The sequence below is a fragment of the Ochlerotatus camptorhynchus genome, unplaced genomic scaffold (genome assembly GCF_037179485.1).
Source record: "Ochlerotatus camptorhynchus isolate MF236.1 unplaced genomic scaffold, CSIRO-AGI_Acam_v1.1 ptg000015l, whole genome shotgun sequence".
Classification (NCBI taxonomy): Eukaryota; Metazoa; Arthropoda; class Insecta; order Diptera; family Culicidae; genus Ochlerotatus; species Ochlerotatus camptorhynchus.
In genome coordinates this window covers 2192146-2336324 of record NW_027040507.1, presented here as the reverse complement: position 1 = coordinate 2336324, position 144179 = coordinate 2192146, and positions in this window count along the sequence as shown.

Genomic DNA, 144179 nt, shown 5'->3' with positions numbered 1-144179 from the left:
AGTTCAGATAACTCCTGCCGAAGTTCAGAGAAGTTCTACCTAAGTTCAGGGAAGTCCGGTCAAAGTTCAAGGAAGTCATGCTGCGGTTCAGGGAAGTCCTGTCGAAGTGCATAGAAGTTCTGCCGAAGTTCAGGGAAGGGCTGCTGAAGTTCAGGGAAGTCCTTTCATTTCAATTCTTGGAAATCAGAGAAGTCCAGATGAAGTTCAGGGAAGGCCTGCCGAACCTCAGAGAAGTCCTGCCGTAGTTCAGGGAAGGCCTGTCATAGTTCAGGGAACTCCTGCTGAAGATCAGCGAAGTCCTGCCGAAGTTCAGGGAAGTTCTGCCGAAGTTCAGGGAAGTTCTGCTGAAGTTCAGGGAAGTTCTGCTGAAGTTCATTGAATTATATAATTATCTTTAAAAATACAAAGATATATCAGAATACCTTCATCAAAAAGGCTGAAATTTTCACAAAATATCATGAAATACTTGTGAAATAACTTGTAAAAATCGAAGATCATATTGTTTTCCTTGATTGGTTTTCCGTCGATCTTGTTTTCCGTTCTGAGCACCAATGCTTTCGATGCCAGGGAGGCAGTTCCCACACCTCGACCCTATCTATTGACCCATCAACTCATGAGCCGGGGACCAACGGCTTTACTTCCATTCCGAAGGACTTCCGAAGGACTTCCGAAGGACTTTCAAAGGAAGGCGTGATCAGAGATGTTATGCCTCAGAACATCCCGGTGGTGTCAGCTGGGATTGAACCCAGGCCTGCTGGGGTGAGAGATGATCACGCTTACCACTGCACAACTGGCGCCACTCAGGATCAATTTGATTTTAACAATATATATATATATATATATACAGCAATTCCATAGAAAAAAGTTATAGTGGGTCTCAGAATTTCATGAACATTGGTATAGTTCTTCCTTATCAAAAAATATTAGACTCGTATTTTTTTATTGTGCCATTAGGGTGACCATTTCCGTGTTAGGGTGGTCCAAAAAATCATTTTTTTTTCAAAAATGTCTTTTTTCAAAAATTTATAACTTCTGAACCTCTTGACCGATTTTTACGATTGACCCTTCAAATGAAAGATGTTTTAATGTAGTTTTAAGAAAAACTATGAAACACTCAGAGATAAATATATATATTATTTTTAAAAATATCCGGATACATCTTGTCTATACCACACTTTTCATGATTTGTCTAATTTTTCCAGAGTTCTCAATTGACATAGATTCACAATAATAATGAGAGGAGGCATCAAACGATTTTCCCGCTCTCGAAAATTTTGAAATGTTATTCCTCGGGAAGCAATTTATGTAGATGATGAAACATTTAGAGAACATAAAAATCTCAACTTTTTGAATTATAACAAACTGCTGCCTCAACTAAGAAAATGTATTCCAAGTATTTTGAACCGCCAACACTCAACCGACTGGTGAATCCATTATATTCATTATAAATTGATCTGAATCTCGATACAGACAACAATTTTCAGTTTAAGGGATGGGCCGGTAGTTCGTTTATTTGATAGGCTCAATCGCGTTAGCTTTACGGAGCCGATAGTGCATTGTTCTTTGTTTGTAACAAAATTCACTTAATTCTATGTCTAGTAGGAGTTGGGCGGAATACTCGTGGCTTACTCGAGGTTAGAGAGGTACATTGTCGAAGGATAGGATCAGGGGAGGAGCTTGTGGGTAAGGTTTCGTTGTCTCATCAGAGTGTTGTCGCCAGTATGAATGGTAGTGCGGTTCTAGTTTCGTCTGGAGTTCGACCGGCTATGGTGACCAGTGGGCGACGATGAGACTCATCGAGACGGGGGGACAAGACAAACAAAAACTATTAAAGAGAGACAAAAGACAAAGGAATTAAATTCTTATACTAGACATTTGAATAAACACATAAACCGACTGCATATAGCAGATATCGCGAGTTCCCAACACGTCTCTGATAGGAACATAGGGTTATCTCCCTTGGGCCTCAAGAGGATTTTCACGATGAACCAACATATTTTTGAATGGTGGTGGATGTTATCTAGCATTCATGTGAAGGTAGCTCTTCATACCTATGCGATCTAGTCTGGAAGATTCTAGACGTTATTCCAAACGCTCCCCAAGGCTAGGTAAAATCTCCGCTCGCTTCAATAATAATTCACGTGTTTATTGAATTTAAAACATTATATTCCTTTGATTTCTCCACAAAACAACCCACATTTCACCCATCCTGCTGCGCCTTAACAATGACCGTACATAACCGCAAACGGTCGTACGTGGTTAGTTTTTGCTCAGTTGGATCTCCCGGTCCCCATCCGCAGCCATTTATCCTTTTCCATGTGTTTGATCCCATCTCCCAGTGCAGCTCGGTGGCATTCCACAACAAATCACTCTTGAAACACTCTTGAACCGCACACCCGAGAGCACAAATCTGTTAGCTCACGTACTGTTCCTTCATTCAAAATGGCAGCACCACCATCGCCGCCGCCGCCGCACCACCTCACTTAAGTCATGTTCCACTTTGTTCCGAAGAGAAACCCAAATAAAATCGCAGAAAAAAACTAAAAAAAAAATCCACATCGGTGCGAAGAAAAATGTTTTTCACACTACATTCCTCACCCATCCGAAAATTCTCCCGTTAGTTCGTCCTCTCAACTTCGGCGAGCAAGTAGTAGGTTGCCGGCAGATTAAATCTTGATTGTACAATTCCAGACTCACAACCGACAGCAAACCAGCACACTGACACTGGTACTAGCACTGTTTGTGGCAAAATCGTACAAACGGGCCATGGTAGAGATCCTCGAGATTCTTAGGCTGCACGAGTATAAGTATCCCTTTTCATGGTAGAAGTATGTCTAAGTCATGTTGGATTTAGTCGGCATCAGGAGAAGACTACTACCAGTGCCAACGGGTGGCATATTCGACGTGTTCAGGCATCATGGGATGGAAAACCCCAGACCTTAATGGCCTTGTTGTACAAGCCGGAAAACCCGGCAACCGGAAGATGGGAAAGTAAGAGATGAAGTTTATTCCGCGCAAGGATTTTTTTTATTATTTCGCTCCGTGTGTGTGTGTCACTCGAACAAGCATTCGCTAAAACCTAGATTTATCTAATCCAGCACCTTTTGTCATCCTTTCAGTTCTTCCGGAGTCGGGATATTGGCGGGACGAAGCTCTCGTTTTACTCCTATTTGCATCAGCAGCAGCTGCCCGAGAGAATCAAGGCAACGAATGGGTGAATCACGCTATGAAAATAAACTTTACATTTATAACTGTCGCTTATCTAAATCCGGGGTGTTACTTCATCCGAATTTATATGCACGCTCTACATAACTTCCTGTTTTCAAGCATCATCAGTCATTCCCGGCGCGCGATTTTGCTCCTCGACTGGCTGGTTGGTTGCTCATGGACAGAGACCCGTCCCCGAGGGGGCAAGTCCTTACCGCAGACTCCCTTTGTTGCTGGCTTGACAGCTTGACGACGACGAGGACGAGGACCAAGACGTGGTGGAAACATGGCAATGTTTAGCGAAGATAAGCGATACAAATTTCCATGCCATCATTTCGCCAGGGCTGTCTGCCCGAGCAAAGATGTGGTAAATCTTTTGATCTTGTAATGGCGGAGTTTTGTTCCAGCAGCGATGGCGCACGGTTGCTTGTAAATGGCTGGGACTCGGTAAAGGCTATATTTGAGCAGATGTGGCAAATTTAACGTGGGAGTATTAAATTGGTCTAAGCTCCTCCAAGACAAAAGAAGAGGTACTTGTGTTGGTTCTTTGGTTCACTGATGAGTGCACTCGGGTGGAGAGGGCGTTGTTGCGTTTGGAACCGACCTGGAGTTGACTGTGATTGTGCCTGTTGAGAGATGTAAGATTTACTGAAGATAAATACGGAATGTAATATCTTTAATGGGGTACGTGCTGTATTGCTGAGATGCTCCCTCCCCATGGACATGGAGGTTGACGGTACTGAAGCAAAGGGCTATGTTTAATTTCTTTATATTTGTAACGATGATGATTTCCTATAGTGACACATATCACCTTCTTAATGCTTCAGTATGCCTCAAACGATTAATTCTTGGTTGTTAATAGAACTTCCTTGATGCAATCGGCTGCTTCATGCAGACTGAGCAATTCTGATTATAGTATCAGATTTGTTCTGTATACAGAGGAACTGGGAGGGCTTATTAAAAACTTCTCACCAATAAAGTAATGATCTTCTTGTAAATTTTACATATAATTTTATTAATATTTTATTTTATTTAAGCATATTATTTTTGTTACAGTCAATTTGCATTAGCATATGATACAAGAGATTTAATATTACTTGCTCGTTTTTGCGTAAAATAATTAATATTTATTTTACTGGGGATCGAAGTGTGCTCTGCTTCTGTACGGACGCGAAAAATTTCCGAGTGTCAAATTTATGGTTTTATTTTTTCTTGGCGTTTTCTAATTTTAGTGCTAGAAAGTGAAAGTGATCGGTTGGAAATGCATTCGAAAGTGTTTTCGTTTATCATAATCCTTTTCATCAGAACTTTTACTAGGCGATTGACAATCTGGCCCGATGATTCTGATTGGAGGCAGGTGCAAGAGCTTCTTTGAAGATCCGACGGAATGTTTTGAAATGTTTAGCTAGAATTAGAAGATGCAACAGTCTTTCAAGTATTGGCTTCACGTGCAAACCATCGTTCATTTGGTGAGTTCGTTCCTGTTTATTTTTTCACTTGTTTCGATACCATCTATAAGTTTTCTACAATTTTGTCTTGGACATCTTTTCGAAGAGCCACGTTCATGCTGTAATTTGTCGAGCGCACAATTTTCACATGTTGAGATCGAGTGGGAACGTCAAGATAGTCATCCAAGTGCTTTTGTTTCTGGTTTTAGACGTTTGATGTCTTCAGTGATGTTTTTACCCTTCTTACAAAGAAAGGTATAGATATCACTTGAAAAACCGACTATCGATCCGAGACCCGGAGGGCCGAGTGTCATATACCATTCGACTCAGCTCGACGAGATCGGAACATGTCTGTGTGTGTGTGTGTGTACGTGTGTATGTGTGTGTGTATGTAACGAAATGAATGCGCTCACGTTTCTCAGCAACCGCTCAACCGATTTGGACAAACTCGGCGCCAAATGATAGGTCTTGGGGTCCCATTGAACGCTATTGAACGGTTTTGGAATCGGTGAACCGGTTCCGGAGATATGGCCGGAATAAGATCCGGTGAATATGGGCCTTCACCCTGGATTTAACGGAAATCGTATCAAAACCATCATGCGACACATCAAATTTCTACAGAATTCAAAAATAAGATCAATGCAAGTCGTGTTAAGTGTTCGTGGTCTGGACACACTTGGACGTGTTCCGGGTACCCCGGGGAAGTTGCTTGAATATGAATTGAATTAAAACCCATTAAATCACATTAAAATACGATGATAAGGTGATTGGTAGCCTCACCAAATAGACTACACCCGGATATATTCCGGGTACCCCCAGGCAGTGGCGTAGCGTCACTGGATGACACGGGGGTGGGGGACTTGGTCACTGATAATGACAATAAAATAAATAAACTTGAATAAGTAAGAAGGGTCTGATCACACCATAGGTGGATAAATTCGGGTTTTTTACTTTAAAGTTCCCTTTATCTGTGATCATGGTGGGTCTGAAGAGTTTTTGTTGAGCACGCTGAGGCTGAAATTGCATACCCCCCATGGACATGGAGGTTGACGGTACTGAAGCAAAGGGTTATGTTTAATTTCTTTATATTTGCAACGATGATGATTTCCTATAGTGACACATATCACCTTCTTAATGCTTCAGTAGTATCCAATCTACGAAGTATATCATAACAACGCTAACGCTAACGCTAAAATAATCAATATTTATTTTACTTGTAATTACCTTTGAAAGTTTTTTTCAAGTTTTTTTTTTGTGATCTGAAAATTTACCCAGTTTGGTTAGAAGTTTCGAAGCTAACGCATGTCCACAGGCCTAATAGAAAGATAGGCAGAAAAAGTGTATCATGAAGAATGGTTGCATGCAGGGTTGCTTCCACTCACTTGCTATACATGAGTGATTTTCGGAGTTTTGAATTCGTTAGATGTTTTATTTATTTATTTATTTATTTACGATCACCGCCTTCGACAAAGTCGCACAGACTGAGCTACTTAATACTATTTTTCTAGACTTAATTCCTAATCCTATGGGAAAATACAGTTTTGGACATGTTAAAATCGAATTTGTCGTCAACTTCATTAAAAGCCCGGAGACACGAATCAAGTGGATTGTGATGCCCATAGTTCGTCCTGTGGTACGGAATTGCCAGTAGAGGTGAACTTCGGAAGCGACGTGGAGGAATGTTGATCGGTATCTGCTCAAGAAGTGCAAGACAGTCAATACCTCCTGTGATGACATCAAACATGAACATACGCTGCATTTTAATTCGCCTCGATGACAGACTTTCTAAGTTGATCAATCGGCATCGGTCGGGGTAAGAAGGAAGATTTACTGGGTCATTCCAGGGAAGCTGGCGTAGAGCGAATCGTATGAATTTCCTCTGCACACGCTCAATTGCTAAGATCTGCGTCGCGTAGAATGGTGTCCATACAGGAGCAGCATACTCCAGGATACTGCGCACTAATAAACAATATAACGTTTTGATGGCGTACACATCAGTAAAATCTGAAGCATGTCGACGAATAAATCCGAGTGCAGAAAATGCTTTGGCGCTTATAATAGCTACATGTTCGTTAAGCTTCAATTTTGAGTCAATAGTAACGCCCAGATCACAAATCGATAGAACTCGCTCCAGTATGACGGATTCCATTTTAAATTGATGGGTAATGGGCCTGGTGCGTCGCGTAAACGAAATAACTTTGCATTTGTCCCTGTTCACGAGCATTCCATTATCGCTACACCAAACGAGCATAACGTTTATGTCCTCTTGCAACGCCATGCAGCCTTCTGAAGAAGTGATGACACTGGCCAGTGGTGGCGGGGGGGGACACCCCTCACCATCCCTCTCCAAAGGGAGAGTTTGGTAAAGAGAGATGAAAAAACCGATTTGTACCTTCCTTAAAAGTTGTTCTAGCTCACTATTCTAATATCTATATGCAATCTTCACACTGCCGTACTCTAACGGAACTATCAACTCTATGCTTTCATCTACTCCATCTATCGTATAAAAATTACCACTACAGTCTGTTATTTGAAATTAGCATCTTCAACTATAGATAATAACATATTTATTTCTGGCAACCTGTGTTCTTGTGTTTACTTTGAATGACTTTTTCATGAGCAGCTTATCGGAAAGTTGAACTGTTCACTCAAAAAATTCCACACGCCATCATCATGTGTCTCACACTTAATTTTGCGCTTATTGTGAACACACATCCATTTCATGTGTGAATCTTATGCTATGAACCATGCCTGAACACTATGGATTTGAATTGTGACACACTTGGATTCTATGTGTCTCATATGGTGATATCAATAGCTTTGCACACTATAGTTCAATATTCTACAATATTCTGCTTTATCGACTTCTACTTTACCGACTCTAAAAATTGAAATGACAAATATATAATCAAAACTGCCAGAGGTCAGAGCTTTCACATATCTTTTTAATGGGTCTGATTTGGGATTCGATCATGGACTGTTGGGGTGTGCTGCTGCCGGAGTCTTCGTTCTATCTCACTGTGCCAGGGTTGTTCTCATATATGAGGCGGGTTAATAGGATAAAGTCACAACTCTTGTTTTCGATGTTTACCTTTCTGAGGAAGCAATTCACATCGTATTGAAATGCAAAACACTTTAAATCCATCTGTTTTGAACAGTAGCGTGATTCAATGTGCAATACATTTGAATAGAAAGTGAAATTTTTTCAACATTTCAAAGTTTGAAACACTCTAAATTAACGTGTATAACACATCGAGCCAAGGGGAAATACACTTAAAGTAAATTTGATTCTGCATTTAAAAAATCAAGTGTTTAAACACTTCGATCAAACGTGTGAAATTTTTTGAGTGTTGAACGTAGAGTGAAAAATTATTTTATTGCTTCCTGGAATCCAGAAAGTAGAAGATTCTTTCTTGTGCTTCCGGTTTCAGTCATGTGTAAAGTGTGGAAAATGAAGTGCTTCGCCGTATTTTGCAATAATCGACAAGCTTCTTCCGGTTTCCTAGTGACCCGCAGCAAAAAGCTGAGTGGATATCCTTTTGTCGCCTGCCTCCTGATTTTTCAATCACAGAAAATTGTCGAATTTGCAGTGTAAGTAATGATTTATTTAATAAAATTGCGTTGATATTCTTCAACACTCAGCTTATCATTTTTTTTAGTTGCATTTCAATTATGAAACTGACCTATAGGGGAAACGCTCCTATAGTTGCGGTACGTTAGAAGCGTTAGGTTCCTATAGTTATGCATGGAGACTCTATACACAACTATAGGAACCTAACGCTTCTAACGTACCGCAACTATAGGAGCGTTTACCCTATACAAATTCTGATGGAGGTAGATTACTAACTGTGCCAGGAGTCGTTCCAAAGTTTATACAAATTCCAGATTTAAGTTCTTCTTTGTGTGACGGTGGAGATATCACTGTACGTATAAGTTATTTTCCTCAGATGCATCTTGTTTAGTTGTAACTATTTTTTAGGATTGTAATGGCAATCTAACGGAAGTATGTGGTTCATCGAAAACAGTCGACAGAAAAAAAAAACAATTTGTGCTCTACTGCAGTTCACAGGAAACTATCGGATCAACGATAACTGCGTCTAATGGAAACACAGACTCATCAACCCGAAATGAAATGCTAAACAGATCTTCAAAATCTATGTAAATAACAAAATTTGCTATGAGACTGAAAAACTCTTGAATATTTTCTAATTTCTTAGTCTCATCCGAACTATTCGTAGTCTACAACAGCAGAAACACTGTCACATTAAAACTATAAAACAGCTGCGACAAAAACTCAGGTGGACAAACTCAAAGCCTGCTGGGGCAGAATCAAAACTGTTTAACCCAGAACAGGTCAGACTTTTACGAGGTGATCTGAAACGAGTGCAGCGATGGTCTGATGAGGCAATTATAGACAGTTTTGAAACACGATTTGCTTGCGGGGCAAAAGGGTACAATTTTCTTCGAAACAAGAAACACTACCCTATTCCATCGATTCGTACCCAGCAGCGGTACTGCATTTCGATACTGGCATTCTCCACGAAGTGTTTGAGCTGTTGAAAAGAAAAGTTCAATGTATGTCTCCAGCAGATCATGACTGTGATCTGGTCTTAGATGAAATGGCTATTGACCAAAGTCTTTCATACTGTAATAATAATAAAAAAAATGTTTGATAGCACGACAATCCCTGGGCAATCCAGGAAAGCGACTCATGGCCTCATCATGATGCTAGTAGGAGTTCACAGTAGATGGAAACAAGTCGTGGCATATCACTTCACTGGAAACACCATTCCTGAGATTTTTTTGAAATCGCTGGTCATCGACGTTATTCAGAGCGCAGAGACCTTAGGACTCAAGGTGCACTTTGTCACCAAAGATTGTGGACCCAACAACATCCGCATGTGGTACAATTTCGGACTCAATCATTCCAAGGGTCATGTGTTGGATAGCAAACCCCTTGTGCATCCTCTTCGAAGTGCCGATAAAATCGAAATTTTGCCAGACGCGACCCATGTTTTTAAAAGCTGCGTGCAAGGATGGGCTAAAAACCGTTTTATTTACTTTCCTAATGAGATTGTTACCGAAAACGGTTTAACCTCTAACGTCGCCAACATTTTTTTATTTAAAGGAGTTGGTAGAGTTTGAAAAAGGCAAAAATTTGAAAATGGCGTCTCGACTGACGGTCAGAGAAGTTGATTTCATGAACGGAAACAAACTAGACGCAATCAAGGTGTGTAATTCTTACAAATTAGTAAACCATGATGTATCAGCTGCCCTACGCTTCATGAGCGCGGAATTGAACAGGCCGGAACTTCTGACTTCAGCGTTTTTCATCGAGTTTGTGTGGAAATGGTTCAAGTTGATGACTTCAAGAGGTGAGCTATTCCTCAGCTTGTCTAATATTGACGCTTACAACAGCTTACAACCAAGCAGGATTGTTATATATGGTTGTAAGGTTGGTGAAAGCATTAGATGGAAACCTTGGCAAGCATCTACCATTATGTGCACAAACTCAATTCTACGCATGCAACATTATTTTTTAGTAATCGAGCATTATTCCTATCTCTGCACAGCAAGGTAATTGCGTGGAGAACATTTTTTCGTTGCTACGGTTTAAGCAGAAAATTAAGGATTATCTTAAGTAGTTTTCAGTGTCTCAATTCATGGCTGAAATTCCATCATCTTCATATGAACCAGACGACAGAAAATGGCTAGTTAACTTGACTGAAGATATCCGTAAAATGAAATCAACCACGAGTCAAGCGGACTCAAAGTCAAAACCGGAAGATAATAATCTGGTAAATTTATCAAATAATATTTCATAATTAATAATCTTAAAAACTAAATCTCCTGGTGTTGCAGTTGGATCATGTGGAGTTCGAGTATTCGGATTGTTGGGATGCGTTTACCAACTCTTTATAACTACACTTCGTGGGTTGTGTTTATGATAGCTTAAAGCTGCAATTTAGAGTTTATTTCAGTAAAGATGCGTAGCTTATTAATTTTAAGACTTACAAATTTGATGTACTTGTTCTGGAAGTGGTATGGCTCGAATTCCCACTCTACTTCTTCAATTTAGACCGTACTATAATTTTAATTTAATACTAGCGTTAAGTTCAATTTCCGTTAATTTCATCCGTCCTTACAGTGTTTATAATTTATGATTAGATTTAAGCACTACACGGCAAATAATGTCAATATTAGAAAAGTAGAATACTAGAATAAGGATCAACAACTATGTCAACTTTTGTTCTTCGTGTTTGTTCTTCCTCTTTTCGTTTGACGTTATTCTAAGTTCCACGGGTGACGTTTCCCACTGTCATTTGATTCACCGTAAATGCAGGGCCGTAGCGTTTGCAGCGTCGCCGCGATGAGGGGTCTCGTCGTGACACGGATGAAATTTTTAATGACCGTGTGTTCGATAATTCCGAACGTTACCAAGTGTACCATATTGCAGAATACATACTCAGAAGCGAGGGGGGCGACACATCTAAATCTCAATACTAGATGCTCAAAAAATTTCACACTAGCGAATCAATCTTCGAAAACTCTTCTTTCAATTCTCGCATCTACTTGCATCTTTTTGCAGGAAATCTTCAGAATCGTCATTAATCTTCTTTCTATCTATTCAGCGTGTACGCAGCTAGCCACAGCAAAACACAATCTTTCCTGCAACGTAAATAGAGTCGTCCCCCTCGCTCAGAAGCGTCATTAAAAATTATACTGTTTGCGAGGCATGCTTTTCACCATGTATTAGTGAGTGTCCATATTTGAAGGACTTTACAAAGTACACTGTACTTAAGGATTACACAGGATAATCATTGGTGTATGTCACTGAACTTGTCTATTTGTTTTTTGTTGCGCTCGAAAGAATCTTCCAAGACAATGTAACCAGTCTTGCGAAACACCACGAACATGTTTCTTTAAAACTTGCTTCACTGATGAAATCAGTTAACATTAGTATTTTTGCAGAAGAATGTCATAACATTCGTTTTAAGATCATTGAACGTTTTGTGACGTTTCGTCTGAGAATTTACCAGCCTTATAACATGAGAGATAACAAGCATGATAGTCGATCAATGGCATTATAGGGAATTGACGCGGAATTTATTATTGTTCGTTAGGATAAATCCAAACATTATTTTACTTTATTATATTGCTTTTTTAAGAGTGTAACAATGAAAATGTGCTTAAATAAAACTGAATAAATGGCTTTTAGAAATGATTCATATTTATTCAATTTCTCATTAATATTATTCATATCGATATCAATACTTCCCTTACATGCTAATCCTTAATCAGCAAGTTTGTTTACTTTGCTCGATAGGTAGCCGGTTTGACTGTTCGATAGGTAGACTTGGCTCTTAGATAATTAAAACATAGATTGCTCAGTCGGGCATCCCTGCTTTTACTCGAAAAGTAACATTGATAGCGCGCTATTTGTCGGCCAACGGGTGAGCTAAGAGTTTAGCAGCCGAAATGGGTGCGCATTTCGAATCAAAACTGCCCTGCGTAATGTTAATTTTTTGGATGGCACATTCCACCTGTGAAGTTGAAAATTGAAATTGTTTATGCCACATTGATGCAGGAAATATTGTGTTTTGCTGTGGCTAGCTGCGCGTACGCTGAGTAGATAGAAAGAAGATTTATCACGATTTTGAAGATTTCCTGCAAAAAGATGATGCACGATGCAAGTAGATGCGAGAAATGAAAGAAGATTTTCCGATGATTTATAAGCTAGTGTGAGATTTTTTGAGCATCTAGAATTGAGGTTTAGATGTGTCGCCCCCCTCGTGCCACATCGGTTTTGTTTTGCTTTTTAATAGCTGTGTTCAATCTTAAGTGGTGGAGAAATATTGTCATTAATATTGATAATGTACAACTGTATTGTCATGAATATCTATGCATTCCGATTCCGAATTGCTAAATTGAAAGTCAAAATCCATCGAACTAATGCCATCTAAACGTAAAATTTGGCTCGCAACTTTCCGATTTGAAGACGAAGCAGCTAATTCCTTAGTTTTGCAAAGCGGAATAATGAGGTCGTCATCCTGATCGCTGCAAATAACCGACTCTTTCGAGAATTTCATGACACCGCAGACGTTAATCCATTTCTTTAAGTCTCTTGAGCTGAAACCCAAGAAAATATCATTCAAATGTTCATCCAAAAACAAAAGCTAGGGAAACACCATTTTTTTCACTTGAAGCTTGTGAAACGTTTTTGAAGTTGGACTGGAGGCAGCTCTCGTACAATTTTGAAACTCCCACCGTCGAAGCCCTATTTTGGTTTCTGGTATGAATCACTGTTGTTTCAGATAGTAATCGGTACTCAAAGTGTATGTTCACGCAAATGCAGATATACACGTTAATCACAAATTACTCTGCACGCTATAATTAAATAAGCCGTATATAGCTTATTTTTACTCAAATTGGGCGCAATTTGGACGAACCAAAACATGGGAAAATTTATGTCAATTTTGCATAAAAATAAATCATATGTGTTTGTTCGCAATGCACCCAATCAAGATAATTTCTTTGTGCAATCTACGTAAATTAATCTTAGCGTGCAAAGTTAAGAACGCGCATGGAGATAAAAAATAGTTCACCCGTTGACCGCCTTTCTCAGTCAGGCGCCACATTTTTGTTGCCAGTTTATTTTCCGAAGTGGCAAATTTATGTTTTAATTATCTAAGCTTGGCTTCACTCTTGGCGTGACTCATTATACACCGACTCTAACGCATACCTGCTCACGTATCATCATCATCGAGTGTGAGCACCCGTTTCTACATCTACACTCAAAATAATCCACACTTTAATACTACGTGAAAAATCACGTAACGTTTAAATTTTCCCACGTCAGTCTACTTTACGTGACTCTCGTAAAATCTACGCAATGCCACCTGAATGCTAAAAGAAATTCCAATTACATCCATTTATTTATCCAATGAAAATAAAGTGATTTCCACATACCTAGAATCTATGTGCGTTTCACGTAAGTCTTAAGTGAATTCCACGTATGAAAAAAGTAGGGCACTCAGTTGGGTGTTTGTTGTATTTTTTGGACTGGTGAAAAACGTAAGTATGTATAAGATTTAAATTATGCTGTAAAATATTCGATCTTTGGTTAGTTTATTTGAAGGTGGCAAGCAGCAAAAGTAGTTGAATTTTCTTTTCCATTCCAGGTCCACTATGGATCCTCGTTGGATACCATCGATAGTCACGGAAGCGAACATGCATGGCTCCTGCACTTCAACAAACGCTTCTACTTTGCTCAACTGTACCAGTCGTGTTTACAGCTCACGGCTCCTCACCGGAACGGGAAGATAATGGCTGGTATTACCAGTCATAGGCAGCTCAAACGGAGGCAAAGCTACCACGGAGCCGGGAAGTGCAATCGTCCCATGGAGGCACGCTGACCAAACATCGACTTCCTGATAGGATTTTATAGCAATGTTGTTTTTATTTTGCTTATAATAAATTGAACGCTCTAAGGCAAATAAAAAAGTTTCATGAAATTTGTTGTAATAAGAATTAAAATTAAGACAAATCAGCAAACAGCAGTTAAAATAGTATAAGAAACCACTTTGACATCTATCGACAGTATCACGTAACTTCTACGTGATAATCCTGTGATATTTAAGCTTCATGCAATGAGTGCCCCTACATGATAATCATATAGTTCTTACGTGAAAAGTACGATGGTAAAAATCTACGTATGTTTTCACGTAGCATTGGAGTGAAAATTATTTTGAGTGTACATCGTTCATCAATCATCGTGCGCCTGTGTGCGCTGAGTACCGAGCCTCGAGTGTACCACAACGAAGGTCATCCACGCTGCGCGTCCCTTCCAGCCATCTGTGTAAACGCCTACACATATAACGCTCGGTGGTAGTAGTATAGGATTATCAGATAAGTTTTTGTTTCTTTTTCTCCCATATTAGTTAAATTTTCATTTTGTATTTCTGTGTTTGTAGTGTTTTCTGTGTATTGTGTCTGTCCGAGTTTAAACATCAGTTCAGTGGAAAAGCGTTTTGCGGAAGAGCGGCTGCGACCAAGACGGTTTTATGACAGGTGGGCAGGAACTCACGGTCTCCCAGTGTTGGTGAGTTCTTTGCCGTTAATGTACACGAAAAGTTCACTATTTTGCTATACAGAAATTCAAAACAAAATTTTTTATCTGCGGATTTGGACAGTTTTTGACCTGTTTCATACGACCGGAAGGTGTATGCTGGTTACAAATGCCGTGCCAAACTGATTCCTACGCAATTAATCAATCTTTGATGTGAATTTCGCTTATAAACACGAGGAGCATTTCTTATAGCAAAACTTGCCATAACAAAATGGGCGATTCATTTTAGTAAACAAACTAACACTTCTTCCGACTGTGGCACCTCTCTCAACGTCGCCATTGACGTTGGGTTTTGCGAAGGCAACGCGATCATCACCCCGTGGCTGCAAACAGCGAATGTAGCCAAAATTTTGGGTGTTGTCTTCGCAAACTCAATCCGCCTGATGACGACGTTGAACTGGGATGCACAGGTAGGGAAGTTCGCGCAGCAAATGTGGTTGCACTCTCTATGGACACTAACGTTGCACCAAAGAGTCATCATGCTGAACACGTTCGGCACCTCCAGGATATGGTACCTGTCGTCGATACTGCCGCCCCTTGCCAAGCACACGGCGAAAATTACATCAACGATGGGTACCTTCCTGTGGAGAGAAATGGTGGCCCACGTCCCAATGATGCAGCTAGCACGGAGCAGAGAAGACGGAGGACTGAAGTTGCATCTACCAGCACTAAAATGTAAGTCGTTGGCCATTAACCGGCACCTTCGTGAGATCGATTCCCTTCCTTATTATAGATCCCTTCTGCTCCACGTAAATCCCCGCCCAGCAATCTCTATAGATTTTCCTGACCTCAATCTAATCCTATCTAGTTTATCCCAAATTCCCCACCAAATCCAACAAAACCCCTCCGCCGATCAAATCCACCGACATTTCGTTCTCCAAACCGACCTGCCAACGGTGGAACGTAATAGCCCGACAACCAACTGGCCGCGCACGTGGCGCAACATTGCGGCGAAGCAGTTCACTTCAGCGCAGCGGACGAGACTGTATCTCCTAGTCAATGAGAAGATCGAGCATCGCAAGCTATTTTTTGTGATGCAGCGAGTGGCGGACGAGAACTGCACACATTGTGACAATCAAACGGCGGAAACTCTCCTCCATAAATTCTGCACCTGCACTCGTGTTGGCCCGGCTTGGACGGTCCTGCAGCAGAGGATAACAGGCATTTTGGATGGATGGAGACGTCTCACGTTTGAAGACCTGGTGAGACCTGCCTTAATAGGAATAGGAAATACGAAACGTGTGGAAATTCTTAAACTTTTTATTAATTACATCTGCTTTGTTAATGGAAGTAACTGATGCAGCTGAGTTGAATTTTCATCTAGATATTGAAAACTAATTGTAGAAACACTGACAATAAAAACTAAACTTTTATAATAAAAAAAAAAGTACTCGGTCCAGTTCCTTTAACTTTAAATATAAGACAGTAATAATGTATAACGGAAATGATAACTCGGCTCTTTAAAGTTTATTCGATTGAGCCTGTACAAGTAAAGTAATTATTAAAAAAAACTAATCAGTAGTTTTTAGTTTTAGTTTGTTTTTTTTTGTGAGGATACTTACCCATCCATTATTGGGGTCTTGATCTTGTTAAAGTAGTTTTCTAAATTTATAAATAAATAATTTAATAAAACAAAGTCGCGTTTCTCTTTTACGCCATGCATGGTTTATGATGTGTAGTGAGTTTAACAGTTTGTGAGTTCATTTTCAGAATTAGTGATTGCGAAATTTTGAATTCAGCTGCTTCTCCAACAATATATTAGAAACCAGTTGCCCAATGAGGATGGAATTCAATAGGACAATATCGTTCCACAAGAAAAATCGTTCCTCAGAAAAATGAGTCAATGACACTCGTATCCAAAGATAGCTTTACCATTCGATATTCGATAACACCTTATTGTTGCACGTCAACACCACCAGACCATTCGCTGTGATCGAAATGGTCCATCTCTGCAAAAGAATAACGTTGTTGGTTCATCACAGTAAGTCTGTTTATAGCACAAGCGTCCGCACGAAATGATGACATCGTCGCAGCAATTTAAGCTTATCGGTAATAATTCCCAAGCGTCATCTTCATCACATCCAGCAACGCTTACGCCGACAATGGCCACCAACGGCACTGAACTGACGGCAAAGCATTTGATTGCACCATTTTCCGGCAAGCGCCCTTCTCGGTCCCCGCGCTGACTATTAGACATCACTCGGAAAACGACCCAGAAATGATTTTTGCCCATAAAACTTCGTTCCATAAATTGTCCCGTTCGGTGTATATACACAAACACACACACATTTATGTGCTTTTATGAAATTACAAACCATAAAAATAACAATAACAACCGAAAAGGCAACGAAGAAACGGAGATAGCAGCTTCGGATTGGACGGAGCGACCTCCGTTGCTAGATCTCAAGCGCTTCACAACATACCGGAAGTGGCCGAGAAAATATGAAAGATGACGCAGGGAAAACCGAACGACACTTTTGGCTAACGGTGTCCCCCCCCCCCTTCCACGCGGAACAGGTCGGTGCGGAGGACATTCAAACAGGATTGCGCCACATTTCATACGGATATACATTTTTTTTTGTTCGTCCTCGAAAGCTGCCGGAGGTCGAACGATGGGGCACAGAAGTTGAGAGAATTGCTCCAGTATTCAAATTTTATTCGGAAATAATAACGGTAATGGAGGTAAGGATGCTTCCTACTCACAAAGCTAAGATGGAACAGATAAGACTGGCGAGTGATGGCCGTTTCTTAGTGTAGTTGTAGTCCGCTGTATGTTTTCGAAATAAAGCCGAAATTAAAAATGCGGGCCGGTGCTACTTAGAACTTTGTTCGAGTGCTCTTAAGCCACCCATTCAGAAACTCGTTATTATCCTATGATTTCAAGCTGAAGAGCAATTGGAGAAGCTGCCGCCCGGTGGGGCTTGCTGGGAAAATTTTAATTTTCGGATTGTTGATTGCATGAAGAGTTTCTCGGTATTTATTTATTAGGCACTGCAAACAAAGTAGGATTTACAGTGAAACGATTATTAAATTTTGGACCAATGAGTTTCATGAAATGGTCATTTTTACGGATGTTCCGGGGGACTATCATGTGGCCATGGGTGGTTCTAATGTACTTCGTAAGTAACTTTTCAAGCACTATAGGAACCATTTGAAAAAAAAAATCGTAGAACTCTAGAGCAAGTTTATCAAATTGATCACTTTCACGGATGTTTCGAATCTTCCGCATGACCATGCCCCTATATAGCCAGATAATATTCGGTCGAATCAAAGTGGTCTAGTCATAGTTCAACGGTAAAGTTAAGTGTTAACTTTTACAGTAATTTCATCTCAGCTTAGCCAATTTCCATTCACCCGGATTTACTCTGGATTGTATCCGGTTCTAAAGTCCGATGCAAAGTAAATTTGAACGCATTCAAGTGATCATATGATGATGATGATGATGATGGTCCCACCTCTTACCCCTACAAAGGTTTGAGCTGGACGATTTATCTTTAAGATAATTAAATATGACATTTTAACCAGGTTGGCAAACAAAATCGAACTGGTTTCAGCTACAGATATAAATTCCCTCTAGAGTTTACAGTTGCTTCACAACGATATAAATGTGGAAAAGCTCAGGCACCCACCTCTTAGCTCGCCTTTTTGTCCACCTAAAATATTTATAAGTATTACAAGCAATCAAGAGTTAATGAACAATCAACAAAGCATCCTATTACACTAGTAGCCCCGCAATCTGATGCTATCATAATTTTCAGCAATGTCAGGAATGCTCACGAACCCCCAACATTTGCCAGAAAACTTACTACTAACGCAAGGTATCTTCTAAATAAGCTTAAAAATTGGATTTTTTTTTTATCAAATGTTAAATTCAGTCCTCTTTATCCATAATACGCGCGCGAGGCTCTAACCTTTGTAGACTACTATTTTTTTACTACTACTATTAAATCATATATCAAAAATCCATCATCACCATCGTGGCGAACAAAATAGTTTTTGCAGTGCTACAATAATTATTAAAAAGTCGTTATAACAGCTATCCATACAAAATAATCCGTTAAAAATAACTTCGTCAAGATACATAATTTGTCAATTCATAAAAAAAAATCACTGGATAACCGTTCAAAAGACAGTTTTAACGTGTGAAATTATATGTTTCTTAAATTCTGCTAATGTTGTTGAACGTTTAATGTGTCTAGGCATCGAATTGAAAACATTTATTCCTTTAAAAAAATAATGAATTCTGTGAAGCACAAGTCAAGAAATGTGGTGTTGTTATTTCATCCGCTAATACTAGAAATTATATCTATGATAGTCACTTCCTCTTTCAATTCGATCACACAAATATCGAGGCAGCAAACCGTTAACTACTTTAAAAATGAACACCATAGTCAAATATACAATTCTTTGCTTCACCGACAACCATTGTAAGGCGTCTAGCATCAAAGTTGAGGAAGTGAATCTTTTACATCTCAAAATCAAACGCATTATTTTATTCTGCAAGCGCTGTAATCTCGATATTTGTGTTGCATTGGACAGAAATAAAATGGATGTCTAGATGAGGAGAGATGATTGATTTGTATAGCTGTATTTTACTGGCAAAAGTTAAATCGTTTTTCAATCGACATAGAATTCCATACTTCTTGGCAATTTTCTTGATGACATTGTCAATGTGAGAGTTGAACTTAAGTTTGCCATCAATAATCACGCCAAGATATTTAATCTCCTGAACGCGATCAATAGTCTCATCATCAATTACAACAGACACGTTCTCATTTAATCGATTCCGCGAAATTACCATAAATTTAGTTTTACTTGTATTCAATTTGAACTGCTTACACTTCAACCATCTACTTAGATACTGCAAATCTTCATTCAAGTGTGAGACGGCAACTTCTAAATCCTTAGCTGCAATGAATAACACAGTATCATCTGCAAAAAGATTAATGTCGCAAAACCTTAAAACACGTCGCAAGTCATTAATATACATAATAAATAAAAGGGACCCTAATACACTTCCCTGGGGCACTCCAAGGTTGTTCCCCACGGGACTGGAAACAGAATCATTAAAAACAGTCCGTTGAGTTCTGTCAGACAAATAGCTTTCAAACCATTTATATGCAGTACTCGTAATTCCAAAGCGCTTGATTGTACTTAACAGTAAGGGCATAGGAATTGTTTCAAAAGCGCGTTTCAGATCCAAAAAACAGCAACAATCGTATCTTTACGCTCCAAGTTGTCTTTCCACTTTGCTAACACCAAATTCAATGCAGTTTCACAAGAATGCCCTTCCCGATATCCCGATTGTTCTGGTATCAACGAAGAGTTGCCATTCAAATACTCCAACAGCTGGTCTTTAACAACAAGTTCTAAGATTTTCTCTAAAGTGTGCAACATGTTGATGGGACGAACACTAAGGATTCCTTCCAAATTTGTGGTACATGTCCATTCTGCAATGATTTATTAATAAGGTCCAGAAAGATGTGGCCAATGACATGAAAGCAATCTTGAATAACTCTAGCATTAACATTATCTACTCCAGCCGATTTTCCTAGTGAAAAACAAATAACTCTAAGTTCATCTAATGTAATTGGGTGAAAAACTTTAAATCTGCAACTACTATTAACTGGCTGTTTTATTTCGCCAGGTTCATCGACCAATTCAATAGATTGATTAATCAATGAAACACTGTCTACGAAATAATCATTAAACTTAGATGCAATTACTTGTTCTGACTGTTCTAATGTGCCATTAAAAGTTTTTGACCGCGGTTTGCAATAACTAGGTTTTAATAAAGATTTCAAAATTATCCATAACTCTTTGTTGTTGTTTTGATGCTGATCAATCTTCCTTTGAACATATTCACAACGAGTTTTCTTTATCGATTGTGAATATTTATTACGCGCTATTGTGTACCTAGTCCAATGATTGTCATTATTAGATCTACAAAACTTTTTGTACCATTTGTCCCTTTTCCGTTTAAGATGCAAAAGATCCAAATTGTACCAGCTGTTCGAGTTTTTCAAAGAAACAAACTTTTGCTCAACCTGTTGATTGGTACACGTTTTCAAAGCGTTATTAAGAACAGCTGTAGATTCATCTAAGTTACTGGCCGCGAATGGAAAATCCAGGCTTCTCTCAACAAGATTTGAAACAGCTTGCTTCGAATATTTCTTCCAGCACTTCAATTTTACAAAATTATCGTTATCGTTAACATGGTCTAAGACATTAATCACTAAAGTCTCATGATCGGTTATTTTCAAATCAGAATCCGTAACTGAATAAATGGAATCAAAATTGGAATAAACGTGGTCAATTAAAGTTCTACTGTGCCTGGAAATACGCGTATATTTATTTACCGTTTGCTTTAAATTAAAAAACTCAGCTAAACGCTTCAAATGATTCGAATAATGGTTATCACGCCAATTAATATTAAAATCACCAGCCAACATATTTAATTTACTAGAATCAAGGAATGTCTCGAGCCAGTCCTCTAAAACTTCAACAAAACGCTGGTCACTAGAACTGGGAGAATGATACAAAACACCATAATTACCCATCTTCATGCCACGTACAACTGTAATGCCCAAGAACCAGTTGCCATCAATAACTTCGTTGATACGAAGGTTGAATTGAACTGATTCTTTGACATAAATAGCAACACCGCCAGTGTGTCTAGAATGTGATAAACAAGCAGCAACAATATATCCCGGAATACTATACTGATCAAAAGCTTCAGTTTCTACAATATGAGTTTCAGATAATAAAACTAAAAGAGGACGTTTTTCCTCAACAATCTGACGTAATGCTACGTAGTTTGTTGACAACCCCGCAATATTCAAGTATAAAAAATCGAATTGATTCACATTCCTAGAACTTGGCTGCTATTTATTGAAACGCAAGCTGCTTTTCTTCTGATCAAAAAGTCTTTTATAGAGCAAACATTCCGAGCTAAATGCAGCATGGTTGACGTCCATGTTCATTTTTCGTTCTTTATTCGTTTTCAAACAATTAATACATTTCAATACAGTTGACGTACACTCTGACGTTTTGTGTTGTTGGCTGCACCTAGAGCATCTATCACAATTTTTGCAATCCATGCTCTTGTGCCCAAATTTTCCACATTTGAAGCATCTTAACACATTAATCGCGGGAGCTATAGAGCACCGATCAAACCCTACATTTAATTTTTCGCACATAACAAACATTTATAAGTATCGACATCGACTTCAATTACAACACTAAACTTGTTATAAGTGAAGCGTGGATTTTCAAACATGTTCACTACTTTTACATCATTAATAGCGATGTCTTCATTTTGACTTTTTAAGTAGTCAATAAAGACATCTGAGGAAAACTGATCGCTCATGCCCACTATTTTCAATCTTGGCACCGAAGTGGGAACAACAGCACTATATTTTTCACCCTGATTGCTTTCAATATCATTTTTCACATCACTTACGTTTGCTCCTGTTGCTCACTCAACAATAATGGAGCCATCTTTACCATTCCTAAAATTACTGATTTTGTGTGTATTTGGATCCAACTGAGTTTTCAAAAACTTACGAGTATCTTCGCAAGGTTGTTTGGACTCTTTCGGTTTAATCACAATGACCGGAAGAGTCTTACGATTATCTGGTTTGTTACTTTTACTGTTACTGTAACTATTAGTTTTACTTTGACTAGCACGACTATGTCTTTTTACAACATCCGCAAACTCGCATTTTCTTGAAAAACAACATCATCATCATGATCACTATTACTAATTACTAATTTACGTTTTTTGCGTCTGGTATTTTGGTCCGATTCTGACTGAATCATCCTAGATGAACTGCGATGATCATTCTTTACAGCTAATTGGTTTTCCGCATCAATTTAAAAAAAAATGAACTTTTCATAGTATCCAATTTCTCACAAATTAAATTTTCAAGACCATTTACATTTATTCTAATGTCTGCCATCCCGCTTTTAACCGCGATGTCCACCTGAGCAGCAATGTGATCTCGCATGTCAGTGATCGAGTCCGAGAGTTGAAAAACCTTTTTCATCTCTTCCTCTATCCTTTTGACGCGCGAGATCAGATCATTCTGCTCGTCACAACTCTGATCTGATAGACAACTATCACACTTGAACAGAACATTTGCATTATCTGCTATAAGCCTCGCCGCAGTCTTAGTGAGTTCCGCACAAGTGAAATGGAACGTTCCATTGCATGGACCTACACATGTAACTGGGAGCCCACTCATAGCAATAGACTGCTTGCATACATTACACACATCCATTTTACCAAATTAAACGCTAACACTGTTAGCAGCAGACATATACAGGGGAGGAGAAAACAAAATAAAATTTTACCGCTACAGCTCACTACACAAAAGCAATAGCGCGCCGGGGGGAAAATACAAAATTAAACAAAAACTAGTTGCTAGGCAACCTTTCCTCTACTTATCCTATTAGAAAAACTCCACGGGCACGCTTTGGAATAATCCTTTCGCGGCACACGCCACTATTTCACACGAAATTATTAATTTATTTTCACATCACACCTCAACAAAAACACTACTTTGTACGCCGTACTACGCTCATAACTCAAGAATTAAACAACATACACGGTTGATCAAAACATCAAACAAAAGGGTATTTATTCAGCTTTCAAACGATATGTTACACAGTCGCTGGTGACACTGTACCGGCGAACTTATTCCACTTTAAACGCATTTGTTGTGCATTTGTCACTTCTTTACCGCATCCTCGAAGTTTTTGCTTGACAATTTCCCAATATTTTTCGATCGGTCTGAACTCAGGGCAATTCGGGAGGATTAATCTCTTTTGCGACGAAATTAACATTGTTTGCAGCATACCATTCTAGTACCTCCTTAGAGTAGTGGCAGCTGGCTAGATCCGGCCAAAACATAACGTTGGTCTTGTGTTGCCGAATGAAGGGTAAAATCCGCTTTTTCAGACACTCTTCAATGTAAACCTTCGACGTCATTGTGTGAGATGTGATGAAAACCTTGGTTTTAAGGCCACAACTGCAGATTCCTTGCCAAATCATTAGTTTCTGAGCAAAGCGACCACCAAGCGCCACCATCTACAACAAACGGTTGACCCGAAAGTCGTACAGCCATCGCTACAACCTACACCAGATAAACCAATCAAATCCAAGGGGGGGGGAGGTGGCTGTTAAATACGAACAATCGTCGCCTACCTCGCATAACTGATTTCAAACGTAAACAAGCCATAAGAAACCTACAGGGTTTATTTACGTTTGGAACCAATTTCATACAAGAATGATCAGCAAGTTGATTTTACAGCACGTCTCCCCCCAGATCAAATCACCATGTTTCCACCAGCATCGGCGCAGCACCGGAATATGATTAAAAATCTCATCGCATCCGCTCGCTGGATTTCCAGATTGTATAGTTTAAATTTGGAAAATACCGTGTTGAAAGTTGATCTATCCATTTGAAACAATATGATATTCAAAAACTTAAGCACATTCTTAAGTCATCCTTTTTTTTTTAGCATCTCTCTAATTCAGATCAGAAGAACATCAGCCATTGCTGGTCTGTTTATACTTCCTGGCTGTCTAGGGAGCATTTCTGAAAGAATATCTTGTTACTTATGCATCAATAAAACAGCAAAAAAAGGTTATCATCCATTTAATTCCACTTTATTAATTTTGGTATCCATGACAGATACGTATTTCGACTACAATGTGCAGTCTTCATTAGTGTCATTCCCACTAAAGAACTTATCAAAATCTAACCCCTTAAGTACTCATCTCATTGGTAAAAAAAGTCAAGATCATATGTATAACTTTTTTACCTATCATTCATGGAATTTTCATAACGAATGTACGAAGTTTACTGAAGTTCGGTGAGCTTCTACAAAGTTTGGTGAACTTTAAAAAAAATCTGCACTTCAAGAAAGCTTCCTGAATTCAAAAAAAGTTCTCTTAAGTTCCGCGAAGTTTCTTGAAGAACTACAAAATTCCTTGCAACTAGGATAGCAATTCGTACCCTGCAAAGCAAAAAATTAATTTTGGTATCACATCAAAGTGGATGCACTTCAATCGTGTTAAAAGTATGGTGTAATATTACTTGCCAAAAACGAAAAAAATAAATCATTCATACAGTGCATGAACTGACAGTACACTGCTTTTACTGCATTTGTTTATTTTTGTGACCATAAAAATTACATGAGATTTTCGACAAGATTGAAGTGCATCCTCTTGGATGTAATATGAAAATTTATTTTTTGCTGTGTGGTGTAGTGGCTGTAGATGCATTATCAGACAGCAACCAGTTAATCAACAGAGAAAGTGGTAGAGGTCCAGCATGGAGAGGTGGTGATAATGGACGTGCACTCAAGAGGCCGATAAAGCATGCAAAAACGAAACCCAGCATCCTCGGCAGAAACGGTTTGCGGATCTGTCAAGATTCGATGCGTTGCAAACAAAAAAAAAGAAGGAAATTGATTTATATCTCCATTTTAATATTTGTTAAGTCCTTCGGCTCCGCTGAGCTTTCAAAGATATTGAGCCTACTAAAAAAAAACATTTTGGAAAACATGGTTTTAAATTCAGAGTGTGACAAATATGTTGGATTCATCCTAAAATTTACAATCCAGTTTTCTTATTTCTCATCATATTTTCAGGTTGACTACTACTTGGGATGAACACACCATGCTTTTTTGTCTAAATATATTAGAAATATTATTAGATATATATATTAGATAAATATTAGATTAGAAATATATTTGAACAGTTCTCAAAAATTTTAGTACATTTTTGAATTAACTAGTGATGTTATCGGCTACAGCTTGAAAGGCTGAAAAATTACAGCTGGATGAAGTTACACGAATCAATTTCAACAGCGAAGACATTTTTTTAAAGGGCCTTCTGAACTATTGGTTCTCTGCCAGCTGGAAAGTACCTATTATATAAGGATGGTTTCAATTTGATCAAGCAAGCTCAATTGGTTCCAAATCAGGCTGATCAATCTCCCAAAAATTGAGCTATTTGTTGGCGAACTCATTCTGCACTGGCTCTTTGAAGTTTATATGGGAATTGTTATAAGAAGTCTACTTTTTGTTCTCATCGTTCTAGCCCTACACCATAATGATTTACGTAAAAAGTTGTCCATCGGAGCTCCCCTCCCCCCTACGTGAAATTTTCCCAGCAACAACTTTGTTGAAAACCACGTTTTAATTGAATGTGTAGAAAATTAGTTATTAATTTATTTCTAAGTTGATAACTTTCTGGTAGGATTAATCGGCTGCTTTCAGGGCAACACTGCATCTTGCCCTTATGACATAATAGCCTGGATTGTTTTTCCTATTATTCCAACGTTGTCTGCTGAGTAGTAAATAGAGCTTGTCAGAAGAACATCATCTTCCCAATCAATTAGTACTAATTATCCTAACGTTCAATTTTTCAATTCCCATATAAACTTCAAAGGGCCAAGTGCAGTATGAGCTCACATCCTAATGAGATCAAATTTTGTGAGAATGATCAGGAGCCGATTTTAAATCGTTTGAACTTGGTCGAGCAAAATCATAAACCGTGAAAATTCCATGCGCATGGATCGGTAACAAATAACCCCGTCGGTAAATGATTTGTAATCGTTTAACTCATCTTCCGCTTGAAATACTTCTATAAAACCACAATCTCTCAACCCCCAAAAACTGAATACCATCTGGTTCAAATCAATCAGCTGTACCAGCAACACTAGAGTGTGACAGGACTACTCGATCAACAGTTCTTCGTTGTTTTCTTTATCACCAACCAGCCACTTTTAGCATGCATGCAGGACGTAGGTACACTGCCGATCTCCCTGGAGCTCGCCGAGCTTAGCTCATGAGACACAGCACATGTGACACGAATGAGGCACGTAGGAATAAAAAAGAGACGCGAAATAATTCGTCTCGAAATGTACCAGGCACCTACGAACTGATTGAAAGCGTGTCTCTATCACGCGGGATGGATGCTCGTGTACATTAACTCTGCCTCAGCTCTTTGTCCCTAGTGCCACTTTTATGATAGATGCGCTGTGCTCTATCCACACTCAGAGTATCCTTGTAACGTTTGATTTCAAGACTCACCGTTGACTTTGGGAATTTTAACACTTTTGCTATTTTTGAAGCAGACCACGAAGGGTTCTCTAGATGTTTGTGCACAATTAATTTTCTTTTCTCAGATTCCATGATCCGTAATTTCGGGATGCGTCGATCAATCGAGAAAAACTTTTCACCAATTTTTTCGTCAATGAAACATCAACAAATGCCTGTCAAACGGTTTTTTGTTCCAACCACCAGGGGTGCGGTGGTGTATTAAACCGTGCGTCCAGATTTACTTTGAATCGAGCTTTATGTGATCATAATGACCAAATAACCCCTGGAATGGAAAAATGAAGCATGCAGCTTGCCACTCATGTAGTTAGATTGATAATCTAAGTAAAAGTGATCAATTTATAGCAATAATAATCTTGAGTCTAAAAAACCCAACGGGCGACATTGCAGCCCTTTTCCAATACCAGATTAAACAAAAAAAAGTAGTAATTTTAAGAAGTTCCATAAATTAAAAGTACTAATGAGAAAACCAGTAAACCTAAGAGAACGTAAGAAAAGTTTCAGAAACTTTGCTTAAGCTCCGATAAGTTCAAGTTAAGAGATCATCAGGAAAGTTTGCTTAATGTCAAGGGAATTCGAGAAATATTCTCAGAAGAACAACCAAAATTTTATGGAAGTTCCACGAACGTTTCAAGAGCCTCAGGACAGATTCAGGAAAGGTAAGAGAACTTCAGGGAGGTCCATACATAAAAGGAAATACAAAGGATTTCGGGAAAGTCTCATGAACTGACTGTGGAATTATAAGGTAAGATCTGAGAACTTCTTCAAATGTTTGGGCACCTCAAGGAAGCTGGTGGTTCCATCAACTTCAATAAAATAGCAGAAACTATTGATAAGTTCTATGAATTTCAGAAGAAACAAGAAAACTTCAGATAAGCCTAAAGAACTAGAAATTCCAAAACCTCAGACAAGCTTAGTCTAGAGATCTTCAGTCAAGCTAAGAGATTTATTTTGTTCCTCTACTCGGAACCTAACACCACTGCGACCAGTAATTTGGTCTAAAGGGTGTCCCACTAGACTGATGCTTGGAGGCGAACCAGCCCAAGGCTGAAAGCCTCATTAATAAAGTTAAATAATAATAATAATAGACTGATGCAAAATTTGAAATTTTCACTCCACAGTGCTCAAACGGTTCCAAATAGGGTCCTGATTAACCTCCCAAAATTTGAACTACTTTAGTAAGAAACTGACTTGGCACAAACCATTTCAAGTTTATATGGGAATTACTATGGGAAAACTTATGTTTTTGTTGATATCTGTCTAACAATTCACCACATCATTATGCTTTTGAAAATGATAGCAGTGATTGTAGCAAATTTTCTCAGCTACATCTTTGTTGAGAACCACTTTTCAGTCAAATGTAAGGAACAAAAGTTGTTAATGATTCAAGTCACTGATGTCTTATGATTATGCTCATTCAACTGTTCATCAGGCAACATTGGTGTTTCTGGTGCGAAGAATAGAGCACAAATATCATGGCTACTATGTCACACTGCAGAATACAGCGTTGCTCACAGAACAGCTGCTTGATCATGCCATAAGATTATCAATCTCTTAAACAATTAATAACTATTTAATTTGACATTTGACTGAAAAACGATTTTTCGCAAAGTTGTAGGTTAGAAAATTTTCTGAAAGAATAGTTATAGAACTTTTCAAAAAAGCAATATGGGAAATGGGTAGAAGACAATGAACAAAAAGTTTGGTTTTCCCATAGTAATTTCCATATAAACTTCGAATAGTTTGTGCCAAGTCAGTTTTTTACCAAATGAGTTTAAATTTTGGGAGGCTAATCAGGACCGTATTTGAAACCGTTTGAGCACTGTGGAGCAAAAATTTCAAATTTTGCATCAGTCTAGTGTCCCACTTCAAATTGCATCTCGGAAAAAAAGCTGTAGAAAATTACTTAGTTGACCGATCCTTTTCAAACTTTCAGACAATAAAATATAATCAAGTAGAAAGCTTTTGGCATATTTATATCATTCAACTTCAAAACCATAACTGTACGCTCGCACCTTACGCTTAACTCCACTCATTATTTTCTGTACAACATCTGCTTCTTCTGTACGGAAACCCAATTTTTCTTCATGTCTTCCTCAGATTTGACCTCCTTGGGATGCTTTCGTAGTGCCTGCTTCATAATAGCCCAGTCTTTTTCGATGGGCCTTAGTTCCGGTGCGTTGGAGGGGTTCATATCCTTGGGTACGAAAATGACCCCGTTGGCTTCGTACCACTCCAGGACAACATTTGAATAGTGGAACGAAGCTAGATCCAACCAGAAGATCGCAGGGCCCTCGTGTTGCTTCAACAGAGGAAGCAGACGCTTCTGTAGACACTCTTTGAGGTAGATCTCCCCGTTTACAGTCCCGTGTGGCACTCCGTTTGCCACATGAACCCTGACCCCTTTGAAACTTGCTGCTTCCTTACTTCCCAGACAACCAGAATGTACGTATATTCAAAGTTGTTTTCGTGATATACAAACATATATACAAACCGACAAATCGTATATAATGCAAAGAAATGGCTTATACGTTCAGAAGTGGAGGCAATATACGTGCAAATTTAAATTTAATTTTAAACGAGTTGATTTAGCATCATATACGATTTAATCTGTAATAAAAAATTCACTTTGAAAAGTCTTACGATGTAACCCGATTTGATTTGTGATACAGTACGACGGAAAAATGAATCATCGCATATAGGTCGGAAATTTGCATTCCATACGATTTAAATTAAACATAATGCGATGTATGCCATTCTTATATGCGATTTTGACTTATACTGTAGCAATTTACGATACTGTCTGTACATTGTTATACGACTTCTGGTTGTCTGGGTTCCTTTCGGAACATCAAACTTGTGCTGGGCGATGAAGAACAGCAGCCCCGGAAGCTCCCGGAAGTCCGCCTCGACGTAAGTCTCATTATCCATGATGAGACAATGAGGCTTCGTCAGCATCTGGGTGTACAGTTTCCGGGCCCGTGACTTTCCCACCGTATTTTGCCGTTCGTCACGATTTGGAGCATTCTGCATTTCGTACGTATGCAGCCCGGTGTCCCGGTCTTTAGCTCTCTGAACGAAAGACTTGGACAGATTGATCTTTTTGGCCACATCCCTGACCGAAGTATTGGGATTCCGCTTAAACGCTTTCACGATACGCTTGTGGTCCTGATCAGCACACTTATAAAAAATCATGTAAATTTAGGTGCTCTGAGACTGACATATACGAGCGTCTATTTTGACATAAAATTGAGTAATAATAGACGCGAAATTCAGCTCAATCAAACGTACTTTTCGTCGAGTAAAGAACTTTTCAGTCTCGGAGCACTTAATTTTTGTTTGTTTACGTCATCCTTTATGTCACAGATGGATTCCGTCACGTGTAAAATTAGGTATTTCTAAGTGTGAGGGTTATGCATTTTCGAAACAAAGAAAAGAAAATGAACTCCTCGCAAATTCGCTTCATTTCGAGCAATATCGTTTCCGTGTAAGTCATCGTGTTTCTTGTTATCGAGTCACGATGAACATTCCTCTTTTCGAACATGACAGGACTATCACTTGTTTCGTTCGTCGAGTGCTTCAGTTCATTTCATTTGAAGCAAAGACTTGTTTCAATTGACGCAACGAATGTCTCGAAAACTGCTTCCTTCGTTTTTTCCACTTTCACTTCAATTCGGGGCTCATTCGACTTGTCACCTGGCGACGCAGCCATCAAAATATAGTATCCGGATAGTATCCTCACAATATAGGTTGCCGATAGGGAAGGCATCCAGATTAGATGTAATTAATAATATATTATTTTATATTGAACGAACATTAAATTAACGATGCCATTCTGGATGGCGGCCATCGGGGTCAGGGAAAGTCTCAAATACCCCACAATATGGGTATTTTCGGAACGAGGACGACATGAAGGTGCGGAAAATCGATATTCGACGTTATTTTGGAATCCGAAATGGCGGCCATCGAGTTTCCTAAAACGTGTCAAATACCGTAAGATATGGGTATTTTAGGAACGGAGACAACGCGTGGCTGCCGAAAATCGATATCCGATGCTATGTTGAACAACAATATGGCGTCCATAGGGCTTCAAATAAGGTGTCAAATACCCTACAATATGGTTAGTTTCAGAACAGGGATAACGCGTAGATGCCGAAAATCTATATCAGATACCACTTTGGAATCCAATATGGTGGCCATCAGGGTTAAGAAAGTGTCAAATACCCTACAATATGGGTATTTTTGGAATGATGACAACGTGTACATGCCAAAAATCGATATTCGATGCCATTTTGGAATCCAATATGGCGGCCATCGGGTTTCACAAATGTGTCAAATACCCTAAGATCTGGGTTTTTTCGGTACGACCACGCGTAGATGCTGAAAATCGATATTCGATGCCATTTGTAGGCTATTTGATACTTCTTCTTAAATTGAATTTCAAGATGAAGTCGCACATCGATTTCTGGCTTCTAAATGTTAGCCCGATTATAAAAAAGGCGGCGTGACATCAATTTTCGGCATCTATTTCCCATCCCCATCCTGAAAATACCCATATTTTAGGGTCATTAGGGTGACTATTTATATATTAGGGCGGTCAAAAAATTTTGATTTTTTTTCAAAAATTTGAACTGTTCGGCCGATGACGGAACTCAAAGTACTAAATGAAAGTTAATTAAAAGTATTTAAAAAAAAAAAATTGATATTAAAAACAACGGATTTTGTATTAAAAAAACATTGATTGTATTTTCACTTCTACCCCTTACCACCCTATAAAGTGTACCCCGTATTCCCCTAATATCTCATGAACTGTTGTTTAAAGACATAGTATTCTAAAACCATGCATAAAGTGCTTATGTTTTACGAAAAATAGAGCTGTGAAAAAACATTTCCTCCAAAAAGTAGGGGAAAATGGGATAAAATGGTCCAAAACACATACCTACAAGGCTCTCCGGTCTATGAGACAACGTGCAATCAATTTCCCGGACGATTTCCCTTCGGAAAAGTCATTTTTAATGGCTGGAATTGAGCGTGCTGTTGAGATATTGAATTTTGGGTAATTTTGGACCCATTTTTGCCCATAGTGCGCCGTTTGGATTACAAAATGGCGTCGGATATCGATTCCCGGCTTCTTGACGTTACCCGGATTCTTAAAAAAATACTGTTTGTATGGGTATTAATTGATGGATACAAATTGGCGTCGGATAATGATTTCCAATCTCCAGACGTCACCCCGGTTCCAAAAATACCTATATTGATGGGACAGCATCAGCATTTCCCATTTTTTTCTGAAATAGGAAGCTGTCTGTCGGGGACCGTCCCGACCGATTGATGGTGACTTCTACTTGCCCTTGAACTTTCCTTTCCAGTCCGTATCCTTCCTTGCTCCAACCAAATCCCGAGCCAAATCCTTCGTCATCCGTAGGCCAATCCCCTTTTCTCGCATGCAGAACACAACACGTCTTATCCACAAAATACCATTTATTACAAGAACACCGAGTTAGACACTACATCGATTTATTAACAACAACACTACATTTATTCTTACTAAAAACTAGACAATAATTTCGTACGGGGTTCGCCCCCGGTCGACTACTCGCGACGGTGTACCTTTTAGACTAATTTTAATTTCCTAATGTTTACATTTCTATTACCTATTCCTACTCCCACACTGAACGACGACGATCCCTCTCCCACTCCGTGCAACTCGTAGGTAATAGTGAGTTACCGCGGTGAACCGGTTCACTACCACTAGCCACTAACACTCAATCGAATGGTAGCACCTTGGAGTACCTAAAACCCAGCAGGTGCGTTTTCGGCTGGCTGCATCCTTTATTATTTATGTTACTCGCAAACACTGTCATATTGGATTTCAAAATGGCGTCGGATATCGATTTCCGGCCTGTAGACGTCATCGCGATTCCAAAAAAACCTATATTGATGAGTATTTGACTCTATTTCCACTTTTTCGTAAATCGGCAGCCGCCATCTTCGATTTAAAAATGGCGTCGGATATCGATTTTCATCCTCTAGACATTATCCCGATTCCAAAAATACCTTTATTGATAAGTATTTGACAGCATTTTCCACTTTTTCTTAAACTGGAAGCCGCCATCTTGGATTTAAATATGGCGTCGCATATCAATTTTCGATCTCTAGACGTCACCCAAATCTAAAAAGTACCCATATTGATGGGTAAACAAACCACCCAACAATGATAAATTTTACAACCACGTGCACAGATCTATGCGCACACGCTTAACTGAACCGAGTGAACAATCAACAAAAGTCATAAAAACTGCGCGAATTTGGATCAAAAGCAAAAGTAAGTTCATTTGACAATGAAAGAAGAAATGAACACGAGTCAAGCCAAAACAAACAGCATGAAAACCGATCGAAAGTGGTTCTGTTGATGTTGACGGGGATCAGCTCGAAGAGAAGAAAGAATGGGTTTCAATTGATTTTCGATTGTAAGTGACTTTGTGGGGTCCTGGTCCTGATTACTAATAGAGGGATCCGATAGGTGACGGCTTCGCGGTCGATTGTTGTATCACGAGCATCCGATTTTTAACTCATTTTGATTGTTAATGTCGGAATTAAAGGGTGATACGGTCAAAATTTGGTCAAGGGAAAACGCGTGTAAATCGGTGAAATCGTTTATTTAAAAAATCAAATTAAATTTCTTTTTCAAGTTCAATTAGTATAAAATTCAGGAAAAATATTCAGTTAGGCTTCCGCTTTTCCAAATCCGAATTGCCGGGCCTTACACTTGACCCCTGCCATCAGATTTTGTACAGCCACCTTGTCCACCTTCTTCGCCGCAGAAAGCCAGTTTGCCTTGAACTGCTGCTCGCCCTTAGCAGTTTTTTTGGTCTTCTTTAGGTTCCGCTTGACAATAGCCCAGTATTTCTCAATTGGGCGGAGCTCTGGCGTGTTGGGAGGGTTCTTGTCCTTGGGAACCACCTGCACGTTGTTGGCGGCGTACCACTACATGGCCTTTTTACCGTAATGGCAAGATGCCAAATCCGGCCAAAACAGTACGTAACAACCGTGTTTCTTCAGGAAAGGCAGCAGACGTTTATTCAAACACTCTTTCACGTAAATTTCTTGGTTGACAGTCCCGGAAGCTATGAAAATGCTGCTTTTCAAGCCACAGGTACAGATGGCTTGCCAAACCAGATATTTCTTTGCGAACTTTGACAGTTTCATGTGCTTGAAAACATCTGCTACCTTTCCCCTTCCTTTTGCCGTATAAAACTCCTGTCCCGGAAGCTGCTTGTAGTCGGCTTTGACGTAGGTTTCGTCGTCCATTACCACGCAGTCAAACTTCGTCAGCATCGTCGTGTACAGCCTCCGGGATCGCGCTTTGGCCGTCGTATTTTGTTTATCATCGCGATTTGGAGTCACTACCTTCTTGTAAGTCGATAGTCCGGCTCGTTTTTTGGCTCGATGCACGGTTGTAGACGATACACCCAGCTTATTTGAGGCATCTCGGAGAGAGAGGTTAGGGTTTCGCTTGAAACTACCGGCAACTCTCTTTGTCGTCTCAGCGGCTTCCGGTTTTCGATTTCCCCCCGATCCAGACTTCCTGGCTGTCGACAAACGTTCCCCAAACACTTTAATTACATTTGTAACGGTTGATTTGGCAACTTTTAGCGATTTTGCCAACTTTGCGTGCGAGTAGCTCGGATTTTCGCGATGCGCGAGCAAAATTTTGATACGCTGCTCTTCTTGCTTGGACGGCATTTTGACAACTGAAGAGTGAATTCCAAAATCAAAATAGGAGCAACAATCTACACACACACACCTTCAAAATGAGGGGTGTTCAGGTTTTTTAAATGCAAAATTGAAAGAAATACGTCAAGTTGATATTGACCAAATTTTGACCGTATCACCCTTTAAATAGTTAAATTGGTGATAAGTGATAGTTTTGCACCTAGGAATGCACAGGACGCTGAAGTTTTTGAGAAAATCAGTGCTTTCCAGTCTTAATTCGTGTATTTTTCATCAGTTAGATTTACGATCCGCCATGTTTCTTTTTCCGTTCGGTTGCGCAGTGCCTTCATCAGATCGTGTGTGTTAATGTGTCTGTGCGTCGACGTCGCAAATGCAGCCATTATTGCTAGATCGGAGTTTTTGAGGACTGAACACTACGAGGAATCAGCTTAGTTTCATATATATATAACAACGTATGATTTTCAGCACCCCAAAATTCCAATAATTTGGTGTATTTATTCATGAAAGCGCGGGTTTAATTTTTCTCAATTTAATCAACTTGCAAATTGTTGTGCTACAGTATAAATATTTCTGAAGTTATTTGGTTGATATGTGTGAGAACATTTTGATCTGTTGATCTTTTTAGCGAAGGGGAAGCGATGAGCGCTGTCAAAGTTTTGTGGTAGTGGTACACAGGGCTCACGGGATTGTTTTTTTTTGTCTCGCTCGCACGCGTATTGGAATCGTACATCCTGAACGAAAAAGTAAACTCGCGTTTTTCTGGACGTTTTGCCGGGGCTCTGATGTTCCTCTTTATGGCAGGGGATGGTCATGAAATTGAGATTTTGATATTTATTCGTGGCCGTCTTTTCATCGTTTCAATGAAGGGTGGAAGTTTTTGTGCGTGAATTTTCGGATTTTTTTTTTAATGTAGAGATTGCTAAAGTGTGACTGTATCAGTGATTGTTTTCATCGGGAAAATTTTCCGCTATGAAGTTTTTTTTTCCCGACGAAAACATTTTGCGTATATGTATACGTAACGTAGTGTGCGTACGATAAACGTCAGCAATCTCTATTTTTAAATAGAAATATAGACGCGGTAAAGTTGACGTGCCATGCCATTTCTCTTTAAGTTGGAGGGGAGGGAGAGATGATTTGAGAAACGATTCTCGAACAGTTCTATTTCTCTCTTCATTTCTCTCGTGTTGCTCGCTCTTCTTATTTATCGGGTGGTGGTGGTGGAGGCCTCGCGCGTAGAGGAGAGAGAGTTATTATACACCGTTCGAAAAATTCATGTAAATTTCTGCGAGATATAGCGCACATAAAATTAACGCTAGATTTGGCATAAATTTACGCGATATTTCGTGTAAATTTAAGCGCAATATCGCATAAATTAGCAATATTGTATGCAAGCTTGTAAACGATTTCGCTGTTTATGCCAAGAATAGCTCAAAATTAAACGAAGGGAGATTTTACGCGCTAGTTAAAATTCAGAATTTTTTTCTGTGTAGGGAAAGAAGAATTAGGAGATCGGCATTCCATTGATGTAAATAAGTGTGTAGAGTTTTAACCTTTAAGGTTAAGGTGCTCATACACGGTCATGATCCGGTGCAGCGTTTATGGTGGTGCGTCGTTTTTATTAAAATCATTTAATTAACATTAAAAATTTTAAGTACCAGTTTTTAGGATGCTAGAAACCTAAAAAGTACCATACTTGAATGTTGGACCAACTGATGGATCTATTCCACAGATAATTCCCTAAACACTTTTTAGCGCTTTTCGGTCATGGGAGAGGTGGTCGTTTTGCTTTAAGTTTTATGTTTTACAGGTAATTGAAAACCAGCTATTGATTAGATGGGCAAACAACAGCAGTAATTTTTAAAGCATTCATATTAATTTAGTTTTTTATTGATGACATTATGCTTGATGGTGCCAAATCTTCCGTTTAATCGTATTATCTCACTAACTTTATTCATGTTTCTGCAGTATAGCACCTGTGGATGCTCGATGACCCTGGAGGGATCGTTTTTGCTTACTGAGCAGAAAATCATGGGTTTAATCCCAAGCTCTCCGTCATGACTCTTAAAATTCATGATCACTAAACAAAATGAATATGTTCTTTCGATAGCCGGCTATCGATAGCCGGCTATCGAGAGATTAAATAAACAATACATACTTTTGTTGCATCGCCAACTTGAGATGAATTCTAACCGAATACCCTACCCAACCCTCCAACTCCGTAGCACTTATGAGGGTGTCGCTAAGTCGGTGGCCTCTCGTTAAGTATGTAATACATCAACATTTCCTTCCCTATCCCTAGTTATGGTAAAGATGGGCGTGGCCGGGAATAGCGACAGTCATGCTTCTGTTACTCTTGTTTAGATTGGAATCAATGTTTACTTCCCAGCAATATTCCTGAAAGTAGTCTAACTGAGAATTTCAGAAGAGACGTGAGTGTCGCTAGTATCCAATCTACGAAGTATATCATAACAACGCTAACGCTAACGCTGGTCCTGATCACTAATAGAACATCCATTCTGACCGCATTTTTTCTTCCGGTCGATGCTCAGAGTTTCGAAGTAACGTTTAATCACACGACTCACCGTTGACCACACGATTCCGAGATGTTTTCCAATATCCCGATGAGAGAGTTGAGGATTTTCCAGGTGCTTGCGCAAAATGAATTCGCAACGTTGCTTTTCGGGTGACGCCATATCCCGTGTCCTTAGTTTAGTGCATGTCGTATTACTCCATGGCTATTGAAAAATGTTGAAGTATTCAAAGTTTTTACAGTTGTCATTCTTGCATTTCGCATTTCGCAAGGATCCGACTCTAATTGAAAGGTACGGCTGTTTATACCTTTCGGAGTGTTGAAACACCCTCCAAAAACGCGCACCTTTGCATGTCAAAATTGGATTCCTTAGCCACAAAATTAAGGAATGACACCGATAATGACCATGCATCAGATCCCTAGTCTTAACCACTTCCAACTAGGGAACAACGAATAGAAGATTAGGAATCACATAAATGAAGACTTACTAACTCATTTTTTTCTTGTGTCAAGATCATCCTCGGTGGACAAAGCCGAATCTAGAGAACAAAGCTTAGAATAAGGCGAATAGAAAACCTATCCATTTTGATCCTTTATCGTCCATGGCGACTGGAAGCAATTGACTCAGGACCGAGTGCAGTAGAAAATAATTCTTCGTTCGGCGTAGCAAAAATAAATCCCGGCACTTACTACAAAGCAACATTGTACATTGCAAAAAACGAAAACAACGGTGAAATCCAATTTCCAAAGTGCTTCCTAGATTTGCAGCGAAGAGAAAAACAATAACTGTCACAGCAGTAGTTCTAACTCAGACGGTCGCGGGTCCGACCTTAAATAACTGACGATTGACCTCACCCGTTGAATTAACTTTAATCAAACAAATAGGGAAAACATGCTCCATCGTAAAATGACTTCTCCGAGGCAGCACTCTTCGTGGGAAATGTTACAGTAAACATCATTGCACATGGAACGATGCCAAACAATATGATAGGGCAGGGGTGTACATTAGCCGGTTCCCCCATCTTTCCACCGACATTGTTCGCGTACTCCAATACAGCAGCAACATAAGCAGCATCAGCAGCGTGACGTAATTTAATAAACCTAATGCAAACATTAGCATTTTCGTTGCACGGAAGGCCCTTTTGGAAGTGTGCATAGCGACGGCAGCAAAATCAGCGGAAACAGGTCCTATCTTCCTGTCGCCATCACAATCAGAAGAAACAGGAGCAGCAGGAGGAGCCGGCACTCTCCTAGTCAGGGTAAATGAAAGGAAAACATTTCAAGAGAATGTAGATACATGAGCCGGTGCACTTTCGCCAATCTCCATCGGCAGCTCTGTGAGTGACTGGGAGCGGTATGGGAAACGGAACCGGTCTACTTACCTTTGAAACAGATACTGCTATGGGTTGCGGGAGGGTTTGGAGGTCGGTGGAAACTGATATCCTAGCGCCCAAGAGGCGCACAGGTGATGGCATCTGCTTCACGTGGTGGAATAATTTATCGAGGAATATTAATAAGTTATTCCACGCTGTGAATTTGCATATGATTACGCAGCGAAATTGAGCCGCTCGACAAGCAGAAGCTTCAAAATGAATGAAGGACGCCGCGGATGAAGTTAAGTGCAGTTCTGATGAGTTACTTAAACATTTTATGAATATGAGCTTTATGGTAAAACAGAAATTCTTCCACTAATTGATATATCTGCGAGCCTAAAGGTCTACGACCAACAGTGAATAATAAATCAAGTGACTTCCTACTAATTTCCGACAACTTCCCAAGCACCTACTCTCTGTTCCAGCAGCATTACTGTCAGGTTCATTTCAACAAATAACAATTTCCAGCAAGTCAATACTTTCGATTAGCTAATTAATCTTCCCCGAAGGAAAACAACTGAACCATCACGATCGACCCACTGATGGCGTTGGCTGTCACCCATTCAGAGCCTTGGGGGAAAATTGGCTAATTAATCCACGGGACAGGAGTTCGATCCACCGTGCAAAAACCATCGACAGTCTTAAAGCTAGTGCCAAGGTATAACGTGATCTTATTTATCGAGGGTAATTAAATTCTGCTGACTGATGGTCGACCATGCTGAATGTCGTTTCAATCGCACTTGATTAGATTAATTAATGTCTTCAAGTGTTTTGATTTGAAAACAAGATTTTTCGTAGAAAGATGGTTTTTGGATTGCCAATCAATGCTGTAATTGGCCCTTAATTAACACAGTGATTTGTTTAAACATAATTTACGTTTTTGATTATCGTTCCAAAACGATGAAGAACCAACTAGTGAACCTCTATTAATTGTGTGGAAGATGTATCGCAAAAACAAACTAACTCTATGACCCCGTTCCAGAATTGGGGCCTCTCTGGGCGTTTAGTAGGGGGAGTTTTTTTTTCTTTAACCAGAGCGAAACTTGGAAAGATAGACAGTTAGATGGATCTGCAAAGACATCCTTAGCGCCTAAAAACTACCAACCGTATTAATTTTCCGCAAATCATCACCTCTGACCCCGTCGGTATCATTCCATAAAAAATAATCTCAACCAAATCCACCCACACCCCACCTCGCCCGACACACGCGAGGGTTTCATTTTCCGATGTTTGATGAAAATCTCAAACCGAAACCGAACAAAAACCTATAATCTAGCGACCATCTGGCATATTGCTTTGTTTCGACATCGACAACGACGACGACGGCACCGACCGACGCCGGGATTCTCCAGATGACAGATTATTCCTTCCACACTGACTGCTAACTGAAAGGAGGAATCGAGCATCGACACAGGGAAGAAAATATATTCATTCTGATGTTTAGCTCTTTTCTTTTCCAATCGAGATCCATCCGTTCGGTTGCACAGCCCAAACAGGGCCCTCCCGTATTCCTCCGGTGCTTTTTCGTATCACTCTAATCTTTTTCATCAGGCTGCCACAAAGGTAGGTAGGTATCTAATCTAAGTGGGACAAAAAACAAATTGGTTTTCTGCTGAAGTAGCGACTCGTCCTCGTCGTGTCGTTGTCTTGGATATTTTGTTCCGTTTCGAGGCAGCACCTGTGCTGCACTTTATGGAAGCAAGTTTAGCCAGCACAGGTGGTAGGGTGGAGAACTACTTCAGCATAAGCGCGTATTTCCGTAGCCGCGAGCAGAAATTTCAAATAAATCAATGAATTTGACGTGAACGAATCAATCATACATTTACGATAGTTTAGTTCAAAAGCTACAAAGTATTATCAATACGTACATCCATTATTCTCCAAAAATCAAAAAAAAAAAAAAACACTCCGAGCGAATCAATTTTTCCGTTTGCCGAAGTCAATCAAAGACTATTTACTATGTAGGTATTTGAACAAAGTTGAAACTCGTATAAAGGAATTGGAATCAAGAAGCAGCGTCAATTTTTTAACAATATGTGAACAATTTGTGATTCTTTATCAAATCTATCTTCTGGAAAGGTAAATAAATTTAGAAGTCATCTCTGATAGAAACATATCATTTGTAGTTCAAACCTATTCAACAAATACAGGTAAAGTACTTAGTATGACGGAAATCAGATCTTAACCCTATTCGGGTTAGCTTTATTTCGATATCGTCTATTTTGGGCTAAGTTTTCGTTGTTTTTCTTCTGATTACGATAGATGTTTTTGGGAACTGCTTTTGCTATTGAATGTGTCCAATTTCTTCATCCGAACATTGTATTCACTGGAAATGTTTGTTCGGCCCACACGGAGATGTCTTTGTTGTCTTCGGCGATTAACATGCCGAGAGCTATGGGTAATAAACGAACTATTTTGTTTATCCTATCATGACTTTTTTTTTCCTTGATTCGTTTTCCGTCGATCTTGTTTTACGTGCTGAGCTCCAATGCTACCGACGCCAGGGAGCTTACCACTACACCACCAACGCCGCTCCTATCATGACTTGAAATAGGGAATACGAAACCATTGGTGCGTATTGAGTGGACAAATTATGAATATTATTTAATCAAACGAACATAAATTTGAAGGATGAATCGATACCGTATGCAAGGATCCTGATTTCCATCTCAACCAATTTCTTCCAATTCTCAATCAACCCCTGTATCTTAGGGTTGAACACGAAAAAATCCGGACACATTAAAAACGCTGCATTAAGACACTTTTCGAGTTTTTGTTTTGACGTAAGCTACGTCTTACGGGAAGGTACTGGGGGTAAATCGAAAATCTAAAATTGCGACCGCCACGAAAAGGTGTAAGATTTTGAACGCTTATAACTTTGTCATTTATAGATGAAATTAAAATCCAAATACACCAATCGATAGGAAATACCTTTCGTAAGCTGTGGCAATAAACGCTTTTTCGATTTTTCTTTTTCATTAAAAAAACTGTTTTAAAAATGGAAAAATTAAAAATGATAATTTTATCACTGTTTTCATGAAGTTAACGTTCTCCCCAAACCCAGTTCTCATAATCAAGTACAATTTCGTTGCACATCGTGCTGCACGCTATGTCTGAAGGTACTTTTTTTGCAACTTTCATGTACCTCAGTTTTTCCTTCACAGGATGTTAAAATCAATCAAATCTGTGAAGGTTTTGAAATATTTCATCTTGGGTTTTTTGAGAAAAAGTATTTTGAAGTATACTTAGGCGTTTAGGAAGGCGTATATGGACTATTGACGATACAAAACTTTTAAGGATAGAAACAAATTCAGCTGAAAATGATTCAAAAAGAGATTAAAGTTGTCAAAATATTACGTTTCACTGGAACAGTAAGATTCCCTCTTCGGTACCGTAAGATATCGTAACTTTGTCATGTTTAAATAAATAAAATAAGTTAATCACAATGGTTTAATCTCTAAATTTACTATTATTACTCTAGTTTACAGCATATTTGAACTTTGTCGCTGATGGTCATTTCCCATGTAAAATCGTGCGATGAATTCAAAAATGTAGTCAGAAAAAATGTCAGTCGGATAGTAGCATCCAGATTGTCCAAAATCTTTAGCTGATGATCAAAATTGCATCCTTCCAAAACTACACGTTTGTTAAGCACCTACAATGGCGACCAGCGAATCCAAATTGCGTATGCTGAGTCGCATTTGCGGCAACCACCCAATTTGAAGCGTTATCGTCGATATCGTCATTTCATAAGAGAAGCGTAAAAGAGAAAGCGATATCACAACAAATTCTCTCTATCAAACCTGTTTTCTAAGACATGAAGTGTAAGTTTTTTCACCAGCAACCCAATGAGACAGTTTATAGAAGTAACATTAAAATTCAACTCCATGTTCATAAGTTTATCCTTGATTCGTTGAACTTCGATGAAATTGTTCAAACTTTCCTGATGTTCTTAGAACATCTTTGAAGTTCGCAGAACGTCTCTGAGATTAGCATTTCCTGGAATTCTCAGATATTTCTTTAAGTTCCCAGTATTTCCCTAATGTTATCAAATTTTCCCTGTGTTTCACAGAGCATCCTAAAGTTTACAAACATTTCTTGGCGTTTAAAGAACCTTTTGCGGAGTATCATTGAAATTCATATAATGTTGCTATAATTCACAGAACTCTCTTGAAGTGCGTAGAACTTACCAGGAGGAAATTGTACTCCCCTGAAGCTGACAAAACGTCCCTGAAGTTGGCAGACTTTTCCAAAAGTTTATAGAACTTCTCTGAAGATCGAAGCATATCTTTAAAGTTTAATGAATTTTCCTGAAGTTTGTAGAACTTCCCTGAAGTTCAATAAACTTCTCTGAAAGTTATTTAAATTCACTACAGTTCCATATAGTTTGCAGAATTTCCTAGAAAGTCACTGAACCTTCAGAAAGTTCCCTTAGACAAAATATGCGAACTGCAACGAAGCTCCAGCAGTTCTGTAGTAATTCAAAGTGAGGGCTACCTAAACTCACTGGGCAAGAGTAGCTAACCTCATGTGAGTTTAATTTCTGTATTATCGGCGTTATCGGTTAAACGATTTTCAAACAAATTCGTCATGGTTGCCAGAATTTATTTTCAATATCGCCGTTGAGTCAAACATGTATATTTATGTTTAAAAATACAAGCAAATGTTTTGCCGCACAGGATTGCAAATGCCACCTTTGCCACCTGCTGAGTACGGGACACAAAAATGTCGGATACCTACTATCTCCTATATTGAACTCCGATAAAAATCTTGTGTGGAGTGTATTTTTTTTTTCATGACAGAGTCGCTTTTTCGAAGCACAACAAGCAAACGCTCTATTTTCTTTTTGATTTTTTTGAATTTTCCAGATTTTCTACACAATACATCTATAAAAAAAACACTCGGAGACGAAAACCAATGCTTACTATGATTACGTGGCTGTACTAGACTGTCCTGCTCGTCCTTTATCTTTTACTCTTATGAGGGAAGAGAAAAAAAAATTAAGGGTTGTGTCCTAGACACGACCGCAGTATGACGTAGAACTACGCCAAATTGATGTTAGCATAATCGACCACCGTTCATCTTACGCATGAGATAATGTATTTAAATTTAATGTAATGTTTAAGAATTGACAGAATTTTCCCTACATAACTACATAGGGTTGATCAATGTTGATCTATTTTGCTGTGATCAATGTGCACTTAATTTGACATCGACTACAATAGAAACTGACATTATTTCGTCACACATTTTTTGTTGATTTTCACCTCAGTCAAATGCACAAAAACGCCATGCATGTTGTGGGATAAAACAATTCGCATTATTTTTTTCAGTAGCTTCATCATTAGTTCTGAATTAGATCTCTGAAGCAGAGAGCAGAGTGAAGGTTGCATTTTATGATAAAGCAACAGGCAGTTGTTTTCCCTATCAGAAGACGGTAGGGCAGAGCACTACTTCGGCCTAATCGCCCATTTTGGGTCTATCGAGCAGCAAACATCAAATAAATCCATTGTTTCAGAATTACCAAGTCTATTATGCGTTTGGAACGATTCTTTAGTTCAATAGCTACCGAACGAAGCCAATGAGAACGCTTGATATGAATGTGTACACCAATTTTTCTCAAAAACAAAAGAAGCGTACCGACTGAATCAATCTTTATCTTCATTCGATAGGCCGAAATGAATTAATTGGCGTTTCAATGGCGTTTCAATGCGTTAGGCCGAGTTTAGAATCCATAGGCCGAGTTTGGCGTCAAGAAGCAGTGTTAGACTTTTAACAATATCTCAAAAATTAGTTTCTCTTTATTAAATCTTACGGTACGTCCGGAACGGTAAATCAATTTAGAAGCCATCAGTAATAATAACATTCGTTTGGTGCTAAACTACGCTAGATTAAGAAAGACTAAGTGCGGGTTGTGCCTAATAGGCCGGAAATGGGGTAGTTAACCCTACTTTCAATATTGAACAAAATGTTGTTTCATATGTCAGCGAAGTAGGGGAGGAAGGAGTATAACGATCATACGGGGTTAAAGCACCTCTTTGTTCTCCAGAACATATAATTATCATGCATCACCATTATGTACTTTACGGCGTGTTCATAGAATGATGCTAAATAGAATACTGTGACTTTTCTCAAATTAAACGTTTGGTTTCCAATAAGAAGGAGCTTAGTACAACATTAATTGAAAATAAGGGGATTCAGTTATTGATTGTCAAAGTCAGAGCAAAAGCTCGTATACAGGTTCTACCTGTTCAATGTTTTGAAGTTGAAACGGTACATGTATCTCTTTGCGGAAGTGAATATTCACCGTAATTATTTTTGAGACGCAGTGTGTACTACCGCAAACTACTATATTAGAAATAATCTCAGTGATTATTCACTTCCGCTAACAGATACATCTACCGTTTCAAGTTCCGCACGCACTTCTTGCGCTATGATGTACGGTATATGCATTTAGGTTAACATCCGACGTCCCTCCTTCTTTACATATTCTGCACAAAAAATACATCCGAAGTCCCTTCTTTTTTACATATTCTGCACAAAAAACACTTTCTAAGCCCCGCAACTGACAGGACCGCTTTTTATTAATGGAGCGGGGCAGAAAGTATCTTTTGTGCAGAATATGTATAAAAGGATGGACTTCGGATGTTAATCTAATTCCATATATAGAGGTACCAGATCTGTATAACAGTCAGTTGTTGTAAATCACCAATAAGAATCTCATGCAAATGCATCGAAAATGCATGTCATCGTATATGGCTCTTAAGCAATTTTTTTTTTCTCAAATTTGAAAGTTCTGGCTCTCTGGTAAGCGGGTAAAAAAATTAACGGTATTAAAATTTATTTGTTACTTATAATTGTAGTTTGCTTAACAATAAGTTCTCGGAAAAAACGTGATCGTCAAAGTCCATGTCTTTTTCGGGTTGTCGTTATAGGGGGGGCGAGGGGGGTGTTTTTCATATAAAATTTTTCCCAGTTTCAATTAGTCATACGAGACCCAAGTCTCATCCCACCTCAAGGTTGTCAAGGTGATCACGCCGTGATTCTCCTCTATCCGCTGACTTGCTCCTGCTTGCTGCAGGACCAAGTGCCACGCCGTCCGAAGCGGTTATAAGTAGGGGCACGACTGCAGCGCTGTTTTATATCTTTTCATATTCAAGAAGAACGATGTGCCGTTTTTTATGAATGGGGCGGGGCAGAAAATATCTTTTGTGCAGAATAAATATGTAAAAAAGGATGGAAATCGGATGTTAATTTATAATTTCATATAAAGAGGTACCAGATATGTTTTAGTCAGTGCTGAAAAGATATAAAACAGCGCTGCTGTCGTGCTTTTGCTCATCTGCTTGAACGTCAAGCAGTACAGTTCGGTCTTTGCTCGCTCTGTCGAGTTGTTCGATTAACCTATAGTTTGTTACAAACGTCCGCAGATATACTGTGTCATATACCGTCAGTAGTGTCGGTCGCATCGCGTGATGGGAAGACAGCGCTCCCGGAGCAGACTTCGTGACCAAGCGGAGAAGAAAAACAGTGGTGAGGGTAGCTCGGTACCTACCTCAAATAGGTACGCTACTCTTCCCACCGATGTTGGGGATACCAACCCAGTCCCGGTGAAGCGGACGAAAAAGAGGAAGAAGAATCAAGGACAGTCCGATGGTCCGAGCGGACGCGACGATGTTACCGCGACGAACGCTAGCGACATCGGTGATTTCGGCGACGCCGTCGAAACCGAGAATTCTGCCGGCTCGAGTGCGGTGAAAATCAAGCTTCCTCCACTGGTGGTGAAGCAAGTACCACTCAACACGCTGATTGGTGATCTCTCATCGCTGGGCGTTGCAGCTGAGTTTAAGCTCGGCAGGATCGGCACCAAGGTGATGCTGCGAACAAAAGCGGAGGACGAAGTGGTCGTGAAATATCTGAAGGATTCCAAGGCGGAATTCTTCACACACGACATCCCCGGTGAGAAGCCCTTCAAGGTAGTCATCAGGGGTCTACAAAACTTCGACCTCAAGATGGTCGAAGCTGAAATCAACCGGTACAAGCTAGCCCCAATCGCTGTATTCCGAATGACAAGGAGAGACGAAAACGTGAAGACGTACCCGGATTGCCTCTTCCTGGTGCACTTCCAGAAAGGGACGGTGACTCTCAATGCGCTGCAAGCCATCCGATCGATCTACTCCATCATCGTACGATGGGAGCCATACCGTGGCGGCCATCATGACGTAACGCAGTGCCAGCGGTGCCTCAATTTTGGTCACGGCACCCGCAACTGCAACATCAAGCCACGCTGCAGCAACTGCGCTCAAGAACACGCCACTTCCAACTGCCCTGCGGATGGAGCCGTGGCGTTAAAATGCGCCAACTGTGGTGGTGCACATCAAGGTTCCGACAGACAGTACTCCAAACGCGAGGACTTCAAACGCATCCGAAAACAGGCGGCAACTAACAACCAACCAGGACGCAAGAAGGACAAAGTCCCGGCATTTCGGATGGAGGATTTCCCGCCTCTTCGTGCTCCTCAGCAAAGGCAAGCGAATTCGCGGGTGCATCCCGCTCAAGCAACTTCCGGTGATTCTGCTGGCCAAAGCTCTCCATCCCCCCTGGATTCTGGAGACAACCAACAGCGCAAAACAACAACCCCGATCTGTTCTCAGCGGATGAACTGATGGAAATTTTCGTCAACATGTCCGGTGCTCTTCGTAAGTGCCGCAATAAGCCCGAACAGATCCAAGTGCTCGGTAAGTTCATCATCGAGTATGGCGTCTAAACCGCTAACTATCGTCACCTGGAATGCTTGCTCCGTAAGAGCAAAAAAGATTGAGCTTGCCGACTTCCTCCGCAAGCACAGCATCGACGTGGGCCTTCTAACCGAGACCCATCTAAAGTCCGGTGACAGCTTCTGGTTACCTGACCACAACATTATCCGGCTTGATCGCACCAGCTCCAGGGGGGGTGGTGTTGCGGTCGTCGTCAAGAAAGGAATAAAATACCACACTCTGTCCCATATCCGCACCTCTATCATCGAGGCCCTTGGTGTGGAGGTGGAGTCGTCGACTGGATACGTCCAGTTCATCGCCGTCTACTGCCCTCGACAGTGTGCCGCCAGCAGTGGACTAGCGGCTAAATTCAAGAAGGGCCTGTCCACCATCACCCGTACCGGTTCCCGCTTCGTAGTTGGAGGAGATCTGAATGCTCGCCATGAGGCCTGGCGGAACTACCAGCAGAACCAGAACGGTCGTCTGCTGTTCGACCACTCACAGCATGGGCTGTACTCCGTTTGGTTTTCGGATGAACCAACATTCATCTCACCGGCGGGCAACCCATCGACACTAGACCTGTTCCTGACAAATACCGGCTTGTCCAAGCCGGTAGCCTTGAACGAACTCAGCTCCGACCACCAACCGGTGGTGGCTGAACTGGGCTGCAACGTGGCTCCTGCTTCAAGCCTGCACAAGGACTACCATCGCGTAAACTGGGCCCAGTTTGGACGCGTGATAGACAGGCACATCATCGACAACCCGCCGCTTGACACTATGGAGGACATCGACCGGGCGTTGGAAGGACTCCAACAGGCCATATCCGTGGCTGACGAGGCGTGTATTCGACAAGTTCCTGCGAGGGGTAAGTTTGTTGCTATTAATTCCCACACCCAATTACTGATTCGGTTGAAAAATGTTCGTAGACGCCAGTTTCAGAGGACTGGAGATCTGGGCAAAAAACGTGAAATGGCCGATCTGAACAGGCAGATTGCTTCCAGAATGGACTCACTCCGAAATCAAAGTTTCGGGCGTGTTGTCCAGAATCTGGACGACCGCTCCAGACCATTCTGGAAGGTAGCCAAGGTCCTGAAAACGCATCCCAAACCCATTCCACCTCTCAGAGTCGAAAATGATGACGATCGGCTTTTAATCACCCCACAGGAGAAAGCAAATGCGATCGGCGAGCATGTCGCTTCATCGCATTTGCTTGGCTCGAATATCCAAAGTCCGCTCGAAGATCAGGTTGCGCAATGCGATCAAAACCTAGATGCCTCCCCTTGTGTCGTGCCTCCGGCGGATATGATTACAGTACAACAGATTTGCTCAGCGCTGAAATGCACCAAGAACATGAAGGCTCCCGGGTTTGACGGTATATTCAACTTGATCTTGAAGAGACTCAGCATGAAAGTGCAGTCTCTTCTAACCGCTATCTTCAACAGATGTTTGGAACTGCACTACTTTCCAAGCATCTGGAAAATAGCAAAAATCATACCAATCCGCAAACCCGGTAAGGATCCAACATTGTCTTCAAGCTACAGACCAATCAGCCTCCTTTCAGCGCTGAGCAAATTGTTCGAGAAACTCATTCTCAATCGTTTGCTCAAGTTTGTCGAGGAAAACAACATTCTCTTTCCGGAACAGTTTGGGTTCAGAAAGGGGAACTCCACCAATCACCAGTGCGGGTGATGAATAACATCCGAAGTAACAAAGCTGTATCCAAGTTCACAGCCATGGCCTTGTTAGACGTTGAAAAGGCGTTTGACAATGTTTGGCATGATGGACTTGTGTACAAGCTTTGTAACTTCAACTTCCCATTACACCTGGTTAAAATCACCCGTAACTACCTCCAGCAAAGGTCGTTTAAGGTATCGTTGAATGGTTGTCTTTCAGACACGTTTTCCTTCCCAGCAGGAGTCCCGCAAGGCAGTCTGCTGGGCCCCTTGCTTTACAGCATTTACACTTCCGACATTCCTCCCCTCGGAGACGGTTGCGTGTTTTTCCTGTTCGCAGATGATACCGCAATAGCCGTCAAAGGAAGGATGCCTCGCGAAATAACGAACAAACTTCAACGATGCCTTAACGCCTTTGCTGGTTATGCCACCACGTGGAAAATTAAAATCAATCCCTCCAAAACACAAACAATCATGTTCCTCCATCGGCAATCGCTCAAACTGAAACCTCGGGATGTTGTTTGATGAAAAGCTCCTGTTCCGTTCGCATGTAGAGAAAACTGTAGGCAAGTGTTCTACCTTGGTTAGGTGTCTGTATCCGCTGATTTGCCGCAGATCCCGCCTCTCTAAGGTGAACAAACTGGCTGTCTACAAACAAATCATAGCACCTGCGATCCTCTACGCAGCTCCGGTGTGGGAATCACAAAATTCAGGTCGCTCAGAATAGAGTGCTGAGGATGGTTCTTGATCGTCCTTTCGACACTAGAATAACAAATTTACATGAAGAGGCAGGCATTGCCAAAATAGATTCCAGAATTAACGAAATTAAGATTAAATTTGCACAAAAATGTAATTTATCAGAACATGCTTTGATAAGCAATTTGTATATAGTAGATTAGGTGTATATAGTAGTTGTAGGTTAGTTGTAGTTGTAAATAGTAGTTATAAGTAGTCTCCTTTTTCAAATTTTAAAACAAATCAATCCCACCAAGGTGGTCATTCTTAAAACAGGCCTGATAGGACTAGGAACTGTAATTAATAATAATTGAAATTTCAAAGGAACTAAAGTTGAAAAGATGCGTCTGTGTCACTTGATAAGTAATACATGTATACAAATTCAAGAAACATAGAACATTTAAAGTCAAAAGTTTTTTCAGTGCTAGGTTCTGAAATACGACAGTGAGCGTTCAAAAGGGCCTGCTTGTAGTATTCGATTCTCTTCTTCGATTTTCTGTTTACAGCTAAGCAAAACAATTCAAGCTGAACATTGCATTAGGTCCTAAGTAACACTGACAAGATTCTCTTCGTCGAATTTCTCCTTGAATCCACTCGGCCCAGGTATTTTCAGCAGACATATCGATAAAAGAAGTTTCTATCTTGCATCTAATACAACAAACACAACATGAAACGATTCTGTCTGTGAATGTTTACTTAAATTTGACAGATGGAAAATTTTCAAATAAACCTGCTTATCCAGCAGACTAGAAATCAATTTTGATAGACGCTTTCTCGAAAATCGGCCAATCAACAACAGAGGGATTTTCGAACATCTTAATTTATTTTGGAAGTGTCAAATCTAAGTGAAAATTTTCCAAATGGAACACAGCCTTAGTATTTTTTTTTGAGGGAAATGTTGCATAACATTGGTGCAGAACTGTGCACTCCGTTTAGCGTTTTGAAGTTGAATCGCTGAGGAAACCTTATTTCTGATCAATCTCATAACCACATTAATATTTCAAGAGTACAGATATCAGCTCTCACAAAACTTATAACAAAGAAACTGGAACTTCACGTTTGTTGCAGTCCAGTACACAAGGAGTTAATTTCATGAGTGATGTCACAATCGTCCAAGATTTGTGTCCTAGAAATCTTGAAGTGCTAGGGAATATCAGCCATCATGACGGTCATTGTTGGACGCTTCAATGAATCACCTGAAGAAAGCCTTACTCATATCTGATTGTAATTTAGCAACCAAATGTCATAGAATATGTATTCGCTTTTGACGTAGGTTATGTCTTTCATTTCTATACTGGGGGTACACTTTGTAAAAACCGAAAATGGAACATGAAACAAAATTATGAAATATTTTGAACATTAATAACTCAGCTGCTCCTGAACCAATTTCAATCATTTTATCACCAATCGATCAGAAATATTTCCACGCATTTAAAGCATTGCTTCCAACTGATGATTTTCACAAACAAAAGAGTAGCAATTTCAAATTAGTATGTTTTGTGGAAGCTGACATTTGTGCCTTTGAAGTTTCACGCTAAGACTTCCTTAGAGTATCACCTTAAGAGGTTCGACAAAGTTAAAAGATTCATAAATACTTGTTCAATTATTATTTAAACTTTTTCGAAATTTACAAATCATCATTATTACTTGCGGGTACTTTAATTTTTTTTTTGTTTAAAAACAGACCAAAACTATCAAAAATCAGCCAAAAACGTAAATACATCATGGTAGAATGTGTCAATATATGAATTGACCCTAAGAACAATCGAAGCTTAATAAAATGCAGTAGAATGTTTGAAAACAGCTCAGAACCAACGAAAACTAAAAATACTCTCGAGAACATTTTTGATATGAAAACAGAATTTCGGTTGCGTTGAATTATGGATTCCTGATAAACATACTCTTTCCCACGAAATTTTCCCATGACTTCATCAGTACATTTATTCATTGAGCAAACATGTTCGTACCAACCCCTTTCAAATGGATGCATGTTAGATGATTCAACATCTCCGCACAAATCCACCGAAGCAGCCACACCTGTCCCAAAAATCACTGCACCACATACACACACACGCACATTCTCCAAACAATTTCAACTAACACAAATTTGAACAGCACCACCCAGCTCAGCCGGCACAAAGCCAACACACACACACAGGAAACCGAAACCTGAATTTTTAATTTCCCACACAACCAACACTAACCAACCCACGAATTCACTCACTCGTTGCCGCGGCGGTTGACGGCCAACAACATCGATTCAACGAAATGTGCAAATTTGCTGAAAATTGTACGTTCATGTAGGAATTTAAATTAAATTTATATCATTTCCCGGCGCCCGTTCGTTCGTGCCTTTGGTTTTGGTTGGCTCAAACGTTTCGTTCCCCTTTTTTTTCCGGAGCCGAAAACGCTGGAAAAAAGCCTCTCTCGAACCGTTCCACGGCCAGCAATGCAGGGGAGGGAGAAACGATTAGCTTGTGAGATGGTACAAGGACGAAATAAAAAAAAAAAAAATTAAAAGCGGAAAAAGAATTTTCAGTGCATGCGAGAAAAAAAAGCAGGTATCCGGGAAAAAATATGCGACGGAAAGCAGCAGCTACATTACCGCAGTCCCGCACCAGGGAAGCAACGGAAAAGAAGAAGAAAAGCGACATGATTCCAATAAAACTCCAACCTGTCACGAGGCGAAGAAAACATGATTTCGAAACGCGATTAGCACACTGAATGACGCGGGTTTAAGGAGGGAATTGATGGTTTTGTCGGTTGTCGACGTTCCGTGGTTCGGTCGAAAAGGGGTCAGGAGGATGCGAGAAAGAGCTCCACTTGAAGTTGAAACTACCTTTTTCTTTCATCCGGCTGGCGGTTATTACCGTTGCTTACCATTTTATGTCTGGTGGAAAATATAATTGTGATTGATTGCCATCTGGAAGCGAGATTTATAATAGCTTTCGTTAAAAAGTCATTTAACCGCTGCTGCAATGATACAGTAGGGTCTAGGGATGATGTAGGGTTGATTTTAAGGGTTACCAGACTGACGAGGGGAACGGTGGGTGAGCAATTGATGAACGATGTGCTATACCGGTATGCTTTTAAGGGATCAGCTGAGTCAATTGATTATTTTTTTTACAATGTAAGCAATATTTTCCACTGAACTCGGTCCAGTGAAGGACACCATTCTACGTCTGCTTCATTGGCAGTGCTTATTCTGCTATCTGTTGAACCATTTTTCAACGCCGTAAGCTGCTTTCAATTCGACAGACACTCTTTTGTTGGAGTCACGCCAAGAAATTTACATGTTCAGAGAACTTTGTCAACCTAAGTTGTCTAAAGAAAACATTCCTTTTACACATATTTCAGTAGAGCATACGCCAAGATTGCATAGAATTTTTAATTTGATTGAAAAGCAGTATCCGATTCGAGCTACCCTGTTACAGGACTCTTATGTGAGCGCAATTCTAAAAAAACCGCCCTTCCATGTTATGGTATCAATTATGGTAAAAAAAAATTCATATTTCTACCTGTTTTTTTTTTTCATAACTTTTGAACTATTGGACCGATTTTTTGGATCACAAGGTCAAATTAAAGTATAATATATTAGGTTTTTAGGAAAATATGAATCAACTGTCAACTCTAGAGGGAATTTATATCTCAGTTCGATTTTGTTTGCTAAACTGATTAAAATGTCATATTTAATTATCCTAAAGATAAATCGTCCAGCTCAGTGATGGAAAAAATCAAGAAAATTCAAAATCAGGAACGGTCGAAAATCACTGCTGATCTTGAGATCAGCAAAATCACAAACAGAAAATCACGGCGGATTTTATCTTAGCTGATCTTGAGAGTAGCAAAATCACAGAGCAGAAAATCAAGGCTGATTTTAACCTTAGCTGATTTTGCGGTAAGAAAAACCAAACGGAAAATTAATAGATTGGTGTTACAGTCAAAGTAAAACTCCGACATCCACCGCCATTTTGGAATTCAAGATGGCAGACTTAAATCCAATATGGCGGCCCCGGACAGGGAATATTCATCTAAACCTATGCAATATAGGTATGTACGGAATGGGCTCGATGAGAGGAAGCGTTAAATTGACATCCGCCACCATTTTGGAATCCAATATGGTGGACCAATATCCAATATGGCGGCCCCCGGACTAGGAATATGCATTTAAACCCATGCAATATGAGTATCTACGGAATGAGCTCCATGAGGGGAAGTGAAAAATTGACAGCCGCCGACATTTTTGAATCCAATATGACGGACCAAAACCCAATATGGCGGAACAAAATCCAATATGGCGGCCCCGGACTTGGAATATGCATTTAAACTCATGCAATATGGGTATCTACGGAATGAGCTCGATGAGGGGAAGTGGAAAATTGACATCCGCCGCCATTTTGGAATCCAATATGGTAGACCAAAATCCAATATGGCGGCCCCCGGACTAGGAATATGCATTTAAACTCATGTAATATGGGTATCTACGGAATGCGCTCGATAAGGGGAAGTGTTAAATTGCAATCCGCCATATTGGATTCCAAAATGGCGGCGGATGCCAATTTTTCACTTCCCCTCATCGATCCCATTTCGTAGATACCCATATTGCATGGGTTTAGATGAATATTCCCTATCCAGGGGCCGTCATATTGGATTTTGGTCCACCATGTTGGATTCCCAAAATAGCAGCGGATTGCAATTTTCCACTTCTCCTCATCGATCCCAATCCGTAGATACCCATATTGCATGGGTTTAGATGTCCAGTGACCGCCATATTGGATTTTGGTCCGCCATCTTGGATTTGTGGGAGCCATCTTGGGTTGAAATCCACCATGAAATGATGAGCCAACTAAAGAAAAATACGCAGATCCGGAATGCACTCGAGAAGAAAAGACACAAGTATTATCTGTATTACCGAAATCTTGGCCTGTACAAAGAATCATGGATGAATTCGGTGTCAACAGATATACTGCAGCACAGGTAAGATTTATATTTTTTTTAAACACCATAAAGGAAAAATTAAAAATAATTTTCATTTTCTTTCTTCCCAGGTAAAAGATTTGGTCGCCGAAGATGGAATATTATGTTCCCCTCGTTCCAAAGCAGGACATGGACTGAGAGCAGAGTTAGTAGATACAGTTGTGAAATTCTACGAAGATGACGATATAAGCAGAGTTATGCCGGGCCAAAGAGATTATGTCTCTGTAGTGACGGGTGGTGTACGCCAGGTAATACAAAAACGTCTACTAACAATGTCGCTCAAAGAAACATACTTGCATTTTACGGAAACCCATAAAGATATCAATATTAGCTTTAGCTCATTTGCAGCCTTACGGCCAAAAAATTGTAAACTTCTTAGTAAATCAGGATCTCATAATGTGTGTGTATGTACGATTCACGAAAATGTTAATCTAATGTTGAACAGCCTGCAAAAAGATCGCATATTGTGTGATCGCACTATCTATATGGAACAACTTCTTTGCGTTTTACAATCTTGAACAGACTTTTGCCATCTTCGAACGTGCATGAATTGTTACGATACGTCATTATCCGAAACAAAATTAGGCTGATGCAAATATTAAATTTGTTTTATGTCCGACATCTTTCAAATTGGTCGAGGAGCACATCTGAAGTAACAATTTATTTACACCTTCTTCGGTCTGCCCCTAGCTCGACGAGTAACGGTAGCTGATCCACAGTTCTTCTTCTCGTAGCAAACTTTGCACAACAAAACTTTACTGTCGAAAGTAACAGTGTTCTGATCAGCGCATTCAGCGCATAAATCATAATATCCTGGAAGAGATGGCCCTGTTTGGTAGTAGTGAAGTGAAACTGCATCGTGACAAACCAGTTTTGGATTTTGAAACACTTCTGGGAACGAGTCCAAACAAGAGCCGCATACATAAAGCTTTTCTTCAAAGAAATTCTCTAGCTTTGAGAGCGTTTCTCTATCAAGCGCGTATTTTGAATACAGCAAACGTGGAAAATTGCATTCAGTGCAGAATACGATCATTCGTGCTCTAGTGTGTGCCAATGGAAACGGTGCTTTCGGAAGATCATTGACTTGGTCTTGCCGGGCTGCATTCTTACTAGGAACATCTGCATCAGTTGGTTCTTGTCCATAAACCGAATGGAATTCGGCAAACTTATCTCCGATCACCGCCGGTGTTGGAAGCCACGCAATCCTGTCGAAAGTCGCTTCATCCAGCCTTACTGGCGCATGAGCTTTACAATTTACGTCCTTGCATTTCTTCACCTGCATTGCATAAGTAGTGCACCGTACGTGCTTTTCAAAAAAGTCCTTCACAGAATTAACTTTTAGTACATCCGCTTTGGTTAGCTTTTTGTCCATGTCTATCTCGGGCCAGACGTCTGATATTTTTCGCTTCAAACGATCGATCTCTTGATCCGTGGCCGCATCACCAACCACAACATTTTCACCTTTGTACACTAATGCCTCAAAACGTTTTGTCAAAAGTTCCCTCGCATCTTTGGTTCCGTCCAGCGCCATCTGACGGTAGTCGATCTTAGGATGCTTGCTTTGTGCATCTCTCCATTGCTTTTTGGACAACAGAGACCGTACTTTTGGTTCATTTTGACCTAGATGGTTTCTGGCCAAAGAGACACCCATCAAAGCAATGTTAGCAACGCTCATAAAACGTTCCGCTGGGTTGATGACCGAAAAATTGGGAGGAGTTCGAACTGCACACAAAAAATCAAGATCCAATTCGAAGAATAAAGCTAAATAGCTTAAGATCACTTGAATACTTGTGACGTTGTGATCCGGACTACCATCGGTGCCGATAAACATCATTGGTCGGTCATCAACGTCCTCATCCGTATGCTTAATCAATTCTGCGGCATGCCTAAAAGCATTGGAAGCTTCGAAAATGGCATCCTTCAAAATGATAAGGGGCTTCCCCTTATACCATGATTCTGATACATCCTTCGGTGGTATAAGTTTTATGGAAACTGATGGTACGATATGTTGGGGGATATTGTCATGATCCATGGCATTTAAACCACGTCCATCTAAGCCAGCCATCAATACGTGCCGCTGACGACGCGTCGCACTTACTGGTGCACCAGTAAACCCCACAGGAATGGACGCTTTGTCGTCTAAGAAGTGTACTAGCGAATGATCCGAAAAGATGCCTGCGTTAATGATAAGATTAAGTCATAAAAATTTAACAGATATTTAAAAGATATTACCCGCCATAACTTTCAAAAACTTGAATTGCTTAGCACCGTAATGTTGATCTACATGAGCTTTGTGTAGTGTTCGTTTTTGCAATCCAAACTTCACGTTGAATCGACCATAATATCTGCTCCCTACTACTGATTTGCTGTTTCGAGGAACAAACTGGATTCGAAAATATTCATACGATGGAATAAAATTGTTGTCGGAATCCGGGAAAAGCTCTTCCATTCTTCTCTCACATTGTGACATCAAATCACGTAGAGAAACACACAATGGTGATATCCAAGTTGTTTCTCCGTTACGTCGTTCGTCAGCAACGGTGTAATCGTTTTCAGCTAGCACGTTTTCCACCGCTTTCCAGAAATGCTCAAATTTTTCTGCTTTCGACTCTTGAGCCTGTTCGACCAATGTCAAAGCATCAGAGAGCTCATACCCTTCGTCCAATAAAAGTTTAAATTCAGCCACAGTATCATCTGTGTCGTCCTGCGAGAGATGATCATCATCTAAAAATAACAAAGCATGAAGCATAAAGGTAAAAAACAGTAACATGTTACAGTCTGATAGTACAAACTAACCTGCTATAAACGATATCAGCTTGCTGACGTTATCCATGGACCATTGTGCTGTATTGCCGAACAAGTTGTTCATGTGTACAGCTTTGTCGTGTTTAACACGTTCTTCAATATTTTTCTCGATGCGAGCGATCGTGTTTGCCAGAGCAGTTTGATCGTCGTCTGGGGATTTCCATACAAACGTTGCGCCAGGTTTGAAGGATCGATAAACGTAGATGGTGAACTCAAACGCTAAGCCAGCAATATAGTTGTATTTAGCGCGACGTTCGGTAGGTGCAAAAAAAACTACGTTATGCTCAACGTAAGGGGGTGCCGACTCTAGTTCCGTTTCCAGTGCTGCGTAAAGAATCTTGCTCATGTTTTTCCGGTCCGGTTTCGCTGGTACCTTCTTAAGCGAACGATTATCCCGATGAGAAATGGTTTCCTCTTCCGCTTTCCCACGTACTTCCACCCGATTGATATGGGCAATATATTCTGCGATACAAACTTTCAGTTGACACACGTCATCTAAAACTGATCTCCATGCTGCTGCCTGGATGAATGATTTTGAAGAAAGGAACTCAAGTTTGTTGAAGTGCTCAATCAAGTCAAGTTTCTTGAGCCGCGGTAAAGTTTTCTTTTTTTGATCTCCATGATGCAGCTTCCGAAATGTGTCTTGATTTTCAGGAGCAAAATGCAGCCTCTGTGGCATTTTTGATACACCTGGCGCTGACGAAAACTTTTCCCAATGGCCGTCGAGGTACCAAAGTACCGAAACTACGGTGGAAATAAAAAGTTCCATTTCAACCTTTTGGAACGTTCGGAATCCCAAGTCCAGATCCTGAAGATAATCAACTGTGTGGTTATAAATACCGTCTTGACCACGATTTTCCGATCGTTTATCCGGACGTTTGAGGATGGATGCATTGTTCATCAACGTATCAAAAGCACTAGGAAGTGGCTTCTTCACAAGAGGGATCATGGATTTTAAGATGCACAGTACTTTTGTGCAAGAGCCAATAGCAAGAATAGCATCATCAATTGTGGTAGTCAGTGAAAGTTCGAAGAGATGTTCCTTTTCCAGTGACTTTGATCCGGCGTAGATAGTTTCAATTTCGACAGACCCCATCACCTGACTGATCAAGTCGGAGAAAGATTTATCTGCCGTGATCGAAACGATCGATTGATTGACCAATTTCCCGTCTCTTTCGATCCGGATGGCCATCGGGAGCTTTTTTTCCTAGAAAGAAACATTGATGTCAGTTTTTAGGCTATAAAAAGTACACACAGCTTACCATATTGTGATACACGGGCACGCAATATCATTTGTGAACGAAGATTGCACTGAAACACAACTTTTGATCTACGAAAAGCAATTTGGTCCGAAAGAGTACACTTTTTTACTGCGTTTATCAAAGCAAAATGCAGCGGAGTGCTTACTATAGATCAGTGCACCGTGTCTAACCTCTCATTTTGCTTCAGAGTAAAAGAGATAGCGAAAAGAAACCACCTAAAAACGACAGCACTTATGCGTGAGAGAAGCGTCCTGCGAATTTTCGTGCATTGACATAACGAAAACGTCATTTTTACTCACGGTTGCTGTTGATGACGGGTAAACGATAAAAACGGGCAGTTTAGCGTAAAACACGGCAAACCAAAACAACTCAACAGTCGAATTTTTTCAACACGGCAAACCAAAACTAGGACAGTTTTCGTCAAAATACTTAAACCAATTTTTTTTTGCCCCCTCAATATTTTGACATTTTGAAAGGGGGGGGGGGGGGGGGTGACATAAATAAAAATAAAATTTTGCATCAGCCTTATTAGAAATGTTGGAAGAGAAACAAATATTAGAAGTGTCATTTGAACAGTGGACTACGACAGAAAGGTGTAATATTGAGTTGAAAATTTTGCTTTCCGAAGATTTTTCATTTTTCTTTACGGAAAAGTTAGACAAATTAATATATCACGATTTTATAAAAAATAAGCAGGCAGAATTCTTAAAAACAAAAAAAAACAAACACTAGAAGATGGCGAAGTCATTGTTATTTGCGACTTTTCTGAAAACTACACATTTGTTCTGCAAGATGAGGTTCAAAGCTATCATTGAAATAATTCTCAATGTACAATTCATCCATTTGTCGTTTATTTTAATGATAATGGTACACTAAACCATTTAAGTTTTGTGGTTATTTCGGACATTTCAAAGCATGACACAGTAGCAGTTCAGTTGTTTATCTCAAAATTATTAGAATTTTTAAAGTCGCAAATAACAGTCCAAAAGTGTATTTTTATGTCAGATGGAGCAGCATCACAATACAAAAACATAAAAAAAAATTGCTAGCCTTTGTGGATTGAAAGATAAGCATAATGTAGAAATTTAATGGCATTTTTTTGCAACTTCACACGGCAAAGGTCCTTGTGATGCGATTGGCGGTACCCTTAAGAGAATGGCAACCAGAGCAAGTTTAGCTAAGCAACACGAGCACCCTATAACGAACCCTAAACAACTGTACGACTGGGCAAATAGTCGTAAAGAAGATCTTCAAACAAAAATGACACGGAATTTGATCCAATTTTTAAGAAAGTGAAACCAATTCCTGGAACTCGAAAATATCATTGCTATATTCCAGTTTCAAACAACCAAATTGCAGTAAAAATATTCTCTAATTCAAACGATACACCCAAATTATTCAATGTATTCAAATAATATGTGTTGTAAAATAAAATAATAAATAGGGTAAATGTTGGCTTCGGCACCCATTGACTGTTTTCGGCAACCAAAATTTAAACGATAATTTCACTATGTTTTCCCATCAACACACTTCCCTGAATGTATTCAAACGATTCTTTAGTCTTTCAGCTTCAATCTGATTATATTTGTACGACCGAGCAATCCTATTATGCCAGATTTTTCTTCAAATGAAGTATACGCACTACAAAATGGGGCTGATTTCGAGTTGCCGATAATAGAACAGCTGGTTAACACGCAGTTCTAATGGGAAGGTTGCCGAAGAAAAAGAGGCTGCCGACAATAGTCACACTCACCTGAGAAGTTTGGAGCGTTGTAATATCGCTTTCAAACCGGTTTGAAAAATTCTGTCGATTGGAATGGATAGAGAAGCAAGCAGCAGATGAATGTTAACAAACAGACACGTGATATATGTGCGTAACGCTGACAAAATGCTAAAAGAAGTGCGGACGCTGCTTAGATTGACGAGAATACGTAAATTCCCCTATATACTGTTTCTTATCTCAACAAATCTTTCATTTGACCACATCAACGTGCTTCTCTTCCGCTGCCTCTAGATAGAAACGGGTAAGTCTGACAGCTACCAAATCTGAAAATGAATTGTTTGTTTTTTAATAAACTATCATGAAAAAAAATCTCGTTGCTGGACATCTCGACGAACATTTGAAAATGGCCTAAAATGTTGAAAATTGTTATAATTATATTTTTTTTTAATTCGCATTAACTTGAGAACGGCTGGACTTAGCAAAAGTTTCTATATGCAAAGTTATCGAAAATTATGCGTTGAATACAAATAAATTATTATTTTTCTAAAAAATATGCATTTTCATCAACTTGTAAAAATCAACAAAAATTTAAAAAATTATAGATTTCTTTTTAAGAAAGTTACCACCATACACTTTTCACGAAATTTAAGGGTATTCCATCAATTTTCTTGAAAAAAAAAATTATAAAGATCGAATGGGGGGGTTTGAGATAATCATCGTTTTACGTTTTTTAAATACTGATTTACGAAGTTTTTCTTTCAGTGTATTTTTTTCGCAAAGATAATTTAATTACCTAAAACTTTTTCTCATATGCCATTTTGATCAGATCAACAGTTTTCAAGTTATGATTTTTTGAAAAAAAAATAATCCATTTTTTATACACCCTTTTCAAAAGATACTCTGGAGGAAAAAATCAAATTTTAAATGAAAAATGCAACCATTAGTAGCAGCGAACACGTGAGCAATGTTTCATTCAAATGAGAAGGGGTCGAGACAAAATTGAAATTTTTTTTAACGATTTGAGCTGGAAATGCTCTATATCTTTCAGAATGTTTCAAAAAATGTTCCACTAGGGTGTACGCTCAATTTTGCGATACACTGTATGTCTCTTTAAGCCGGGTTTAGACGGAGCGGGTCGATTGATCGGCTCACTTGAGTTCAATTGGGCAAGTGAGTTGATCAATTTCACGTTCAGGTTGGTTGGATTCGGGTGAGCGAATCGATTGACATGTGTGGTCTAAATTCTGCTTTATCTTTTAGTGCATCCCAAATGATGTCAGTGTTTTCGGCAATGTTAATCAATACAGGGTCGGATCTTTCGCATTGAAAATTGCTTTGTTTATATTTAGATCTTGCATCGGCAACACCTGATCACTCATCACTCACAGCTCTTTGGCTGTCAAGTCAACTGCGAAACGTTTCATTGATCACTCATATTAGTTGTTGCATAGGAGCAGCATTGGCATATGTGTGTAGATAAATGGATGCACGTGCTTGGATCAGCGTTGCCAGATATACCGATTTATCGGTATTTAGACTTATTTCGACTTCCCTAGGAAGTTTCTTCAACCTTCGCTCGAATGATTCTTCCATCTTATTCCGCCAGTTTTTTCAACTTTCCCGGAACTTCAAGGATGCTTCCAGATTTTGATTGCGGATCCACACTAGCTGCAGGAACTTTTAAGAAGTTCTGAAACTTCAGAAAAGTCCAGACTTTTGAGTATGTTTCGATAAATAAAAGAATGTTTCAACAACTTCTGTTAAAATTCTGAAACCCGGTCCAGCGAACTCCAGTGAACTTAAGGAAATATCATAAATATTTTGGATACTTCACAAGTATCGATTGACATGAACTTCTGGAAAATTTAATGGTTTTCAGGACAGTTCCATTAGCTTCAGGAGAATTGACAGAAGCTTAGGAAGCTCCGAGAACATCAGGACAGATGAATAAATTTCAAGGAAATCGCTGTAATTTTAAAGAAGTTCCGAGAAACTCAGACAATTTCCAAAAACTTCAGCAATGTTCCCAAGGGGCTCATGCAAATTTAAGAAACGTAAGGGAGGTTACATGAACATTAGCACATTGTGAGAATATTTTATGGGAAGTTCCGTGCTTATTGATGGTAGTGTTGATAACTTTTAAAAATTATAAAAATCGGGAAGATCAGAGAACTTCAATGCTGATGTTACAATAAATTCAAGAAAATTGTGAGAGCGGTAAGCTTCAAAAAAAGTATAGAGACCTTCAAAATTGATTAGAGTACATTTCAGGAAAGTTTCATTGCTGGGTCTTCAGGGATGTTTTATGACAATTTGTAAAATTTTCTGGATCATTAGAACATCCCCGAAGAGCTCGTTCTTCCGGAATAATGTCCTTGTTTCTATCGACTGTTTCGTTAGCGCTTTGGCTTCCGACTTCTTCCAGAATTTTTTTCCCAATCTACCTTAGGAAGTTTCTTGCGTATTCTCCAGGAATTTTAATTAAACTTTTCCCAGAAATTTCTTTCGTTTAGTTCTGGAATTTGCTTCCAGTTGGTTTTTTGACTTCTATTGGAAGGTTTTCCGAGCTCCTTCTGTAAATGGCTACTTCTAGAATTTATTTCCGATTTCCGAAATTTTTCTGCCTTCCTTTGAATGTGAAATCCGAATTTTTTATGAATGTGTTACCATAATTCTGAACAGCTAAAAGTTAGCCGAGACACGACCGCAGATCGTGCGATATTTCTTCGATGTCGGATGCGACATGAAGCATGCAACAAACTCTATCTCGTTTGCTCTGTGACAATACGAGCAGCAGTGAATACATTGTGTCGCGAGTATAACCGCCTCTAATTGTGGGCAGCTCAGAATAAGCTGAGAAAACTCAGGCCTCTTTCGCCAATCGATCGTCAGTCGGAGCAGTTCAGTGTATTAGATAGTGAAGTAAAACAGAGGAATTGTACTCCCCATTGTACTGGGTCAGAAAAAGTTATATTTACTATTGTTAAAAGTGAGTGAAAGCCATAAGTGGCACAAGGCGCAATTATTAAATAGCCTAATTTTTATTCTCGTTAAAGAACTGCTCCTCTTTTGTAAAACCAGATCGGTTTCAGAAAGATCCTGAAATTTGCAAGATTATAGAAAGCATCAGGTAGGAAAAACCTTTGAGATTAGTAGTGCTGACAACCAGTGGTAAGACGATTTCGTGGTTCCTTTGAAGGTTGTTTAAACCTTCGAACGAAGGTTTTTTTGTTCGGTCTAAATTCGCAGGTTCGAGACTTTTCTCCACACCGAAAGCGCAACCCGGGAAGACCAAGCTAGTGCTAGTGATCTAACCTCCTATAGGAAGGAGAGCCACCTCGTGGACACATAGTGTTCGCTTAGTGCACTGCCATTAGTAGTCCGTAGGGGACCACGCTAACTCCCTGAGCCATAGGACGCAGAGTGAGAGTGTTCGAAGACTTCGAATTTGTTCGTCGCACGCTTGGCCGTGCTCACCGGTCCGATCTGATCCGTAGGGACTCCAGCCAAGGTCCTGAGCCAAAGGAATTCCGACACTCCTCATCTGTTACCGCATGCTTCAGTCCGTAGGGGCCAACATCAATCGCCCTGAGCCATAGGACGCAACCATCGCGCGAAACGGCCTCAGTCGCCCTTTCAGACCGTGCTCACTCACCGGTCTTGCCGATCCGTAAGGGTTACACGTCACAAACCCCGAGTCAGTGGACGAGCAACGGACGGTTGGATAGGAATAGTTCCCCGCCACGTGGCATCGCTTGCATCATCCTTTCGGTGTGTCACCCTGCGTACAACAACCTGCATGCTTGGCTTCGAGTTTGGTGAATAGTACCATCGTTATCCATCGGTGTTCGCTGTGGGCGAACGAAACGCCTAAGCCAGACCAGCCGCATCAAACAAGCCAATCCTTGGTACATCCGTCGTGGGACAGTCGAGTATCTTCAGAAGCCGTCTTCCGTCAAGTTGTCTGCGGCCCATCGCCGTATATACCGGTTCGCTTGCGGCATACCGTCGCTAATATCATCGTCGACTGCGGCACTGCTGCCGCTGCAATCAACGTGTCGGTGACCTCGCACCGCTAGGACCTGCCCATCGTAGGCCGACAACAGATCGGCGAGAGAAGGATAACTGTTGTCTCGACGTTTCAACCATCCTTTGCGGCTTCGTCGTGCATCGTGCGACTTTCATCGCCACGCCTATCAGCAACAACATCAGTGTCACGTCACACTACGGCGTCTTGGTTGTCCAGCAGATGAAACAGGTTAGACTTTCACTATTTTCTCTCTCTAAAATCATTCAAATGTTCAGATGATGAAATTATATAAGCAATCCCAAATGTGAGATTATCCAGCATGCATTGAATATAAGCTTAAAATGAGTGAGCATAAGTTTTTGTGAGCGATGCTCGATTGTGTGGAAGATCCTTGAGTTATTGAGTCCGATTACTACAGTTTTCGCATAATTTTGAGACGGATATTCAGTGCCGTTCGTCCGTCAGTAGAGTACTTGAGATTGGGTCGCGTTTTGCCTTTTACCTGCCCTGAATGATCTAGTCGGGTTCGAACGCGCAACTTCGCATCAAACCCCTTATTTGGAGTTTGTTGGCGCTTAAGCGAAGTTTGTACAGCAGAAAGGCTGTGATCAGTGACTGCTCGGCCGGTTTTTTGATCTTTAGTCTGTTTGGTTCAGCAATCGCCCTAGAGCAACCCTGATCACGTTACAAATGTTTCTTTAAATTTTTGCCAGAAGTTTCTCAATTTATGTTTTGGAAGTTTCGCGGATGATTTTCCGACTTCTCTCAGAACTTTCCTCAAATTTCCTCCAGGAAAGCTTCTTTCTTCTTTCTGTGGGTGTTGTTTTGAGCTTCCTCCAGAAGCTAATTCAAACATTCCCCGGAGTTTTCCGATCATAGTCCAAATGATAAAAAATTTCGCTTTCAAAATGGACAAAAATTTATGTTTAAATAAAATAGTAAATACCGATAAAAACCGATTTTTTTAAACCTTTGATACCGATAAGCTTTAAAACATTCTGGCAACGCTGGCCTAAGTGTCCCTAATTTGGGCACATACATAAATTCAGCAATCGACTAAATTTTCAATACCAACCAAAAATATCCAGTAGTACCGTCGTAGTAGTAGATATAATTGATAAATAAATGTGTTTCGGGGAATGTTTGAATTAGCATCTGAAGGAAGCTTAAAACAACACCCACAGAAAGAAGAAAGAAGCTATCCTGGAGGAAATTTTAGGAAAGTTCTGAGAGAAGTCGGAAAATCATCCGCAAAACTTCCAAAACATAAATTGAGAAACTTCTGGCGAAAATTTGAAGAAACATTCAGAAAAAATTCGGATTTCACATTCAAAGGAAGGCAGAAAAATTTCGGAAATCGGAAATAAATTCCAGAAGTAGCCATTTACATGCGAAGCCAGAAGGAGCTCGGAAAACCTTCCAATACAAGTCAAAAAAACCAACTGGAAAAAAATTCCAGAACTATACGAAAGAAATTTCTGGGAAAAAATTAAATAAAATTCCTGGAGAATACGGAAGAAACTTCCTAAGGTAGATTGGGAAAAAAAATTCTGGAGGAAGTCGGAAGCCAAAGCGCTAACGGAACAGTCGAAAGAAACAAGGACATAATTCCGAAAGAAACAGCTCTTCGGGGATGTTCTAATGATCCAGAAAATTTTACAAATTGTCATAAAACATCCCTGAAGCAATGAAACTTTCCCGAAATTTACTTAGGAATATTCCATATTTCCTTGGGCTGTTTTGTAGGATCATCTTTGAAATACTTGGAACTTCCCTGTTTATATCTCTAATCACTTTTGAAGATCTCTATACTTTTTTGAAGATTACGAAATATCTTAAGCGCTCTCACAATTTTCTTGAATTTATTGTAACATCAGCATTGAAGTTATCTGATCTTCCCGATTTTTATAATTTTTAAAAGTTATCAACAGTGCCATTAATAAGCACGGAATTTCCCATCAAATGTTCTCACAATGTGCAATGTGCCGCTTTTGGCCCTTCATATAGCTGCATACAAGACAAGATCTTCGAAAGGATGGTGGCTACCTTACATACCCACACAACTTCTGGCTACTACTCAAACTAAGAACTACATTTCATATTGAAAATTATTTTTTGATATTTACAAGAAAAAATAATAAATAATTAGAACCGAGACTAGAAATGGATCGTTTTCTGTGTACAGCTAAATTTTTGTTTTCATTGTGCTTTCTTTTCGTCGATGGACTGTCAGCCGCAGGTATGTATGTATGTAAAGGATACCACTCATTGTTGCAAGGCACAGCCATTAGACAGTGGATCATCCTCCAAGTATGACTTGATCAAGTACGATACCTGGTTGTATTCAATTTACCATTGTAAGAAGGGCCAAAAACGGAGAGGCGGACCCGTAAGCAGATACACTTACGCGCAATCCGCGGGATCAGGAGAATCGCCTTCCAATGATAAAATCCTACAACCCGATGTAGAACAAGCCATCATACGAGGGAACGTCCCAATGAGTGGGGAGAAGAGCCCGCCGTCAATTCACGAAATGTTAATGACAGGGAGTTGGCAATTCCACTCTCCCCATCCAAATCGCTTCAATCCGCTTTGCATTTAATGTGTGTATATATATATATATTAATATCGGCATTACCTGTTAGATTTTGTCAACACAATTTTGACTTCTTAGCTTTTCAAAATCTTTAATAAATGCAAATCTTATCATCTGACCTATTCCGCGAGTCATGCGAATCTCCACCACCAATGAGTCAACAAAAGTCACGCACTAGTGGGGTGACTCTCCGTGCAATCAAATGAAGAGTCACCTCACACGAGGCGACCACCGTCACCCTACTAGCGACAGAGAGCCATACTACTCGCAGAACAGGCCTGCAGGTGACGTTTAAAGCTCCACAATTTTACTGAAAATCTAAGAAAATTATTAAACAGAATTTAATAATATAACTGCAGAGCACAAGCAGTTTAAATATACTGAAAACGTGTTGCCAAAATCGAACGGATACTTTATATGTTTATTAATTTATCTTACCTTGATGGACAAACTACTTACCTGTCCTTAATGGCCATAAGCTCCAATCGGTATTTCTCGGTAAATCCGATCACGATCCTTTACAACATTTGGCCGACACCAACGCGCATCATCGCAACCACTCAGCACTTTCTTCCTCTTCACTAAATTGAAGGGCTTCTAGGGAAACTATTTTCTTGCGGACCGCGTTGCGGTCGGACTTCACTGTTCTTCTCCTTCTTTTTCTCTTTTACCCCTACTACGAGAAGATGAAACATCTATGTGGCACTCACTCTCCTACTATCGGTTGTCGCTGCATTAAAACCGCTGCCGCTCTCTTTCACCGTTTTCTTTTTGCTTCTCTTTCTACTCTCTTCGTCTCACAGAATTTCACCACCGCTTTACTCTGTATTCCTTTAGGGTGCTCACTCACACACTACTTTTTGCCGCTATATGTTTGGCTTTTTATTTTCCCCGCACTATCAGCTTCTTCTTTTTTGACGTAGGATTACGTCTTTCGGCAACATATTGGGGGTGCAATTTCAAAAAAACCAAAATCGACCGCGGGACGAAAATAGGTCAGGTTTTGACCACATATACCTCTGTCAATAGCAGATGAATTTTAATTCTAAACAAGCCAAAGAATTGGGAATTTATCTACCAATCTGCTAAATTGAACACTTTATTAATTTTCAATAGGTCACTATTGAAAAATACACAAATGTCCAACTGTTGCAATGGTGATCAAAATTATCACCGATTACCTGCAAACAGCGCATTCCCTAACACAGATTTAAAAATCGAATTCGATCCTGTCTCACTAAACGGTGCTCATTTAATCACCGTGTGTGGTGGTGCCCGGTCGACGGTGTCCGCAGCAGCAGCATCAGTAGCAGCAGTTTCGGCGTGTGGCGTTTACATTGTTCTGCAGTACACCACGAAAGGCAGCCTGAAAGCAGCGAGCATCCATAGAAGGGAAGAAGAAGCCGCGTCGCGATCGATATCAGTTTCCTCGTGAGTAACTGTGGGTCATCAATGCCTAGCGCGTCAACCTTGCTCCAAACAATTAACAGCTCGCCAGCCTCATCCTTGTTGAACACCCTAATAGCTCAGCATTACTCAACCATCACGACTAAACGGTCCTTTTCAGGACCACCACAAATTTGTTAAAGAGTATGTTTTGGACATTTGTAAAGGTCATCAATCGGATGTCAGTTCCCGCAAGCAGCTAATTATCAAAGCTCAACCTGGTCTATAGAAGGTGTGGAATTGTAGGCCTGAATGTATTGGTGCAATTCGTTTTCACTCGATGTTCATTCCGCTTCGCACGATTAGTTTCATTCGTTTACTCAATCACCCTTGTAGTGACGTCAAAAAGTTTGTTTCGATCGACGCTTACATAGGAAATTTAATATGGATTATTGAATTTCTTGCATGTTACCGAAATTTATGAATGGTTAGTGGCAGATGTTGAGATAATTAATTCGACAGTGGGCATGCATAAGGGCGAATACGCGATGATCGATTCTCTTCATCGATTTCTTCTTTGCATTGCTACAGCTAAGCGAAACAATTTTCTAGAATTTTTTCAATGCAGAGTAGTAAAAGGTTGTATTGGCTATCAAAAGCAACAGCAAACGCACCGAGAAACGTTAAATCTAGCGAGTTATTAACAAAAGAGAAAATCAACGAAGAGAATCGATCATCGCGTATAGGCCCTTATGCATGCTCACTGTCGAATTGAGATTAATTGATTACTTAGGCTCTGAACCATTTGGTGGATTATTTTAACTTTTGGTTAAAATTTGACAGATGAAAAGTTATCGATTAACCCTGCTATCTGAGCATGGTTATTTCTGACAAACAAGAAGTTAAATTTTGACAACCGTGGCTCGAAAACCGGTCGATCGACAGCACAGGGATTTTCGAACATAGAAAATAACTTTCGAAATGTCACTTTTAACCACGAGTTAATTTTAACTCGGCAAATGGTTCACAGCCTTAATTATCACACTGTATACCATGAAAAGAAGCCTGTTTGTGAGTTTTTGCCTGTTTTCTAGTAAGGAGATATCAAACAAATCACCAGCTGGTATTTCCCGGCGGCTTTACAAAATAATACAATCAAACAAAATCATCATGCAGAGCTAGCTAGGATTTGTTTTACTTTCACAAATCCAGCTGAACATTGCATTAGGTCCTAAGTAACATTGATCGATTCTCTTCGTCGACTTTCTCTTTCTCTTTAATAACTTGAGCATAGAACCGTTTCTTGATGTGTTTGTCGTATAAGATGCTAGATAAAAGCTTCTTTTATCGATCTGTGTGCTGAAAATACCTAGGTATATCTTTACATGGCCGTGGGGATGCAAAGAGAAAGTGGACGAAGAGAATCTGTCAATGTTACTTAGGACCTACTTGAAATTACATACGTCAGGGCTAGATAGATCTCCACAGGATTTACAAAAAAAAAAACCAAAATCGACCGCATTTCGAAAATTCAGGCATAACATTTGATAACGGCACAAAAGCATTTGTAAACAAACTTTCTAAGGCCCTTTACACGCGAACCAAAGTACGCCCACGCAAACCAATACCACTACCAATATCTATCCGATGATGTTGTTGGTTTGCGCGGGCATACTTTGGTTTGCGTGTAAAGGCCTTAGAAAGTTTGTTTACAAATGCTTTTGTGCCGTTATCAAACTAATGTAAGGCCTGAATTGGTCAGGTTTCTACCAATAGCAGATGGATTTTAATTCTAAACAAACCAAATTTATCTACCAATCTGCTAAAATGAACACTATTAATTTTCAATAGGTCACTATTGAAAAATACACAAATGCCCGACTGTTGCAATGGTGATCAAAATTATCACCGATTGCCTGAAATCAGCGCATTCCCTAACACAGATTTAAAAATCGAATTCGATCCTGTCTCACTGAATGGTGCTCATTCAATCACCGTGTGTGGTGGTGTCCGGTCGACGGTGTCCACAGCAGCAGCAGCAGTAGCAGCAGCAGCAGCAATGCTTTCGGCGCGTTTTCTCCCGTACGCTACGAAAGGTTGTCTGCAAACAGCGAGCTGCAGAGCCCACATAAGCAACTATAGGAAGAAGAAGCACCACCGCTTGGAATCAGAATCAGAATCAGTAGCTCTTCGTGAGTCGCTCCGTGCGGGGGTCGGTCATCTATGCCAAGCGTGTCACCCTCGCTTCAAACAACATACAGCTTGACAGCCTCATCAGTGTTAAACACCCAAACGGCCCTTCTCAGGACCACCATAAATTATTTAAAGAGTATTATTTGAACATTTGTCGAGGTATCCCATCTTAGATTCCTACAATCAATTTTCGCATATTTTTCATTTATGGAAAAAGCCAAAAATTCCGTGCGTTTTGTGCACGGAAATGCGTAATTACGTCATCATAAAACGAAGCTTTTCCATGATAACGTGATAGCATGCTAGACGGTACCTATCTTTATGCCTTTTGATGCAAATTTGAAGCCCCTCCTATTAAGAGAATTATGCCAAAATCTAATCGTGCCAAATTCTCTTAGTAGGAGGGGCTAAAAATTTGCATCTAAAAGCATAAAGGTAAGTACCGTCCGTTATGCAGATTTCATTTTCGAATACCAAAATTGATGGGCAGTTCAATCTATTCAAATTTCTACAATTGTACGAAATCAATTTAATATTTAATATACTTTTGCTATACTACCTTTCGTAATCCTACGTCAAATCTATGGTCGTGTCTTGGATACAACCTCTTACTTTTTTCCCTTTCCTGCCTTCTCGCACTCGAAATTATCGCTACCGTTCGGCGTGGAATCTACAATTTCCACTCTTAAACGCAACTACCCTTGCGCTCCCCTCGCACACATATGCACACTGGGCCTCCCCGCATAGACCCTTCGCCCCTTCAGCAGCAATCCTGCCAAAAGCAGTCTCAATCACGCTTTTTCTTTCTTCTTCTATCACCGCCACCGATTGAAGCCGTCACGCAAGTTATAGCGCATCACCTGCGGATGTTAACCGCCACCTTATCTTCGTACCACTCCACCAAATCGCCTCCTACACTGAACCAAATTGTCCATACATCAATGTATGATTATTGCTTCACTTGAGCCCCATACGGATTATTTTTCTATTTGTGAAAGATTATCATTCTCTGATTCAGCTCTCAAAGCACAGAAGAACTGAATAGCATTAATTCTAAAACAGGATGATTTTCGTTCTGCACGCTGTAAACCATTAGCATGATTATCATCCATTCTTAGGAAGACTTGAAATGAACAAACCGTATGATTAACATTGAGAAAGATACGGACTCGTCATACAGTTTCAAAATAAATTGTCATGCAACGTTTAAATGAAATATAAGTGCAATCTGAATGAAAAATATATGGAAGCAGAAAGCTTATTTTACTGTTTAAAAATTGTGATCATAACGAAATATATCTCTTCTAAATTGTTGGAACTGTTAATTAATGTTGTAAATGAAACACTTCTGTTTTATAAGCTGAACAATTGTTTTATTCATTTATGATAAAACAACCACACTAAATGCTGCACTGGGCCGGCCTCGCCCCTGGCGTCCCCATCGAACAGTGGATTCGCCGGTTCGGACTCGTCATCCACGGAATCGAACCCAATCACGTTCTGTAGGAACTTGTGCAATTTAGGATGTTGGCTCGGGTTGTTTGTGGCCTCAAAAAGCAGTTTGAAAATGTTGTCCCAAAATCTGCTAAACGAGCTCATCAGCTGGTTGGTCTTGAAGATATCACTGGAAGATAAATTTGTTTTGTTAGAATCGTTTTGATTGAAACAAAGGACCTCCCTCCCAGTAACTTACTGAAGTCTAGGAATTTGAATCAACCAGCGGATGTTGTTTTGATTACACGTTTCTGTCGATGGCCACTAGGCCAGTTTGTAAAACTCCACTCGTTCGGCGACTTGTCGTTGTCCAAAATCTGCTGGAACGAGCTCATCAGCTGGTTGGTCTTGAAGATATCACTGGAAGATAAATTTGTTTTGTTAGAATCGTATTGCTTGAAACAAAGGACCTCCCTCCCAGTAACTTACTGAAGTCTAGGAATTTGAATCAACCAGCGGATGTTGTTTTGATTACACGTTTCTGTCGATGGCCACTAGGCCAGTTTGTAAAACTCCACTCGTTCGGCGACTTGTCGTTGTCCAAAATCTGCTGGAACGAGCTCATCAGCTGGTTGGTCTTGAAGATATCACTGGAAGATAAATTTGTTTTGTTAGAATCGTATTGCTTGAAACAAAGGACCTCCCTCCCAGTAACTTACTGAAGTCTAGGAATTTGAATCAACCAGCGGATGTTGTTTTGATTACACGTTTCTGTCGATGGCCACTTGGCCAGTTTGTAAAACTCCACTCGTTCGACGACTTGCCGTAGTACGAAAGACGCAGTTCGGCGTTTTGGTACTTGCTTTCCTCAAAGTCGCTGACCACCTCCTCGAGGGGGGGCTGGATCGCGAACAATCCACGGGCACTGAAGCATTCGAATCAAACGGGAACGGAACGAGTAGATATTTTTTTGCCACATGAATCCGAAAACTTTTTTCTCTTTCGCTTTTTGGTGACACTCCCCGTGGTATGCGAAAAAACTGTGTACTGCTATTCGAGAGAGACGCAACAAACTGCGAAAAAATGGTAAGGCCAAAACGCAATGGGAGACTGAAACGACAAGAAAATGAATCGTATGACAGTTGTTGTATGATTTTCGTTATGGGGTTCACTTGGATGATTTTAGTTCATTTCTGTTCTTGAATTCATTTATTGTTAATACCTTTCAAAATTTGAACGGTACTTCATTAAGTGGTTGATGTTATTTCCTTTTATGATATGTATGATGAATCATCCCATTTAATGTCAATTATCAGTCAATCGGGTATCTCATATTTTATTCGATGTTAAAGAAATCGGATAGCTCTGAATGATTAATCATGCAATGACGACATGGTAAATTCGCTCAGTGTAATCCGTATTACCGGACCAGCCTTCCGTCGAACACTTTCCTCGAACCAGCAACAGCCTGAACGCAGCAGCAAACAGCACACACGTCCGACTCAGTCGGTAGTCACTCACGTATCCGTCGAAATATATTGTTAAAGAACATTTTATAATATTTCATGACCAACTTTTAAAACTTTTCCCGAACTTTTGTCATCATTATCATAAAGTTCACTGTTGGATGAACGTAAAACTACATTCGTTTATGCTTTATTCTAAAGTAAGTACCTGGGTTATGACGATTATAGAAGCATATGCGTAAGTATGTACCTACGCATATACGCGGATGAGTTTAATTTATACCTAAGTCTGTACTTAACCTACTGTAGTGTCAATTTGAAGCCATAGTGTATTTTGTGTAGCTTTTATTTAAACTACTACAGTGTAATTCAAATTTACGGTTGAGACCAAGTGTGAGCATGGATAATAGAACCATCCGCAGGTTCAGGAACCAAAACTATATTTATGCCCAGTTATTTGTGTTCTCGCAGCAAATCAGAGTAACTATGAGTGAAGCTGAGTACAAAAGGTACTCTAATGAAAACTGACTTCCCCTCGATAAGATCCATTAAAAATTTCACACAGAAACAAGAAATTGTCAACCCATAAAATTTGGTATGGATCGTCACAGTTTCCAGTAACTAATACTTGAAACTGGTATAATGCTACCAATATTTTCCGTGTAAAAAGCTTCTTTTTTTCACCGCTAGGTGTCACTCTAAATTACATCGTTTTTTTCACTTTTCGAAGCAGAGATGAGCTTCCCTTCTTTGCTGACACCGTGTTTGATATTGAAAGTACTGATTCAGCAGATAATTCCAACCAAAAATCGAGTGCTAATCCCAACCCAAGTAACATTGCAAGGTTTATAGTGGTTTTAAAGCATACTCCAAGTCTAAATCATGGTCTGCAGAACCCTCATAAAACCAAAATTGTTACTTGGGCAAGCTCCACTAATATGGTATCAGATCAATCGAGGAGTAGCAGAAACGAATTGTAATGTCATCACTTCTCCCTTTGAAGCTTTTAAATTCAAATTTTGACGCTCTGCTTTTATATTTATTGATTTTTTACATGATATTAAAAAAAAAATTGCGATATCAATCCTAACCTTTTGATTTCATCAATTTGAGTTTTTAATCTGCATATAAAATTCGGAAATTTGGGTTCTTTTTCTACACGTAGTTTTCAACATAGAGTTTCATAAAATGGTAACCCTACATCAGCCCTACTTCGAATTGCGTGCACAGTCGTGGTGGGCGGAAGCATAAAGTAGCATAAAAAAGTGGGAAATAAATGCTACGATGTGCCGTTCGCACGACAATTTGATGCACACCGTGCCACCCTTGGATATGTGAGTTGTGTGCATACAAACGGATTGAAGTTCATAAAGTCCGGAGCATTACCAACAGCCACATGATACACACAACAGCAGCAACAACAAAAACAATGGACAAAGGAACAAAAACACTGCATCGAACGGAGCTCGTTAGTGCCGTCGTGAATGGGGAAATAAACTACTACCTACCTACCCACGTGGCCGGGATTGTTGTTTGGTTGGACAACTTAATTTATTTGTGATGGGACAAGTTGAAAAATTGCTGTTGGGCATGACAGCCAACGAACCGGTTGGTGTCTGGCGATAGCACCGTTTTTGTGTTTTCGATTGAATAGCAGAGAATCATCCCGAAAAAAAATATAATGGTGTAAGTTTCGAATGACACCCAGGGCAGCTGACTGAAAAGTTTCCCGATAATCGATCATTTGGCAGGGTTTAATTACGACGAAACTTCCGGTGGGAGGATGAGGTTTTATATACCCGTGAACGACCATCAATCGGTGACATCCTCTGAGGGGATGAAAAATGACCGGATTGAATTAAACATTCCAAGGCAGGCACACCGGCAGTAAATACCGCCCTTTTAGTTGGAATTTTAATTAACCGGAGGAGTGGGAAATGACCAAGTAATAACGCTCGCTAATGTTCGCTAAGTTGCGTAAAATAACTCCAAAGCATTCCACTTAAGAGTTGCAAAATGACTCAATTTATGCACGAACGGCACTTGGCTCGCTTTCATTATGACCACTCTGCATAGTTTTCCCTTCCCCGTCGCTGCGTTATTGGTACGTTGGGCGGCTAGCAAAAATCACGTAGCGACTGGTCCTACGTGATTTCCTGCAATTAATTATTCTGTAAGCACTGTTGCCGGACTTACTTTGCATAGGAATAAGGGCGTCCGTTCGTCACAGCGTCGTGAATCCATAGTTCATGCAACCGTTGCAGTTGAAAGTTGTTCTTTTCAATCTTAAATGCCGTTTTCTGGAAATCGGGTCCATGAAAACTTTTTAACCATCTTGCCCAAAAGTGGTTTCCAGTGCAAACTAGTAAATTGAATCAGTTTAACAAATCAATCTCACTCGAAGGAAAAGTTTCGGCATCAAACATTTGACTGGAAAAGTTTCACCCTCATTCCAATCGATCGTGGCAGCGAGCGGCAGGGTTCTATCGAGTTTGAGTTTTGAACTTTTTAAACTGATTTCGGAAAAGTTTTGTTCTTTGGGAAAATTTCCAATCGGAAACATATCTCATTCCGGTCTCTGTTGATAAACAGCTCCTACATTTGAGGGATGATGAAGGGGTGATGGATGGTTGAACGCTGCCTGAGGCGAGTTGTAGGAAACTGGATTGTCTATTGAGCAGTTCCAAGGCCTAATGAAGAATCGGAAAAACTCCAGCTTCTCCGAATTGCATGAAACTTTGCATGATTGCTTGTTATGGGTACATTTTATCTTAAATTTGGCCAATTTAGAGCTTGTAAAATTTTCAAAATAGCATATTTGTAATTTTTCAAAAAATTGTAGCATTGCAGTAGATCCTGCACAGATCGAAATTTTCGCTAAGCTATGTACAGGATAAGCATTTGCTCACTCAAGCTACTATTCGAATAATTTTATTCACTAAAAATAAAGTTTCGTTTTCGTTGTTATCTGCAACGAAAGAGATTCGTGCACTTTTCGAAACTGATTTCGTTAAACCTGGCACACCCGCTACTGATTTTCTGTCATATTGGAACGTCTTCTTCTTCTTCTTCTTCTTCGCATTTCAAGCTTATTGCATATCGCATATTAGCTTATTGCGTGCTCTCAACTTAGTGTTCTAGATGCACACCATTTTTGCATTGGAATAATTGTGTGGCAAGTCCAATCATACTTCTATGCCCAAGGGAAGTCGAGAAATTTTCCAACCCGAAAAATTCCTAGACCGGACCGGGAATTGAACCCAGCCACCTCCAGCATGGTCTTGCTTTGTAGCTGCGCCTTTACCGACTGAGCTAAGGGAGGCCCCGTTATATTGGAACGTATGATTCGTGAAATAAATACAAAATGTTCGTGTTTATAGAAAAAAAAATAACGAATCTTTCGTATACTCAACTTTGAAAATGCGTGCATTGTACGAATATGGAACAAAAGGCAACAAAGCCTTAATAAAAAAAATATTGCATTTTTGGTTATCGCTGTATGTACGAATTCATTCCGTACGAACCTGCATCTACTTCTTAATGTCACAAATTAAATCAATTGATAATTATCGCCCTCCGCATGATCGACGAGAGCGTTGGGGTACTGAGTAATTACTTCATCAAGAAGGCCTATATTACTTACAATGAACATTAATTTCCCTCCATCGCTCATGAGATTCTTTGCTCGACTGTTGAGCTGTTCAGTCCGTATTTTTCGCTCGAGATCTCGTTTCGATTTTGTTTCGTTTTGTGCTGTCGCGTTGCACCGTGGAAGTGTTGCCACCTTCTCGCGTTCTGGCAACTTTAATTGAACTTGCAAACACGAAACAAATGGTGCGTAAACGTGTCAATGAGCCAGCAGCGGGCCCTTCAAAGAAGGTGCTAATCAAGCCCAGCGCGTCGCAGGATGACGCCGGAAAACGAGTACTGCAAGCCAACCAGTATGCAGTACTCCCGGAAGAAAATGGCGTTGGTGACGCCGTTCTCATTGCAAGAAGAGAGCGGATTCCCCCGCTTTTCACGCCGGTGAAGGATGTTGCCAAGCTGGGTGCTGAACTGGCAAAACACAAGCTGCTGCCTCGCTTCAAGCTTTGCAGCATCGGTATCTAAATCATGTGCTCCAGCCTGGAGGAGTACAAACAAATAGGAAGTTTCCTGAAGAACAACAACGTGGACTTCTTCACGCATGATCTGCCATCGAGCAAGCCACTGAAGGTGGTTTTGCGTGGATTACCGTCGTTCGAGGCGGCTGCGGTGAAGTCCGAGCTGGAGCGGCTTGGGCTCCAACCTGAGGCCGTGTTCCAGATGAACCGCCGTTCCATCAAAAATACCAGCTTCCGTGACCAGTTGTTCCTGGTGCACTTCACGAAGGGATCCACCAGTCTTGCGGCTCTGAGATCCAAAATCCGGGACCTGTTTCAGGTAATGATCAGTTGGGAGCATTACAAACCCCAACATCGTGTTTATACGTAGTGTACGAACTGCCTCTCCTATGGCCATGGCACCAAAAACTGCCACATGAAGACAAACTGCGGCAAGTGTGCTGGAACTCACTCAACTGCGTCCTGTGAGCAAGTTGATGACATCGAGCCAACGTGTGTCAACTGCGGGGAAACCATCAAGCCTCCAATCGCGGATGTCCCAAGCGAATGGAGTTCATTAATATCCGTCGGAAGGCTACAATCAACAACCAGGTCGGTCGCCTCCGTAATCATCGTTCGCCTCCTGTACTCACGGAAGTCCAGTACCCAGCTCTCAATCCCCGTCGACATGTTCCGAACCTAGCCCCGCTTCCGCTCAACAACCAACAAGTCAATCCCGCGAGTATCCAAATGGTTCCCAACAGTCGGACAGTTCAGCATCGTCTCGCTGCTGCTGCGGCCCAGCACTGGTTAATCATACGCTGCTACTGTCTCAGGTGAACCTGTCGACGATTCACCGTTCACCTCGGAGGAACTTGTGACGCTCGTGGCCGAGGTCATCATCATCATGCGCACCTGCAAGACTCGATCTGAACAGCTACATGCTGCCCTGTCCCTTGTCACTAAGTATGAACCGTGAAGCCATCAAGATCGTAAATTGGAATGCTTGCTCCTTGAAGAGCAAAAACATCGAGTTTGTTGACTTTCTCAACGAACGGCACATCGACATAGCCGTCATCACCGAGACTCACTTGAAGCCCGAGCTGAACGTCTTCCTTCCTGACTTTCGGCTCGTATGCTCCAGCACCAGCTCCGGGGGAGGGGGAGTGGCCATCGCTGCGAGGCGGAACATCAGCTGCCGGCTACTACCAAGCTTCCAGCTGAAAATTATGGAAACCGTCGGAATTGAGGTGAGCACATCGTTTGGTCCAATCACCATCGTTGCGGTCTACTGCCCCAAGCAAACCAACATTAGGGATGGCTCGGCCGCAGACCTCCGAAGAGACATCATCAAGCTAACACGACGGTGGCAAAATTTCGTCATCGCTGGCGACCTGAACGATAAGCATCAAGCCTGGGGCAATAGTCGGCGAAATCAGAACGGCACAATATTATACAACGATCTGCCGCAAGCCCACTACAACATTCTGTGTCCGGACACTCCCACCCGGTTGAGTCGATCCGGAGCTCATACCACCATCGACATCTTCATCAGCAACATTGGCGATAACATCTCCCAACCTATCGCCTATCAGGAACTGAGCTCGGACCACTATCCGGTGGTGGTCGAAGTAGGTTCCTCGGCCAATAGGTTTCAAGTTTCCCGGTAAAATTACCATCGTGTCAACTGGCAGCAGCACCAGCGCTGTGTGGACACAGCAATCGATTACGACGTCCTACCGGAGTTGTACGAAGAAGTAGATCAGTGTCTGCAAGCCATCGAAGAGGCGATATCCCGTGCCAGGGAGCAGAACGTACCAGCATCCAGACAGGTGAGTCATTCTCTGAACCTTGACAGCCCAACCAAAGATCTTATCAGGCTCCGTAACACCATTCGTAGGCACTTTCAGCGTTCTGGGCTGCCCACTTGAAGACCAATGTCAATAGGCTAACCAAAATTGTCCAGGCCAGGATGGTGGAACTCAGAAATAACGCTTTTACCAAAAAGATTCGCTCTCTCCCAGATTGTGCAAAACCATTTTGGAAGATGACCAAAATTTTGAAAAATAAGTCGAGGCCGATCCCTCCGCTTTCCCGAGCGCTTTCCTCTGTTGACCAGAACTTAGACCCATCGCTACTGATAACCCCACTTGAAAAGGCCAATGCTCTTGGCCAACATTTTGGGATTTCACATAATCTTGACCAAACCATGGTGAGCCCCCATGGGCCTGCCGTACTGGAGGCAATGACTAGAGTCGCTGACACGCCCGTAGTAGTGCATGATCATAGTAGAATATCGGCTGATGAGGTGATAGCAGCTATTGAAGTACTAAAAACATGAAGGCTGTGGGTATGGATGGTGTAGTTAACTTCAAGTTGAAAAACTTGAGTATTGACTTCTTCAACCATCTTACCGTTATCTTCAACAAATGCTTGGAGCTTGGCTACTTCCCTGCATGCTGGAAGTTAGCCAAAGTGATTCCAATACACAAGCCTGGCAAAGATCCTACCAATGCCAAAAACTATCGCCCCATCAGCCTCTTGTCCTCCATCTCGAAGCTATTCGAAACATTGATACTCAGCCGTCTGCTGGTGTTTTCAAATGATAATAACATCTTTCTTAAAGAGCAATTCGGGTTTAGGCAAGGCCACTCTACCATCCACCAACTCGCACGGGTTACTAACATCATCAAGCGGAACAAGTCCGTTTCCAATACATCTGCCATGTTGGACGTCGAGAAGGCGTTCGACAATGTCTGGCATGATGGCCTAGTGTACAAGCTACATCGATACAACTTTCCGATCTACCTCGTGAAGATCATCAAAAACTACTTGTCGGGCAGATCATTCCAGGTCTACTTGAAGAATGTTCCCTCTTATACGTTCAACGTTGATGCAGGGGTCCCTCAGGGTAGCCTGCTTGGGCCTATCCTATTCAACATTTTCACGTCAGACGTTCCTCCCCTGCCGGGTGGTGGTATCCTGTCTATGTTCGCAGATGACACCTCCATCATCTATAAGGGTCGAGTGATTCGTGCTCTGGCGAGTAAACTACAATCAGGCCTGGATGTTTTGTCCGACTATTTTAAGAGCTGGAAGATTTGTATCAATGCAGCTAAAACACAAACCATTCTGTTTCCACACTCGTATTCACCTCGGCTTGTTCCGCCTGCTAACGTCAAGATCCATCTTGATAGCACTCCCATTGAATGATCGAGTGAAGTAATCTACCTTGGTCTCACCTTCGATAGCAAATTGCTATTCCGATCCCATGTGGACAAGACATCCACCAAGTGTAACATCTTGATCAGGTCGCTCTACCCTCTGATAAACAGGAAGTCCACCCTGTCCCTCAAAAACAAGCTTGCTGTCCACAAGCAAATCATTCTGCCGGCTATTGAGTATGGTATGCCAATCTGGGAGAGTTGTGCTAAGTTTTACCACTTAAAGCTTCAGAGGATCCAAAACAAGATCCCCAGAATGAGCCTTAACAGTCCACCGCGAACTGAGATTCACCACCTGGCCGGTCTTCAAACACTCGAGGAGCGAAAGACTTCCACGCTGGAAAGGTTCAGATTCACCTGTCTGCGATCAAACCACCAGATCATTCGTGATTTGGCAACCTAGTTTAAGTAGTTAGGTTGGTTCCAGTGCTCAAGTAGGTAGGTTATCAAATTTTTAAATTTAAACCAAAACAATCTCTCAAAGGGTATCCTGTAAATTAGCGCTAAACGCAATCATCACATTAGAATAACCAATTAACTAGAACAAAGATGAAGAGCCAAAGGCTAACCAATTGAAATGTTAAATGAAATGTTGAAACATAGAAACCCAGAAAATAAACGTAAATTTTACTACTACTAATTTCCCTCCATTAGCATCTGCACACGGCGTCGACCTTTTCAAACAAGCGGGAGGCAAGCAGCGCTACACAAAGCTCTAGGCGCGGAATGTTGAGTGGCTTTGACTTTGAAGCAAGCAAGCTCACTTGTACACGCCCTTCAGAGGTTTCGGAGCGGACGTATATGCATGCGCCATAGCCTACTTCTGACGCGTCTGCGAAGCAGTGCACTTCCGCAATGCGATAGCCGGGAACGAACGCATACCTTTCGATACAAAAGTTGGAGAGGTTTGGAAGTTGTTCGCAGAATAGATTCCACTTACATTGCAAGTCGGGTGATACTTCTTCGTCCCAAAAATTTTTTGGGAATCTGAAGAAGATTGGTTGCATTTTCAGCAACCTCAGATTCATGAGGGCTGACGATGTTTTGTCCGAGATTATGGGAGCTGACGAAGTGTTGACCTATCGCGGCAGCCTTCTCTTCAGGAGTTATCAGATGAACCACTGGGTCGCCGGGACGAACCAGTGGGGTCAGTGGTGGAATGGGCCTAGGCTTGTTTTTAAGAATTTTTGTAAGTTTCCAGAAGGGTTTAGCACAATCTGGGAGAGAGTGGATCTTATTGGCAAAATCGTTATTTCTGAGATCCACCATCCTAGCCTGAATGATTTTTGTTAATCGATTACAATTGGTCTTCAAGTAAGGCAGGCCAGAACGCTGGTACTGTCTACGAATGGTGTTACGGAGTCTAATGAGATCTTTGGTACGGCTGTCAAGGTTCAGAGTGTTACTCGCCTGTCTGGATACTGATATTAATTTATTTATTTATTTCGTCAGCCAACGTAGACTAGTACAACTAATACAGTTTTGTTTTCTTAAATATATATTTATATAAAAAAAAGTAGTGTCAGCTTTCTTGTCTTTTCTTTTATGAGTTGTTATTTCTTATGGAATAAAAATATTGCTTTAGTTTATGCCGAGACATTGTAAAGTCAATGGTTTCGCAGTGTTTATTGTAAGAGGCCATCATGCGGTTTAATGGCCCATATTTTGCATAATTTGTACGATGATGTTTTAAGGCAAATAAATTTCGATTTCGGAGTTGCCGAGTAGGTGCATGGAAATTTAATTTTGATAAAAGTTCTGTGGAGTCAATGCGTTGCGAAACGATATCGTTTACAAATGAAACCATTGCATATTCACGACGCTCTTTTAATGTTTGTATGTTTATAAGCATGCAGCGTGCTTCATATGATGGAAGAGGAAATGATGTCCAACCTAATTTACGAAGAGCGTATAATAGAAATTGTTTTTGTACGGATTCTAATCTTTCTTCGTGCGTGATTGAAAAAGGAGACCATACAATGCTGCAATATTCCAGTATTGACCTCACATAGGCGATATATAGTGTTTTAATTGTGTATGGGTCCTGAAAGTTATAGCAAAAGCGCTTGATAAAGCCTAGCATGTTATTTGCCCTGTGAATAATTGTGTTGTAATGGTCTATGAATGTTAGTTTAGAGTCTAAGATAATTCCTAAATCCCTAACTCTTTCACATTTTTCTACATTTTGATTTCCTAGTGCAATTGAAATATTTGAAGTTGTTCTTTTCCTGCTAAATGATATTAAGTTACATTTTTTTACATTCAATTCTAGTAGACTTTTTTTGCACCATATGTAGAATATGTGTATTTCATTCCGGAATATATTGATGTCTTCTTCATTTCTTATTTCTAAAAAGAGCTTCCCCAAGTAGCATTTCTTGTTTTATTGCACTCTATTAGTGGTTATTGAGATCAATTTCATAAAACCGCCAATAAAATTAATAGCTCCAGCACAACCTTGTGATAACCGCTATAAGATCGTCATACAGCTTAGTGGACCACCCTTGATAAGGTTTATAAAGCATGTTTGAGAATCACAATAAAGTTGTCTTAAAACCTTTTGTCAAGAAGCGTCATACTCTATAAAAGGTTCTCATAGCCTCTATAAGAGTAATATTGTATCCAAGCAGTTTTATTACGCTTTGGTGAAAATCAGTTATAAAGCCAATTTAATTTTTATTGCATCAAAGCAACCGCCATAAATTAGCTTGTTGTTGTTCTGTTCTGCTGAAACTTTTTTTTTTCCAAATGGAAATCTTTAGCGGTAAAAATAGGTTTGAGTGTTGGTGTCAAGATCACCATGCAATCAATTTTGTTTCATGGCGACATTAGTGAAAATCTTAAAAAAATATATTACTTTTTAGAAGTTCCAAAACATATGCGCTTGAAATGTTATCGTGTATATTGAGATAATATGAGCGTTAAATAAATGCGCCTCCAAAATAATTCAAGTTAACAAAAAAGATTGTTTCAGAAATCAAATGAATTAGATGGAATCACCTTAATTTTACAGAAAATAGATCTCAATACATAAATTCATACCAACGCACACTGGAAATCATATCGGATCTCTTATTTAGCCATTATTTTATTGAAATTTCTTGGATTTTATTCCAAGGCTAATGGCATTTTCATAATGACAATATGGCGACAGAGGACAGCAGGCAAGAGAAACACCAAGCGCAATTTCTTAAAATGTCTAATGCTTACATTGCACACTGGGTCAGGAATGCAACCTAGCGGAGCAAAATTAATAACTCCGAAACGAAGCATTTCCGCGACTTGGTGTCTTCGGCAAAATTTCTCGTCATAATAAGGACCATCTATTGACATAAACAAATAGTTCAAAACTCTTCCGCAAAGATAGTGCCACAATCTAACTTCTTTCTCTGTCGTTTTGGAGACTTATGTTGTTTGTCTTGTTTATCTTGACAAAATGAACAGCTCTTTCAAAGACGTTAAATTTCCACTGTCTACTGGTTCCAAGTTATATGGAGTTAAAGAAAAAATGTCGAAAATATGGTTTTTTTCTGTTTCGGTTTTTTTGCTTACAGCTTTATAATGTTATATTTTTCTCTTATGCAAATACATTAAATAAATAGCTCTTGTGAAGAAACATACTGGATTAAGCTTCAAATTTCAAAGATATTGTTGAAAAAACGAGAAAAAAAAATACAATTTTTGAACATAAATATCTCCCAAAGCGCAAAAAATCGCAACCTGACAATTTCAGCAAAAATTAAGCAATACTCGATTAACAAAATATCAAAATTTGAGAGAGGTATATTTTGGTGATTTTTTTATATTTCTTCATTTTAGTGGAACATGATTTTTTTCTATAACTTTTTTTAATGCATTGAATTTGTGTTTCGAAGACTTCAAGACTTTTTTCAAAGTTGGTTATCTTGATAAAATAAACAACTTTTCTTAATACGTTAAAACTTTACAGCCTACAGCCGTTAATAACTTATTCACAGAACCGTTTCTTGATGTCGTATTGGATGCTAGATAAAAGCTTCTTTTATCGATTTATGTGCTGAAAATACCTGGGAATGTCTTTACATGACCGTGAGGATGCAAAGAGAAAGTTGACGAAGCGAATCTGTCAATATTACTTAGGACCTAATGCAATGTTCAGCAGAATTCATTTTTTTTTATTTGAGGGCAAATGTATATTCCTATTCTACCGGTGCAACCGATGAATTTTACAAACATTTAGAAAAGTTTTGAATGGTACATTAACCTTTATGAAAAGTTATGCGTGATTTCAACCTTTTTGCCCTAGGACTGTTACCATTCCATGTATTTCGACCAAGACCGTGTACACGAAATGTTTTCATGCTAACAATTTTGTTGATTTTCTTTGCGCTCCGCTTGGAAGTACCAGAAAGTTGTGATTCTTTTCTATGTTGTAAAAATAAACCACCTATTTACATTTCTGACAAGTTGCAACTGAATGCTTATAATTGTTTTAAAATAACTGTTTCATGGCCAACTAGTTTTATTGCGCTTACTTATAAAGCAACGAAAGGATATATTTTTTGGTTTTATTAAGGGCAATTCATATTACTTTTTTTTATACTTCAAAGCAAGCATAAAACCTTTCATAAGTGAAAATAGCATAAGCATCAGTTGGTTTTTTAATTAGCTTTATAGGGGTTTTGTAGATAGCTATAAGAATGTTTCATGACTTGCATTGTATATGACCGTGATAAAGCTGTAGGTAATGGTTGCAACTGCAATAAAACCTTTATAAATTTTGAATATAGCCAAGCAGCTCTAGATTTGTTACTTGGGTCATGTCGTCGGCATAAATAAGCAATTTAAGTTTTTTGAGAATGAAAGAAATGTCGTTTACGTATAGAATAAAAAGAAGAGGTCCCAAATGAGAGCCTTGGAGGACGCCTGAAGTGACTTGAATTGGACTCGATTTCTTTCCGTTGAATTTAATTATTTGTTGGCGGTTAGTTAAATATGATTCAAGCCATTTTAGGAGCCCTGACTCAATTACAATTTTTTTGCAATTTAAAAAGTAGCATTGGTATGTCTATGCGGTCAAATGCCTTGCTAAAGTCTGTATAGAGAGCTTCTACGTGGTTTCCATTATCCATTGCATTCAATGAATAGTCTATAAATTCAAATAAATTTGTCGATGTCGAGCGACCCTTGAAAAAACCGTGCTGCATGTCAGTAATTCTATTTTTGATTTGGAGAAATAATTTTTCGTTGACAATTGCCTCGAAAAGTTTAGGAATGCAAGAGATAATGGCTATACCACGATAATTACGTACGTCAGATTTTCGGCCAGATTTAAAGATAGGCACTAGGAATGAGCTTTTCCAAGTTTTTGGGAAAGTTCCAGATTCCAGGGACATATTAAAAATCCAGAACAATGGATCAGTGAGTTCCATTGCTAGACATTTAATAAAAACTGGAGGAATTCCGTCAGGTCCAGGACCTTTTGAGGCGTCTAAATTTTGTAAAGCCTGCAAAATATCCTGCACTTGAAGTTGATTGAGGCCAATGTCCCTTGAAAATTCTGGAAAAAATGCAAAATAATCGCGGTCGCGATCTTCTTCAGAAAATGTCGTATAGATTTCTTGAAAAAAATTTGCAAATAGATTGCAGTTTTTTTCCGAGCTATCACCGACATTTTCGTCTAGTTGCATTATTGAAGGAAAATTGTCAGATTTTAATTTGGTTTTTACGTAATTAAAGAAGTTCTTTGGACAGGACTTTATTTCATGTTCTGATTTTGCATTATATTCTTCAAATGCAGTACTGATAGCTAAATTCAGTTGATCGCATAGATCCAAATAAATTAATAAATTATTACTACTATTGTGTTTTTTATAAATTTTATGTGCTTTTTGCTTCCGATTTTTCAAGTTTTTTATTTGTTTGTTATACCAGACTGGATTTTGTGTGTTTCTGTTGCGTCTTTTTTTCTTCAAAGGAATTTCTTCCGAAATTATTTCTGTTAAAATTTTGTAGAACACGTCTATACCAATTTCGACATTTCCTACATTCCTTAAAATTAATTGCCAATTGACACTGTTTAATTTAAATTTTATTTTTTCGTAGTCTGCTAATTTGTATTCAAAGACTTCTTCGTATTCGCAGTCGTTGGGTCTTTGGTTTTCATGCATAAATAAAGAATATTCAATTGCTGTGTGAAACGCTTCATTTTTCCACAGTGGATTTAGTGATTCGATCACACAGAAATCTTCACAAATATTCGTTAGTAAAAAGTCCAAATAGCAATTTTGTTGGTTTTTGATGTGGTTAATTTGGTTCAGTCCTAAATTAGCAGTTTTGTCAAAAATGAACTGCAATGTTTCATTATCCCCAACGACTGGGAGTAAGATACATTCATTTTCAGAGTCCAGAATGAAGTCAGCATGGCGTTGATTAAAGTCTCCATAGATGTGAACTTTAACCTCAGGAGGAAGGTCAGATAGAATTTGTTCAGCACTTTGGAAGAAGGCTTCATAAGTGCTTTTATGTGCATGGTCTGGTGGAAAATACACTTAGGCGAACACGTGCGTTTCACCGGCTATGTGTGATTTCACCCAAATATGCTCAAATTCTGTAAATTTTGGTGTAAAGATAATTTCTGAGTTAAAATTGGCCGAAAGAGCTATAAGAACTCCACCACCTGACTTCTTCTGTGTTGCATGAAAATTTCTGTCGTCTCTGAATACATTAAAGGCATTTCCAAAGATTTCTTCACTTTTTACGCTTTCGTCCCAGCTTGTTTCAGTGGCCAGAATGACCGGAAAGGATGAGCATAATAAATGTTGATAAATTTACTTCATTTTAGCTGGGCTTTTCATGCGATTGAAATTTTGACAATAAATCAAAATTTCAGTCGCATTCTGTCTGTGTGAAGAAATTGTTGGAAATACGTCGGTTGATAAAGTATGGTCATTGTTATTATTAGTTACCTCAGTCTCATGCCGAGCATCGTTATATAGAAATAATGAGTCTTCCTCAAGGTGCGTCAGCGGCGTTGAAAATTTACAGGATTGTAAAATTTGAGGGCGGCCTCCCTAGTAGATTGTAGCCGTTGCGTGCGTTCACTGGACAGGAATGTACGGTAGGATTGCAGGTCTGCCAAGGCGTCGTTTCGAGTAATTCCAAGTTCTTCATGGACGTCCAGGAAACTTTCGTGCAGGAGATTTCTGTCTTTTGGTAGTCCTTCAGCTGCTAGCATTAGAATAGCACTGGTTTTGGTGATTCCGCGAATACATGTTGATGATGGCTGGTCATGCAGGAAGGAGAGGTAGGTCCGAACAATGTCCATAATTTTCGGGTCCCTTAGACGCGCCTTCAGTAAGCGTTGGTCGCCAGTTACGGACTGTTCAGTAAGTCTCACTATTGGCGGACGCATGGGGTCCAGAAGAGGAGGGTGTTCTCGCTCAGTTGGTTTTTCAGTTCGATAAGGGTTAATAGTTTCCCCTTTTTCGAAATTAATGAAATTTAGTCCGCTTTCTTTGGGTGGCTGAGAAAATTGTATTCGTGCAGCAGCCAAAAGTACTTTATCCAAAGGTAATGCAGTGCTGTTGTTGAGATGGCTGCTTCGGGTCCTGTTGTTGTTGTTGTTGTTGTTGTTGTTGTTGTTGTTGTTGTTGTTGTTGTTGTTGTTGTTGTTGTTGTTGTTGTTGTTGTTGTTGTTGTTGTTGTTGTTGTTGTTGTTGTTGTTGTTGTTGTTGTTGTTGTTGTTGTTGTTGTTGTTGTTGTTGTTGTTGTTGTTGTTGTTGTTGTTGTTGTTGTTGTTGTTGTTGTTGTTGTTGTTGTTGTTGTTGTTGTTGTTGTTGTTGTTGTTGTTGTTGTTGTTGTTGTTGTTGTTGTTGTTGTTGTTGTTGTTGTTGTTGTTGTTGTTGTTGTTGTTGTTGTTGTTGTTGTTGTTGTTGTTGTTGTTGTTGTTGTTGTTGTTGTTGTTGTTGTTGTTGTTGTTGTTGTTGTTGTTGTTGTTGTTGTTGTTGTTGTTGTTGTTGTTGTTGTTGTTGTTGTTGTTGTTGTTGTTGTTGTTGTTGTTGTTGTTGTTGTTGTTGTTGTTGTTGTTGTTGTTGTTGTTGTTGTTGTTGTTGTTGTTGTTGTTGTTGTTGTTGTTGTTGTTGTTGTTGTTGTTGTTGTTGTTGTTGTTGTTGTTGTTGTTGTTGTTGTTGTTGTTGTTGTTGTTGTTGTTGTTGTTGTTGTTGTTGTTGTTGTTGTTGTTGTTGTTGTTGTTGTTGTTGTTGTTGTTGTTGTTGTTGTTGTTGTTGTTGTTGTTGTTGTTGTTGTTGTTGTTGTTGTTGTTGTTGTTGTTGTTGTTGTTGTTGTTGTTGTTGTTGTTGTTGTTGTTGTTGTTGTTGTTGTTGTTGTTGTTGTTGTTGTTGTTGTTGTTGTTGTTGTTGTTGTTGTTGTTGTTGTTGTTGTTGTTGTTGTTGTTGTTGTTGTTGTTGTTGTTGTTGTTGTTGTTGTTGTTGTTGTTGTTGTTGTTGTTGTTGTTGTTGTTGTTGTTGTTGTTTTTGTTGGTGTTGTTGTTGTTGTTGTTGTTGTTGTTGTTGTTGTTGTTGTTGTTTTTGTTGGTATTGTTGTGGGGGTTGTTACCTGGTTTCTTTTCTCGTTTTTTGTGCCTAAGTCTGGCTTTTTCCTCGTTTTTTTCCTGGAGACGGCGGAAATGTTGCTTGGCGTCATATTCTGGCACGTGTTATTCCCTGGCCCGGGAAATCGCCTCCTCAATTGTTTGTAGACACCGGTCAACATCTTCGGACGTCCCCGGTTGGACATCGTAGTCGATGGTTATGTCGATGCAGTGTTGATATTGCGCCCAGTTGACTCGATGGTAGTTGCGTAGGGAAGCATCGAATCGGTATACCGAGGATCCAACTTGGGCCACCACCGGGTAGTGGTCCGAGCTCAGCTCCTGGAATGCCACAGGTTGCGAGATGTTGTGTCCCATGTTGCTTACGAATATGTCGATGGTCGCATGGACCCCAGACCAACGCAACCGGGTGAGAGAGTCCGGGGCCAAGATGGTATAGTGGCCCTCTTGCAGGTCTTCATTCAGGATGATGCCGTTTCTATTGCTCCGACCGTTTCCCCATGCTTGGTGTTTTGCGTTCAGATCGCCAGCGATGATAAAGTTCCCGCTCCTCCGGGTGAGTTTGATGATGTCTTTCCGGAGGGCCACTGACGACCCGTCCCTGATGTTGGTTTGCTTGGGGCAGTAGGCCGCGATGATGGTGATTGGGGCTAGTGATGTGCTCACCTCCACTCCGATGGCTTCAATTGTTTTCAGCTGGAAGTTTGGTAGCAGCCGGCAACTGATGTTCCGTCTTGCAGCGATGGCCACTCCTCCACCTCCAGAGCAGGTGTGATCAAGTCTGACGAGCCGGAAGTCGGGAAGGAATACGTTCAGTTCGGGCTTGAAATGCGTCTCGGCGATGATAGCAATGTCGACCTCGTTGCTGTTGAGGAAATCGAGTAGCTCTCTATGCTTGTTCGTCAGTGAGCAAGCATTCCAATTTACGATCTTGATGGCTTCACGGTCCATACTTAGTGACAAGGGACAGGACTGCATGTAGCTGTTCAGATCGAGTCTTGCATGTGCGCATGATGATGATGACCTCGGCCACGAGCGTCACAAGTTCCTCCGAGGTGAACGGAGAATCGTCGACAAGTTCACCTGAGACAGCAGCAGCGTATGATAAACCAGGGGCGGTGGATGAACCTGGAATAGGCTGGGCCGCAGCAGCAGCGAGGCGATGCTGAACTGTCCGACTGTTGGGAAGCATTTGGATACTCGCAGGATTGGCTTGTTGGTTGTTGAGCGGAAGCGGGGCTAGGGTCGGAACATGTCGACGGGGATGGAGAGCTGGGTACTGGACTTCCGTACTCACAGGAGGCGAACGATGATTACGAAGGCGACCGAGCTGGTTGTTGATTGTGGCCTTCCGACGGATATTAATGAACTCCACTCGCTTGGAACATCCGCGATTGGAGGCTTGGTGGTTTCCACCGCAGTTGACACACGTTGGCTCGATGTCATCGACTTGCTCACAGGATGCAGTTGAGTGAGTTCCAGCACAGTTGCCGCAGTTTGTTTTCATGTGGCAGTTTTTGGTGCCATGGCCATATGAGAGGCAGTTCATACACTGCGTTACATCACGATGTTGGGGTTTGTAATGCTCCCAACTGATGATGACCTGAAACAGGTCCCGGATTTTGGATCTCAGAGCCGCAAGACTGGTGGATCCCTTCGTGAAATGCACCAGGAACAACTGATCACGGAAGCTGGTGTTGTGATTGGGACGGCGGTTTATCGGGTACACTGCCTCAGGCTTGAGCCCGAACCGCTCCAGCTCGGACTTCACCGCAGTCGCCTCGAACGACGGTAATCCACGCAAAACCACCTTCAGTGGCTTGGTCGATGGCAGATCATGCGTGAAGAAGGTCACGTTGTTGTTCTTCAGGAAACTTCCTATTTGTTTGTACTCCTCCAGGCTGGAGCACATGATTTTGATACCGATGCTGCAAAGCTTGAAGCGAGGCAGCAGCTTGTGGTTTGCCAGTTCGGCACCCAGCTTGGCAACATCCTTCACCGGCGTGAAAAGCGGGGGAATCCGCTCTCGTCTTGCAATGGGAACGGCGTCACCATCGCCATTTTCTTCCGGGAGTACTGCATACTGGTTGGCTTGCAGTACTCGTTTTCCGGCATCATCCTGCGACGTGCTGGGCTTGATTAGCACCTTCTTTGAAGGGCTCGCTGCTGGCTCATTGACACGTTTACGCACCATTTGTTTCGTGTTTGCAAGTTCAATCAAACTTGCCACAACGCGAGAAGGTGGCGATACTTCCACGGCACAACGCGACAGCACAAAACGAAATAAAATCAATCGAGAACTCGAGGGAAAATACGGACTGAACAGCTCGACAGTCGAGCAAAGCATCCTGTCCTCTGCCGGGTGATGCCTTGCTACCTTATTAATGTATTGAGTCAATATTACTTGTCTCAATTTCCTCTCACAAGAAACATGGATCAGCGAAATAAAGCAAAATAAAAAATCACCGTAGTCGGAAATTTTTTGCCGGGTTTCCGAAAAGCTGAGGTCCGTACAAGTTCCGAATAAATTCACATATTTTAAATAAACAGTTTCATAGTTCAAAAATTACCGAACAATGGAGGGTTTAGTGTGTACCATACATACTTAAATTTTTTCGCCGAGATTCCAACAGCCGAGCAGTTCTGCAATTTATTTTGCTAAGATTCAGTAAAACAATTGCCGAGACTCAGCTAACAAATAACATTTTGCTGAGATATCAGCAAAAGTAAATGACGAGGTAATCGGCTGTTGCAGATTTTACCGAGCTAGATTAAGTGTGTAGGAGACCAATTTTTATCCAATCTTTACTTATACTTGCACATTTTAAATTAACTTTCAAAATTTTTTGAATAAATAGTATCAAATTATGACCTATTCCAGGTATATGCTGAAGTTTTCATATCAATTTAAAGCAATGTTGATTGCGGAATAACATGGGAAATGGGTGATTCATTATAGCATCTCATTTCATTTTTGATATCACTAAATTTACCCGTTTCGTCTGAAAAATTATGTTTACCTAATGTAAACCATACATATTAAACCTGTTCATTTTAACAGAAATGTTCGGGATGCCACGGGTCAACCGGGATTACTGTTCGTCATGTTAATTTGAACTGCTGTGCAAATTTTCAGCAAAATCGGTGATGATTTAGGGGTGCTTCAAGTTAATTTTATGTTTTTAAGGTAATTTACGGCTTATAATATTTGTATCTCGAAACTGAAACAACGAAACTGCTGTAACAACTTTCATAGCAAAGCTCAATGTGTAATTTACCAAATTTGTCTAATTTTGTTTGGATCATAATCTAAACATATCTATATAAAAATGGAAAAAAGTTATAGACAATTTTTGATGTCCGTTTTATAACTTGAGCAGTCCTTATTGATATACTTCTAGGTTAAATTGCTGTTTTTATTTTCTCACATCCTAATCTGAATATAAAAAGAAAGCCAGACATTAATGTGCACATTCAATGTTTAAAGGTCCTTTTTTTGACGATGAAGCAACCTGCTACATGAACATAAAATTTCACTTTATCCATGCATCATCGTTATGACAGATTCTAATTTTGCCAATCCGGAAATTTTCCACCTCATTCCTCATGTGCTTTTAAACGAGAAAAGAAAATCCATCTCGTATGTTCCTTAACCTCACTCCCACACTTGAAAATTTTTGCCGATTGGAAATTCAATCCCCGTTCCGTTATTTCCTGTTCGATGATAATCGTTCCATTTTGTCAGATCTAGGCTCTGCTCTTCCCTGCTCCCCACTCCGAACAGAAAAGGTGACAATATCGGGCCACGACGTATATGCATGCACGACGGAGATGGCGACGACGGCAACAACAACAACAACCACGCGCTGATATCGCTCGGGGGCCTCACAATGCTCATCGAACTTTTGGGAGAAAATGCTTTTACGATGGAAAAAAAAAAGCAAATTTGCAAGTTTTTCGAAGCGAAAGGCAATCGCTTCCGTGAATCAAAATCCGGGAGGGTTGGTGGTTGACTGGGGACATGGTTCAAAATTGCTATATACCAATTGGCGAAGGGCGATGAAGCGATAGAGAATGGGTAGCGCTTTGCCTTATGGCTGCCAGTCTGCCCCCGCCTACATGGGTTGGATTCCCTATAGAGCAGTGGTTTTCAACCTTTTTCGTTCCAATCCACCCTCTACCCCTACCAAAAAAGGCTAGGGTGGTTGAATTTCCCCCTGGGTTGGAAAACGCTGCTCATCGTTGATTGTATGGCTGCTGGGAGTATTGGCTCAGGTTAACTTGGGAATTGCATTGTTGTTGTTGTGTGTGTTGGATATTCAGGTCTCCGAGTATTCCGAGGAACTTTCCGGTGCTCACGGGGAGATGAAATTACAATTCTATTGAAGCTCAATACATAGAAGAGCGGGAGGTTGGCAAATGCTAGGAGAATGGGGTTTACCGAGTGGAAGGAAGGAAGTGATTCGTAAATTGATTTCTGTATATTCGATCATCGATAGATGGTGGGAGATTTCGGCAAAGAAAAGATATTGTTATGGCGTTTTGGAAGTTGTTTTGTAGCTTTTCGAGAGATGGCTGGAAGCCTTCTTTTTGTGGTTTGACAGTATAGGGCAACAATAAACCAGCCAATTATGAACTTTTATGTATACTGAACCGCCAGGATGATATTTTCCGCACATGATTTTATCTGTTGTAGGAATTTGATAATTAAAGCTATTCTTTATATTATCATTATAATTATTATCCCACTGGTCACCATAGCCGGCCGAACTTTTTTTTTTAATTCTTTATTTGTTCCAAATTCAAAATAAATTACATTTCATTTTAACCTAGATGCTTCAGTAACTACAGTAACTTACCAGCCTTAGTTGATTGATATATATCTAAGTGTTTTTACATTGTTCCTGCCTTGGCAATTCAGTATTTTAAACAGGTTTTTTAAACCTGTATGTCAGTATAACAATTGAAATCTTAAAACTAAATCTTATCTAAGTATAAAGGGAATTAATCGTTGCAATTGAGGATTGCAACGATTTTTGCCTGAAATTATTCATTATTTTGTCGGACATTTGTTCTAAAGTCTCAACATTCAAAATTCTATGTACCTCAGTAGTACTGTACCAGGGAGGCAACTTCAAAATCATTTTCAGAACTTTGTTCTGAATCCTTTGAAGTGCTTTTTTCCTGGTAATGCAACAACAAGACCATATTGGCACAGCGTACAGCATGGCCGGTCTAAAAACTTGTTTAAATATTAGAAGTTTATTCGTCAGGCAAAGTTTGGATTTCCTGTTTATAAGAGGATACAAACATTTTATATATTTGTTACATTTAGCTTGAATGCCCTCAATGTGATCTTTAAAAGTTAATTTTTGGTCAAGTATTAATCCAAGATATTTCACTTGGTTTGACCAGGAAATTGGAACTCCGTTCATAGTGACTATGTGACTACTACTAGGTTTCAAAAACAAAGCTCTAGGCTTATGTGGAAATATTATAAGTTGAGTTTTGGAAGCGTTGGGAGAAATCTTCCATTTTTGTAAATAAGAAGAGAAAATATCTAAACTTTTCTGCAGTCTGCTGCAAATAACACGAAGACTTCTTCCTTTAGCGGAAATGCCTGTGTCATCAGCGAACAAAGATTTGTGGCAACCCTGAGGCAAATCAGGGAGGTCCGAAGTGAAAATGTTATACAATATAGGCCCAAGAATGCTACCCTGAGGAACTCCTGCTCTAACAGGTAGTCGATTAGATTTGGAATTTTGATAATTTACCTGCAGAGTTCTGTCAGTTAAATAATTTTGAACTAATTTCATAATATAAAGTGAAAATTAAACCTTTTCAATTTAGCAATCAAACCTTCATGCCAAACACTGTCGAATGCTTTTTCTATGTCTAGAAGAGCAACTCCAGTTGAGTGGCCTTCAGATTTGTTTGAACGAATTAAATTGGTAAGTCTCAAGAGTTGATGAGTAGTTGAATGCCCATGGCGAAATCCAAACTGCTCATCTGCAAAAATTGAGTTCGTATTGATGTGAAGCATCATTCTATTCAAAATTATTTTTTCAAAAAGTTTACTTATTGAAGAAAGCAAACTTATTGGACGGTAGCTAGAAGCTTCAGCTGGATTTTTATCCGGCTTCAAAATTGGAACAACTTTTGCATTTTTCCATTTATCAGGAAAGTATGCCAAATGGAAACATCAGTTAAATAATTTTACCAAGAAAGACAAGGTACTCTCTGGGAGTTTTTTGATGAGGATAAAGAAAATTCCATCATCACCTGGAGCTTTCATATTTTGAAACTTTTTAGTTTTAGACCTTACTTCGTCCAAATCAGTCCCCCAGGAATCATCAAAAATATTTTCCCGAGAGAAAATATTCAGAAAATCCCGAACAACCTGATTCTCAATAGGACTAGTAAGACCCAAACTGAAATTATGGGAACTCTCGAATTGCTTAGCAAGTTTCTGAGCTTTTTTCCAAATTTGTGATCAAAATTTTACCAACTTCTTTAAGCGCTGGAATAGGCTTTTGAGGTTTTTTCAAAATTTTTGTGAGTTTACACAAGGGTTTGAAACTCGGGTCTAATTTAGAAACATTATTTTCAAAAGTTTTGTTCCTCAGGGCAGAGAATCGCTTTTTAATTTGTTTTTGCAAATCCCGCCAGATAACCTTCATGGCAGGATCGCGTGTTCTTTGATATTGTCTCCTACGGACATTTTTAAGACGGATCAAGAGCTGAAGATCGTCGTCTATTATAATTGAATCGAATTTAACCTCGCATTTTGGTACTGAGGCAGCTCTTGCTGCAACTACAGAAGTAGTCAGAGATTCAAGAGCATAATTAATTTCATCTTTGGTTTGCAAAGGAATGTTTGGATCGAAGTTATATTCCATAAATGTTCGATATTACTCCCAATCAGCTCTATGGTAATTGAAAGTAGAGCTGTTGGGATTACAAATTATTTCATGGGATATTTCAAAAGTTACTGGAAGGTGATCAGAACCGAAGTCAGCATGGGTAACCAGTTGGCTACAAAGTTGACATGAATCAGTTAAGACCAAATCAATAGTAAAGGGATTTCTTGCAGAAGAAAAGCATGTTGGGCTGTTTGGATATTGAATAGTGTAATAACCTGCAGAGCAATCATCAAACAGAATATTACCATTGGAATTGCTTTGAGCATTATTCCATGAGCGGTGTTTTGCATTAAAATCACCAAAAATGAAGAATTTAGACCTATGACGGGTAAGTTTCTGGAGGTCACTCTTGAGAAAATTCTTTTGCTGGCCTACGCATTGGAATGGCAAATAGGCAGCTATAAATTTTGTTTCAACAGAAACTCCCAAAGTTACATATTATTTGCTTTGTGAATTGTGGTATTCACATGATCTACAAATGTCAACTTCGAGTCAAGAATTACTCCTAAGTCCCTAATTTTATCTCACCTTACAACCAGCTGGTTTCCTAGAGTACATGTAAAATCTAGAGTAGTGTTTTTTCTGGAATATGATATAATATTGCATTTTTTAACATTAATGTCCAACAGACTTTTAACGCACCAATTGTAGAAAACATCAATTTCATTTTTTAAATGTAGCAAATCAGAATTGTCAAAGATTTCCATGAACAGTTTCATATCGTCAGCATATATGAGCACATTTAAACGATTTAACACAAACTTCACGTCATCCACAAATAAAATAAATAATAAAGGACCTAAATGAGATCCATGTGGAACTCCCGAGGTAACATTAACTGGCGAAGATATTTTTCCTTTAAAGCGGACCATCTGTGTTCTTTCTGTCAAGTATGATCCAATCCATTTTAAAAGTGTACTTGTCATACCTAAACGTTTTAATTTAAAAAGAACTAAGGGAATGTCTACTCTGTCAAAGGCCTTACTAAAGTCAGTGTATAAGGTTTCAACGGTATTACCTCTATCCATTGCTTCAATAGAAAAGTTTACAAATTCCAACAGGTTAGTAGACGTTGACCGACCTTTAAAAAAACCATGTTGATTATTTGAAATGCGATGCTTAACCTGGTTAAATATTTTCTGGTTAACAATTGCTTCAAACATTTAAGGAATGCATGACATAATTGCAATACCTCTATAGTTTTTAATATCTGACCGTTTGCCAGATTTAAATATTGGAACTAAAAATGATTTCTTCCAAATTTTTGGAAAATCACCTGTTTTGAGAGATAAATTGTAAAGCCAAAACAATGGTTTAACAAAACTTGTTGCTATTTTTTTCAATAAAAATGGAGGTATTTAATCAGGACCAGGTCCTTTGCCGGCATCGAGACTTTCAAGAGTCATAAAAATTTCTTTAACAGTGATATTATTAACTGATACGTCATTTTCCCCTTCATGTAGGTAAGAAAAATAGTTCAAATCGCGAGCATTACTGGATTTCTTATATGTGTTTTGGAAAAAACGAGCAAATAGGTTACAAATATCCTCACTATCAGTGCTATCACACTCTTCAAACTGCATGCGTGATGGGAATGTACATGACTTCATTTTTTCGTTCGCGAAGTTAAAGAACGTTTTGGGATCAGATTTTATATTGTTCTCTACTCTTGAATTGTAATTCTCATATGCTGACGATATTTCTGCCTCAAGTGCTCCGCAAATTTCAACTTTTTTTTCTAAATTTTGTGACGTTTTAAACTTTTTATACGCCTTGTGTGATTTTTGCTTCCTGTTTTTAATATTTCTGATTTCTTGTGTATACCACACAGGATATTTGGTGCTGTTCACTATTCTCTTTTGTCTTTTAGGAACGAATTCTTCAATAATATTGTATAAGTTAGTATAAAATATGTCAACAGCCTTGTCCATGTTGTTTTCATCTTTTAAAAGGTTTTGCCAACTTATGTTATTCAGTCTGTTGTTAAATTCAGGAACATTTGCATTTTTAAAATCATAAACTAATTCAAAATCAACAACGCTTGGGCGTGACCGATGCGAGTCTGTGAACACTGAGTATTCAATAGCCGTATGAAATTTTTCATTCTTCCATAATGGAACTGCTGCTTCTACAATACAAAAATCTTCTGTACAATTAGTAAACATAAGATCCAAATAGGAATTGAGCTGGTTACGAACATGGTTAATTTGATGAAGTCCCAAGTGGCTGCTTTTATCAAAGATGAATTGCAAAGTATCGTTTTCTCCTACAATTGGTAACAACAGAGAATCATTATCACTATCCTGTATAAAATTAACAGTATTCTGGTTAAAATCTCCATAAATATGAATTTTGGTTCTTGGATCTTCTCTTTGAATTTTCAGTTCTGCAGCAGTGAAAAACTTTTCGTAAGCTGGTTTTTTGGAAAAGTGTGGAGGAAAGTAGACAGAAGCGAAAAGATGTTCTTCGCCGTTTATTAAAATTTTAACCCACACATCTTCAAATTCTTTTTGGCTTTCACTAACAATTTGTTCAGCTTGAAATGTAGCATTCACAGCAATGAGTACACCACCACCTGATTTTTTACCTGATAATGATAAATCACGGTCACATCGAAAAACACAAAATTTACTACCAAAGACCTCTTCGCTATTAATACTATCAGACCAACTAGTTTCTGTGGAAACGGCGCCGGTGATGTAGTGGTAAGCGTGATTACCTCTCACCCCAGCAGGCCTGGGTTCAATCCCAGTCGGCGCCACCGGGATGTTCTGAGGCATAACATCTCTGATCACGCCTTCCTTCGGATGGGAAGTAAAGCCGTTGGTCCCCGGTTCATGAGTTGATGGGTCGATAGGTAGGGTCCAGGTGTGGGAGCTGCCTTCCTGGCACGTCGGTAGCATTGGTGCTCAGCACGGAAAACAAGATCGACGGAAAAAACAAACCAAAGGAAAAAAAAAAAAAAAAACTAGTTTCTGTTCCAATTATTATATCATATGTGCATCCGCTTATTTTATTTTGAATTTCATTTATTTTATACGCACTACGCATACGGTTAAAATTTTGGCAATAGACTGTAGTTTCACTTAAAAAAGAGCTACTTGATAAACTAGCGACATGGTCACTTACGTCGTGCTGGTCAGGGGGTGAAGTGGCTGCATCCTGTCCGAAATCCCTCAAGTTATGTGAGATGCCATGATCCTCGGGCTCAGCTATGTTGTCATATTCTACCTCAGGTGAGTGCGTCAGTTGCGCCGAAAACACGCATGTCTACATGTGCACGGCTGACACGATGTAGAGGAAGAATTCCCCGGAGCCATACCATGTGAATTCTGAAGACCGCTTACTGGGTATGGGTTTATAGTTTCCCTTTTTTCAAACTGCATCGTAGGTTGATAATTAACCGGTGGTTTGTTGAAGACATTTTTTGCTGCTGAAAGCAGCTCTCGATCAGGTGGAAGAAAACGGGGGTTGCCATGATTTCTGATGTGGAACTGGTAGGAACTGTTGTTTTTGTTATTGCTGTAAATGTTATCCTGTTCGTTATGTCGAATGATGCTCCGGTGACCGAAAATGTTGCTGTGATTGGTACTGTAACCGTTGTTGGAATTCATGTTCCGATGATTACGATGCTTTAAACTGTTGCTGTGTATGTTGTTCCTTACGTTAGAATAATTTCGTGCTGTATTTTGTTTCCCTTTCCTTCTAGCTTTTTCAGCATGTTTTTGTTGATTTAGCCGTCGTGATTTGCGCGCGTCGTAATCTGACCAGTCTGCCTTCCGGAGCAAAGTAAAATATCAAATTGATAACAAGTTCTATTACCCGGTTATCACTTTTTGATAACTGAATATGTTATCATTATGGTTGAATTAACAGCCAACATAACAAAAACGATAACAAAAAATTGCTCGTTGGATATCACAAAAATAACTAATTTTGTTATCATTGATAATATCTTGATAACAAATTCTGTAAGCCTTACAAATTTATTCCATAAATTTCAAATCATGTTATCATTTTGATATCAAAGCCTTAAACTAATACAGGGCGGACTCGATTATCCGGAGTCTTGTAAAAAATTTCACTCCGGATAATCGAGCCATTAAAAAAAAATTTTTTTTTTTGGTCTCATGTGGTCTCATTTAATGTTTTCAGTGGTCCCATTGAACGGTATTGAAGGATTATGGAATCGGACCACGGGTTTTGTAGATATGGCCGGAACAAGTTCCGGCGTTTATGGGCCATGAGGCTAAATTTGACTTGAAAGGAACAAAACCCATTAAGCGACACATCAAATTAAATCAAAATTTGATATCAAGATCAATGGTGGCAAACATTAAGTACCTTGGACCATATTGGCCACTTCCGGGCAAGTTCCGGGTGCCTCCGGAAAAGTGGCCAGAACCAGACTTGAATAATAACCTATCATGCGACACATCAGATTATATCAAAATTCTATAACCAGATCAATGGTGGAAAAAATTAAGAACCTTGGACCATATTGGCCACTTACGAACAAGTTCTAGGTGCTCCTGGAAGTGACCAGAATCGGACTTGGATAATAACTTATCATGAGGCACATTAAAATACATCAAAATTCGATAAGAAGATCAATGGAATTGAACCCATGGACCATCCGCTTGAGAAGCGAACGTGTAGCTAACCACGCCATGGGACCTAAACTTGAGAAAAATCGTAGTCTCGCGACTCTCACGAGTGTGTAGAGAGAAAAGTTGAGCTTGGCTAAAAATCACGGCGTGAAGGCACCATATTTGACGCGGTTCCTAACTTGACGCACTCGATCGATTTCAAGCATTTTCCATTAATATTTTTGAAATGTTAACATTGCAAATATTAGTTCCGGTCCTCTAGGGATGATAGTGTAACAATTCAACTGATGGTTGCTGATAAAACGGCTGCAGGTGAAAATGAAGACGAGAATGCGGAATTCGATGTCATAGTCAATGTTGTTCTTAACACTCCGTTACTCGCGCCAACTTTTATTACACGAGTACTCACGCGTTGTACTTTGTACAACAGTGTGAGTTTTCCATTGCCATTTTGCAGCCGAGCTACCAATCGATATGAAACCAACGGGTATTAATTAAAAAAAACTTGTTTTTAACTAAACAAGCTAAAATTTTATCACAGTTAACCCACAAAAATGCGGATAATAGAGAAAATGTGAATGGAAACCGCGTAAACGGTGTCCGTACTACGTGGGATTTGACTTAATTGGTTACAACATGGAAAATCTCGAGATCCTGATCAGATAGAAAATTACTGTCTTAGGCAAAGTTGTTCTAGAGATCATTATCTCTAGTGACCAACATGGCTTCATGCCTGGACGATCGGTTACCACAAATCTTCTAGATTTTACCACGACATGTTTTGAGCAACTGGAAAATTGGGCACAAATAGACGTCATCTACACTGATCTAAAAGCAGCGTTTGATACGATCAACCATGACATTATGTTGGCAAAGCTATCCAAACTCGGTGCGTCGGACCTTTTGACTTCGTGGTTGTGCTCCTACTTGATTGACAGGTCTCTGCGAGTGAAACTTGATTCCAGTACTTCCTCGTATTTCACAAACTCGTCAGGTGTACCACAGAGTAGCAATCTTGGCCCGTTGCTGTTTGTGTTGTACATCAACGACGCACTTCTTCTACTTGGAGATGGCTGTAAGCTTGCGTATGCCGATGACCTAAAGCTGTACTTCGTGGTGCGGACTGCTGAGGATTGCATTCGTCTTCAATCGGTGTGTTTGGTGTCGTCGGAATAAGCTTACCCTCGGCATTCCTAAATGTATGGTAATGTCGTATTACCGCATCAGGCAGCCGATTGTTTTTGACTATGCCATCAACGGTGTGGTTCTTCAAAGAACCGACCAGTTCAGCGATCTTGGTGTTCTACTGGAACATAAGTTGACGTTCAACCTCCACCGCTCTGCTTTGATCACAAAGGCGAATCGCCAGCTAGGTTTTGTGTCGAAAATATCGAAGGACTTCATTGACCCACACTGCCTGAAAGCTCTCTATTGCTTACTTGTGCGACCAATCCTGGAAAATGCCTCCTTGGTCTGGTTTCCTCATCAGTTGACTTGGAGCTTGAGGATCGAAAGTGTTCAGCGCAAGTTTATCAGGATAGCATTACGTAATCTACCATGGCGTGATCCGCAAAATCTCCCGCCGTATTCTGATCGCTGCAATCTGCTGAGCAAGCAGTTTTTGTTGCCAAGCTATTGAATGGTGAGGTCGACTGCTCGAGGCTTCTCTCGCTGTTGGATATCCGAGTACCACCGAGAACATTACGAAGTGGTACCCTTCTCCAACCGCGGTACCATCGAACGGCGTTCGGTTACAACGAACCACTAACAACTATGATGCGTACGTTTACGGCTGTCGAAGAATTATTCGAATTTGGGGAATCTACATCTCGCTTTTTGACACGGATTAGAAACACTTGAATTGTTTTAACTTTAAGGTTGTTTCATGTAGACAATAGTCCGATGAATAAAATTAAATAATAATAATAATAATAATAATAATAATCTTTTCGCTGGTGGAGAGTAGTTCAGAATTTTCTCACTACGTAGCGCTAGAATACATGTGAAATTATCGCATGTGATATATCTAGAGATCATGACCAGATTGAAAATTACTGTCGTCGACAAAGTTCAGAAGCTCAAGGCCTTTTATTTGGTGGACAGTAGTTCAGCGTTTTCTCACTTCGCGGCACTAGTATACATGTAAAATTCTCGCCTATTCAAATTATTTTTAGATCCTTACCATATAAAAAGTTACTGTCTTCGGCAAAGTTTTTCAGGAAGTCTAGATATTTGCCTATTGCTTGGTGCACAATAGTTCAGAATTTCCACACTATGTGGCGCTAGTATACACGCGAAATTCTCGCATGTAAAATATCTCGAGATTTCTCTAGTGGACAGTAGTTCAAAATTTTCTCACTACGTAGCGCTAGAATACACGCGAACTTCTCGCATATGGTTTGTTTCGAGATCCTGACCAGATAGAAAATTACTGTCTTCGACAAAGTTGTTCAGGAGGTCAAAGCATTTTTGGCTGGTAAACAGTAGTTAAGAATTTTCTCACCACGTGGCATAGATGTACACTTCTCGCATATGCTATATCTCGAGATCCTAATCAGATAGAAAGTTACTGTCTGCAACAAAGTTATTCAGGAGGTCAAAGTCTTTTGGCTGGTGAACAAAAGTTTAGAATTTTACAGGCTCTAGGCTTTAAACTCCTGAACAACTTTGTTCAAGACAGTAACTTTCTATCTGGTCAAGAACGTGAGATATTTTATATGCGAGAATTTCACATGTATACTAAAGGGTGATACGGTCAAAATTTGGTCAATATCAACTTGACGTATTTCTTTCAATTTTGCATTTAAAAAACCTGAACACCCCTCATTTTGAAGGTGTGTGTGTGTAGAATGTTGCTCCTATTTTGATTTTGGAATTCACTCTTCAGTTGTCAAAATGCCGTCCAAGCAAGAAGAGCAGCGTATCAAAATTTTGCTCGCGCATCGCGAAAATCCGAGCTACTCGCACGCAAAGTTGGCAAAATCGCTAAAAGTTGCCAAATCAACCGTTACAAATGTAATTAAAGTGTTTGGGGAACGTTTGTCGACAGCCAGGAAGTCTGGATCGGGGGGAAATTGAAAACCGGAAGCCGCTGAGACGACAAAAAGAGTTGCCGGTAGTTTCAAGCGAAACCCTAACCTCTCTCTCCGAGATGCCGCAAATAAGCTGGGTGTATCGTCTACAACCGTGCATCGAGCCAAAAAACGAGCCGGACTATCGACTTACAAGAAGGTAGTGACTCCAAATCGCGATGATAAACAAAATACGACGGCCAAAGCGCGATCCCGGAGGCTGTACACGACGATGCTGACGAAGTTTGACTGCGTGGTAATGGACGACGAAACCTACGTCAAAGCCGACTACAAGCAGCTTCCGGGACAGGAGTTTTATGCGGCAAAAGGAAGGGGAAAGGTAGCAGATGTTTTCAAGCACATGAAACTGTCAAAGTTCGCAAAGAAATATCTGGTTTGGCAAGCCATCTGTACCTGTGGCTTGAAAAGCAGCATTTTCATAGCTTCCGGGACTGTCAACCAAGAAATTTACGTGAAAGAGTGTTTGAATAAACGTCTGCTGCCTTTCCTGAAGAAACACGGTTGTTCCGTACTGTTTTGGCCGGATTTGGCATCTTGCCATTACGGTAAAAAGGCCATGGAGTGGTACGCCGCCAACAACGTGCAGGTGGTTCCCAAGGACAAGAACCCTCCCAACACGCCAGAGCTCCGCCCAATTGAGAAATACTGGGCTATTGTCAAGCGGAACCTAAAGAAGACCAAAAAAACTGCTAAGGGCGAGCAGCAGTTCAAGGCAAACTGGCTTTCTGCGGCGAAGAAGGTGGACAAGGTGGCTGTACAAAATCTGATGGCAGGGGTCAAGCGTAAAGCCCGGTAATTCGGATTTGGAAAATCGGAAGCCTAACTGAATATTTTTCCTGAATTTTATACTAATTGAACTTGAAAAAGAAATTTAATTTGATTTTTTAAATAAACGATTTCACCGATTTACACGCGTTTTCCCTTGACCAAATTTTGACCGTATCACCCTTTAGCATAATGAAGTGAGAAAATTCTGAACTACTATCCACCAGCCAAAAGACCTTGACCTCCTGAACAACTTTCTATCTGATCAGGATTTCGAGATATAGCATATGCGAGAAGTGTACATGTATACTAACGCCACGTGGTGAGAAAATTATTAACTACTGTTTACCAGACAAAAAGTCTTGACCCCCTAAACAACTTTGCCCAAGACAGCAACTTTCTAGCTGATCAAGATCTCAAGCTATTGAATATGGGAGAAAAGCACGTATATACTAGCACCGCATAGTGAGAAAATTCTTAACTATTGTCACTCAACAACAAGATCTTGACTTCCTGAAAAACTTTGCCGAATACATTTACTTTCTATCTGGTCAGGATCTAGAGATATTTTATATGCAAGAGTTTCACATTTATATTAGCGCCGCAAAGTGAGAAAACTCTGAACTACTGTCCACCTGCGAAAAAGCCTTGACATCCTGAACAACTATGCCGAAGACAGTACCTTTCTATCTGGTTGGGAACTCGAGATATTTTATATGAGAATTTCACGTGTATACTAGCGTCGCGTAGTGAGCAAATTCTGAACTATTGAGCACAAAGCAATAGGCTTTGATCTCCTGAAAAACTTTGTGAAAGACAGTAACTTTTTATCTGGTCAGGATCTCGAGATATATCACATGCGAGAATTTCACATGTATACTAGCGCTACGTAGTGAGAAAATTCTGAACTACTGTCCGCCAGCGACAAAGCTATGATCTCCTCAACAACTTTGTCAGAGGCAGTAACTTTCTATTTTGTCAGAATCTTGATATATTCCATGTTAATCAATTAAGTCAAATCCCACGTAGTATGGTCACAGTTTTCGCGGTTTCCATTTACATTTTCCCTATTACCGCTTTTTTTAGGTGTTTACTGTAATCAAAGTTTAGCTTGTTTAGATCAAAACAAGTTTTTTGAGGAATACTCGTTGGTTTCAGATCGATTGGTAACTCAGCAACAAAATGGCAATGGAAAACTCATGTGTGTTGTACAAAGTACAACAGTGCGAGTGACGGAGGGTTAAAGACCCTTTGGTACATTTTTTTTACGGATCTTCAAAATTTTGGTTGCCATTCCCCGGCCCCCTGAAACGTGTCTTAATTAGTGAACGGACCATCATGGGATTCAGTTCTTGTATGTTGTTGTGGCACATGATATGTTTGATTCCTTTCAGGTCAAAGTTAATCCAAAACCCCTTAACGCCGGATTTTGTAACAAAGGCACACAAACACTTATATATAGTCATTTCCCGATCTTGTCAGACTGAGTCGAATGATGTATGTTACTCGTCCTCGGATCGAAAGTCGGTTTTCCAAGCGGTTTATGAAAAATAATTTGCACGATAGGGAACAAAAATATGACTCCGGATAATCGAGCCATTTTCTCCGGATAATCGAGCCCCGGATAATCGAGCCTCCGGTTAATCGAGCCTCCGGATAATCGAGTCCGGCCTGTAACTGAAATATGATTTGGGATTAAAAGCACTATATTTAATTGTTTCGATGCGAATAATATTTAAAGTTTTGAACTAACCTTGCATCGTTAATAAAAATATAGTGAATTTTTCATGATAACAACTGATAACAAAATTGTGGCAGTAGTTAAAATTTCACTAAATATTTTAATAATTTGTGGTAATTTTTGATTACCGATCACCTTACAAGCTTGGTAGAAACCCCTCGCATAATGCATTGCTTGTCACAAAATCCTAAACCCCCTACGACGTGTTCGGGGTATGATACCAACCATTTGTGGTATAGTTTACCCATCCGGGCTTAGGGTATTTGTTTATTAGGAACCCCCCCCCCCCTCCTTGCCATCACCCCTTACACGGTACGAAAGTAGTACCCAACAGTAAGTTCTATTCACTCATCTCGGCACTATAGTGCAGGAACGGAAAGGGGGTCAGAGTAGTTTTCATTTACTTGTGTGCAATTCGTATGGAATTTTCCACTCGTTTTCTACCCAAAAGTAAGTTAGTTGTACCCAAAAGAAGGAAAATATGATTATACTCAACGTTGGGTTCCCACACTTTACTGCCCCTGTTGGGTGGTTTTGCTCCTCCGTTTTTGACATCACTAGAAGAAGAAAAGGAGACAAACTAGTCAAAAGTAGGTTAAAGTGAACTGGCCGTTGGCTACTTTTTTCTAACCGTGTAGCACGATAATTGAGATTTGATTGCCAATTGATCATTTTGTCAAGCTTCTGCATTCATGTTCCATCAGATGTCACAGCTGTTGTTTGCGGTGACATCTATCGGAAACTACACACAATCTGTTTTCCTATAATTGTTCACAGAGGACACTGCAGTACAAAACATGTCTGGTACCTCTATATATGCATTTAGATTATTATTCGAAGTCCCTCCTTTTTTACACATTCTACACACAAAATAGCTCACCCCTCACAGAATTTCCCGCCGAATTTTATGTATGGGACGGGGCATAAAGTATCTTTTGCGCAGAATATGTAAAAAAGGAGGGACTTCAAATGTTAAAGCAAATGCATATATAGAGGTACCAGACATGTTTTGTAGTGTCAGGTACTCTATTTTGTAATCTGTGAATGGGAAATCACAAATCGAATGTCAACAAAATACATGGCATGTTGAGAGATTGAGCTCGTGAGAGAGAATTTCTCTTTTAAATTTGAATTTTTTTTGTCTCTCTTGGGACTGGTAGTAAAGCAGGTAAAATTGTATGGGGAAAAATCATTTTTATTTAATTGTAGCTTATTTAATAATAATTTCCGGGAAAAAAAAACTGAACGACAAAGTCCCTGATTAATTTCTTTAGGTTGTCGTTCACTTTTTTTGACCTGAATATGCACCGGAAGCGAATTATTCACACTTCTCTCAATTTCTATATGGGGATTTTTATCACTTCCTACCAGCGGAACAGCGCCATCTCTGTGGAAAATGGTCAAACAAAATGATTAATTATGTTGGCGTTTGCATCAGCGCGCGTAAAAAATGTCCAAATTCTTATCAAAACAAAAGCAACAGACGAGTTTTGCTTTATTGAAATACAGAATTGACAGTCATAATTTCAAATTCTTATTTCAGTTAATTTTTTTTTTGACTCATTTCAATGAGTTTAACACGATCCCAGTTTTGTTATTTGCTGTGCAGCTCATTTTTTTAATCGAGCTTGGATTTCATGTTATTGCTCTAACAATTCCATCTTTGAATACATTGTTAATCATTGAATAATTGAGTTATTCCAAGGTAATTCCTAAAATGATTCAAGTAATCATAGTAATATAGAAATTTTAAAGAATTAATTTAAAATTTTAATAATTTGATAATCTGACTGGCATTGACGGTAATTAACGCAAGTAGAAGCCCCTCTTCCAATTCATAAAATGAATAAACGCTCATCGAATGAATACGACCTGTACTCGAAAAAATGCACAATTTTTTATCCGTGTGTAACTTTTTCACCCGTGAGTAAAAATTGATGAAAATCTGGGTATAACTAGTTTGGAGTGAATTGTTCACATGTGCAAAATTTCATAACAATCGGTTCAGTGGTTATTGAGATGTCATCGAAACAAGAAGAAAATCGCCGGAGAATTTTGCGCGCCGTCATGGAAAATCCAACTGCGACCATGAGATGGATCGGAAGACAACTGGGAATCACCCATACAACTGTGTCAACATCGTTTAAGGAGTCCCAGACGACGCGATGCGGCTCTGAAGGCAAAGTATTCCGCTTGGTTCGTTCAGCAAACCATGAAAAGAGCTGGGCTTCGTGTATTCAAGGTCCGGAAGGCACCGAACCGGCGTGATCAACAAAACACGGCGGCCAAATCACGCGTAAAGAAGCTGTATTGACAGTGGTTAACGAACCCGATGTGTGTGGTTATGGATGACGAAACCTACATCAAAGTAGACGCAAAGCAGATACTGGGGCTGGAGTTCTACGTTGCCAAATCACGGTTTGATGTTCCGGAAGACATAAGGAAGAAGAAAGTGGACAAATTCGCAAAAAAAATACTTGCTCTGGCAGGCCATATGCCAATCCGGTAAACTGAGTAAACCGTACATCACAATGGGTACCATCTACAGCGAAATTTACCACACCGAGTGCCTCCAGAAGCGTCTGTTGCCCTTCCTGCGGTCCCATGGAGGCGAGACATTATTTTGGCTGGACCTGACATCATGCCATTACGCGCGATCGACGTTGGATTGGTACAGAGACAATAACGTTGTTTTTGTACCAAAAACCGCCAACCCCCCGAATTCACCAGACATTCGTCCGGTGGAATGATTTTGGGCCATAATGAAGGCCAAAGCTCGAAAATCATCCAAAGTGTTGCTGGAGTTGAAGAAAGAATGGATGAAAGTGGCCAAAATGGTCGACTCCACCATTGTACAGAATGTAATGAGGGGTCTGAAGGGAAAGGTGCGATGGAAAGGAAATTGAATAAAGTAATTATGCCGAAACATAATCGATATGTATTAGTTCATTCCCTGAAAGTTTCAAGAAAATCCGACTTAATATAAATTTTTGGCAAACACTTTTGTCTGGTGCATTTTTTTTCGAGTACAGGCCTTAAAAGCATTTTCTAGATTCTTGTTAAATTTGAATCATTTATGAATAAAGACGTTGTTTTCAAAAGTGGTTTAATTGTATACACCCGAATTATTTTAAATTACTGTCTTTTATTTTCAATATAATTTAGAGTCAATTTCTTTACCTTTTCTTAAGCCATAAACCTGGTTAATCCTTATGGGTGAAGCTGATTAAAGATAAACCTTTATTAAATAAAAACCCATATTTTTATAAACTTTATTAAATTTACAAAACACGAAATAAAAAAGGCAATAAACCATTACATCGTCTGAGGTCAACTTATATCATTCGCTTCGGGTTTGGCTGCAGAGGATGATAGTAAATGCAAACAACATTCAAAGTAATTGATTTCCGGTTTGCGTATAGCTACATCTCTTGCTGGTACGTTTGAAACAGCTTCGGTAATCTGTTGTGGATGTTGTGCAGCGAGTCGTTTGAAAAAAAAAAAAACACCTGTGAATTTCGTAGAGAACTCATCCTCTTTTCTCTGAATTCGAAAATAGTTCCAAAAGAACTTCGGATTAGAATGCATGTGTGCTTGAATGTTGCGCTGGTAAGCAGAAAAGCAAGCTTTACTCAGTTTACTGACGATGGTTGAAACGTAAATAGTGCACTTTCAGCAGAAGTGTTTTTTGCTTCGAAAATTTCCGAAAAACAGCTCTTTTCTTTGTTTTTAGATGGCGCAATTCGCGTGATTGCCATTCTGGGTACCTGAAAGATGTAGCAGTATTCTTAGAAACGTGGCGGTCTATGAGATAGAATGTTTGAGTAAGTTTGCGTAGCACTGTCGGAGTTCTCATGATCTATAGTAGGGCTTCCCAATCATTGAAAACTGGAAGCTGTTACATTATATATGCGTAACCACTTACTATAAGAGTATCTTAATTGGAACCGGTTCCAGATTTGTCATTTCAATTGTCTGGCCTATTCGAAAAAAATACTGTTTAATGATTTTTGATGCAAAATGCCCAATATTACGCTGCTCGACACAGGAAGCGAAAACAACTACAACAGCTTTCCTATCAAAACGATGAGCTTCTGCACACCGCGCGACCCTGAAGCAACGAGATGAAAGATCCTTCCACGTAGGAGCTCGGTAGGTGGTAGCTCATCAGGAGGCTGACATAAATTTACCAATTTGTTTCCACTTTGGCGTATGCTGTCATCATTTGAAATCAAATTATTGCCCCAAATTAGAATGTCCCTGCTGACGCAGGACAATTTTATCAGCTAGCACGAACTCGACAGTGATTTATGTTTCCTGCCTGTCTCCCAGGGAGTCCTCTTTCCCCGCGTCTGCTGAGCACCCAGTTGAGTATGCTCCCATTTAGGGGTTTAATCATAGTTCTCCGTCGTTCTGCTTCATTCCAGAAAGGAGCAGCAGCATCCAGTGATACGTGGGATGTTTGTATGCGTGAAGCGGAAAGCTTGCAAGGTGAACAATTTCTTGTTCTCCGAGGAATCACATCTTATTTTTTTTCATCTGCACAGCTAGCCGCCTAGCTGCCATGTGGATAGACATATGGACGCACTTCAGCATTGGTGGTTGTTAGGTATGCAGCTCTTGTTTAACGAAGCTTCGTGTTGCCACCGATGGTTATGTTCAGTTGTGTCGCTCAGCAGGAGATATGAAAGTAGGAAAATGTGTATCATTTTAGGGTTTTATTTTCTGGGCCCCAGTGGTTTGCTTATGCTCACTATGGAATTGAGAATATGGGCAGCATCAGAAGCTCACGAACTGAGTTCTACAGAGTTGTTCAGAATCTTTATCACGCTTAGAGCAAATCTGTGTTAAATTAAATGTGTTCCCCAAAAATCCTTCTGAACACGCCTATGCAAAAGAAGTCATCGTGAAAAACAGCCGTTGGCCTACTTGCTTCATTTTTCCACTTTTATCTTTGAACTTTGGCAGATATGAATTCGATGTTGTGAGCATGTGAAAAGCCACACGTACCAACGTAAGCCAATAACAATACGAACAACATTTTTTTTACGCTGCAGCGTGGCATGATTACAAGTCGTGTTGCACGCGCACTCGAGTCGTCTGACAAAAAACCCCAAAGGAATAACAATCACATACAGAGGCCCGACCTAGAATTTATTAGCTCAAACGAGAAATAAACATTTTCCCGGGAACCTTACCAAACAAACAACCTTTTCCATCAGTGAAGGAAATTAGGAAAATTTCAAATTCTGCCCATTTCTGACTAAGCCCAGCCAAAGGAGGATCTCTTCCGTTTCGTTCTGCCTTGAAAAGCCATTAAAAACAAGTAAAATTATACAAAAGACTCAACCTGGGTTCCCATTTGGCCATGTTTAATTAATACCCAGCAAAAGAAGTGCCTCGAAACCCTCGAAATGTGTAGTGCGTTCTCCGCTTTTGCCTCGAGTGAAATGATGACAAAATAATACCCGGAAAACAACCCCGATTATGCTTTCGCAACGTTTACTCACACGCACTTTCACCCACCTCACGACCCTCGAAAAGTGCCAAGTGAACCCGAACCGAACCTGCGACTTGCGGAAATGAGGACGATGCCACCCGCGTTAAGTGAAAGCAGTCTCCCGCAGTCCTTTTTATTTTAGGGTCACTCGTCCGGTATGAAGTTAACAAGATTGCTTCGGCACGATTAGAGCGAGCCGGATACGACCCGGTCCAAAGTTGTAAGCTGCTCTGTTCTGGGTTCTTCGGAAAGCTGCTGCCATTCCCTGGCCCTCTGGGTATGAGTTCGCCTTCCACCAGTTGGAAACATTAAACGTTGGAATTGCAGTTTGCTACTTCTTTGAACTCGGTCTCATGATAAACATGTTTTGAAACTAGTTACCAGTGTAGTAGGGATGATTGCGTTTGTTGTTCAAGTTAATTTCAATCAGTGACTGGGTATACATTACGGAAAGGATTGCTTATAAGTGGACCCCACACGGTAAAGGTTACGTCTATAATGTAACCAATATAGAGTCGGTACTTACTAGAATTGTTGCATACGAGTCAAATCCGAGGGGCACGCAATAACCTTTAACTCCTACGCAAGCCTTTTTTTAAGTACAATAATTACAGTTAATTACACGATTAATTACTTAAATAATTAGCGTCAATTTTTTTTTGACGTAGGACTACGTCTTTGATTTCTATATGGGGGTACACTTTGTGAAAACCAAAAATGGAACATGCAACAAAATAAGAAAGATTTTGAACGTTAATAAGTCATCTGCCCCTGGTCCCATTTCAATAATTGTATCACCAATCGATCAGAAATATGGATAGGCATCGATAACAATGCTTCCAAATGTTGATTTTCAACAAGAAACTATTGAAAAACTGGTAAACGTTCAGCATTGTCCAAAAGCGTCGAATTAACTAACAAATCCACCAATTACCTACATGCATATGCTGCTTCCCCAGCACAGTCGTCAGAGAGTAGTAAGTAGACGAAACAAGTCGAAGTGGCATTCGCCTCCGATCCTCGGGCGCGTTCGAATAGGGAGGATGGAATTGCGTAAAATATTGCACACTCATCGCCATATTCAGAACCAAACGCAAATTCTTCGAGATAACCACCATCCGTCGTCTGGCTGGCCGTGGCGGTGTCTGACGTATCTCCGGTCTGATTTACGAGGTGTGCTGAAGGTGTTCCTGAAAAATGAGATCCGTGATGCTGTCACCTACACTAAACACGCCAAGCGTAAGCGGCCATGGATGTCATCTACGATTTGAAGTGACAGAAACGCACTCTGTTTGGTTTCGGAGGTTAAATCATCACCAACTTTGGCAACAAAACGGCTCTTTTCAGGGCCACCAAGATTATTACAGTAAAGAGTAGGAATAGAATTAATCTGTCTGTTTGTCCATATTCAGAACCAACGACCACACAAAATGCTCATGTAATTAAACTGGAAGCAAGGGTACAAATTATTTTGATCAACCTTGATCAACTTTGAATCGCCAGGGTCTGATATTTTCGATGGAAGAAGCAACAATCTAGCATCTAATTCGACGAAGACGGCAGGAAACATTTGTGAAGCCGAGTTATTTACGAAAGAGAGTGTCGATGAAGAGAATCGATAAATGTAGATAGGACCTATTGAAAAGTGACGCGAGATTTGTTTTCCGTACTGAGCTCCAATGCTACCGACGCCAGGGAGGCAGCTCCCACACCTGGACCCTACCAATCGACCCATCAACTCAACCGGGAACCAACGGCTTTACTTCCCGAAGGAAGGCGTGATCAGAGATGTTATGCCGGTGGCGCCGACTGAGATTGGACCCAGGCCTGCTGGGGTGAGAGGTAATCACGCTAACCACCGGCGCCGATATCTTTCAAGGTGATATCACGGCGAATGAGATCGACCCAAATTTGAGTTAAGTTATCTCAGAAATAAGAAATAAAGTGCAGGAACTCAGCGATGAGTAAATTTGCCTCATGTTTTCCCTGGTTTTTTCAGGATTTTCCAAGGAAAAATCCCCGAATTTGAGAAAAGTAAAGATTTGATTCACTCAGTCTTTTGGTACTACTCCGAGACTGAATAAAATTTTCGTCAAGTTCCTCATTTTCTGGCAGATGTTTTAGGTTTTCCACAGGAAACCATGAGACTAATTTACTCATCGCTGAGCTCCTGCACTTTTGGCGATTATGAGTGAACTAAACTCAAATTTGGGTCGTTCTCATTCGCCGTGTACGCAAAAGGAAAAGAGCCAGTGTCGCTACTTGATAGCAAACTACTCATAATGGGAGGAGTCTTTGTAGTTTTTATACCACTTGGTTGCACAGCATTCTGCATTAACCTGAAAAGATATAAAAGAGCGCTACTGTATGGCATTAGCTCATTTTCGCTTCGGACGGCGTGGTGAACAGCAATAGCAGCAGTAGGAAGGTGGTGGCTAGTCCACTCCTTCACACCTAACAAGCAACAATTGACTGGTCGTGGCAAAGGAGGAAAAGGTCTGGTAAAGCAGGCGCCAAGCGTCATCGCAAAGTTCTTCGAGATAACCGCCATCGGTCGTCTAGCTCACCGTACGGTGTCAAATGTATCTCCGGTCTGATCTACGAGGTGTGCTGAAGGTGTTCCTGGAAAATGAGGTCCGTGATGCTGTCATCTACACTAAACGCGCCAAGCGTAAGTGGCCATGGATGTCCTCTTCAATAAAACGGCCCTTTTCAGGGCCATCAAGCTTACATCAGTAAAGAGTTGGAATAGAATTTATCTGTGCTTGTTTGTCCATATTCAGAACCACAAGCCCCCAACGATCACACAAAATGCTCTCCAGAGTTGTAATCTTGTAACCAAACTTGGAAGCAGGGGTGCAAGTGATTTTGATTGATTCTCTTCATCAACTTTCTCTTTGAAAAAAAATACTACAAATTTGGTACGCCTACAATTCAAAAACGGGAAGAGTTGAGATAATAGATAATTGATCAATTAAAAGAACTCTTGACATTTATTTCGTCCACTAGCGGTCCTACGTCAAGCTTCCGTTCGTGCCCCTAGGCACAGACCCTTCTACTTTTTTCATTTAATTACTTTTGAGTACAAATGTAACATAAATTAATTACATTAAGGCTCCACCGGAATGAGAAAATTGGTGAATTTGTAAGAAAATCATCTGGCATCAAGGAAATGTATTGCGACATGTAGTGCGATTCTCTACATGTTGCACTAACATATTTGCATATACATTCGGGGGTAAAACATATATTGGGAATTTAGTGATGGGTGAATATTATGGCTGGAGGAAGTGATCGGTCTGTATATTTCAGAAAACCATGTTAACAATAACTAGGTGGCTTTGTAGTAACATATTGGCTAAGGTTTTTGTTATTAATTTACTATAAAAAAAAATTATGGAATCATTAAATCTTCAGAAGATATTTTGCACTTGTCAGTTTAAAGAAGAGATTGTATAATAAGTGGTTGACACATGAAACCTGTCAGTTTCACTTTCAGAGAGGCACAATTTTATGATCGTTGAACATTCATTCTTCATGAAGAGAGAATATTTACCAGGGTTGTGGCCATCCGTTTTCTATAAAAACTGGTTTTTCAGCATTGTGAAATCAATTGATTTTATACTTGTAATTAAAAAGAAGAAGTTGTAATTTATATATTTGGCACATGAATATTTTCAATTATGCTTTTAGAGAGTCACAATCAGCAATTTTATGATCGGTGAAAATTCACTCTTCATGAATAATTAATAATCATTGATTATCAAATTATGAATCTCTGAAAGCAAAGTTGACAGGTTTCATGTGTAAAACACATACTTTACAAACTCATCTTGTTTCTCATATGTGCAAAATATCATCATATCATGTCATCATACATCATATCATATGATGTATTGACTCCATAAATCCGAAAAACATTTGTTTTATAGCAAACGAATGGCTGCAAACCTGAATGATATTATGGCTGCAAGGATAAAGGTTGATGAACGATTTTTTTAAAGAACTTCAGACTATCATAAACCTGCATTCTGATTAATTACTTATTATTTTGAAGATATCTAATTGTTCAATAAATAAAATCTTGTCTCTTAGTAATTCTCGCAAGAGAAGATTGAAACGCAATTTGTACATTATATTTTGGAGCTTTTTCTATATGATCGATAATTATTCTGACATTATGGCTCTTAGATAAGAACTTTTCATATTATAAAACGGTTACCAAAAATAGTCTGTTAATTTTTAATCTTTCTCTGCATCCGTATTCTTTTAATCAGTATTTGTATAGATTATGATAAAAACATATATTCATTGCTTTAAGTAATGATATTGATATTCTAAAAAAATGACTTTTTCAAAATACAAAAAATATTCCACTCTTTTTTTTTTAATAATTAACAAATATTTCACCCTTTTTGTTTTTTGCGTAAATGAACAAGGTTATTTTTCATTTTTTTTTTCAATGAGATCCACTTTATACACTTTAGGTACAAAATAATAACCATTACATTTGTCAGATCATTTAATAAGAACAAAATGTGATAAAAGGTATGTTGACAAAGTTGATAATCAGAACGAAATTTATTGTATGTGTTTCAAATGTTCTGCTTCAAAAATATAGTATATTATTGTTGCTATGTTGCTTATAAGAAGAGTTTAAAACTTACCGATGAAAGCATTAAACTAAGTAGTCAAATAAATATTTCAAATACCTTCAGAAGACTAGACCAGCATTATGTTTTCTTAATATGTTGGCATTTTTTTATGATTGATTATTAATTGTTTTGAAGATCTCTAATTGTTAAATATATCAAATCATATCTCTTAAATATTCTTGCTAGAAAAAGGATGATCTGAAATTATTTCAAAGAAGATCAGTAGATCATAGATCTGCTCTGGATGTTTGTTTGTGTCTGGATATTTCTGGTTAGTCACTTATTATTCTGAAGACCTCTAATTGTTCAATAAATCAAATAATAAATCTTAGATATTTTCGCAAGAGTAGGTTGATCGGGAATTATAGCAAAGACCTTCAGGAAATCATAGACCTGCACTATGGCAGTTCTTCTGATCGATTGGTAATTCTTTTGGAGATCTCTTATCGTCCAATAAATGAAATCATGTCTTTTAGACATTCACGCAAGTAAGTAGGTTGATATTTTTTTCCATATACCTTCAGAAGATCATAGACCTGCACTAAGGTCTCTCGGTATTTTAGAAATTCTTCTGGCTGAATGATAGTTATTCGGAAGATTTCTAAATATTCAATAAATCCAATCATGACTATACGATACTCTCGGTAAATAGTAAGTTGATCAGAAATTATTCATAAACCAGAAGATCATAGACCAGCATAATTTTCTGTGAATATTTTAGGAAATCTTCAAGTTGATAAGTACTTATTCTGATAATCTCTAATTGATCAATAAATCCAATCAATCATCTTAGACATTATCGTAGAATAGGTTGATCATGAATTTGACCAAATTTCTTCAGAAGATCATAGACCTGAAAGATGGTCTCTGAATATGTTGGCAATTTTTCTGGTTATTTGGTTTTCATTCCATAGATCTTCAATAAATCAAATAATGACACTAAGATATTCTCGAAACGGGCCTCCCTTAGCTCAGACAATAAAAGTGCAACTACAAAGTAAGACCATGCTGGAGGTGGCTGGGTTCCATTTCCCAGTCCGATCTAGGAATGTTTCGGGTTGAAAAATTTCTTGACTTCCCTTGGCATAGAGTATGATGCTACAATATACACAAAATTATACTAATACAAAAATGGTACAGGCATCGAAAGCTCTCAATTAATAACTGTGGAAGTGCATCTAGAAAACTAAGTTGAGAGAACGCAATAAGCTAATATGCAATATGCAATAAGCTTAAAATGCGAAGAAAAAGAACATTCTCACAAGAAAGAAGGTTAATCAACATTATTCTAAAGAACTTTAGAAGATCATAGACCTGCACTATGGTATTTTTTATATTTCTGGTTATTTACTTATTTTTCTTAAGACCTCTAATCTAATCTAATATCTCTCTCACTCTCTCGCAAAAGTTGGTTGATCAAGAATGTTTCCAAAGACTTTCAGAATATCATAGACCAGCACCAAGCTGAAGAAGTGTTCCACCCTAATTATTCTGAAGATCTCTAATTGTTCAATAAATATCCTCTTAAATATTCTCGCATGCAAGTAGGTTATTTATAAATTATGAAATTCTCCCAAGAGTTGATGATCATAAAATTTACAAAGACCTTTAAAAGACCATAGACCAGCGTTATGTTCTCTTATTATCATGGTTATTCTACTGGTTGATTAGTAATTACTCTAAACATCTCTAATTGCTCAATAAATCAAATCTTGTATCTTAATCTTATTTTCTATTCTCGCAAGAAAGTAGGTTGATCAGAAATTGTTCCAAAGAACTTAAGAAGGTTATAGACCTGCACTATGGTGTCTTGATTTTTATGGTTAGTTACTTAATAGTCGGAAGACCTCTAATTGTTCAATAAATCAATCAATGTATATTAGAAAGTCTCCCAAGAGTAGGTTGATCAGGATTTTTTTTTACAAAGACCTTCAGCACTATGGTCTCTGATTATTTTGGTTATTTTCCTGATTGATTTGTAATCATTCCGATGATTTCTAATTGTTCAATAAATGAAATCATGACTCTTAGATATTCTCGCAAGAAAGAAGGATTATGATTTATTCCAAAAATTTTAGAACATCATAGACCTGCACTGTGGTATCTGGATATGTTTAATTAGTTAATTATAATTCTGAAGACCCCTAATAATTAAAAAAATCCAACCATGTATCTTAGAAATTCCCGCAAGTGTACGTTTATCAGGGATGTTTCCAAAGACCTTTCGAAGATCATATACCTGCTCTATGGTACATGGATACTTTGGAAATTCTTTTGGTTGATGGGTGCGGCTCCATTTCAGTATACCTTATTTCATACAGTTTTTCTTTACAGCATTCATAATTTAATATGCGAGAAATTTTTTTTTTTCTTGGATTTATTTTACGCCGATTTTGTTTTCCGTGCTGAGCACAAAACAATGTCAAAATCAGTTTTTTTTTTTCATTCAAAACCGAATTTCTGTTCATGAAAATGTTTCCCTTCAGTTCCACTTGTCAAGAAGATATAAGAGAACCTTTTCATAAACAGAATTTGGATTTTGATCAGAAAAGCCAGTAAATTTGTAGAAAACATGTATGCGTCCCCTTGCATCTAAATAAAAAAAAAATTGATTCCAAACCGCAGCAACTTTTGAATTGTGCTACCACAATTTGCAAAATGCTAACACCCACAATTTCAAAACTTCCGCAGTCTGATATTAAATTTATTTCATCCCAAATATAAGTACAGATGGTCCATTAAAATTTCAGTAAAAATTAAACTTTTGTAGCTCTCACAAAAAGCCATATGAACCATCTTTCAAGGTTCTGTACCGGGAGGATTCTGTTGGTCATAAAAATACTGAATACTAAATATATTCCAACCCAAATATCACTGAAGGAGAGCACCAGCTGATGTTTAAAAATTTAACATTTTGCTACATTATTATTTACATAGAGACGAATTGTGGTGTACATACTACAATCCAATACAATAAGTATTTAATTTTCAGGATGATCCGGATCTTCCAGGAGACCATCCGGTGACCACTCAGTATGACCAGGTCAAAAATCAACATTTTTATACTTTTCAGTTACAGATACAAATCAACGCATACTACAATCTAATCTATCACTCAGAGTCTAATACCAGCTGATGAATATAAATTCAGTGCTTTACTACATTGCATAATGATCACAACCAAATACAGGAAGTATTTAATTTTATGGACGTTCCTAGGACCATTCGGTGAGTCTTTGACTACCTGATATTTTAACAATCAGTATTTTGCTACATAAAAAATATTGATATATAGACAAATCAAGGCATACTACAATAAAACTATAAAGTAATAAGTTTTACGGATTTGAGATGAACTAGCCTTGGGCTAAAAATCTCTAAAATAAAGATTAAAACACTTTTCTTATCATTTTCAATTGATCAACGAATCAGTATCTAAGGATAAAAGTAAAATAGTGCCGAAAGTAACAAACAGTCCTTCCGAAACGCCTGCATGTATGATTTTTTGTTTAGTTTTGCATATACATGTTCGAGTGACATATTTGTGTATTGTGAACACTACAAATGTTTTGTCTAACCGTGAAGCAACTAAGTGTGCTCATTATATAATCGGATAAATGAATGGTCGTAATGATACTAGATTTGAGTATTCAAAAAATATTTCAATGGAAAGGGCATCAAATCTTCATTAATATGTGCAGCGTATTGTTCAAACTGAGAATAAAGTTAAATTTTGTTTCTTCTGGTTATCACATTGTGCAAGCAACAAATCATACTTTGATATATACATCCAGTGATAAATTTTTACGTATGTATGAATTTAAAACGATTTGATTTTAAAAGGTGCTGTTCACTCCTGAAAGCGGTATTATTTAAAATTATGCCAAAAATTCATGATTATAATGTTGATCAAGTAGAAAATGGACCACTACATCGTCAATAGGGAAGTTATATGGAGTGAAATCAAGAAATATAATAAAAATATAATATAATATAATATAATAAAAAACATTAAATTAATCTATTAAATCGTGTTTATTATTTTGGAGCATTATCAAAGTAACCCCAAGTCAAAATATTGAGGTCGGTCACAAGACTAAAACAATAGTGCAAATGCAATAATTTCCGTTAAACATATTACTAACGAATTGACTCTAGAAACCTGAGTACATGTTTTAAAAATATAAAATTTGGAGAAAAAACTATCAATGTTACCATGTTTTACGGTACTTTTGCCAGCAATAAATTGGACTATATTTGAGAGAACGGTGAGAAGCAACTTGTTAGTTGTGTGTCCTTTGTTGTTTTTGTGTGGATCATGGAAGATAATTTGTTTTATTTTTTATTTTCGTTTTTGTTTTCCCCATTTTTGGGTAAACGCTAATACTGGATTTTCAATCTGATCAATACATAAAAGTGCCCCAATAAAATGTGTATGGTTATTTAGCTTAACGACATCTTCACAGTACCATTTATGGAATAATTCTATTATTTGGGATATGGGGGTATTTCGGTAATATAACTTTAAAGCAAGACGATGCTGTATGAGGCTGGTTTCAAGCCGGATACAAAACTTGATACAGTTTATAGGCTAAATTGTTAACGTATTATAAAACGTACAGCTAACAATCAATTAATTGTAAATTTATAGAGCCGGGAAACTTTTGAAAACTGTTTCTACCATACATACAGTAACTCAAAAATATAATTTGATCAATGAAACTTCTATTCATTTTATGCGATTCATAGGCAAATATTGATCTAAATTTATATGTTATTTCGTAACAAATATTTGATAGCTAAAATGTATAAAAAATTCATTTTATAATGCAAGAGACCAATACGAAGCATTTGTTGTAGATAATCAGACATTTCACTCGTACGATATGTATATATATATAAACAATAAGTTTTATGGAAATATATTAATACAATAAAACTTATAGTAACACAATGTAAAAACAATATAACTAATAAAGAAACACTAAAAACTATAATGGATTTTCTTTCCAAAGGTATCAGAATCTTATGAAATTTTTCCAACAGTTACAGTTTATGATTATTAAAACAAAAAAAAAACAAAAAAGTTAGGGGTGGTGAATTTTCCCAGAAAATTTAAATTGAAGTTTTTAGATTTTCCCGGATCACACGAACTTTGAAAATTCATACCTTTGCAACTAAACATCGTAGGAGGAAACTGTTGTAGTGAAATCATAAGTTATTTATCTCAGCAATTCAGAAAAAAAAATTAAATTAGTTTTTTTACGATGATCACACAGAAAAACAGGAATAACCTTTTTTTTAGCAATTCAAATTCTTAAAAATTAATTTAAATGCTCTCTAACGGCTTGCCAACTTTCAGTTCAATTTTTCCGATTTATGATTCTCTTCTTTGGCTTTTTCATTGCGTCCCTACTGGGACATTACGCCGTGTTCTTTGAGCACATCCACAATTGTTAATTGAGAACTATCGAGGTCTGTACCATTTTTGCATTAATATAATTGTGTGGCAAGTACATTCATGCTCTATGCCCAGGGAAGTCGAGAAATGTTTTAACCCGAAACATACCAAGAACCCAGCAGCCTCCTTGATCTTGCTTTATAACTGCGTCATTATGAAAAGGAAATTGCGTCAGATGAAAAGGAAATTATTTCAGCAATAAATAAAAATACTAATTTCCCATACAAATTTTTACTATGGAGGAAACATGATAAAAACTAACTCCATGTTTGATGCTATTCAAACTGGAGTTAAATTTACAAACATTATTTTCATGACGTTGAAATTCAGTAGTAGATTTTAAGTTATGATATATATTAAATTGGAATGCTCGATCTCTTAAAGATAATGAAGACGAGCTATTTAACTTTTTGAGAGTTCATAACGTGCATATCGCCGTTATAACTGAAACGTTCCTTAAACCTGACCATAAGGTTAAAAGGGACGCAAATTATTTCATTTATAGAAATGATCGTCTTGACGGAGCCGGTGGTGGCGTTGCTATCATTGTTCATAGACGTATCAAACATAAAATTCTTTCTTCATTTGAAACCAAAGTTTTTGAAACCTAGGGGGTTTCTGTCGAAACAAAATTTGGACAACTTACGTTTATAGCTGCCTATTTGCCATTTCAATGCGTAGGCCAGCAAAAGAATGTGCTCAAGGGTGACCTCCAGAATTTTACCCGTCATAGGTCTAAATTCTTAATTATTGGTGATTTTAATGCAAAACACCGCTCATGGAACAATGCTCAAAGCAATTCTAATGGTAATATCCTGTTTGATGATTGTTCTGCAGGTTATTACACTATTCAATATCCAAACAGCCCAACATGCTTTTCTTCAGGAAGAAATCCCTGTACTATTGATTTGGTCTTAACTGATTCATGTCAACTTTGTAGCCAATTGGTTACCCATGCTGACCTCGGTTCTGTAACTTTGGAAATATCCCAAGAAATAATTTCTAATCCCAACAGCTCTACTTTCAGTTACCATAGAGCTGATTGGGACCTCTATCGAACATTTATGGAATATAACTTTGATACAAATATTCCTTTGCGAACCAAATTTGGTATTAATAATGCTCTTGAATCTTTGACTACTTCTATAGTTGAAGCAAGAGCTGCCTCAATACGAAAATGCGAGGTTAAATTCGATTCAATTATAATAGACGACGATCTTCAGCTATTGATCCGTCTTAAAAATGTCCGTAGGAGACAATATCAAAGAACACGCGATCCGCCATGAAAGTTATATGGCGGGATTTGCAAAAACAAATTAAAAAGCGATTCTCTACCCTGAGGAACAAAACTTTGAAAATTATGTTTCGAAATTAGACCCGAGTTCCAAACTCTTTTGGAAGCTCACAAACATTTTGAAAAAACCTCAAAAGCCTATTCTCGTGCTTAAAGAAGGTGGTAAAATTTTGATCACAAATTCGGAAAAAGCTCAGAAACTTGCTAAGCAATTCTAGAGCTTCCATAATTTCAGTTTGGGTCTTACTAGTCCTATTTAGAATCAGTTTACTCGGAATGATCTGAATATTTTCTTTCGGGAAAATATTTTTGATGATTCCTGGGGGACGGTTTTCCTGATTTGGACGAAATAAGATCTATAACTAAAAAGTTTCAAAATATGGAAGCTCCAGGCGGAATTTGGAATTTTTTAAATCCTCACCAAAAAAACTGTCTTTCTTGGTAAAATTATGTAACAGATGTTTTCATTTGGCATACTTTCCTGATAAATGGAAAAATGCAAAAGTTGTTCCAATTTTGAAGCCGGATAAAAATCCAGCTGAAGCTTCTAGATATCGTCCAATAAGTTTACTTTCTTCAATAAGTAAACTTTTTGAAAAGATAATTTTGAATAGAATGATGCTTCACATCATAACGAACTTATTTTTTTGCAAATGAGCAGTTTGGATTTCGCCATGGGCATTCCACTACTCATCAACTCTTAAGAGTTACCAATTTAATTCGTTCAAACAAATCTGAAGGCTGCTCAACTGGAGTTGCTCATCTAGACATAGAAAAAGCATTTGACAGTGTTTGGCATGAAGGTTTGATTGCTAAATTGAAAAAAGTTTAATTTTATACTTTATATTATGAATTTAGTTCAAAATTATTTAACTGACAGAACTCTGCAGGTAAATTATTAAAATTCCAAATCTAATCGACTACCTGTTAGAGCAGGAGTTCCTCAGGGTAGCATTCTTGGGCCTATATTGTATAACATTTTCACTTCGGACCTCCCTGATTTGCCTCAGGGTTACCACACATCTTTGTTCGCTGATGACACAGGCATTTCCGCTAAAGGAAGAAGTCTTCGTGTTATTTGCAGCAGACTGCAGAAAAGTTTAGATATTTTCTCTTCTTATTAACAAAAATGTAAGATTTCTCTCAACGCTTCCAAAACTCAACTTATAATATTCCCACATAAGCCTAGAGCTTTCTTTTTGAAACCTAATAGTGGATTTTAATTTTAAGATGACAATTGTTAGAGTTACATGCAGGTACAAGAAACCTGTTTAAAATAATGAATGTCCAAAGCAGGAACAATGTAAACACACTTTGATATATATCATAATAATTAAGGTTGGTAACTTACTGTAGTAGCTGAAGCACCTAGATTAAACTGAAATGTAATTATATTTGAATTTGAAACAATAAAAATTTAAAAAAGGCATACTCTTATAAAAAATAAGAAATATTTAATTTACCGATGTTCCGGTTCTTCCAAGGGACCATCCGGTGACCACTCAGAGTTTATGACTAGCTGATAAATCAAAAATCTTCATTTTGCTACATTTCTAGAAGCAAATGAAGGCATACCACAATCTAATATAAAATTCCGGTTACCAATCAGAGTCAATGACCAGCTACTATATGGAAAATCAGCATTTTGCTACATTACATTTTGATATAGAGACTAATCCTGGCATACTATAATAAAACTATAAAATAATACTTTTTACGGCTGATCCGGATCATCCACAGGGTGAGGTGACCACTGAATCGATGCCCTCCTGAAATATTAAAAATCAGTATTTTGTTGCATATTGATATAGAGACAAATCAAGGCATACTATAATCACTTTTCTTATCATTCATTCAACTGATCAACGAGTTAGTATCTAAGGATAAAAGGAAAATAGTGCGGAAAGTAACAAACAGTCCTTCCGAAACGCCTGCATGTATGATTTTTAGTTTAGTTTTGCATATACATGTTCGAGTGACATATTTGTGTATTGTGAACACTACAAATGTTTTGTCTAACCGTGAAGCAACAAAATGTGCACATTACATAATCGGATAAATGAATGGTCAAAATTATTACGTTTCAATAAGACACATTACTTCGACTTTTCATTCATACATAATGTTTCTAAAATTAGTTTTGAGTATTCGAACAGTTTTTCAATAGAAAGGGTATCAAATATATATGAATATGTGCAGCGTATTTTTCAATCTAGGAATAAATATTGATTTAGACCTTAATCTTATGGATAGCACATTGTGCAAGCAACAAATCTATGTTGCCGCATGGTTGCCATTATGGCTATGATTTTTATAAATTCATATTTGAAATTCATTCGTGAGTTTCTCAAAATTCTTTGAGAATATGCTCGAACATTTAATAATCGATTAAAACTTATGGTATAGAATAGGGAATAGACTCATTTATTAGGTGATCCTTTTAGCCATTATGGTTTTATAACCGTTACAAGGAAGCGGGGTATGGTTTCCCCATATAAAATAAAAAAATAATAACTTTCAGTAGTTTTCTCCAGAGAGTTTCTTTTGCATGAGTGGGCAGATAGCCATGAATTTGGGCTTAAATTAACCTTAGGTATCAATTTAGGGAATAGACTATATCTGATTACAATGAGAATCATGATTTTTGAAATTCATGCACAAACGTGCAATGAAGTCAGGTTTCAGATTTTTTCATTCCGGTGGGTCCTTAACTCTAATATATATTCATTAATTAAGCACAAAGAGAAATGTACTTTAATTACCCCCTAGTGTACCGTTAGACCGTTTCGTTATCGGTCCGTGAAACAAAAAAAATGACAGGCCCTTTTGCTATTTGCATCATTATATGTCAACGTCTGGGACGGGACTTGACAATCGTGTAGCGATTTCGAGTCAATTTGCTGTCAAATCCGAGCCAGATTCTGATTGGCCGATTTGAAAGTAGCAATCGTGGAATAAAAAGGACAGAGGGATCGCATCAATCTGGCTGGCAGTGCTGCCGGAATCAATGTTGATGTCAAAGGCGTTGTTAATTGTTGATATTTGCGAAAGGAAAATTGAAAAATGTAGTCTTCGCTCAATATTTATGTTTGTTTTTATTGCGTTGAGCAAAAATGATGTACAAGCTGCTTAACTGCGGTAGAAACTTCGAATACAATCCAAATTAAAATAGAAAAAAATATTTTACATTCCTGGCAACATTGGTCAACTCCGTCAAATACCACGCACAACTTTCCGAAGGGCATTCTTCAAAATCATTAAGAAGAATGAGAAGCTCGATTGTCAAGTCCCGTCCCGGGTCAACTTTAAGGATACTGTCAGCTCATAATGTATTGGTGCCAATTTCGTGATTGAATATGTAGTCGGATTTCAATACTGTCAAACTGTTGGCAGGGCGAAAACCTATGGCCTGGATCACGTCCCTGCCAACGCACCGGAGAATTCGCCAATGAAAGGAATTTTTGATTATGCTAACTGGTTCAACGAAACAAATAACGAATTTAATTTGGTGTATGTGAACGAAAATAGAATTGGCGGAAATTGAAATTGTACCCTTAAATATCAACAGTATTCAATGCCTTCGGAATTTCCTCGTAATTATTAACAGAACTCCCTAGAAATTTTTTTTTGAACTTATTTAAAATGTTCATCAGGAATAAACAAAGAATTCATTTCACAATCGTGATGGAAGATCAAGAAAAAAAAAATAACTCTGAACGCTCCTCAAAAATCACCTGGAGCTCTTCTTACAACTACCATGGAACTCTTCCAATATTTGAATTGGAGTTCTAGTAAGTATAATAGAAATATTTGAAAACATTTTAATTCCGGGCAAAAATCATTTGTGTTTTATTTCAATATTCCGGATTGCGAACATTATTCAAGATGCCAGGACATTTGCGACAGTTGTTAAATCTTTGATGATTTCTTACATAGAACGTTAGGTTTTCAAAGTCTTAAATAATGATATTTAAAATTTCAAGACTTTTTTAAATTTTCATAAATTTAAGTATTGGGGAACTTCAGTTTCAATGTCAGGAAAGTAGAAAAGTGTACCGTACCCTGTTATAGTGCAGCTTTAGGTTTCGTTGGAGGAAAGTGTGCGTAAAAGCTTCGGCAATGCGCTCCCGGAGAGTATGAGATCGTGATATATTGATTTGTGTTCCGGTTGAAAATGATTTTGTAGGGGAAATGGCTCTTATGTTGGCCTATGCTTGGATTCTGCTCATCGCTAAAATTGCTGTTGAAAATTTAGTCGATTGCTGAATTTATGTATGGGCCCAAATTAGGGGCATTTAGGCCGACATATCATCCATTTCCCCTACTACTAGCCAAAAGGACAAAATTACCATTAATACAGTGCATGAACTGACATTACGCTGCTTTCACTGCATTTGTTTATTGGTGTGGCCATAAAATTAACATGAGATTTTCGTCATCATTGAAGTACACCCTCTTGGATGTAATATTAAAATTTATTTTTTGCTGTGAATGCATCCATTGGGAGTTTGAGTTGAGTAATAAAGATTTATTTCCATCGTTTCCCATTTGCCAGAGGGATGACCTCAATGGCATGGAAGCATGTTCCTCGGGTTTTTTTTTACGATTAAGTGCCCACGAAATATGCATTACGATTTATTTTTAGGATGAAGCATGATTCGTTAAGAAAATAAATGTCGCGATCAAACATGCAAGCTTGGCACTTGGTCGATTAGTTTTTGATGTGTTGTTAGGAGTGCCCTTACCCAAGTAACCAAAAGTTCTGATAAAAGGCTATTTATGGCTTAAGCACCTTGGTTGAAGGTGGTCTATAGAATTCTAAGCAGCCTCATTTTTAAGTCGTTATAAGAACTTGAAAGTTCCGGTGGCATAATTGAAGAGCATTCTAATCAGCCTCTGGCGGAACTTGAACGGAACCTTTAGAAAACAAATTATTTAAAAAAGGTTTTTGTCCTCTACACCAATTCTACACCAATAGTTCGCACTTTTATGAAAGTTATTTCTAAAGGCAGGTATTAATGTGTATTGATTTATCAGCATTAGTAGTAGTAATGGAGCTGCTGAAAGAATTAAACCCAGTCCTTTTTTGCGTGAGAGTCTCAGCACGAACCACTACGTCATCTGAAATATATTAAAGTGAGCTGTTGTCGCGCCTATTGTTGGAGTTTTCTGAGCCAGCTGACTGACTTGAATACGAAACACAACACCTTGATGAATTCAAATTGGTGTTTGCCCGCATGGTATTCCATCACACTTATGGCGCAGTGGTTAGCAATCGTAGATCACATGCCGAGTACACGGGTTCGAATCTAGGTAATTACTTTTTATTTATTTTTTATTTTTGGATAGAATGTTGCATAAATATAAGAATTATGATTTATTCGGGCCACTGATTATTTCATATTTACGTACATTAAATTTTGTTACAAAAAAAGATTTGTGCGGATTGCTTCATGTGGCTTGAAAGTTCTTTCGGAACTTTATTTGAACTTTATGGAACTTGAAAGTTCTGTCGGAACTTTATTTGAACTTTATGGAACTTGGAAGTGTTGAATGCGGAACTTTTGGTTACTTGGGTAACACGATCATGAGGGACGTGACGGTAGTCACGCCGGGTCGTGTTTGATTGTGTGGTTTGGTGGTTTTGATGCGGTAGTTTGACGCATAATTGGGGCCGTCCGGTGAAATATGAAGGAGAAAATAGTCGTTTTGAAACGCAATAGAGTTCGGTCGAGAAAAATTAAAAGATGTACGGTGGTAAAATCGTCGCATCAGTCGTAATTTACTTTGTGATGCAACACGGTACACACTAATCCAGGCCTCTGTAGTTTGGTAAATTTGAACAACAGAACTGTTCGGTAAAAGTTTAAAAGTCAGTGAAAAATCCATTTAGGGTTAACTACCCCATTTCCGGCCTATTAAGCACAACCCGCACTTAGTCTTTCTTAATCTAGCACAGTTTAGCACCAAACGGAATGTTCTTATCACTGATGGCTTCCAAATTTATTTACCTTTCCGTACGTACCATAATATTTGATAAAGATAAACCAATCGTTGAGATATTGTCAAAAGTCTAACACTGCTGCTTGACGCCAAACTCGGCCTACGGATTCTAAACTCGGCCTAACGCATTGAAACGCCATTGAAACGCTGATGAATTCACTTCGGCCTATCGGATGAAGATACAAATTGATTCAGTCGAAGCGCTTCTTTTGTTTTTGGGAATAATGGGTGCAAACATCCATACCACGCGTTCTCATTGACTTCGTTCGGTAGCTTATTAACTAAAGTATCGTACCAAACGCATAATTGACTTGTTAACTCTGAAATCATGGATTAATTTGAAGTTTTCTGCTCGATAGGCCCAAAATGGGGGATTAGGCCGAAGTAGTGCTCTACCCTATTAAAAAAAAAATTACCAAATTGAAACAACGAACGTCGTGTAAAAGTAGAATTTGCAGAAGGCATAAGTGCTTTTTCTCAGCCTTTTTGTCTCCAGGTTTGAAAGATCATCGGTCGAAGAGGCTTATTCTTGTGAAAAGTGCACCAGTTTGAATAAATTTCAATATTAAGAAGACTTATAGTAACATAGCTTGATTATCGCGTATTTCTTGAAACTTAACATCGTCATCAACGATTACTAAATTTTACGAAATTCTGAGAACCACTGTACCGTTTTGCTATGGGGCTCTTTATATATTTATAAAAAAATTCAATAAATTTTATAGATTGAAAACTTTCTTAAATTTACAAAATTCGAAAAAGATCATCTTTTAGTCAACATCTTCATATTTTTGTTAATAAACTTTGTTTTTGTTCATTTTTGCATAATTAGCGGCGCCGCACAGTGGCACGAATCTGAATAAAGACGGTCAAAAATATTTTCTACCCATTTCTGACGTTTTAGAGACTAGATGTCTTGGAAGAAGTTACTTAAATTATATCCCGCATCTTTTGAAATACACACCTGAATAATCTTTAAGCTAGTAGTACACATACAAATTCTAACTTTTTCCAGTTACGAGATAATGGTTCCATGTCTTGAACAAACTTGCAGAACAGTTGATTTTATGAACATTTGCTAAAAACACCAAATTTCTACATCTTAACTCTGTAGAGCTACAATTGATTTTCTTTTAAGACAACCTTAATATTGGTTTTTTGAATTAATTAGTGCTTTTTCAAATTTGATCAATTTATCATGTTCCAAGAAATTGATGGCATCATTAAAATACACAACTTTGCCGTATACACCAATGCTTTTTATTGACATCAATGTGATATACAGCCACTCAAGCGTTTTTGTGACGTCATATTCAACCGCTCGAAAAGAGGGTGGGCGGGCCCTGGCGGGGTCTAAAACTGGTTGTATTTTGAAGATTACCTTATAAAATAGTACTTCTGAATATTTCAGCGTTGGGTACCGAGGGGTACCTAGCCAAATCTCGATTCGAAAATGTCAATATTATACACATACATACAGCCCATCGGACGGTTTTGCGGCATCATATTGAACAGCCCGAAAAGATGGTAGGTGGCCCCTGGCAGGGATTAAAACCGATTGTATTTGAAAGATTACATTATAAAATAGTATCCCTGAAAAGTTCAGTGTTGGGTTTCCAGGGGTATCTAGTCAAATCTCGAGTCGAAATAGTCAATGTTATATGTATAGCCCATCAAGCGTTTTTGTGACGTCATATTCAATGGCCCGAAAATAAAGCGTTTTTGTTACGTAATATTCAATGCTCCGAAAATAGGGTAGGCAGGCCCTGATGGAGTTTAAAACCGATTGTAATTGGAAGATCACCTTATATGATAGTACTCCTGAAAATTTGAACGTTAGGTACCAAGGGGTACCTAGTCAAATCTCGTTTCTAAATATTTAGTACAAGTTATAAACCAATGTGTTGCAATGTGTGCTACGAGTATGCTACTTGCTCATGATAAAATTTTCAACTATGTAAAAAATGCTTTATCTTGAAATGTAATCAATGGGTTTGTTCGTGAATTGTATATACTGAACTTTGGTATTTTGAGTATGCTGATATAGAAAAAAACAAAAAGTTTTAATTACTTCTTATCTGACTGTATTCGATAATATTTGACATGAAGATTTTCGTCAATCTTCTCCGCCCACACTTTGAACAATTCCATTCGACAAGGATTGAATTAATTCATTTTGAACCACAACTTCCACACAAGATGTTCGTGAAAAAAATCCCACATAGATAATTAAATAAAGCCTATCGCTCTTTGCTATCACCAAAACGTCGAGCGCAAAATACTTTGTAAGGTCATCTGCAGCAGCGCTCAGCGATGTGCATGCGGCAATTTCAAACATCTGATGTGAAGTCACGTTCCATGTTCTGAAAAGAGGGTGGGTAGGTCTAAAGGGTTCCAAAACGGTAGTCAGAATTTTACCATATATTCGGTTTTTCTTTAAATAAACCGATAGGTATTGCGAATATTTTAGTCCATACTCTACATAATAAAGTGCAAGGAATATACCAATATTTTTAGCTTGCATTATAATGTTTACAACTATCAACATATGAGAATCAATATTGCAATGAATATACATAAAACATATGAAAGTAGGTACACTGAAGAACAAACCCTTTAAGAACAAACCCATTAAATACATCTCCAGATTATGCTTAATAATTTAAATAATATGCAAGTTCAAACATGCGTAGGTTAAAATCATTGATTCATAGCTCGATACCCAACGCTGAAAATTTCAGGAGTACTATTTTATAAGCTAATCTTCCAAATACAATCGGTTTTGATCCCTGCCAGGGACCGCCTACCATCTTTTCGGGCCGTTCAATATGACGTCACAAAACCGTTCGATGGACTGTATGTATATAATATTGACATTTTCGAATCGCGATTTGGCTAGGTACCCCTCGGTACCCAGCGCTGAAATTTTCAGAAATACTATTTTATAAGGTAATCTTCAAAATACAACCAGTTTTAGACCCCGCCAGGGCCCGCCCACCCTCTTTTCGAGCCGTTGAATATGACGTCACAAAAACGCTTGAGTGGCTGTATATCACATTGATGTCAATAAAAAGCATTGGTGTATTCAGCAATTGTGTATCCAGGATTTACATAGTTGACATAGATGCTAATTTCAAATAACAGAATGTAGTGGTAATTTTTATACGATAGATGGAGTAGATGAAAGCATAGAGTTGATAGGGGAATTTACGTATTATCGGCAACCTAAGCAGCGACCTTCTTTCTATAGCCTTTTTCTCTATGGAACGCACACATATGCGGTATTGGTTTGTTTACAATCTTTTGCTGCCAGCTGCTCTAACAATTTCAGTCGAAAGAATTGTCAAAAACTGTTTTGAAACGCTTTTACAAAGCTCCAATCTTCTCTAGTGAGAGCGAGTATTGTCGGCAACCAGTTTTTCTTCGGCAACCGTTCCATTTGAACTGCATGTAAATCTGCTGTTCTATTATCGGCAACTCGAAATCAGCTACAATTTGTAGTGCGTGTGTTTCATTTCAAGAAAACCCTGCTAGATTGCTTTTTCTCAGTGGTAAAAATATAGTCAAATTGAAGCAGAAAGCATAAAGAATCGTTTGCATGCATTCAGCGAAGTGTTTTCGAAAGAAAATCCAGTGAAAATAGTGTTTCAATTTGCGTTGCCGAAAATAGTCTGTCATGCCGAAGCCGTCATTTCCCCTAGTTCCGTTAGAGTACGGCAGTGTGAAGATTGCATATATAGATATTAGAATAGCGAGCTTTAAGCAACTTTTAAGGAAGGTACAAATCGGTTTTTTCATCTCTCTTTACCAAACTCCCCCTTTGGAGAGGGATGGTGAGGGGTGTCCCCCCCCCCGCCACCACTGGCAAAAAGAGATGAAAACCGACCGCCCAAGTACCAACTGCGTGCTTGAAACAGTTCTACCGATTTTTGACCGCACTACGGTTGTTATTTGAAGGAAGGCATCCAGTCGTAGGTTTGGAAATTGCAACTATTGTTTACCCCTACCACGATATGTGCCGGTGGTGTAGTGGTAAGCGTGATTGCCTCTCACCCCAGCAGGCCTGGGTTCAATCCCAGTCAGCGCCGCCGGGATGTTATGAGGCAAAACATCTCATGAGTTCATGAGTTGATGGGTCGATAGGTAGGGTGGGAACTGCCTCCCTGGCGTCAGTAGCATTTGTGCTCAGCACGGAAAACAAGATCGATGGAATACAAATCAAGGGAAAAAAATATGCAACCGTATCAACTAGATTATCACTAAAAAATAAAAGTTAATATTTTCCACAAGGCCAAGATCCAGACTCGTTTCAGTAGGTGAGATAACCACTCTCTGAATGCTTCTGCTGTTTTTGACATAACACGGACTGGCGCTTTTGGTTTAATGTTTATATAGGGGGGATTTGGTTGAAATTTCATATACACACTAAGATTTTGTTTTTATGTTCGAAAACTTTTACCGAAATCAGAACAGCTGAACGTTCGGTAAAACTTCGACCTTCATTTTAAAGGCTATTGAATTTGAAAATAATTTCAAAACATGTTCAACCTTGTTTGAATGATCATATCTTGTCATTTTAGTGGGGATTTAGTTTCAAAGTAGCTGAAAAGCATTTGAAATGAGTTTCATAAATTTTACAGTTCAGCTGTTCAGATTTCGGTAAAAATTACCGAAGTCGGCGATAATTTCTAAGTGTGTACAAAATGCTCATATACATTCAAAAGCGAATATCTCAATAAAACTAACTGGATTCATGATCCAAACTTCAGCAAAGTTGTTACTCATTAACTAAACCACAAGTTTTGAAAATGTGAATCAAATCGAGAATAAGGATTTTTTTTTGATAAAGTGTAGGAGTGTCATTTTTTTCATGTAATTTATCCCAATTACCCATACAGAATTCAAACTAAAAGCGGTAGCTCATCCTACAACCAAATGAGCTTGAAGTTTCAGAGAATGGTTTCCTCACCTAAAAGCACAAATCTAGAGGTTGGCCCGTGGAAAATTAGATCTTTTATTTTTGTGGGCCAGTCTAATTAGCATGAGCATGATTGACCGCACACGTTTCTACTCAGTTATTGCCAAATCAGCTGTAATTACTCAGATAACCAACAGATGATGTGCTTGGGACTAATGATTATCCTCAATATTTAAAAACTGTAAAAATTAGGCACTTTCACGAGAAACCACTGGGATGTTGGATATGCAGCAAGATTTGTTTTGGCAAACAGTACTCTGAATTACAGTAAAATCTTCAATCGACAAATAAGGCTGCTCAAATCTTGAATGTGTGAGATTAAACTCATGATATTCTGCTCAGTAAGCAAAAACCGTCGCTGACCCCATCAAATCACGTTACACCACATATGATCGAGTTGTTGTAGCCATTCAAACCCGGCGCCGACGAAAACGACGATAATTTTCACAAAACACGATGAGCAAGCAATTTGACTATGAGATACTCGTTAATATGATGGAGCTTGGGTTCGATTTTCTGCTCAATAAACAAAAACGGCTGTCTTAGACTTAAGAGCCCTCCATATCAGAACGCACCCCTTATGATGGAGTTAATGCTATAACCGTTCAGACCCGACGGCAGTGCCCCTTACACCAGAACAAGTCGCTGCCGACGATTTTCAAACCAGGAGACATGAGACCAATTCCACGCCAAATCGCCACCAGACTATCTTCGATCTGGATGATACTTGGCACATATTTTCAGTATGATAGACCAAGTATTTTCCGCAGGAGAGGAGACCCTTTTGACTCAAGGGTAATTTTTGAAGAGGGCCTATGTATTTTTGCACACATGCTTTTAAAAAAAATGTAGTTCGAAAACAGTTGGTTGTAGAAAAAAAATTACCAAGAAGAAATTGTAGGAACTAATAAGACTGTATAAAAAAAAATATACACGGAATTTTTTTTTCGATTTAAAAAAAAAAATTAAAAATAAACCTCAAAATTTAAATAACAAAAAAAACGTATTTTTGATTTTTTTTTTTTTATATTTTTTTAATAAAAACTTGAATAGAAAGCAGAAGTTTTGAAAAAAACTCCAGGATGGACAAACTTTTAATAAAAAAAGTTTTTCTAAGTGCAACTTTTAAGGCATTTTCAAACTTTCATTAATTACAGAAAAATGTTCAGTTTGATGTCACTATATGATTATTAAAATCATTTCAAATGATAGTGCTCATATCGAAAAACTTTCTAAATTTAACCGTTTTCGAGATATTTCAAATTTACTTTCATCATACAGCAATTCCATAGAAAAAAGTTATAGTGGGTCTCAGAATTTCATGAAAATTGGTATAGTTCTTCCTTATCAAAAAATATTAGACTCGTATTTTTTTATTGCGCCATTAGGGTGACCTTTTCCGTGTTAGGGTGGTCCAAAAAATCATTTTTTTTTCAAAAATGTCTTTTTTCAAAAATTTATAACTTCTGAACCTCTTGACCGATTTTAACGATTGACCCTTCAAATGAAAGATGTTTTAATGTAGTTTTAAGAAAAATTATGAAACACTCAGAGATATTTGATTTTGTAGGAAAAAAATATGTTACAAATGCTTTTTCTTGATTTTCACTGCGAGGGTCTTCAACATTTTAGTATTTTTAATTGAAAGATCATTTAATTTTATATAACATATCAAAAAATTAGCGATGTCGAAGAAGCAGTTTTGGAGATACAATTTTTTTTAAATAAAAAATTATTGTTCCGCAATATATGCACCACACGTGCATGGAAACGATGAAGACGCAAGGTAGTTCACAATGCGTCTCCATCGAGTCACAGCAGCTGTGACCAGCGTTGCCAGGTTGCCAGATTTATCTGGCATAGCCAGAGAAATTAAAGCTCTGCCAGACAGATTTTTTGAGAAATCTGGCAGCTTCCTATGTTAATTTGCTGTGCCAGATTTTTGTCAGACATTTTTTTCGGGTTTTGCCAGATTTTTTCAAAATAAGCCTGGCATCTCTGGCTGTGACTAATGAAATCTATGAGTAACTTACAAGCTGGGTGTAACATTCAGTTCAGCCTGGAGGCTGTCCATAAACCACGTAGACCAATTTTAAACATTGCAGATCCTACCTTTCCCTTCGTATACTCAAATTTTAAAGCGTTTCGTTTCAATACTCCTCCCATAGGGCCTTTTCCATGACAAGTTGCGAAAAAATGCCACACGGCAGCAATGCCAAAATTTTTTGCATGTTGCATCAGTACCTAAGAGTCCAAGCTGTACCTCATAGGTATATCACTCGTTCGTAGGCAATGACTTTTACATAAGCTCCAGCCCAATAGGCTTCGCGGTGTTAGTGACATTTGGAAATGTTTGGTGGTGTTTGTATTTATTCGCAATATTCATCTATTTACCTGAAACAGCTGTTTAAAGTGATGTCATTGCTTACGAACAGGTGATATACCTATGAGTTACAGCTTAGACTCGTAGGTATATCACTCACTCGTAGGTACGATATAATGCTTCACATAAAACAACGAATGTTATGAAAGAAATGATCAGTTAGAAATCAAAGTTTCCTACTAGAACAGTTGAATTGAAGAATATCTAAAAATTAAACGTAAGTGTTCAATGTGTGATGTTTGGATGTTGAGTTCATGTGCCAGAAAAATCACCAATAAATTGTACGATTATGCAGTGGAAAAAAAGATTAAAATAGATGAGAGTAGCTCCTTCATTTGTCAACAATGCTACCACAAACTATATGAACCCAATGATGCCGTGACCGAAGAAGCCGTTGCAGGACCATCCAGAATCGCTGCTGCAGGTACGTTATTTGAAAATTCATGTGATTCTTCTTTAAATTTCAATTCTTTCTTCTAACTACTAACTTAAACTCTTCTTTTTTGCAATCATTTTTCAGAGTCCATCGAAGCAATCAATTAAATACTAAAATAAGAAGTTGTTGAAGACCCTCGCAGTGAAAATCAAGAAAAAGTATTTGTAACATATTTTTTTTTCCTACAAAATCAAATATCTCTGAGTGTTTCATAATTTTTCTTTAAGCTACATTAAAACATCTTTCATTTGAAGGGTCAATCGTTAAAATCGGTCAAGAGGTTCCGAAGTTATAAATTTTTGAAAAAAGACATTTTTGAAAAAAAATGATTTTTTGGACCACCCTAACACGGAAATGGTCACCCTAATGGCGCAATAAAAAAATACGAGTCTAATATTTTTTTAATAAGGAAGAACTATACCAATTTTCATGAAATTCTGAGACCCACTATAACTTTTTTCTATGGAATTGCTGCATAATCAATTTTTTGTAGAAAATATGCCCTATTCGTAAGTTATACGTGATTGTCCATCAAATATGATAAGTTTTGCAAGATATGCATGTACTTACCTTCAACTTACCCTTGCACCAATAGACTATTGGAAAATTGGTTTTAAACTTATAAGATAAATAAGATAAATAAATGAAATACCCATGCGTTTTTATTTGCATCTTACATTTATTACTTTCGATCGGCTTTAATAATAATTATTTGTACATAAACCTTTTCGTTGTATATAATGTTATTTGATGAACTTTTGATTGGCATGTTTTTATATGTTATGAATGGTGTGTTCTTCGTCATTCGAAAATAGTTTCGCTGATATTTTATTTTCAATACAGTGATATTTTCTTGTACCTGGGATCGTTTTGGCCTTTTCAAAATTGCTTTTCCATTCTACAGCCCCCTGTTCGTATTCCTTTTGTGACACAAAACAAAATGACATTTTTGTTAAATAATCATTACTCTTCTGGTTAGCCCATGCATATAACTCTGCTGCACATGTGATTGGATGTTCGTGTTCTACAGCCACCATTGCGTTCCTTGCCATTCGTTTGAGTGTGCCACCAATCGCGTCACATGGTCCCTTGCCATGCGAAGTTGCAAAAAAGTGCCATTCAACATCAATATTGTACTTCGTTTTAAATTTACAAAAACTTGCATAATTTTTGTAATTTTTATATTGGGATGCAGCTCCATAAACATCGCTTTTTTTATTTGTATTTTTTCTTGCAAAAAGGTCAGTAATTTTGAAATATATACTTGCACCGCAATTGTATCGTGTTTTAAAACTTCAGAGATTACGATTAAATTTAAATTTTTACATTCAAAGTGTTTTTATGTTACGAAGTTAGCGATTTTCAGAGTTGGTTGGAAATGCTAACATGAAGCTTTAGTGTGATAATTTATTAGCTAGAGAATGATCTTTTAGAAGAGAGTAGGTGGATAGTTCCGTTAGAGTACGGCAGTATGAAAATTGAATAGAAGTTGAAAATGGGCGAAGGGCCATTAATGCGACAGTTTTTGAAGTTAGACGCACATCTTTTGCCTAACCCGTACGATGTACGTGGAGACTTGAAGTATGTATCCAATTCTACAGGCAAAAAATGTGCGTCCTTCTTTTGCTCATAAACTGACTGCGGCTGTGGAATAGTTCTAGCGACGTTTTCATCACTACCTAAAGCCCCACGTTGCGAGAGCATTTCCAGTCGATGGTGTGTTATAATGCAATGGGTAAAGAAGAACTGCTTATCTGGTCGCCTTCGAAGAACTGCAATACCTCGTTTTTAATTTCGGGATCCAAACCGTGTTCTAATCTTTCGTTGGGGGTGGCCAATACTCCTTTCCCGTTTGCCAAGCATCGAGCTAGCAATACAATGTATTTATTTGTTTCAAACTCGTCAATTACCGTTTGCGTTGACCAAGATTTCGGCAAAATCGTCAGAATCCTTATTTGATCGTCTCTCGATGAACCTGGATCAGCAAATCTCTCCTTCAGTTGTCCGATCATCTCATTGTGTTCCGCAGCTTTCAATTTTAGTTGCTCCAGGTCATCTTCTTCCGCTTGAAAACCGAAGATGCGTTTCTTAATGCCATTGGTAATGTCCATATACTTTCTGCGGGGATAGTTAACATTCTGGAATTTTTTTGTCGATATTGGCGATACATTGATACCAGCTATGCCCTTGTTGAATAGCTCAATATTATGCGTCCTGTAAAATTGTTGCTCTCCACTATCCTGAGATGATGCTGTTGTTATTGACGTAGTTGATGGTATTTCTTCGAGGCCATGTCGAGATGTAGATGGCTGCGGCTCCGCGATGTCCATGACTGACGGTTGCACTTCTAGTTCCAGATTTTCAGCACATGGTTCGATTCTATTTAAATTCAAGCGACACGTATCACAGATTGATAGAGATGTATCCAAATTAAATTTCCACTCTAGGAACTTATGTTTTTCAATCAAATTTTCGGGTAATTTACGAAGCTTTGACGAACACCGTTTATTAGGAAACGGCTTGCAACACTCGACCTTCTTGAATTCCATATTCAAATTATACTTGTTCACTCAAAAAGATTTTTTTTTGTGATGTCTGTTTTCAAAAGGATGGTCATGCTTATATACAAACGTAGGTACCATTTGGATATTCAGGTATAAATATTGTTTTGGTATTGAAGCTACTCTAACAATAAAATACCATGGAAGACATAATAATGTATCTAAAATAATAAAATGGATAGCTACATCCATATAAACAACTTAAATAGGATGAAACTACGCTTGTTAATGAAAATAAGTGCACTTAACTTGTGTTGGTTTCTGTATTTAAAATAATAGTGCTTTCATTTCCCCTGTAAATTCTAAACGGGTTGTATGATCGTTCAATCGTCAAAAGACAAATTGAAGGTAAATATATTTGTATCTTGCTAAACTTATCAATTCTGATAGAGAATCACGATTAACTTTTGAAAATGGCTTATTTTCTACAAAAGTTGATTTTGATGAAAGTAAATTTGAAATATCTCGAAAACGGTTATATTTAGGAAGTTTATTGATATGAGCACTATCGTTTGAAATGATTTTTATTATCATATACTAACATCAAACTGAAGATTTTGCCGTAAATAATGAAATTTTCAAAAATGCCTCAAAAGTTGCTCTTAGAAAAACTTTTTTATTGAAAGTTTGTCCATCCTAGAGTTGTTTTCAAAACTTCTGCTTTCTATTCAAGTTTTTATAAAAAAAATATAAAAAAAAATCAAAACTACGTTTTTTTTTTGTTATTTGAATTTTGAGGTTTATTTTTAATTTTTTTTGTAAAAAAACGAAACAAAAATTCCGTGTATATTTTTTTTATAAAGCCTTATTAGTTTCCTACAACTTCTTCTTAATATTTTTTTTCTACAACCAGCTGTTTTCGAACTTCCTCTGTTTTTTAAAAGTATGTGTGCAAAAACACATAGGCCCTTTTCAAAAATTACCCTTGAGTCAAAAGGGTCTCCTCTCCTGCGGAAAATACTTGGTCTATCATACTGAAAATATGGGCAAAGTATCATCCAAATCTAAGATGGTCGAGCACGATTTCAGGTTTTTCAGCTCATTCTGGATGGAATGAGACAACGGAAAAGCATTTTTACTTCACTAAGTTCTACTTTTACGCTACCTTCATTATTTTCGTTAGGTCTTTACGTAAGAGGGAAACAGAATCTTCATAGCTTTCATATTTTTCTTAATTAATTTGAATATTTTTCACTCACGTATTAAAAGTCTAGTGGTGCGGACTCACACACAACGAATAAAATGGAAACCGATTTTGTTTCCCTCTGTTCTGGACAAACATACACTGTGACCAGTTATTTAACCGACTGTGATATGCCCCGTGTCCTTAGTTTAGTGCATGTCGACGTGGACGTCCTTTTTGGAATCCAAGATGGAGTCCAGTCGATATGGATATAAACACATAATTAAATGGAATTAAATGGAAGATACCCTTTTTGTTCATTTTTTAAAAGCATTCCCCTATCAATCAAATTTCATTATTTCATTATGATTTTTTTTTTTCCTTTGGTTTGTTTTTTCCGTCGATCTTGTTTTCCGTGCTGAGCACCAATGCTACCGACGTGCCAGGAAGGCAGCTCCCACACCTGGACCCTACCTATCGACCCATCAACTCATGAACCGGGGACCAACGGCTTTACTTCCCATCCGAAGGAAGGCGTGATCAGAGATGTTATGCCTCAAAACATCCCGGTGGCGCTGACTGGGATTGAACCCAGGCCTTCTGGGGTGAGAGGCAATCACACTTACCACTACACCACCGGCGCCGTTAAGGGGAGGTTCTCATATAAAATTTTTAAAAAATCGATCGCTTTGCTATTGCATTTTTTTAGAGGTATAAGTGTCTACTATTTTGTGTTGAAAGGGTTTTTCGATCGGCGCACAAGAAAAATTTATACAGACCATTGTTCGAAGCGGCGTCCCGGCTGCCATGGGACGCTCTCGACTTCAAACGCGTTTATCTCGTAATATGATTTTTCAAAACTGCGTACAATCTCATTTGAAAACGGTTCAATTTCATAACTTCTACCTTTGGACCATTCGAAAGAAAAAAAATTGCATTGAAGAAATAACTTATGCAATCAACAAATTCATTGCATTAACTATTTTTTTTTTCTAAAGCCTTAAGGGGAAGTTTACCGTCCCAAAAAAAAAAATAAATAAACCATTTTCGGTACGTTACAATACATGTAACGTACGGTTACGTACAATACATGTAAAAATGTTTTTTTTTATCTAACCATGACAAAAATTGAACTCTCAGCAAAATCGAAAAGCTGATGTTTTGTGTTTTTTGAGTCCAACTTTACGCCTTAATGATTTATTAAAAATGTTTTTGCACGTGAATTTTCTTTGAAAATTGTAACGGTCACTCCATGTTGTAAATATTAAATCAGTCAGTCACTCCATGTTGCAAATATTAAAACAGCCAGTCACTCATTGTTGTAAATATCAAATTAGCTATAATTAAAGTAGGATGAAATGGATCTAATCCATACGCCAAAAACTACGCCAGTAGCGAAACGACACTGGTCGATTTAGCATTAGCATTAGCATTAGCATTAGCATTATTGACCGCCCACGGTTGCTACTCTGTTATTACCAGATCAGCTGCAATTACACAGAGAACCAACAGATGATGTTTGGGACTAACATTCATCCTCAATGTGTAAAAACTGAAGATCTAATATTTAGCAATACCAGCGCCGGCCGTGTCCGAATGCAGGTTCAATAGGGAATGGGAAGGAATGTGTTGACGTGATACTCGCTGTGAAGGAAACCGAGAAATCCTCTGCGCTTCCACGAGAAATCACTGGGATGTTGGATGTGGGGAAAGGTTTGCAGCAGCCGGGATCGTTTTTGGTAAACTAATGCTGATTGTAGTGATTTATAATAGGTACACAAACACATACATACGGGCGCATACACACGCACACACTCGCACTCGTGAGTATAAACAGAATATAAAATGATATTAACTTTATTTTATCTTAACTTTAACATAACTTCAACTTAACTTTAACTTAACTTTAACATAACTTCAACTTAACTTTAACTTAACTTTAACTTAACTTTGACTTAACTTTAACTTAACTTTAACTTAGCTTTAACTTAACTTTAACTTAACTTTAACTTAACTTTAACTTAACTTTAACTTAACTTTAACTTAACTTTAACGTAGCTTTAACTTAACGGTGCCGGTGGTGTAGTGGTAAGCGTGATTACCTCTCACCCCAGCAGGCCTGGGTTCAATCCCAGTCGGCGCCGCCAGGATGTTCTGAGGCATAACATCTCTGATCACGCCTTCCTTCGGATGGGAAGTAAAGCCGTTGGTCCCCGGTTCATGAGTTGATGGGTCGATAGGTAGGGTCCAGGTGTGGGAGCTGCCTTCCTGGCACGTCGGTAGCATTGGTGCTCAGCACGGAAAACAAGATCGACGGAAAAAACAAACCAAAGGAGAGTAGCTTTAACTTAACTTTAACTTAACTTAAAGTTAACTTTAACTTAACTTAAGCTTAACTTTAACTTAACTTTAACTTAACTTTAACTTAACTTTAGCCTAACATTAACTTAACTTTAACTTAACTTTAACTTAACTTTAACTTAACTTTAGCCTAACTTTAACTTAACTTTAACTTAACTTTAACTTAGCTTTAACTTAACTTTAACTTAACTTAACTTTAACTTAACTTTAATTTAACTTTAATTTAACTTTAACTTTACTTTAACTTTACATTAACTTTACATTAACTTTACTTTAACTTCTGTAGGCTAGTTCATCTCTAAGCTGAAAAAGTGAATATTTATAATATAAATGCAAAATTCAATAATATAAATGAAATATTATAATAAAATCCTAGAGGTGTTTCATCATCGAAGAGCTGAAAGCAAGCTTAAATAATTAAAATCCATACATCCCGCATGAATGAAAACTGAAAAAAGTGTATTATTATTTTGTAAACCTAATGATGTCATATATTCAAATATTCAACGATCTGAAAATAAACTTATCTTATTTAAAACAATGGATCTAACTTGAGTGAAGACTGAGAAAAACTAATCATTACGTTATAAATCCAAAGATGTTCCGTCATCAACGAACTCAAAAGATGTTTCATCATTGAAGAGCTGAAAATAAATTTTTAAATAATAATATTTCTTCAAGTGTTCGTCGCAGCAAAGCTATGCAAGTAAAACGGCGTCCCCGAAAGCTGTTTATAATTTCACTTTAATAATGAATCAATAGTCAGAAAAATCGAGGTTATTCGGACAGTTAACAGTCTTCATGC